The sequence below is a fragment of the Tachypleus tridentatus genome, chromosome 13, assembly GCF_004210375.1.
Source record: "Tachypleus tridentatus isolate NWPU-2018 chromosome 13, ASM421037v1, whole genome shotgun sequence".
In the NCBI taxonomy this organism is placed as follows: domain Eukaryota; kingdom Metazoa; phylum Arthropoda; class Merostomata; order Xiphosura; family Limulidae; genus Tachypleus; species Tachypleus tridentatus.
This window is the reverse complement of record NC_134837.1, coordinates 197,383,345-197,517,814: the sequence shown is the minus strand read 5'-3', so window position 1 is coordinate 197,517,814 and position 134,470 is coordinate 197,383,345. Positions and strand designations below refer to the sequence as shown.

At 33.2% G+C, this 134,470-nt stretch overlaps 3 protein-coding genes across 12 annotated transcripts; 1 reads left to right on the top strand and 2 right to left on the bottom strand.

The window, feature by feature from the left end:
- Window positions 1-46,797: 46,797 nt before the first annotated feature.
- ari-2 (E3 ubiquitin-protein ligase ari-2) lies at window positions 46,798-94,499 on the top strand. Of its 8 annotated transcripts, none has more exons than XM_076480413.1 (15): window positions 47,087-47,461; window positions 54,467-54,670; window positions 56,025-56,111; window positions 57,738-57,881; window positions 59,717-59,867; window positions 67,298-67,419; window positions 69,922-70,031; window positions 78,075-78,192; window positions 79,472-79,522; window positions 80,854-80,899; window positions 81,942-82,069; window positions 87,092-87,235; window positions 90,991-91,059; window positions 91,537-91,620; window positions 92,738-94,499. In XM_076480413.1, the coding sequence occupies exons 2-15, from the start codon at window positions 54,467-54,469 to the stop codon at window positions 92,807-92,809; spliced, it is 1,530 nt and encodes a 509-aa protein (XP_076336528.1). In that variant the 5' UTR covers window positions 47,087-47,461; the 3' UTR covers window positions 92,810-94,499. The 8 variants fall into 8 exon arrangements, with proteins under 8 accessions (XP_076336531.1, XP_076336534.1, XP_076336528.1 ...); XM_076480412.1 differs by having other exon boundaries at window positions 54,420-54,670; XM_076480414.1 differs by having other exon boundaries at window positions 47,088-47,461; window positions 54,420-54,670; window positions 67,298-67,413.
- On the bottom strand, window positions 94,497-103,098 carry LOC143239401 (pre-rRNA-processing protein TSR2 homolog). 3 transcript variants are annotated; one of them, XM_076480423.1, is made up of 5 exons: window positions 102,961-103,098; window positions 101,497-101,587; window positions 97,904-97,995; window positions 95,393-95,485; window positions 94,497-94,735 (listed from the first exon to the last, which is right to left on the bottom strand). In XM_076480423.1, the coding sequence occupies exons 1-5, from the start codon at window positions 103,042-103,044 to the stop codon at window positions 94,583-94,585; spliced, it is 513 nt and encodes a 170-aa protein (XP_076336538.1). In that variant the 5' UTR covers window positions 103,045-103,098; the 3' UTR covers window positions 94,497-94,582. The 3 variants fall into 3 exon arrangements, with proteins under 3 accessions (XP_076336538.1, XP_076336537.1, XP_076336536.1); XM_076480422.1 differs by having other exon boundaries at window positions 95,378-95,485; window positions 97,904-97,992; XM_076480421.1 differs by having other exon boundaries at window positions 95,378-95,485; window positions 102,961-103,097.
- A 6,288-nt stretch (window positions 103,099-109,386) lies between these two features.
- LOC143238714 (uncharacterized) lies at window positions 109,387-120,761 on the bottom strand. Its single transcript, XM_076479180.1, has 6 exons — window positions 119,982-120,761; window positions 116,629-116,767; window positions 116,242-116,384; window positions 115,519-115,636; window positions 112,807-112,932; window positions 109,387-110,155 (listed from the first exon to the last, which is right to left on the bottom strand). The coding sequence occupies exons 1-6, from the start codon at window positions 120,022-120,024 to the stop codon at window positions 109,909-109,911; spliced, it is 816 nt and encodes a 271-aa protein (XP_076335295.1). The 5' UTR covers window positions 120,025-120,761; the 3' UTR covers window positions 109,387-109,908.
- Between the last annotated feature and the right edge of the window lie 13,709 nt (window positions 120,762-134,470).

Below are 134,470 nucleotides of genomic sequence, written 5' to 3'. Positions count from 1 at the left end.
AGCTAGTCTGAAGTTTTAGAACTAACATCAGAAAACGAGTGCACTTTTGTATTTTTTCTTATCATATATCTTTATTCCTAGCTATATAAGGGTATTTTGATGGAATTAAAGGTATTCAATGAGCAAAGGAAAAATAAAAGTTAAATTATAATTGTTCCGAATAGCAGATAAATATCTCTGTTTGTTTTTAATAGGTTAGCTGTAGAGCATAATCCATATTTTTATCTACCTATAAGGACTGCATAATAAAAAAAATATCCATATTTAATACGACACCAATCAGCTAACAGTGACGTAATATTTAACTTTGGCGGGCTTTTCTTCCTGTGCTTCGTCGCTCGGATACAATTCTCAAGTGTAACCGAAAGACAAATTTATAGGAAGTCGTTGGAGATGAATATAAAGTATTGCATATTTTAAAGCTATCATTGTGTAACTATTTCAAGGAAGCTGATATTAATATTTTCTTAATAATACGATATAAATGAAAGGATAACAAACTGTGTATTTTCTTCAATAACTTCAACGTAGTATGTAAGTCTACATGTTAATTATTTTACATAGTTGTTCTTTGTTAGCCTTTGTCGTTTGGTGGCTCAATGTTAGGCTTAAGGACTTGTAATGATAAAACTTTTGGAGCTAAATCTTTGCGACGTTCAAACCAGCAATAGTCCATTGTGTACCTACTCACTTAAAAAAAAAAAAGGATTATTAACTCCCCATAACTTTGTATTTTATTGTTTTACTTTTACTTTATCCTGTACTTCATTACAATTTACAGCTTTTACAGTAAGTGGGATTAGTTTTAAAACAAGTACGAAACTAATTGTCCTGTATTAAATCGAAATCTTGTTGATAAGAATATTTTATAAACGCTCGCAACAATTATTATTTGCTTATAACCTCCACTAGCTGTCAGTATTTAATTTACTGTATTGTTCATTATGATAACATACAAATTACATAAGATTAGCCAGTCACTTGTCTTTATCATTGAGGAACATGTACGCATGCGACCGCCATTGCTATGTGTTGAAATAGAACTGGCAAACAATGTAAAATAGCCGAAAGTGACAAATGTCCCTTTGAGTCACGGCCCGAAAGAACGAATGGAACGCAGTGCTAAGCTATATATTAACTGTTACACATACCGTAACTAAGAATTGAAGGTGGGCTGTGTTACATTTCACAAGTAAGTAAAACCCTTTTTCCTATAATATATTAAGTTACAGTGAGCGATATTGTCATGGATATGGCGACATCTTTAGATTTAGGGTAGATTTTTACATCGAGTTTTAAAGTATACATGCGAGCCTTTTTTTTTTTGGGGGGACGACATTTACCTAGATAAGTCGGCATAACAGTTTAACAACTTTTGATTTTAAATGTTGACCATATTAAGTCCTCGTATAAGTTGAAATAAATATCAATGACATTCTAATGTAGCCTGCTGGACAGTCAGGCTATACAGAGATCTCTGCAAAACATACATTGTCAACAGATACAAGTTCTGTGTACGTTCACTTTTGATGGTATCACCGAGTGTCAAGTTAGAAGTTTATTAAAGGTGAATTTTCAACAAATTTAATAATTGCCTTAGAAGCTGTACTTTGGTTAGGTATAATTCTTGTGTGGTTGCCATATTTTTAAACACTTTAGTTTTTCAGTAAAAAATGAAACAAAATATGCAGGTCCTCGAACTCAAGTTCCTCTCGGTCGTTCGACTGTTTCCGTGACGTTTTACAACTATGACGTAATAGTTGCCTAACACGCTTTCAGTGCTGGTGTTTTATGTAAATCTATCGGTGCTTTTTTCGGATTACATACTTTGTGATACTATTGTTTGTCTTGATATTGCTGCTTTATGTTTGTTTTATGATAACATGGTTTACTGCGTTGCTTATGTTTGTAAAAACGGTTCGGCATCGGGCGAAAGCTTCTTGAAACTAATCCACGGTAGTGTATTGTACTCAGCTGGAAAAGTTAGGTTTGGTATTCTCTACTTGATCATGTTTGTAAGATTTGTGAAATTTCTCTGTGGCATACGTTTTATACATTGTCGTTTTCTGAAAGAAAAAAAAAAGACAATGAGGAAAAATTGGATTTATATTTTAATCTTTCAGTTTTCCATTTAAATATGCGAGTTAAAAACGACTATTATGAACTATATTAAAGTTTTCATGATGGGAAAACGCACTGGTTACAAACATTTAGATATATACCAGATAAAGTAAGACGTAAAGGTAGTTACAGCAAATATTGGACATACCTTTCGGTAGTCAGATTAGACAACTCCAGACTAATGAAAAATTACATGTTTTATTTGTTTTTAATTATTCAAATTATATACCCCTAAGTTTGATATATTTAAAACTTACAACTTTATTTGCACATCAAAGTTGATATCATTAGTAATTTCATAACTTTCATATTTTTCTGAAATAAGCATCAGTTAAATAGATCAGATGTAAACACTGTTTCTCTGCTTTAGTCTGCACATGTCCTATACTACACCGGTAATAGATCAAATATAAACACTGTTTCTCTGCTTTAGCCTGCACATGTCCTATACTACACCGGTAATAGATCAAATATAAACACTGTTTCTCTGCTTTAGCCTGCACATGTCCTATACTACACCGGTAATAGATCAAATATAAACACTGTTTCTCTGCTTTAGCCTGCACATGTCCTATACTACACCGGTAATAGATCAGATATAAACACTGTTTCTCTGCTTTAGTCTGCACATGTCCTATACTACATCGGTAATATATATATTATTTCTAAAATAAAATGTTTTGTAGAATTAAGTAACCTGACAATTTTATTATGTCGACATTCAAAGGTGAATGAGGAGTAATGTTTGGTCTTAATCGCTAGGTGATCTTGAGAGCCAATCTTTTGATAAGGAGAATGTTAGCATTGCATCCAAAATATTTTGTTCTGATTACAGAATAATAACATTAGTAAAATATCTTAAACTGGGTTTCACTAAGTTGATAAATTTATAATATCATAAGGTTTGTTTGTTTTGAATTTCGCGCAAAGCTACACGAGGGCTATCTACGCTAGCCATCCCTGATTTAGCAGTGTAAGAGTAGAAGGAAGGCAACTAATCATCACCACCCACCGCCAACTCTTGGACTATTTTTCCCAACGAATAGTGGGATTTACCGTCACATAACGCCCACATGGCTGAAAAAACGAGAATATTTGGTGTGAAGGGGATAGCAACCAGCAACCCTCAGATTACGAGTCGAGTGCCTTAACCACCTGGCTGTGTATCATAAGGAATTCTTTATTTTTTTCTTAACAGTATGAGGCTGGTTAAGTATATGAGTTAAGTTGCATTAAAACTTGGTTGTTGCAAAGTTTTAAGTTTTTCCTACAATTTTAGCCTTTAATTATAAGACCTTGAGGAGACCATTTGGATGGTAGGAGCTCAGGCTCAAAAATATCTAGTGGTAGGAGAAGGGAGGGGAAGAGAATATAACAATTGGATCAGTGAAGAGAGGAAATGTGAGTCTTTAAAAGAGTAAAATTGTTGAATTTATTGCTTTTAGATGCAGTAAGTATAAGTAACACATCATTGATGAAATAGGTTTAATGATTTGTGTTACTTCTTTTGGACTTCATGTTATGTGTAATATACATATATATTCATGCATGTGTTTCAAATTTTGCTACAAATTCGTAAATAAATCCAAATGAATTGTATTATATGGATATCATAAATTTTTAAAATTATTTCTAGTCACTTTATTTAATAACTGGATGTTTTGATGTGCAGATACATAAATAGCATTCTTCTCCATTCCCATTACCAGAAAGGACATTATGCGCCACCTGTTGTTTATTGGTCACAATACTTGAGATGTATATTTTTCTGCATTACAAAATAAACATCGAGTAAAAAGAAGATATTTTAATATTTCCCTCTTGGTTAGAGTTCAATGCGTTCATCATATGATTGGTCAGATGTGTGTATTTTGTGAAAATTTTTTGCAGTAATTATTAAGTTACAATCAGGTTTTGACAAGTTTGTTAAAATAAGAAAATTATCCAAATGTCTAGTTTAAATTTAAAACGGGTCCGGCATGGCCAAGTGGGTTAAGGCGTTCGACTCGTAATCTGAGGGTCGAGAGTTTTAATCCCCATCACACCAAACATGCTCGCTCTTTCAGCCGTGGGGGCGTTATAATATGTCGGTCAATCCCACTATTCGTTGGTAAAAGAGTAACCCAAGAGTTGGTGGTGGGTGGTGATGACTAGTTGTCTTTCCTCTAGTCTTACACTGCTGAATTAGGGACGGCTAGCACAGATAGCCCTCGAGTAGCCTTGTGCGAAATAAAAAATAATAATTTAAAACGGCCATAAGGTGTGAAGTGAGATCGCTTTGCAGTGTTAATTCGACTGACGGGTTTTCAAAGTTTTACACATTACTATATCGGCCGCTTGCGCATGCCGAGAAATCACGTGACTTCCAATCTAGTGTTATTTATATCTTTGAATATGACTTTCGTACATTCTAAACACCTAATGTGTTTTCGTCCATTGTTCACTGTCGAAATATACCAACAGGGGGCGGCTCTCTTTATTTTAACCCTTATTTATAATTGTAAAATAAAAGACCGTAACGGCAGTCTTAATTTTCATATGTAAAATATCAAACTTATTTTGTGCACTTTATGATACAATAATAAATCATATTTACAATTAACTTTATAATGCCTGACTATAACAAGTATCTTACGCACAGTTACAATATTTCTAACATGATAAATTTAAATTTATATATTTTAGTTCTACGAGTGTATAAACATTGCAACACTTCACATTTTGAGATGTTTAACGCAAATGATAAAAATAAAAACTATTTGTGGTATTGTTTTCTGTTCTGTCAAACTCTTAATATTTTATTCGAACTTCACGCACATTCAAAATACTTTTGAATATCCCCCTTTTTTTCATTTCGAACGTTTCATTTCGTAAATATCTCAAGCGACCTTAAATATTTTTGGAACTTTTTAAATACTGTGTAGATGTTGTTTTATCAGTCGAAGGAGGAGAAAATACGTTTATTTTAATGCAAAGCTAAAATCACTCAGTAGTTTGTCTATGCTTTGTCTACTACGAAGAATCGTTTGTTTGTTTTAGAATTCTGCGCAAAGCTACATGAGGGCTACCTGCGCCAGCCGTATTAGATTTAACAGTGAAAGACTAGAGGGAAGTTAAGGCAGCCAGTCATCACCATCCAACGCCACTCTTGTGCTATTATTTTACCAATGAATAGTGGGATTGACCTTACTTTTAACCCCCCACGGCTAAAATGGTAAGCGTCTGTGGTGTGACTGGGATTTGAACCCATGGCCCTCAAATTATGAGTCGAGTACCATAAACTCCTGTCATGCCGGACCATGGAGAATCGAACACCGGTTTTAACACATTGAGCCAGTAAACTTATTACTTGTCTTATAAGGAGCAAGGATAGAAATTGATGTGCTTAGAATAGTTTCTCGTTTTCATAGTCCTTATCACTATCACGTTCGGGTTGTGTGCTGATTACATCTATAGGTCACTCTTGGCTCTGTGTTTTTTCTTTTATTTTGGTAGAGAGAAAGCACCATCGAAACGACAGTACAGTTTGGAAAGACTGACAGAAGGGATTGATAACTGTTTTTATTTATGTGTGTTTGCTTATAGCAAAGTCTTATCGGGCTATCTGCTGAGTCCACCGAGTCACAACTTCACAGAACGATGCTGTATATGAAGGTTCAGGTCTTCCAAACAAGCAAATATTGAAAAGTGTCATAAGACCACAGAACTTTGTAGTCATTTTTTTAAATCATCTAAACGTGAATTGTTTCGAGTGATATTTAAAAATGATAAAATAGAGTGAAGGCTGGTAGTCAACACCACTCACCCCAAACTCTTGGGCTACACTAATCGAGTGTTGAGGTTCATTCTTACTTTATGACGCTGCCGTATCTGAAAGAAGTAATTCGTTCGGTAATGGTATTGGAATCTACAATTAATAAGATGAGAAGTCGAATGCCATAATTACTGGGCCAACCAACCCTACAAGATATATCATTTATTTAGTCAAATCTTTTATGGGTATAAAATAAACAGTTTCTCTACAAATTTGAGTTTGGTTTAAAGTCCAATTGGATGGCTCCCAACCAGAAATAAGATGTGTATTATTTTGTACTTTATTAAAGCAACTCTCTATTCCAATGTGTAAAATTATAACGTCTATATTCCTCAATGAATTATTAAATGGGTTAAGCATCAGTTAATCAAAATTGCATGACATAAAGCGTATTTCTTACACATCAGTAGTCAAACATTACTTTAAGCTTGTGTTAATAAAACATAAACACGGCCTCTTAAATCTTAATGAAACTATGTTACAAAATGATGTATCCTAAGTCAGTTCTGCTAAATTAGCAACGGTTAGCGCAGATAACCCTCGTGTAGCTTTGCGCGAAATTCAAAACAAACAAACAATACTCGGATTACGAGTCGAGTGCCTTAACCATCTGGCCATGCCGGGCTTACTAAATACTTAAAAAAAAAACATGTATTATGCCACAAACAGCATCCATATTTAAGTACCTTAACAGGATCAAATGCAAGTGAATATACTCGTAGGTTTTTGTTAAAGTAAACTTTTTTGTTTAGTATTATATAGTCAAGAGCCTGTTGATAATTATTTTATTACGTGATATGTGTATCACTTTTGGCATCAAGTTCAGAGTGATCAACGCATGCTTTAATCCTTTTATTTTTCTTGTAACGATTAATTCTCAATTATCTTTTTAATTGTAAAGTATAATACAATAAGCGTTGCTAAATGGCTTTGTGACATATGGAAGCATGACCACTTTCTCACCAAAAGTCTAACACAGCTGTTAGTGGTTTCTAAGTTTTCACCAGGAGTCTAACACAGTTGTTACTAGTTGGTAAGTTTTCATTAAGAATACAATACAGTCGTTAGTGGTTGCTAAAGTTGCTACCGCAAGACGAACGCGGTCGTTAATGGTTGCTAAGTTCTTACTAAGCGTCTAATACAGTCTTAATGACTGTTAAAGTTGTCACCACGAGACTAACACGGTCGTTAGTGGTTACTAAGTTTGTTACCACGAGACTAACACGGCCGTTAGTGGTTACCAAATTTGTTGCCACGAGACTAACACGGCCGTTAGTGGTTACCAAATTTGTTACCGCGAGACTAACACTGTAGTTAATGGCTGCTAAAGTTGTTACCACGAAACTAACACGGTCGTTAGTGGTTACTAAGTTTGTTACCACGAGACTAACACGGCCGTTAGTGGTTACCAAATTTGTTACCACGAGACTAACACGGTCGTTAATGGCTGCTAAAGTTGTTACTACGAAACTAACGACCCTTGTTAGTATCGTGGTAACAAACTTAGTAACCACTAACGACCGTGTTAGTTTCGTCATAACGACTTTAGCAGTCATTAACGACCGTAACAAATTTGGTAACCACTAACGGCCATGGTAGTCTCGTGGCAACAAATTTGGTAACCACTAACGGCCGTGTTAGTTTCGTGGTGACAACTTTAGCAGCCATTAACGACCGTGTTAGTCTCGTGGTAACAAATTTGGTAACCACTACCATGATTTTTTTAAAATGCTTCAAAATTATAAACTTTCTGAGGAATCTGTTTAGACATAGTTGGGTTTGATTTTCATTTACTTTCCAACTAAGATAATCTGCTAGGCTGGTAACGAAATACATGTTCCAAAATGAAGATATTACAAGTTTACCAACACCCTGTATGTAATCTTTATAGTCGTGTCATCGCATCATTAATTGATTGTGAAAAGAAAGTTAGTTTTAACAAATTCAACTGCATACAAAGTTAAGCTAACATGTAATATGCCCTCCTTCCAAAATAAAACCGCTTTATCATCATCACCATTATCATACTACAATGGAACTCTTGCTTGAATGATACTGGGAAAAACTTTTTGTATTACGCCACGTGCAACCCCAACTTCGCGAAATTTTCATTCTGTGCTTTTCTAGACTTGCAACAAGGGTCACGATATTCCCGTTTAGCTTTCGTTTCCCGTCACGGAGAACTTTATTTTTTTCCCATTTTCAGGGTGCAGATATGATGCCATGAATACGTAACACGCAGATCTAATGCGCAACGGGTAATCGGCTACAATCGTTCTTTGCCAACTTATTGTGTTGGTATAATGAGCTATTACGCTCAAATAACATACAGTGCAGCCTCGTGACTTATATTACACACTTGTTATCGAGAGCTTTAAACATTTTCATTGTATTTTGTATGTATGACAAAGAAGCTGGGGATATCTGACGTCATCCTTAATTTTAAAAGGAAGGTGTCCATTCAACAGCACCCGATTACCCACCAATCATCCTCATATCAAACTTAATGCCCAAAGTGTGGGAAATGATTGTCTAGAATTGCACAACTTTTACCAGCTCTAAATCTGGAAGCGTTAAAATTATTAACTTACAAACAAATTTAAACATTTTCAAACTATCATACTTTCCGAAGTGATTTTTTGACTGATCTCCCCATAATAACGCATAAAGATTGTGGCGGATTTACTGCAATATATTTATTTTAATACCGATGTCTGGTTAGGTTGAATTTATATTTATAACTGTACATAACTTATACTGTTAAATCTGTATTGTGAAATTTTTGCCTTTTCTCTAAAGTTGTAGAAGATTCTCAAATGTAAGAATCAATAATACATGTGTGTACGTAAACACTAGTATATGATCTATATTGTTGTGCCGGCAGAAATTTCTAGAAACTCTCCTCGCGCCTATAAACGTAACCAACGTGCCGAGAGACAGTATATATTATTGGTTTATTATAGTTGGTATACTACATACATTGGAAGCTGTACTGTGATTGACGCTTATTAATCGGGAACTTAAGATATTTGACCATGGATGTTCATAAGTTTCGAGCATCACAAACCATTGAACTTCAGCGGATTCGCGTCATACTTTAGTATATTCACGAATATTTTATGTGACTTCAGCGGTAGATAACTCGACGAAGAATGCAGAGCTAGCTAGCTCCCTGTTAAGTGAATTGGATATACATCAACTCAAAATTAATTCGCTCATCGTGAATCCTCGATAAGAAATCAAGGAAGTTCCAGATCAAATAGAAGATTCAATTTTGTTTGTAAGTTTGTAAATTGTCTTATTGTTTGTATATTAAAATATATCTGTATTGAAAAAAGAAAACTGTATGTATCAGTCGTGTTGGCAGGTGTCATAAATTGGATACACATCGACACTTATTTAACTTCTAAATTTAAATTATCATTTAATCCAATTTAAGGCTATTTGAAATTGTAATATTAGCAAGATGCATTATAATCTCTTAAAACATTTCCCATAATTCCTTAAATGAACAGTCCTTCTCTCAGTCCTGCACCTGTCTCTTTGAAGCATTTACTTCGTCATTAAACATATATTTTCAAACAGATAAGTAAGGCATCCAAATAAAAGTTGCCAACTCAACAAAAACTACTTTAACAGAAAGATCAACACAACATCTGGCCTTTTCATTATTGGTATTGAGTGTGCTTCAGGATAAGAGAATACTGTATCCATTTGACTGCCCAATGTGTCTAATCGAATGTCGCGTAGCATGCAAAGATGTTGCAGTTTTTTAAAATGCATTAACAGGAAAATGTCATTAGGAGCTTAAAAACGCTAATTTCAAAGTTAAGGGAATAGATACTTGTTATAAAAACGTCTCTTTGTATTGTGCTATTTGTTTGACTTTTGTTTAAATGTTTATATGACTAATAAGAAATCTTATTATGTGGTATTTATTGAGGTTCAATCATTGTTTCGTTTATTTTGGAGGGGTGTTTTTTCTCTAGTGAGGTAGAAGTGATGTATTCGGTTAACGTTTTTTTTTATAGCCAGTAAACCACTCGCTAAATGAGAAAAACTGCATAAAGGTACTTTTAGGTTAAGAGTGTTCGGTGATTTTAGCTGCGGCATATTGGCTCATATAATGGTTTTGAGTTTTTGTTTTCAAGTACAAACTTTTATTTCATACTCCAATCTCTTGACCAATTTGAGATATAATTACAGTCACAGCTATTGATAATTTACACTTTTTAAAATATTGATTCATGTGTTTATGTGTGTCATACTGGAAGGACAGTTTGTTAATATTAATATACAGTTCATTTCTTTTTTTTCAAATTGCAAAGCTACGTAATGATTTCTCTGTGCTGTGGCTATTTTGTGGATTTCTCAAATTTTTGGCGTTGTAAGCCATGTTCTCAGCAACTGATTTATTTAGTGTGAAACAAAACTCATAGTTTCTTACACGTAATACATGTAATTGGAAACGTATATTTACATACTATGAACCTGCAATATCTACATATCCTAGTATTTGTTACAAGATTACTTCGGATATATGCACCATTACTATAGTACCCTGTTTGTTTAGGCCTTTTGAATAAATTTCTTCCCGGTAGAGTTTAGCTTAATTAAGAATTAGTGGCCTCAACAAAACATGACTCACTCTATTCACTCTCTTCTTCAAGGTAGAATACCATCCACTCACTCTCTGCTAGGATTCCTACATTTATACGCAGTGGCAAGTTCTTTCCAAGAGAAACTCTGTCACAGGTTCGGAACAACTGTACTCATTGTCTCACCTGTTGACCAAAAACTCGTACTGATAGAGCTTATACAGTATCAGTACTTCATGCCTCATCATTGTAGTAGATTTGACCAGAACTGTAAATGTGTTTTCCTAGTTACTAACTGTGTAGAGGCCTTGTAGATACTGCCTCACTTTGTCTTGGACACTTTCAGTGTCTGGTCACCCTGACGTTTCTTGGTTGCATTGGCTTCTATACTGCCTGAAGTTAACCAAAAACCCAGACATTCATAAAGCTTTCTAAGTGCTTTAGATGGTCCTTGCTCTTCATTTTGAGTTCCTGGCTGCTAGATTATGGTCTCAGGAGACCTTTGTAACACTGTGTTTGTTTAATGACCAGCAGTATTTTAATGGTTGAGTCTGGACGTTTTTAATAATTTGAAGAGAGCCGACATTAATCCAAAGTCCGAGTGACACAATTCATTCTAGTTTCTTGTGACATATTAAGATACGTGCTGTGCGTCCTTTTTATCAAATATATGTTTCATAAGTAGATAAAATGTGTTAATGTGTCTTATCACAGGCAGTGTATTGAGTGGCATGAGATGATGGATGTAAGATTCTATACTTTTAGGATTGTTGTTGGACTTCAACAACTTGTGAATATTTTCTGTGAATTTTACGGGCTTGTGACTAGCTTTTGTGAACTATGCTAGCTTTGGAATACCATGCGTGCACCTTAACAGCTTGTGAATAGTTTGTGTGAAGTTTTCTGACGTTTGTCTTGTTGTGTGTATTGAGACAGGTAAAGTTTATATAGTTTGTGTCTATTAAGATGGGTACATTTGTACCCAGTTTATGTATTAAGACAGGTAAGCTTGTGCCTTGTTTGTGTGTATTAAGACAGGTAAACTTGTGCCTTGTTTGTGTGTTTTGAGTAAGGCAAACTTTGTATAGTTTGTGTTTATTAAAACAGTTAGACTTGGGCCTAGTTTATGCGTGTATTAAGAGAGGTAAACATGGGCCAAGTTTATGTGTGTATTAAAACAGGTAACTTATGTAAAATTTCATTTTTAGTTTCTTAAGAGTTTGCTGTTTTATTTAATACAATCAGCTACTTTGCTAAACGTTTTTGTGAACAAAACCTTCTAATGAATGTATAAAACGTGCATCACACGCACTTCTAAAGCTCTTTAGTGTGAAACACATGCGACACACAATTTAGTGGTCTTTAATGTAGAAGACATGCGACACACAATTTAGTGGTCTTTAATGTAGAAGACATGTGACACACAGTTTTGGAGCTTGTTGAATAAGATGTTTAATACATTAGTTCATTAGGGAAGACAAACATGTTGGTGGATAAAATGACTCGACATACGTTTGGGAACTATTTAACAATAGGGAAAACAAACATGGTGATGGATGAGGTGGCTCGATGTACGTTTGGGAATTATTTAACAATAGGGAAAACAAACATGGTGATGGATGAGGTGGCTCGATGTACGTTTGGGAATTATTTAACAATATGGAAGACAAACATGTTGGTAGATAAGGTGGCTCAACGTACTCTTGGGAGCTATTTAGCACTAGGGAAGACAAACATGCTGATGGATAAGGTGACTTGACATACGTTTAAGACTTTAGCAATAGGGAAGACACATGCTGATGGATAAGGTGGCTTGAGGTACGTTTGGAAACTATTTAGCCATAGGCAAGACAACGTGGAGGAAATAGTACTTCATTTGGTTCAATTATACAAATCTTATTGATTGAAATCCACTTTGACAGATATAAAACCTTGGAACTTAAACCGAGAGAGAAGTCACTTCCCCAGGATACCGCAAACCAAAGATTTTTTTATTATTCCTATAAAGGAATTTAAATAGATATGAAGGTAATCTATGTAAGAATCTTCCGAGAAGTTTGTGTGCCAAAGTAGGGTTCGTTGTTCTTAGGTCAAGATGTTCTACGGTCAATATTTCTTAACATATGCCTCTGGATAAAGAACAGATAGGAGTAGAGACTAACTTTTGTGTTTTGTCTCTTTAAAGTCCTATTAAATGGTTCTGAAGTCCAATATTGATTGAAGAATCCATAAATATATAGTGAAATTTGATGCCGACAGATCCCATCTACCATAATTTCAAAGAACGAGTTCTACAAGAATGTGAAAATGAGACACTACTGCAATGACAGGGCCAAGTGTGCACGACATCCAAATGCCAGAACCAGACTTGTATCCACAGCATCCATTAAAAACATTTGATACTGGTACCTTGGTGATCCTAATCACTGTTGGCAGGTTGATTAACTCGTCTATAGTAAGCCAGGACCAAGGTACAGTGCTGCAGAGAAAAAAAACACTACTCCGTTATCAGAATTCTGTTCCTCGTAATATGTGTTTCCAAGCATAGGAAAATGTTTGTTTTTCTTATAGCAAAGCCACATCGGGCTATCCGCTGTGTTCGCTGAGGAGAATAGCACCCCTGGTTTTAGTGTTGTATATCCATAGACTTACTGCTATCACAGCAGGGGACACATAGCAAAATCAGGGCGAATGTTTCAATTCCAGAGAAGGTATGCAACCTAAAGTTAATTTCATGGTTAGAAATCACTTTTTGTTCAATCAAATATTAAAAATACTTACCCTTTTCTTGGGTCAGAATTCTTGGCTAATCACGTGTGGAAACTATTCTGACACAGTTTATCACAAACTTTTTTTTAGTTATTGCTACTTAGTTTTGAATATTTTTTAAATTTTTTAACCGAAAAGTCGCCATTTTAAATCTTCTTTATACATCTATACACGTTTTCCTTTTTCAAATAAAGTATATCTAGGTAACTATGGGCTTAAAGACGAATTGGTAATGTTTTCCGACCAGAAACACATTTTCGATATTATACCTATTGTATATCAGGGATTGTATATCAGTTTTTAGGCTTTGCTTTAAATCTTTTTCTTTCTCATTTTCTGTTTGGTTAGATTATATTATTGGTAAGTGTAGTGATATATATTACAACTATCCGTATGAACGTTTACGTTGTTTTGAATTTCGCACAAAACTATACGAAGGCTATCTACGCTAGCCTTCTCTAATATAGCAGTGTAAGACTAGAGGGAAGGCAGCTAGTCATCACCTCACACCGCCAACTCTTGGGCTACTCTTTTACCAACGAATAGTGGGATTAAACGTAACATTATAACACCCCACGGCTGAAAGGGCAAGCGTGTTTGGTGTGACGGGGATTCGAACCCGCGACCCTCAGTTTACGAGTCGAGTGCCTCAATCTGGCCATGCCGGGCCTCCGCATGAATCCAAATATTCAGGTACACTAGAACATTTTATTTTACATTTCACAAACTTTACGATTTTCCTCTATATTAGTCACTCAATCATTCTTACGAACAAAGACAAGTAAATTCAAACAATGGTTTCTATATGATCCATCCATTAAAGCCGTGGGAATAAATCAAGCAGTTGTAAATTGTTGTTTATATTTCACTTTATTATACCAGTTTTGTTTTTGTTGTATAATAAGTCATTCTCTAGCTGTTTAAGGTACAGGTTTCCTTCTTGCTGTTTTTGAAACTTTTGTTTTCTGTTAAAAATGACATCAAATCAAAATGACAAAATCGCAATTACCCGGGAAGTCAGGCGTTTTCATTCTTGTGATCGTTAAGCCTATTTTGCTTGGAATGTTGTGTAGAAACAAAGCAAGGTTATGTCGTGCTCTTTCCAAGAGTGCATGATATCGAGTTCATTCTGTGTTAAGTGTCTGTATACATCTGTAACTTATATTCTTGTCTCCCGTTTTTAACCTCATCTCTGTATCATGCTATAGACCTTGACCTCTCACGAATAGCTCCAATATTTTTTAGCGTGGGACAAGTTCACGTTGTAGTTAAATATTCTTCTCACGCTCAGTGTTTGTACGCAAAGGAAATTTTCTTTTTAAAACTGTTTAAAAATAAACATTGTTAGTTCTTTACAAATGATTAACGAGCGTTGATTGCAGCTTTACAAAGTTTGATTTGAAACACATTTACATGTTAACTTTACCTACACGTCCTGTTCATATTTTTTAGAAGATTACACTTTGATTATAGTAAAATATGACCATGACAAATTTGATCTATACTACTAAGCGTGAAAGGATATGTGAATCAATATACATTAATCAAACTGCATTCAATCCATACTTGTAAATTGATGTTTCTTAATAAACTTGAATTCAATACACACTTGTAAGTTAATGTATCTTAAGTCAATACATTTTCTAAGTTAGTGCATCTTAATGAACTAGAATTTATTTTTGGTTGAGGTAAAACCTCATAGCTTCAAAGGCTTCTCTATGGGGTGTAACAGTATACAATGGAAGACATAAAATCTAATTATTTTGATTTTGATATATCATCAACAAAATATCAAGGTTTTAAACAAAATAAAAATAACATGCGCTCATAATAATACCAGATGAAACTAGTTATCTTTAATGTGTTAACTGTTGTTTGCACATTCATGGTGTCTTACACACTGATACCAATATTTGGGTACTTGGATCCAAATCCACTTAGAAGTCTAACACTTGTACAACGAAATGTTTTAATTTTAGAATTACTTGGTATAATGCAGACAACTGCACAGATAAACAGGTCTCTCTGTGTTAGTTATTTGTATATTAGCAGTTATAGACTAAAGAGAAGATAGCTAATAAACACCACTCACTACTAAATTTTGGACTACTCTTTTTACCAAGGAATAGCAGGGTTGAAAGAGCAAGCATATTCGGTGTATATTGTAGTATAGTATTACTATCATATTGGATTAAAACTGATACAACTTTTAGCAATAAGTTGATAAATAATGCACTATTGGACTGTGTAATATTACTATTATGTTGGACTAGATTTGAAGCAACATTGAGTTATAAACACTGTAGAGATCAGGTAATATTGGACTGTGTAGTGTAGTGTAGTGTTACTATTATATTAGACCAGCTTTAAAAATAACTGTAGAAATCTGGCAACGCAGCCTTAGGAAATAAGGATGAAAATAACACCAAGCAGCGGAGCATGCGCAGTGGTTTGCATTCCTTTATAGGAAAAAAAAAATTCACTTTCTGACTGCATTATAAGCATGACAATAAAATTCCATATTCGATTATAGTAGTCCATGAGTTGGCAATGGGTAGTATGGAATAGCTGCTTTTCCTTCCATTTATCGTTTCAAAGTTAGGAATAGCTAGTGTAGGTGGTTCTCTACAAACAATAACAACAGCCATATGATAAATACAGTAATATTTATAGCACGAGTGGGTCAGATGTATAACAGAAATTAAAATCACAAACACATGTAAACAAAACTTATAAGAACTTTAAACACACTGTTGAGTAGTAAACAAACCATAAAAACACTTGTTGTTGCTATTTATTACTAAGCACAAAGTTACACAAAGGTCTATCTATACTGTGCCCACCACGGGTATCGAAATTCGATTTCTAGAGTTGTAAGTCTACATGCTGAAAGAATAGAGATAATATTGCAAAAATTAATGCTGAAGACTACTCTGTCACTGTTGTACCCAAAATACTCGAGAAAGTCGATAGAATAAAAACAAACATTTAACAAAACCATAACTTTGTCAATCTGACTGACTATCGTTGTTAAAAAAAGCATATCTCCCTCCTGCCTTCACCTTATGCAAATTTAAATGCACATGTTTTGATTATGTTACTTTGACTGAAAGCATTTTTATTAGTCTTACTTATAACCTTGGTGTTAACAAGTAACAACAATAACCATTTTGCAAAACTATTAACGAACTAACAGTATACTAGCAACCATATTCTATGATTATGAGCACGCTCTGTGAGTTGCCAAGTGATGTGATCATCCTGTAGTTGTATTAGCTAAATAAAAAACGTGGACGAATATATTTTCTAGATCTAGGTTCTAACTATGATCTAACCAATAAAAGCAAAGTGTTCAATTCTATGCACCTGACTCGAGAATTTTGTGTTGAGCAAAGCAATTCTAACCTAGCAGTCGATGTCTAAGACGTAAGACTCCTATGTGAGAACGAATAGTATGCTTCCAGTTCCGAAGTCTGACACAGCTTTGCTAAAGCACTCTGGACTGAAAACAAGAACTATAAGTTGTGTAATTCACTTTTATCTGGTTTTCAAATTATGTTTGACCTATTAACAACTATCGTACTTGAAATTGTGTGATTTTTAAATATGCTTTTCAAAAAAACAAAACAGGAAAAAATGAGAAAATATTGTATTTATAACTAGCAAAGCCTATGTCCTAATGAAGAAATCACTACAGCAAAAATTTGTTTATGTGAAGTTAAGCAAAAAGCTACACAATGTGTTCTGCTCACCACGGGTATCGAAACCCAGTTTCTAGCGTTCTAAGTTCACATATTGCAAGAAAAACACTGACTTAACTGCATTTTGTTTAAAGTTTGTATGATCTGTAATTAATTTTTAATTAACTTGTTGATAAGATTGTAAAAGTCGAAGATAGCTCGGCATGGCCAGGTGGTTAAAGCGCTTGCTTCTCATCTGGGAGTCGCGCGTTCGAATCCTTGTTGCACCAACCATGCTCGCCCTTTCAGCCGTAGGTGCGTTATAATGTGACGTTTAATTCCGCTATTAGTTGGTAAAAGAGTAGCCCAAGAGTGGGCGGTGGGTGGTGATGACTAGCTGCCTTTCCTCTAGTCTTATACTACTAAATTAGGGATGGCTAGCGTCGATAGCCCTCGTGTAGTTTTGCGCGAAATTCAAAAATAAACAATAACAAAAGATAACCTTGTTTAATTTTGCATCTTTCAACTGTAGTGGTCATTGAATATCTTTTAATGATATTTTAAAAGGATGAAGGTTTGGAGTTTTGCAAACACAGGAATCTATGGTGGTTTATTTCTACCTTGAGATTATTTTTATACATAAAGATTAAGGGTAACTGCCTTCCCACAACTGGCTGCAGATAACGAAAAGCAATAGGAGTTGAGACGTTGTGGGTTAAAGCACTCAACTCTCAACCACAAACTGATTTTTCCTTGGATTCTTATTAGTTTAACATCTACGTTTGAAATTTTGTCCCACAGATTGAAAACCAACAAGGCGTTCGGGAGCTACGACCTTAGACATTTTCTGTTATGACTTAATGATGAAAAGGACTGGTAATGAAATTATACATATATATATATATATATATACACACACAAATATTCAAACTTGTAAACTGTGCATAAAATCTGAAACGTTTTTTTGGGGGAAACTGAATGTAATAACTTAATGGGTCAATATTCATGCAATATGCCATCTATAAGATCAACAGAATGGCGAATTTTTACCCCTGCTGAGATAATGGTTTCCATTAAGATTGTTATTTAAAAGAGAGAGAAAAAACAATCTATGTCATTGAATTAGCAACAATAATGTGTATGAAAAGTTTATAAATCACGTGTTATAGTCTGAATTTTGTACAATGTTTGGTTTGGTCTAGTTGCACTAGCACATGGGTCTGACTTATGAAAAACCACAGTAAAATTTTTCAACTGTGTTTATTCTATCATTAAACATTATAAGATAGAACTCTGAAGACATTTTTACTATTAGATTCCTTTTGACCTGCAGAGAAAGCCTTAGCAGTATTGCCTTAGGTTGTTTAGACAAGTTAAAACGCATACACTTGGCTTGTTAAATTAGTTTGAATAAAACATAATAGGGTATTTGTCAACTGTGAGTGAATTTATTAGATTACAATCGTTCATGAGCGGTTTGGCGCGCTTCAGAGTTTCTTTGTTTTTATTATGTATTCATAGAGTAAGTTTAGACAAAAGTCAATTAAAGATTCTAATAGATCGAAAAAATATTAAATACTTATGCAAGAAGGCACGTGACCACATTAAGTTTGACTTTAGTACGGTAAAAGTCTTATCCGTACATAGAGGTACGTAACACAAGGATATTGAGGAGCTAAGACATCTAAACATAAAGGTGAAGTGTATGAGTGAATGATATGAATTTAATAATCCAAGGAAAAACTGTCAAAAGACACGTACATTTATGTCTTACTACACTTTCTTTACAATAGGACTATAATTTTATTTTAGTCTCAATCCAATATGCTAAGAAGGGTTTACCCTAAAGTTAAAATATAATTGATTAAAAGGATAAATGTTTCATTCTCTATTGTTGTTTTATGTGATATAATCGTCGTAGTGCAGGGACAAACTAGGCAAACAAACGTAAAAAGAACTGGTCATAATGTAGTGACAAACTAAGCAAACAAACAAAGAGAACTGGTCATAATGTAGTGACAAAATAGGCTAACAAATGTAAAGAGAACTGGTCATAATGTAGAGACAAAATAGGCTAACAAACGTAAAGAGAACTGGTCATAATGTAGTGATAAGATAGGCTAACAAATGTAAAGAGAACTGGTCATAATGTAGAGACAAAATAGGCTAACAAACGTAAAGAGAACTGGTCATAATGTAGAGACAAAATAGGCTAACAAACGTAAAGAGAACTGGTCATAATGTAGTGACAAGATAGGCTAACAAATGTAAAGAGAACTGGTCATAATGTAGTGACAAAATAGGCTAACAAATGTAACGAGAACTGGTCATAATGTAGGGACAAAATAGGCTAACAAACGTAAAGAGAACTGGTCATAATGTAGTGACAAAATAGGCTAACAAACGTAAAGAGAACTGGTCATAATGTAGTGAGAAACTAAGCAAACAAACAAACAAAGAGAACTGGTCATAATGTAGTGACAAAATAGGCTTACAAATGTAAAGAGAACTGGTCATAATGTAGTGAGAAACTAAGCGAACAAACACAGAAAAATTATAGGAAAGTGATTTATTTTTTTATTATGTAAAATGATTAAATCACACCAAATTATTAAAGCACAATATTTAATTTATTAAAATGTTATCACTACTTTTTAAGGAGTGCTCGAATGACTACCAGGATTACTCTTTCAATTTTTCGCAGACAAAGAAAAATAATGGTGTTCGTGATGCTACTGACATACTTTAGATGGTAATATTAAAGTTTTGTTACTTCCATATGGTTGATATATCTAACAAGTCGTATGTATGCATAAAATCCAAAAGCTAAGAAAACACAACTTACGAAGTTAGATGTTAAGTTAACTAAAGACAATTTTCACTTCTATTTTCAATAAACACCAATGTCATGGTACAATAAGGTGAACTCTTGATTTGTTTGTTTTTGAACTTCGCACAAAGCTACTCGAGGGTTATCTGTGCTAGCCGTCCCTAATTTAGCAGTGTAAGACTAGAGGGAAGGCAGATAGTCATCACCACCCACCGCCAACTCTTGGGCTACTCTTTTACCAACGAAGAGTAGGATTGACCGTAACATTATAACGCCCCCACGGCTGAAAGGGCAAGCATGTTTGGCGCGACGGGGATGCGAACCCGCGACCCTCATATTACTAGTCGCACGCCTTAACACGCTTGGCCATGCCGGGCCATTGTGAACTCTTGAACTCCCTTTAGCTAAGATTGTTCTCTGAAAACAATAAAACTGTCTTGTTTCGGTCTTTAGTAAGTCCCGATCACACCAAACATGCTCGCCCTTTTAGCCGTGGGGGCGTGATAATGTGACGGTCAGTCCCACTATTTGTTGGTAAAAGAGTAGTCCAAAAGTTGGCGGTGATGACTAGCTGCCTTCCCTCTGGTCTTACACTGCTAAATTAGGGATGGCTAGCGCAGTTAGCCCTCGTGTAGCTTTGCGCGAAATTCAAAACAAACCAAAACCAAACTTTAGTAAGCTCCTCAACTTAGGATATCCTTACTTAATTGTACACTTACGCAAATTGGAGGAAGTGACTCATAGCTGTGTCTATATTTATGAGTTTGTGGAACAGACAGATGGGTAATTTGCTCAATTAGTGCAAAACAAAGCTCTTTTTTACGATTCAGAGAGAATCGTAACACAGAAGAATAAACTACTTCTAGGAAGGCCTCAGATGATTCATATCGAAACCAAAATAAAGTTTTCAACGAAAGGATTGTTTGTTTTGAATTTCGCACAAAGCTGCTCGAGGGCTATCTGCGCTTGCCGTCCCTAATTTAGCAGTATAAGACTAGAGGGAAGGCAACTAGTCATCACCACCTACTACCAACTCTTGGGTTACTCTTTTACCAACAAATAATAGTGGGATTCACAGTTACATTATAACGCCTCCAACGCTAAAAGTGCGAGCAATTTTGGTATGACGGGGATTCGAACCTGCGTCCTCGGACTAGGAGTCGAGTGCTATTCGTTAGCTCAAGTTTATCAGTTCAAAATTATGGAAGTCTATGATCATTCTTTGTGTTGTTTTACGCGAACATTCTGAAGCGACACATTATTATAAGATTTTATTTGTGGAAAATTACCATGGAAAGTGCTGCTTTCACGTCATTCGTATATTATTGGTTTCTATAGTTTTGAAGTAATTACATGGATGTTGTACAAACAGTTGTTTTTATCCGAACTGGAGCTATCAGCTTATTTGATGTTCACATTTAAATGAAATCAAATAATCAAGTTTATTGCCAGTGTTATTCTGCTGACTGATATGAATATTAATAAATATTTAGTATTATTAATTAATATTAGGTTTATCGATTCCGTCTTCTTGCAGTGCTATTGATAAATCCACCAGAGCTGCCAGTTCAGTAGTTTCGATATTTTTATTTGAAGAAACTGAACCTACATATAAAGAGAACTTTACCTTAAGAAAAAAACAAACCATCACCTCAATGAGTGTCAAGTTTTTAAATGGATCAGCAGAAGGAACGAAAACACTAATTACAAATGGAATATGCTGAAAGCCACCGTTACAACCGTTTTTCGTCATAATTATTACCTGTTTGAACATCTGTACAGTAATTATTCACTAGAGGGGATGACCCTAGCCCTCACCAACAATATTACCCACACCGTAGTGGGTTAATCACCGGTGTCTTGCTACTTGATGGGACGTGAGGAACGTACGATTAGTTCTGCCAGGTTAGGCTTCCATATTCGACATCCCTGGACTATTTCAACACACATTAAGGTAAATATTTCGGTGTAAAAGCGAATAGACCAACAACGGAGCTGTCTATGCTTCAGTAGATCAGGATGGACTACCCTGAGTGCGTTGCAGTCGTAAATGAACAGTTAATTATATTTTATTTGAAACAGCATGGCCCTTGACAACTAACTGGTTATACATAAATGACGAAAGTCCAGTATCCTGCCGTGAAAAATTTAGTTTTAGGTGCGTTACACATAACTGTCTAGTTCTTGTTTTAGTTTTCTTTTTTACATGATTTCCTCCTTTAAATCAAGCAAAAACTCGTCAACACATTATGATGTTATTCGGAGTGTTGGTGTCTGTAGCAGGTTGAAAATCCCGGGTTTGAATCCCAATCATGAATAGAAAACGAATTATTAGCATTTCATCAAGTTATTCTGCAGTAATACATGCTAATTAAGTTATTTGTTTCACATGGTAATTAGTGTAGACTAAATAGATCATTTAATGATTTATTTCAAATGGTAGTTAGTGTAAACTAAATAGATAATGTAATTATTTGATTCAAATGGCAACTAGTGTAAACTAAATAGATAATGTAATTATTTGATTCAAATGGTAACTAGTGTAAACTAAATAGATCATTTAACGATTTGTTTCAAATGGTAGTTAGTGTAAACTAAATAGATAATGTAATTATTTGATTAAAATGGTAACTAGTGTAAACTAAATAGATTATTTAACGATTTGTTTCAAATGGTAATTAGTGTAAACTAAATAGATAATGTAATTATTTGATTAAAATGGTAACTAGTGTAAACTAAATAGATCATTTAACGATTGTTTCAAATGGTAGTTAGTGTAACTAAATAGATCATTTAACGATTTGTTTAAAATGGTAGTTAGTGTAACTAAATAGATCATTTAACGATTTGTTTAAAATGGTAGTTAGTGTAAACTAAATAGATAATGTAATTATTTGATTCAAATGGTAACTAGTGTAAACTAAATAGATCATTTAACGATTTGTTTCAAATGGTAGTTAGTGTAACTAAATAGATCATGTAATTACTTGATTCAAATGGTAGTTAGTGTAAACTAAATAGATCATGTAAAGATTTATTTCAAATAGTAATTAGTGTAAGTTAAAGTGGTCTTTTTTATCTTTCCAAACGTTTTAAGTTATCATTTACATACAGGCTTTGAAATGAAGACAACATATATAATTGACATTAGGCAGTAGTCCTTAGTAATTTGGTATGAACACGTATAATTCCTTAACTATAACTATAAATATTCTTATATAAGATCAGTAGGTATATTTTCAAAATAATTTCTTATTCCTACAAATTTCACGATTTCAAAATCTGTTAAATGAACATTTAAATATAAGATAGGACCTGGTGTAGCACAATGGATAAAGCACCTGGATTGTCGCATTGCCGCATGAAGGCGCTCCGCCCTTTGGGTTTGATTTGTTTTGAATTTCGCGCAAAGCTACACGATGGCTATCTACACATAGCAGTGTAAGACTAGACCGAAGGCAGCTAGTCGTCACCAGCCACCGTCAACTCTTAAACTGTTTTGCCAATGAATAGTAGGATTGAACGTCACATTATAACGCTCTCTCGGCTGAAAGGGCGAGCATATTTGGTGTGACGGGGATTCGAACCCGCGACCCTCAGATTATGAGTCGAGTGCCTTAACCACCTGGCCATGCCAGACCTTTCCGCCCTTTAGGACAATGAGTTCATTATAAGGGTGACAGTCAAATCTTATTATTCGGTCAGACTAGAGAAGTTTAAGAATTGGCGGTGATGCTGTTGATTAGTTGCCTTCCCTCTAAACTATCATTTCAAAGTCAGGGACAGCTATACGCAGACAGCGTATGTATAGCTTAAAGCGAAAAATTCTGAAACAAACAAACAAATGGTATATAATGGCGAGGCCTGGCCATTTACGTTGGTAGTGAACATGAAACGTGTTATTTTAATACGATCGATCCTGTACACTTCAAAATAACTTAGTAATAACATTAAAATAATGTAAATAAATTTGGTGGTCTTGAGTTTTTTATTTTCATACTAGATCACTAGGAGGAAATTCGTAAAACGAGCATACAAAAAACAAAACCAATATTAAGATATAGTTCCCTTATATTATATTTGTAAAACAAAGACTCCGCCTATAAAAATGACAGGTTTCACTTCCATCTTTAGGCAAAACTGGAAAAGTGATGTAACCTTTGACCCTTGGACAATGATTTTTAGATCATTGTAAGACCAGGAAGCACATCCACCTAATTTTTTGTTTTGTTTCATAATTTCGTGCAAAACTATATTAAAGGTATCTATGTATGATCGTCCAACCTTAAAGCTGACAGCTAAGAAGGAAAGCATCTAGTTAACAGTACCCTCCGACAAGTCTTGGTCTACACTTGTGTGATTGAATTTTAGGATTGACCTGTCACTCTTATAACACACTCGAAACAACATAATATAGGTAGGTTGCGCTTCTGCGGCAAAGAATTCGCACTTTATCAAAAATCCCACTTCTAGTTTGAATAAGTTAACTGTTTTAAACATTCGCTCCATTATACAGTACTGTGTTGTCTGTCAGTCAGTCAGTAGACACTAAAATGACGTCAAATAAGGGACGCTTAACGTACAATTTGTATTTCATGACGTAGGTAAAATGTACACATGCCATGAATCACGTAACGTATTATGCACTTTGTAGACTACAACACATCACATACAAACTTAAAAATCAAGAAATAAAAAATATTTTTTGTACTTTTAATTTTAGTTTTATTTATTCTTGATACAGAACACTTTCGGGGACCCTGTAGAAGTACATATAATAATACAGATGCTAATCTCCGGCTTGGACACTTCATTATAATATTAATACGATATACGGTCTCCGTTGCGCTTAACAACAAAACGCTTTACTTTTCACACTGTTACTACAGCATTTCTCCCGATGCAGCGAAGCGAAGTTTCGTACATCTAACATACGTCACATTAAAACTGCACTCGCAGAAACCAGCGCTACCTGACTTCAACTTATACGATAACATTTATAGCATATTTCATTTTAAGAAGGCTTAGCTTCAATAACATAATACCCACGAAACAAAACAATCTCTGTGCTGATGAGGTTGACAGCATTAGGTTGAAAAGGCCCGTTACGGCCAAGTGGTTAGAGCGCTCGACTCGTGATCTGAGGGTCGCGGGTTCGAATTTTCGTCACACTAAACATATTCGCTCTTTCAGCTGTGGGGGCATTATAATGTGATGGTCAATCGCACTATTCGTTGGTAAAAGAATAGCCCAAGAGTTGGCGGTGAGTGGTGATGATTAGCTGCCTTCCCTCTAGTTTTACACTGCTAAATTAGGGACTGCTAGCGCCGATAGCCCTCATGTAGCTTTGCACGAAATTATAAAAAACAAACAATCTATTTACAGAAAAGATCTCTTATTTCTAGCACTATATCACTGTGCAAAATTATATACAGTTTAAACACGCTGATTTCTTTATTTTAAGACTGTGTAATCTAAGATTACGTTCTGACTAGGGGCGTAGTCATGGGTAAGTGGTATTTTAAAACGATAAATATATATATATATAAGGTCCACGTCGTTATTTTTGAAATTTTATTTTGAATAGCCATCTGAACTTAATCTTGAGACAACCGAGTTTATGATGTATCAGGTCATCCCATAAGTAATATCCGAAAATTTAATACAGAAAGTGCATCATCGTTTCTGCCTTTGTAGAAGCCTTAATGGCTAAAATATGTAGTAGCACGTATATAAAAAGTTCAGACAAAGAAAAGAAACTAGCCCAACTCCACTTTTTCAGATCATTAATCAAATAAACTATTATTAAGATGGATGTGTCTGAGGAGCGCATTAGGCATGTAATGCTTTAAGAGTTTGAAAAAGGCAATAGTGAAGTAGAAACTACACGAAATATTCAAGGTGTTTGTGGTGCGAAGTCTCTCAATGAAAGAAAATGTCGAGGGTGGTTTCAGAAGTTCAGATCAGGTGACTACAGCTTAAGTGATGAGTGGCGTTCAGGTCGTACTGTTGAGTTTAATGATGACTTGCTGCTGGCGCACTTGATGAAGATTGTACTGTAACAGTTCAAGAAGTAACACAGAAGCTTAATTCAATCCATTTAACAGTTCACCGTCATCTGCAACAGCTTGGAAATGTGTGAAAACTGGGAAAATGGGTTCACATAATTTGACAGAAACCAACTTTAGACAAAGAGTGGACATTCGCACTTCTCTGCACTCTCGCGAACGTAACTCATCTTTTTTGGACAGGTTATTGACTGGAGATGAAAAATGGATATATTATATAAATGTTAAGCGGCGCAGACAACGGCTCACAGCAAGTAAACTGGCTAAAGCACAGTCCAAAATGGACCTCCACCCTAGCGTTTGCTAAGCATTTGGTGGGATGTTGTTGGTGTGATCCACTTTGAGTTGCTACCACTCAGTATAACGATTACATCAGACTTTTATTGTAAATAGTTAGAGCGCTTGAACGTTGCACTGAAAGAAAAGAGTCGTGCTTTGATCAGTCATAAAGGTGTTGTGTTACACCAGTATATTGCACGGCCTCATACAGCAACGACCACATCTGCAAAGACTGAAGAGTTAGACTGGAAAAAACTTCCAAATTCTCCTTATTCTCCAGACCTTGTTCCATCTATTATTATCTATTCTAAAGTTTGCAGAACTATCTTGATGGAAAATAGCTTGGAACACATGAAGATGTTAAAACTACTCTCTCTACATTCTTTTCCTCTAAACCCCAAGAATTTTATAGAAGTGGAATTCAGAAGCTTGTGAATCGTTGGCAGGAAGTGATTAATAATAATGAAACATACATTATTAATTAAATAACATTAAAACCTTTGAAATCTTTTCTCTTTTCCTGAACCTAAAATCGGACATTATTCAGGGATGATCTGGTACATTATTGTGACTGTTCATTATTGTATTAGACATAAAGCAGGTACTTTACCTGTTTAAATATATTCGTTCAAAAGGATGAGGGAAAGAATAAATTAGTAAACCTTTCAATTAATTATGTTAATAAAAGGAAGAAACATAAAACGTATAACTTATTTAGGTTAAAGTAAGAAGTCAGAGATGTAGGAGGCAAATTAAAAGCGAAGGCTCAAGATTTGTTTGAATGGGAAGAGTGAGGGAAAGTGCGCCACAGGTGCATCAATTACGACAGGGTCTAGGTCTCACCTTAGGACCATAGAAGCTCTTGTGTTTTAGATTGTTTTATGCACTCTCTGCCGTTTGCCGAGTACTCTTCCTTATTTTAAAAAATGGGGTTGGCCTCTTCCAGCTTCCTACCCCAGTGCAAGTATAAACAGTTTCATGAAGAAGTAGTCACTGAAGCATAAAGCCATTAATGACATTAGGTCCATTAAACACTCTAAAGGTGTTGTTATACGATATGTTCAGGCATTTGTTGGTTTTTAAAGTTAATGTTAATTCATTAATTTGCCTAAAGAAATAATATTAACACTAAATAACACTGGGAGTGTTATTTATAAGTTGAATCCATTAAACAAATATGAGGTAAAACGGTCACAGGCCACAGACCAACAGCGCCGAATATTAAACATGCATTAAGAAAAGAATTGTTGCTAGAAATAAAGCGACTTATGTTTGGCTACTGAACTTTAAAGAAGGACCGATATAGAATAAGGAAGGAAGTGGCTAATGATCGTATAGCAGCCTGAGTTGTCTCAACTTTACATGGACAATAAAACATCTACATCACTGGATCTTACTAGCGTAGTGAAAAAAGATGGTGTTTAAAGAAAATAAGAAATTTCTGTTTTGGTTATTCGCCACTTTTCGATTTGATAGCGCATCTCCGATACTTGACACATCCCACACTAGAGCAGCACTAAATATTAATTGCATTTCACAAAGTTGAAACAATTAGATCCAGTGTGTGATACAATGTCCATAAAATAGAAATTTTTTTCCCTCCTTCTCCACATAATTAAATTCCTAGGGTACAAACATTCAGTGAGAAGTGCAGGTAAAGATATATCGTCAGCTATCCTTTTAGAGATCTTTATATATCATCATCAATACAATTTATTAATAAAAGCCTGCAAAAATACCAAACTCACCTCCCAGCAGCTCCAACCGTCAAGCATGATGTCGATATATTAGAGAAGAGAAGGAAAGGTTCACCATCACAATACAATGACACATATGATTCTCCACCAAAACACTGTAGACCAACTAAACTTTCAGTACACGAAACAAAACTTTCTCTTCAGACGAACCAGTATTCGCCATCACACCACCATCACCTTATTTTCAGAAGCGAGGCTACAAACACGAATAATTTTAAATCGATATTAACTATGATTTTTGGTCAGTCGAAACATTTACGTGGTTGTATGCATATACAACAATAACGAAAAGAAATACAGCTTATATTTAGCAGTATCCCTTCCAGTAATAGAGGAATCTGTGTTTTAAATTTGAAGGACCAATTTAAAGAGGATGCTACGTTTAAAAAACTGGGGCAGTTTATGGGTTATCTGTTGTGGAAAAGAAGTCTATGGAGTATTCCACAGTTGTCTACGTTTAAGAGACTAGAAGATTGATTAAAAATCTTAATAAATGTTAACCAAGGAGAATTTTATATCCAGAAAAGTGGCATTTGATGAATGTTCATAAAATATTGAACAAATGTCTACACAGTTGAAAGTACGTCCTTGTTATCATTTAGATGTCTACATAGTTGAAAGTTCATCCTTGTGACCATTTATATGTTACCATAGTCTTAGGTTCATCTTATAGATAATTCAGATGTCGACATAGTTGAAATTTCGTTTTAGCAATCATTTAATTTTAACACAATGGGAAGACCACGCTAGTCATCATTCAGATGTCAACACAGTGGGAAGACCACCCTAGTCATAATTCATTTCAGATATTAACACAGTGGGAAGACCAACCTAGTAATCATTCAAATGTTAACATGGTGGGAAGACCAACCTAGTTATCATTCAAATGTTAACACGGTGGGAAGACCAACTTAGTTATCATTCAAATGTTAATACTTGAAAGACCATCCCAACGACCATTTAGATATCAACACAGTCGAAATTCTCTCACGTTCGTACAGTAGCCGTTCTTTTTCAAGCCTTGTTTCAATCCCCCAACTCCCACCGTGTCAAAGCCAATTTGTTTAACCACTTAGTTTGCTACTCATTTATATCACATCTTTGAATAACAACAGAGAAAACAAAAACTGATTCCCCGCTTTGCTTTCGTAACTTAAGTTAATTTTTTTATTTGTTTATAATCTAAATCTCTGCGCACGAGATTTCATTCTTAGATTATATTTGTAATTTGATTCTTAGTAATTAGATTAAAGACTTGACAGTAGATTTTTTTATATCTTTCCAGATATATAGATCATATTGTATCTGTATAAAATATCTTAATTAGAGTCAATCAAGTATATAAAATAAAGAAACAAAATAAAAACAGATAAAACATTTCTCTAATTCTTCAATAGATTGTTTAGGCAGAGTATTCATGATAAAACTTTGTAGAATGAATGGCAACTGCCTGTTGTGAAGACACAAGTGTAGAGGACGACGTTTCGAAAGTCTTCCGTTTTCAGGTCCTCTAATTTTTTGAAAGCCATAAGGAACTAAATTAAGAATGTAGGGTTTTAAAATCTAATAGACCTAATACCAGTGTCTTATAATAAAGTATGATTGTAATCATTATTGATTGGCTAATAAAAAACTTACACGTCATAAAAATTGTTTTTTTACAAATGGCTTATATAAATAATATTCCAACCACACTTCTGTTAGTTACTCCGTATCCGACTTGAAGATCTCTGGATACTAATCATCACTCCTTTTATATTTTTTAACACATTTTACACCTTTTGTTGTAATTTTTAGCAAGGTATCTTGCAATGTTCTTTTTCTTTTCCATATGCTAATTATTTAACTAGTGTTTCATTTATTGTATCACTATAATGGTAGGTTGGTAACAAAGATAACTGTTATGTGCTTTGTTAAGATGAAGTGTATTCTTTTCTACAAGTTTTCTTTTTTATCACAAGTGTTCCATTGTTTTTGTTTTATTAATGTTTTTCGTGTAATTTGATTTAGATACCGCTAACTATTACTTCTTTTATATTTTCTAATACATTTTATCCTTTTTGTTGTAAGTTTTTAAGAAGGTGGTATCTTGCAATGTTTTCTAATTACTTAACTAGTGTTTTATTTCATGTATTTTGTTTATACCCTCTCTTTGAGGTGGGATGAATAAAGAGAAAAAAAAGTCTGGATCAAACAAGACGCGTCGTCGGTAATAAATACGACAAAGGGTGTGTTGTTAAAATACTAGTATTATACACATATGTAATTGTGAAATATTTCTAAGGTCTAGACTAACAAAGCAGTGTTTAAATATGTAATAGGCCTAATACCAATGTCTTACGACAAGAATAATTGTAAAAGACAAACGAATTTAGCAAACATTTCCTATTAAATATTCTCTTTAATTTTTTCACTAAACTTATAGATCTTGTAAATGTTTTCCTAACTGTTCGACTTAAGCAGTCATTTATCTTCTTTTTTTAAAAGCTATACAAATCTATCTTATCATCTATCAACAAATTACATCAGAGAAAACGACTATATCAGGCTAATGAATTCCATCATCTGCAAATGCTTCAGACCTGACGCAGTTACCTTAGCAGCCAAAAACATAAGACGACTTTTCTGTTATATGACTAGCACTATTCACTGTCGTAATAATTGCGAGTATATTTTACTTTTTCAAAATAAATAATTTACTTGTATTTTGACTTATTAACTTTACTCTGATTTTTACTTTTCTTAGATAATTAAAGCTACATAAACATATTTTTAAATAACTTTCCAAACGAATTATGGATCTTTCTTATCTTGAACGTTCACATTTCGGTCGTGGTTAAGGCACTTGACTCGTAATCCGAGGGTCGCGGGTTCGAATCCCGGTCGCACCAAACATGCTCGCTCCTTCAGCCATGGGAGCGTTATAATGTGACGGTTAATCCCACTATTCGTTGGTAAAATAGTAACCCAAGAGTTGGCGGGGGTGGTGATGACTAGCTGCCTTCCCTCTAGACTTACACTAGCGGAGATAGCCCTCATGTAGCTTTGCGTGAAATTCAAAAACAAACAAACAACCACATTTAAGTCAGCGATAAGTCTTCGGATTTACAGCGTTAAAATCAGGGGTTTCGTGTTTGTTTTGCTCTTTCTACCACGGGTATCGAACTCCGGATTCTAGCGTTGTAAGTCAGCAGGCATACTTCTGTGCCACTGGAGGGGAGGTGCGGCAATAAACAAACCACATGTACATTTAAAACGTTTTGTACTGGTATACAGCTACAGTTTGACTTACATCAAGTGTACAAATAGAAGTACTACATTGTGAATTCCCTTACCGTTCTGGCACTTCTTTTGGTTTTTCCGAATCACATGTATATATCATGTTATTACAAGATGGGTCATAATTACGTACCACTTCATTATAGCACATTATAAACCAATATAAAGGAACGCCTTTATACCTATATTAAAATAATAAAATAAATAAAATTATATATTCAAACATCTAACACTGCCCTCTACATTCCGACACTCAGTTACACAACCCCTTTCAAACATGTGGTCAGCTTCCGGTCAGTTACCTCTTTCTTTGTGAACCTGACGATGACCGAAAAAAGGTCGAAACGTTGTTCGCTCTTCTATGTAAGTATTTTCTCAACCCAAACGAGCCGTTTTTGCATATACATTTCTCAACAAGTGGGTTTCTCGACATCACTGATTATAGCACATTATGTGTATAATAGCACTACATTGTTTGTTTCCCATGGGCTACTCTCACTGCAACCTACAAAAGCAACATGACTCTCCATCTGCTCCCAGTAGCACAGAGGTATGCCTACAGAATAACAACGTTAGAATTCTGGTTTCGATACCCGTGGTGGGCAGAGTACAGATAGCCTATTGTTTTGCTGCGTGCTTAACTTCAAAACAAATAAACAAATGCTTCATCTGTTGACAGTTTATTCATTCAGGATAATAGAAAAGATATTAGCATCGTGTTATCGTATCATATACATAGGAACATAATTATGGCACACCCTATATAAGATGTCATCCCATACTTTCACATAGGATTTATTAGATGTTGAATAAGTGATTTTTGGCAAAGTATTTCTTGTATTTGATCCTCATGTTAACTCTCTCTCATCTATAGATTTTTTATATTTCTGATTTACCTTTCCAAGTGACTGTCGGATCTTTCACGAAAGGTGGTGACGTTGGCAGCTCATGTTCATTATATTCTAACTCTCACGTATTTCTTTACCAAGGAGTTAAATACATAACGTAATAAATCATGTTTTCAATAAATTGATTTTATTTTATACAGCATGAAAATGCTGAGAACAACTTAATAATAACAAAAGAGAAAATAATAACAAATAGAAATTAAACATTGAGTTGTAACTTCGTTTTCATAAATGTACAATCACGTCAAATAATCTCATAATGTTATCAGGTTGTGTGAACACAATTGATAATTAACATCCGGCGTAACCAACTGAAAAATAACGCGCATAGTGGAACAGTTGATCTATCTACCAATTTAATCTAAACTTAACAAAGAATCCCACGCAAAACTCGGTACATCTTATTTCGATGATTTCACAGAAACTGCGTCTGTGTGCGCGTCATGGTGATGGGGGAAGAGGTGTATGGGGATTATAAAATCGCCGTGAGGCAAGCCCATGAACTCCCGAACTGTTCATGACGATTAATGGTCGGGAAAATACACGTTTTTTTTTTCATGGACAAACAAATAGCCACAAACATCTTTACAGTACACTGACTAACAAAAAGAAAAGCCGTAATATCGGTGTTAACATAGATTAGGTTTTACTTTAGTTAAAAACACATTGCCAGCAAATATTGTATCATTTAAATATGTGAAGTAATTCTTTTGAATCAACAGTTAGAAACAGTGAAAAATGTGATAACACAAAACGTTTGTAATCATAGATGTTTCCATTTCCTTGAAATCATTCAACGCTAAGAATACCAAGACATCTCAGTATATAGGGTATAAAAATAATAATTTAACCCGAGAGTATGGGTTATTAACATACTGATTTAACTCGCAGAATACCAAGTGGTCACATAGTATGATATTAAAATAATCATTTAACCACCAGTATATCAAATGAGGCAGTAGAGGACACTAAAATAATCAGTTGAACCTTGACATATCAAAAGACTTTTAAATAAAAATTGATTTAACAAGCAGTCTATCAACACGTATTATATGAGAGTTACATAAAACGTAACGTAACTTGCAGCATGTAGAAATCTCAATATAAAGTATCTAAGTAAGTTGACTCACAGGATGCCAAGATATTATTGTATATAATTAATTCAAGTAACTTGACCCACAGGTTGCCACGATATCACAATATAGGGTATTCACGTAATTTATCCCACAGAATGTCAAGACGTCAGAGTATAGGACATTCAAGTAACTTGATCCACAGGATGCCAAGACGTTACAGTATAATTAATTTAACCAACAGGATGCCAAAACATCACAGTATAGGTCATTCAAGTAATTTAACCCACAGGATGTCAAACATTTCACTACAGATTCTTCCAATAAGGAGAGAAAGAGTATTGCTACTTGCTAGCTCCGACGAGAAGAATGGTTCTTAAGTGTAAATATTTTGAGTTTTTAAATTTATATATGAACGTACAATAGATTACAAGTGTCATAAATTTTCTGGTATTTTTGAAAGGTAAACCAAGAAGTTCCACGAATTTCTTGTAATTGCAACAGTACTTTTTGCATGTATGAGTCAGCGCTACGTTTATGGACTAACAGTTGTAAGATACAGGGTTCGATATCCCGCGGTGTACCGAGAGTAGATAACTCAATGTGTAGTTCTGCGCTAAAAACAAAACAAACAACAACAACATGTATGAAATGTTGTTTTAAAGTCCTATTTTTCAATTTTAAAAGTCATTGTTATGCAATATGACAGTGAATCTCATTTTTCCGTTAGTATAAGAGTACCACAAGAGTTGGCGGCGGACGATGTTGACTAGATGGCTTCCCTCTAGTCTATCGCTTCCAGCTTAGAGACTGACAGAGTGCAGCCAAGTAGCTTTGTGCGAATTTCAACAAAACAAAGAAACATATAACAACACGATAATCTGCATGTGAACAATGTAACAGAAAAATATGCGTAGAAATTATACGATATACATCGACGTCCATTGCTGTATCTCAGCCAGAATGGTGATGATGTACTTATAAGCTGTCTCCGTTTCTCAAGCACAACAAGAACTCGTGTATTATTGCGTGGCAAAATATGTGTAGGGATACACGTACAGAGGATGAGAAAAGTTACATCTAGAACCTCACAAAATAGTTACGTGGTCACTGGGTACGCTACAGTGAACCGGTGATAAACGGTGTTACCACACGCAATCTGGGATTGTATTAATTTACTCTTGTTTAACCAATTTAATCTCGACATTTAGGAAAGCCTGTGAATTTTACTTGAAAATGTTTTATGAATTCGTCAAATAATTTTGGATGCGTGAAACTGTTGAAAACTTTGTGCTGTTGTTGAATGGCCAGGTGGTTAAGGCACTCGACTCGTAATCCGAGGGTCGCGGGTTCGAATCCCTGTCACACCAAACTTGCTCGCCCTTTCAGCTGTGGGGGCATTGTAATGTGACGGTCCGGCCCACTATTTGTTGGTAATAGAGTAGCCCAAGATTTGGCAGTGGATGGTGATGACTAACTGCCTTCCCTCTAGTCTTACATTGCTAAATTAGGGACAGATAGCCCTCGTGTAGCTTTGCGTGAAATTCAAACCAAACCATGTTATCGAAGATATATATATATATATATATACCGGAATTTGTGTAATTGCTAAAGTTTTAGTTATGTTTATATTTCATTTTAGTCTACCCCGTCAGTTGCCTGGCTGAAATGGGTAAACAGTGAAAATAAATTTTAAGACTGTTTGGTGAACTACAAAATGACTAATTTCACAGTTGTATATACTTAAGGATAGGTTTATACACAGGTCTATCAAAACATCAAACCTTTCTCAGAAAGTGTAGCGTTTTCCCTCCCAAAACAAAAACGGTTTCCATCACAGCTTTCCTTATCAAGAAAAGAAATCGTTAAATTAGCATAGATGCGTAATAATCCCCAACCTAATTATCAAGAAAGCAGACAAAAGCTAAAGCATTGTTTTAATGAATAAAACAATATTTCTCAATGAAAAATGAATGATAAAGTTACAACAACAAATACTTAACAGTGGATGAAAACATCAGTAATCTATACGAAAAACAAGTGAACAAAGTTTTAAAAGCATTTGAAGAAGAAGGCTACTGTTCAGAAACTGGTTACACTGCACCAATATTAGAACTCAGAAGATGGTTACATTGGGGCAGTAGTAGAACTCAGAAACTGGTTACATTGCACTACGGGTAGAGCTCAGAAACTGGTCACATTGCACTACGGGTAGAGCTCAGAAACTGATTACACTGCGCTACCCGTAGGACTCTTAAACTAATTACAGTACGTCAATGGTAGAATTCATAAAACACTTTAGAGTACAGGTTTCATAATTTCAACCTGTTCTTCCTTTAACTATATATATAACCTTGGTAATTATCTGATCTGGATTATTTCAACGTAAAACAACTAGGATAACATCATTATCCCACATTGTGATCCAAACCACAGAGTAGCAAGTTGTGGCATATAAAATATATTCATCCAAATCCGAAGACACGAAGCCTTTAAACTTATGATTGAACTAGTTATCAAAGATTCAAAATTTGCTCGCCCTTTCAGCTGTGGGGGCGTTATAATGTGACGGTCAATCCCACTATTCGTTTGTAAAAGAATAGTCCAAGAGTTGGCGATGACTAGCTGCCTTCCCTCTAGTTGTACACTGCTAAATTATGGACGGCTAGCGCAGATAACCCTTATGTAGCTTTGCGCGAAATTCAGAAACTAAAACAAACATACCCTTACTTTACATACCAAACTTCAAAGCAAATCCATTAAGAAATACGAGAGATATGAAATCTCCAATTTAGATTAAATTTCCTTTTTTTCACACCGAAAGTACGGAAACTTTATTTAATAAAAAAACATACTTAACTTTCTATTTTGTTCAAAGCTGGTACACGGATAGGTTTTTACAACCTACAATTAGCTAATAACTTTGGTATAAATATAAAGCACGTGTGCAAAGTTATTCAACAACAAACGCTCAGTTTTGACAAAATATCACGTGAGCTATCTAACACTTTTACGACAAATTCACTTGAGAGTAAAAGTGGACCATTTTTAGTTTTTATCATTCGGTTTAAATACGATTGATTTAGAGCAGTAAAACTGTAAGGTTGAGATACGTAAATACTGGATAGGCGAGGCAAACCAAATTAGCAGTTTTTAACTCAAATTTCCATAATTCTCATTCTTTTCTTTACAAACACACATACACACAAACAATGATGTTTCATCTCTTCTGTTAGAGATGAAACTTGTACTTTACCCTATCAGCATAATAGCCCTAAAGTTTTAGAAGTTTGCTTTGTTATTCCTACATCGATACAAACTACCACTGCTGAATATTAATTTCAACTTTCTTAAGTGTGTGTCGAAACAACAGTTTAAGTTAGAAATATGGTTCACAATTTCACAAAGTACACAAGATAAAATAAATCACGGCGAAAACAGTTTCCTCGCAGGAGTTTGTTTGTTTTTCGTTATTAAGCGCGAAGCTTCACAATGGGCTATCTGAGCTATGCCCACCAATAGTGTCCAAACTCAATTGGTGGCGTTATAAGCCTTGTGACTTACCACTGAACCACTTGAGGGCCCTCACGAAAGGGAGAGAGAAAAAAGTGCAGGACGATAAACCAATGAATGAACAGATAACAAAGCACTTCTACATGCATCCATTCATTGCAGGCATTAGTCGAAACATTCGCATTCTAGGTAAATAGTCTTGGTGGAAGGTAGTCCAGATCCAGTCGAGTCCAAAATTTTTGTGGTTAATAAAAACCACTGGCATCCTGTATTTTTCTTTGTGGAAATAATTTATACACGTTTTGTCGAAGATTTTTTAGATCACGAAAGGACCAATTAAAAGTTTTATGAGAACTTTTCATGCATTTATCTGATATGAATAAACTTTAGTTGACTAACACAGAGGTCATTATAAAGTTGAAAGTATATATTACTTATCGCGTCGGAGAATCGTAAGCCATGACTGTGTTCAGTTAATTATGATTCATGCACAGAACACCACTGCTTCAGTAGACTTGCTGATATACACACCATCAAGAAAGTCAAAGAACTCCGTAGATGAATTTCATAAAGGACTAATACGCTTATTAAAACAGTTTTAAAAAAAGTAAAATAAGATGCTACCCTCACTAATGAAGCAGTGTGAGTAACATTTTAGTTAATATTGCGTGACTCGTCTCTTATCTGATCGTTGAACTCGCTCCTGTGTTCAATGCAACACTAGCTAACAAACATCACTTTTCTTGAGGTTGTAGCTACATTTGGCACATCTTGCCAGTGAAATATTTAATAGGTGGTACAATGCATGTGTCCAACTGAAGCATTCATCATTACTTGTCCCCCTAGTGGGACAGCGGTAAGTCTTCATATTTACAATGTTAAATATGTCGTGGGTTCTATCCCCGTCGGTGGAAACAGCGGATAGCACATACTCACCATTACTTTGTACAGTGTAGCAGTTTCAAATACAATTCAAACTGAATATGATTCGATGGCCTTCACTTATGATAAACATTGAATATATAGCTAGGATATAGAAAAACAATCGATGGTTTTGGCTTATTAGAGATCTGGAGATATAGTTAGGATAAAGAAAAACAATCGATGGTTTTGGCTTATTAGAGATCTGGAGATATAGTTAGGATAAAGAAAAACAATCAATGGTATTGGCTTATTAGAGATCTGGAGATATAGTTAGGATAAAGAAAAACAATCGATGGTCTTGGCTTATTAGAGATTTAAAAATATAAGTAGGATATAGAAGAAGGAATTGTGGTCTTGGCTTATTGGAGATTGGGAGATATAGACAAAAATCGATGGTCTTGGCTTATTAGAGATTTAAAAATATAAGTAGGATATATAAGAAGGAATTGTGGTCTTGGCTTATTAGAGATTCAAGGATATTTAGGATATATAAGAAGGAACTATGATCTTGGATTATTAATTATTAAGCGTATCATCAGTGTAATGACGATACATAACTTGTAAGAAAAATATCCTAATGCATGTATTAATGTTCTTTCAGTGCAAGTTACAAATGTCTTTTAACGAATGATTTAGGTGAGACAGCGAAACTAGAGTTTAATGTTATAATATTATGTAACGTTATAACAAACAAAAAATATATAACTAGGAATGACAGATTTTATATATTACATTGTATTAACTGTGGTTGCAAACAACTTATATCTATGTACATGTATATAAAATTCTACGTATTTCAGATACAAGTGAAACCAATCGTTCGAAGTGTTTACGCCACTGGAACGGAAACTTGTTGTGTGAGATTCAAACAGAAACGTGAAACCATTGTAGTACGTGTAGGTTGGCCTTGAAAATGTGGGTACGTATAGCTATAATAAAAGAACTAGAAGCCAGCGACACATCTTTATTAATATTTACTGTGTGAATGTTCTTATAGTGAAACCACATCGGGCTATCTGCTGTGTCCACCGAGGAGAATCGAGCCACTGATCTTAGCGTTGTAAATTCGAAGACTTACCGTTGTCCCAAGCAGGAGACTTAATATTTAGTACAACAAATTAACTGTTTATCCATTGCTGAATTATTCGAGATGCTCAAATTAAGCTCCACTAGATTGTTTTTGTTAGTACTAGAGTGAAGGCAGCTAGTCATCACCACCCACCGCCAACTCTTGGGCTACTCTTTTACCAATGAATAGTGGGATTGACCGTAACATTATAACGTCCCCATGGCTAAAAGGGGCGAGCATGTTTGGTGCGACCGGGATTCGAACCTGCGACCCTCGGAATATAAGTCGAACGCCTTAACACGCTTGGCCATGCCGGGCCAAATGGAGTTCTTTTTACTTTATACATGTTTAATATTCTCAGTATCTAGATGCTATTATCCATAACAAAGAGAAACATATATATATATACATAAGGCGATATACTTTATTCAGTAATTGCGAGTAAACTTTAAAACCAAATACAATTATATTATTTGTTTTGGGCAGGACGGGACCTGTCCTCAGTGACACAGTGGAATGTCTGCGAACTTTTAACGATAGAAACCAGGTCTCAATACCCGTGTTGGACAGAGCACAGATAGTCCATTCTGTAGTTTTGTGCTTAATTTCAAATAAACCAACAAAAATTATGATCCAGTAGTCAGAATTCCGGACAATGGATCTGTTGCTTCAAAATATTATTTCGCATTTTGTTGTCTTGTGTTACAAAGGTGATCTAACTATTCGAATAGTGTAGCCCAAGAGTCTACCAGTTCATAGTTAGGAACGGCTATCGCTGATAGCCTCTGTGTAGTTTGTTTTGTTCAGAAATTTTTTAAATAAACCAACAATTATTTGATTCCATCGCAGGAATACCGACTTTTTAGTACAGTCATTAGTGAAATGGAAATTACTGAATGCCATAAAAAGTTGCATATGAGAACAGAATAAAATTTTTAAACAGAAAGCTGAACAAATTTATTGACATCTATGGAACATATGAGTATAACAAGCAAATAAAAATGTGTACAGTTGATTTAGTGGAAATAGTTATTCATTTCACCCTTACACAACTAGTGCAGAATATATTTTGAATCAGGTATATACAGTTAAATGTACATACAGATATTCTTCATGTACTTTTAACTGTATGTAAAAACATACTAATTATTTTACGTATGGTAATAGGTAAAAGTTTGTTTCACTTTAACCATCTATTTGTATTCACTCCCTGGAGTTAGTGTGTGAGAGAGGAATGTCGTTCTCATATCAAGGTGTAATACAGATACAAAACAGGGTGTGGTGTGAGTTAAGATCTTTTCCCTCTTATTTAGAGTTGTTGGTGCTTTGAATTGTAGGATACTGCACTCAGATCGTTTGCCATAATTCTTCCTATCATTGTCCTGTGCGGTCTCAATTTGTTTGGAAAGCCTTTCTTCACTCTGACAAAGGGTCCGCAGTAGCACCCGCGGTACCAAGTTTCTGGTACTGGTACTCGAACATCTCTAATCATGTATCTTGAGCGGTTAGAAATTCAACTTTCCTTTCCAGTGTGTTTTGGTGGGATTTTTTTTTCACATCAAACCAAATTTTAATTAGCTGTAAGTCCACGTGGTATGACGACTATGGCAATGGATCAGGTGAAATCAAGGCTTTCTATAGATTATAAATTAACTGGGAGTCGGACTTAGAAAAGTCTGTTAACAAATTGTAAATTAGAACATGTCAGAGGTAGGCGTGAAAAATGGTTTCTGAATTTTCAATGATTGATCTTTAGCCGAATAAGATTGAAGAATATAAAAATATAGCTTCAGAATATCGATGATGAAATTATAGAGAAAATCTTATGTTACATTTCGTAATTTTCTAGGGGTGGACAAAACAAAAAACTCCAAAATGGGAGACAGCTCAAGGACAAATAACACTGCCCAACAATTTTTTTGAAATGTTTTGCTTCCTGAAAAGTTATTGCTGATTGTGACAGGTACCTGGTGGGTATGCACAAATATAGTTTTGGTTTTGCTTCATCACGTAGGAACTCTGAGAAATAGATAGTTAACTGTTTACCGACAATAACGTATTTAATTACATTTATGTTTTAAATACGCTATTAAGTTCAACATAATTAAAAGTGTTTTGCTCCTTATTTTCGTTTGTATTCAATGTCCGGTGCATCACGTTTCTGTGTCCAACAGTAGTCAGCAAGCATTGGCGGATTCCAGTTGCCCTGATATCGTTTTTCCATTGTAGCAATGTCCTGGTGAAACTGAAGATTTCGATGAAACGGTACGTGATGGGCAAATTTAGATGTTATTTTCGAGATTATCAGCCAAAAATCTATAAGGAACACCCAACAGTGTTCAAGAAGCAAAAACTTTGTTGTGCAGTGTAACCAAATCCTCACACTAAGAGAATTTGAGGTTATTTTTAAATATTTATTTATACAATTGAAACTAAAAGCTTGTATTATATTTAAGATTTGGTTTACTATATATGGTTTGATTTCAATTTTATTCTTATATCATGATAATTAAGTAGTTTAATTAAACTTTGAAAGTACACCCTTGTGCAAATTAATTGAAACAAGTGGTCATTTTACAATATTTTTAGCATGGCGGCCGGTGTAGGCTCGCTGGACCCGCTAAATTCCATTAATAGTCATTTTTTCACACAGACGACGTTATTAGCTGTGTTTTGCAGTACAGTCGATCTATTTTTGGGATATATGACGAAATTTTGAGGAATATTACATCATTCGAAATTGTGTTAGAAGGGCAGGAAGACCAGTCAAAAAACAACTTCTTACCAACTCAATGAAAAGAAAACAGTATCAATGGGGTCTGAAATACAAGAACTGGACGCAAGAACAATGGAGAAAGGTGTTATTCAGTGACGAGACTCATTTTTTCGTACAGGGTCAAAGAAGTCTGCATGTTCGCAGATCTCCAGGTGAGAAACTTCGAGAATCTCACGTCAATCAGTTCGTAAGACATCCCTTGAAGAAGATGTTTTGGGGCTTTTTCAGCTACTATGGCGTCGGAGGCTTACATATTGTAGAAGGTATAATGCGAGGACCACAGTACATCGAAGTTTTGCAGAGAAGAGTCGTTCCAGAATTGAAAAAGATATTTCCAGATGGATCTGGTATTTTTCAGCAAGATCTGACTCCGTGCCACACATCAAAAGTTGTGAAGACTTTTATGACTACAACGCTAATAAAGGTGCTGGAATGGGCTGGAAACTCTCCGGACTTAAATTCTATTGAAAATCTTTGGGCGATTTGTAAAGAAAGACTTCGGGGAAAAGACTGTACTACGAAAGATAAGCTAATTGAGGCCATAATTGAGATGTGGTACCGCGGTCCAAAAATTAGTAAAGATTGCAGTCAACTCGTGGACTCGATGCGAAAGCGGATTAATGATCTTCTGAAAAATAAAGGCGGTCATATCATGTATTAATTTGTAAGTAATTTTTGGATTATCAGAAATAAAACGCAAAAAATTAAAAAAGTCGTAATTTTCCGTCTTATTTCAATTAATTTGCACAAGGTGTAGCTCACTAAAACGTCGTGACATGCGTAGTTTGACCTGTCCAAATTAAATCCTTATTTATGTTTACTTGTTCTTTTTTATTTCAAATTTAAGAGTGGGTTTTGAATACGTCATATTAAATGAACTATATATTGAAATGGATTAAGCATTGATCTTTTCACTTGTGGTCACCTGAAGTTATAAAGTGGCCATGTTGTTGGACCCTTGTAGTGTAGAGCTTTCAGGTTGTTTCTTATATCTGTTATAAAAAATACCAATGTGTGCCATGGAATTGTAGCAACAAACAAAAAGCTTGCTCAGTGTCGTTTCCCCAGTAAGTTCGCGTTTTTGTGTGTGTATGTTTTCTTTTAAATAAATTGAAAATAAATCAAGATAAATGCACATTGAACGGTAGAAGGAAAAAGTGAAAGTTATATTCGCGACACAAACCTGAAGTTCAAATGTGACAGTTGCTCTGGAATTTTGCAACAAAGATTATTAAACTTACCCAAGTGTGAGGAAATGAGCCAACAGTTAAATTTATAGGAACATTTGACAGATTCTTTGTTTGTTCATCTCTAGAAATCCGTCGGTTAAAAATTACAATAGCTTATTGTGAATTTCCAAGTAGTAATTTTGGAAACCTTTACTAATAAAGATAGAACATTATATTTTTAAGTTAACAGGCATCACCATAGTGTATGAAACTGGACTTAAAATGCCATTTGTGTGGTTTATAACTGCAATGATATCTTTGCAGCAATTATACGAAATTTAATGTAATTATATTCCTTCACGTGAAGTATCTTTTAACAAATAAATAAGTTAAAATCAGTTGGAACTTGTGTTTTTGCTGCTGTAATTGGCTGTAATAATAACACTACTATTGCACAGTTCACAGCTGCATGTAAAAAAACTGCTCATGCGTCATGAAACAAAATTAGTAGGAAACTGCACTGTCTAGAATGAAACATTAATTATTTGTCACAGAAGGCCAGATGGCACTTCCTAGTGGCTCTACAGATGTGTTAGACATCTGGGTGATAAGCAAGTTTGACATTGAACTATGTGAGCCTGAGTGAGAAGATGCAACAAATTACACACCACTTTCTTCCTATAATGAAACAACCGTTGGATACATGTTAGTTTTGTAGTCAAAACGGAAGAAAGATGTATTGAACCAAATCTTTGGAGGCCTTGAAAGATGAAAATTCTCGAACTTGTCAATTGAACAGTCTGTAGGTGGTTTTGTAAAGGCATAAGCAAGTGTAATTAAAGTATGAAACCAAAACGTTACAATAGCAAAAGCTCATAGAGTGCTACTTCATAAACCTCCAAATGTATATAGCACATTTTATATAATATGGAAAAAATATTCGTATAAATATTACAGTACGACGTAATGACGTAACCTAACTTAGTAGTACATTTACTTTATTAACCTGACTATGTAAGAGGTGTTGAAAACAATGCTTATGCTGTATTGAAAAACAGTTAACTGCAACATTTCAATTGCTTTCTGCTATTTCAGTGGTAATATTTACATTATGTTGCTTGTTTGTTTGAGTTTGAATTTCGCGCAAAGCTACACGGAAACTATCTACGCTAGCTGTCCCTAATTTAGCAGTGTAAAACTAAAGGGAAGGCAGCTAGTCATCATCACCCACCACCAACTCTTGGGCTACCTTTTTACCAACAAATAGTGGGATTGACCGAAACTTTATAACGCCCTCATGGCTGAAAGGGCGAGCATGTTTGGTGTGAGTGTGATTCGAACCCGAGAGCCTGAGATTACGAGTCGAGCACTTTACCAACTCGGCCATGCTGGGCCCGTTATGGTGCTACCGTACTTTTTACTTTGACATAGACATATATAACTTTATGCCTAAAATTTGTTACTTCATTCTCAACAGTATAGCAGACCATAATAAAATAATTTTAGACCAGTTATAGTTTTCTATTTTAGGAATTGATATAGCCATGTTCTTTTCATAATTACTACAAAAACTGAAAAAAAAAAACATATAAATACGTTGAAATTTACATAGTGAAGAGACAAGAAGAAACGTAAAAAAACTGAAAATATTAATTGATTACAAAGCATTCAATAATCGCTTAGATAGCCTTTCCATTAACATGGAGCCAACAATGTGACTATCACTTGAGGTTGGCCCGGCAAAGCCAGGTGGTTAATGCACTCGACTCGTAATCCGAGGATCACGGGTTCGAATCCTCGTCACACCAAACATGCTTGCCCTTTCAGCTGTAGGGGCATTATAATGTACGGTCAATTCCACTATTCGTTGATTAAATAGTAGCCCAAGAGTTGCCGGTGAGTGATGATGACTAACTGCCTTTCCTCGAGTCTTGCACTGCTAAATTATGGACAGCTAGCGCAGATAGTCCTCTATGTAGCTTTGCGCGAAGCTCAAAAACAAACAAACCACTTGATGTCAGGTATTAATAAAGTGGCATTGGTCAATGTGTAATCCAGTTTAGTACAGAGATATAGAGTAGCAGTTCTCAAACTTTAGTAACCCGAAAACCACTTCTTTTTTTCGCGGACACCAAAACTTATCGATTTTTTTTTGTCTATTTTGAATTTCGTGAAAATCTACACAAAAAGGTATCTGCGCTACCTGTCCCTAATTTATTAATGTAAGACTAGAAGAAAAGAAGTTATTCATCGCCATTCACCGTCTACTCTTGAGCTACTCTTTTATCAACGAATGGTGGGATTGATCGTAATATTATAACGCACCACGGGCAAGCACGTTCAGTGTGAGAAGGACTCGAATCCACGACACTCAATTAACGATTCGGGTCAGACTTATTGATGGTTTTCTTCAAAACAAAACAAAAACATTCCTTATACATGAAAAGCTTTACTCTAAAATTGTTGTAATTCATATAAATATAATTTTACGAATTGTTTAATTCTATAAATCATATTTTAAAATATGATTTATGTTATTTGAGCATGACTCGCGGACCTCGTTTTGAGATACGCTAATCTAGAGAATCAGCGGTTATTCACTAAATTCTATTTTCTCACTCGACTCATAATCCGAGGGTCGCGGGTTCAAATTCCTTTCACACTAAACATGTTCGCCCTTTCAGCCATGGAACGTTATAATGTGAATGTCAATCCTATTATTCGTTGGTGAAAGAGTAGCCCAAGAGTGGGCGGTGGGTGGTGATGACTAGTTGCCTTTCCTCTGGTCTTCTACGAAATTCAAAACAAAACAAACCTGTTCTCTAAACTAGTGCCATCTAGTAGTATTTATATACTTAAAAATGATTCTCGTTTAACATTTGGTACAAAAACATCAATCAAAAATATCATAAAATGATATTCACGCGAAATATAAACAAAAAAACCAATAAAAAATACAAAATAACTGACTAAAATATGCTTATATAAATATTAATTTATTTATGATTAAGTAATAAGAAGAAAACTGATTAACAACAGACATCCTTTCCAGTATGTATCATCGCAAAGTATTTTAGAAACATAAATATCAAAATATGCAAAGAACGCCAGATACTCATGAAAAATATTACATTTGTTTTAAACTATTCATAACTTTTCAGTAAAATAATACACTTATAGTTATTTTGCCAATATTTCATGTATTCCATACATTTTGTAATAGAATAATTGAAACTGAAAGTTTACATCTCCAGAAAAGTACAACTATATTACATCTTGAATGCTTAGGGAACAAATTTGCTCTCTGAAATTCCTACACACGTATATTTATTGTGTTGTTTTTCAAAATTTATAGTGTACGAGGGCTGTTCAAAAAATACGCGGACTGTTTGAATTGCGCGGCTCCAGTTGGTTCCAGGGGAATCCGCTTGGTGTCGCTAGGTTTGCACAGATCAGCTGATTACGACGCCATTTCCCGATTGCAGATATATTCATTTGTGTATTAGCTATGCGGTTTAAAGTGAAGTGCGATTTTTTCGTTTGGCGGATTTCAGAATGAATGACCTGAAGGAGCAACGATTTGCTGTGAAATTTTGTGTTAAACTTGGACAATCTGCGACTGAAACTTTTGCTGTGCTTAACACGGCTTACGGTGATGTTGCTATGAAGCGTACGGCATGTTTCAAGTGGCATGAACGTTTTAAGGATGGTCGACAGTCCATTGAAGATGATGAGCGTCCTGGACGTCCTTCCACGTCAACTGACGACCCACACGTCGACAAAATCAACACCCTGGTGCGGGCAAATCGACGTCTGACTGTCAGGGAGCTTGCTGAAGAGTGTGGGATATCAGTTGGATTTTGTTACGAGATTTTGACCGAAAAATTGAAGATGCACCGCGTTGCTGCGAAATTTGTGCCTCAGAACTCGTGAGTTTGGGCCAAGCACTCGATCACTGTTCTTCCTCACCCCCCCTATTCACCTGATCTTGCTCCTTGCGATTTTTTCTTGTTCCCCAAACTCAAAAGACCCTTGAAAGGAAGAAGATTTGAGACGATTCCCGAGATTAAGGCAAATGCGACGAAGGAGCTGGAGGACATTACAAAAGAAGCGTACCAGGACTGTTTCAACAAGTGGAAACACCGTTGGGATACGTGTGTGCGTTGGGAAGGAGAGTACTCTTCTAAATAAAGTACATTTTGTTTTATGACATCAGTCCGCGTATTTTTTGAACAGACCTCGTATACTGGAGGGTGTGTTTTTTGTTTTTCTTTCTTGTAGCAAAGCCACATCAGGCTATCTGCTGTGTCCACCAAGGGGAATCGAAGCCCTTATTTTAGCGGTGTAAATCCGTAGACTTATTGCGGTCCTATACTGGAGGAATGTGTAGTATATATATATGTACTACAAAAGCATCGTCATAATTATTTTTGTTGCAGTTATTTTATACTGTTTTTGCAGTTTGATGGCGCCGTAGTAGTGGACTTTTTTAGATTTTTTTACTGTCTGTGTCATCGTTATAATTTAGTGTTCCGTATCCGTAGTAAATTAAAATTTGCTAATCAAAACAAAACTTTAATATCCACTTGGAATACGTGAAAGCCAAATATATTTGAGCAAACGTTATTGAAAGTAAATTTCAAGAAAGTTAGAAGTGAAGTAATACCTAAGCCTAACAACGAGTCTTTACTAATCATTCTACTAGTACTACTGCTAGTGCTACATCTGTGTTGGTCACTAGTATACTAATAGTAACCAAAGTTACAGTTTCTGAGTTAGTAATACCGTTCATTCTGGCAGCTACCACTGTTTAAATATAAAATTCTGGCCTAAGGTAACGTTATTAATAGTATTGTCTCTGGTTATATCTATTAGTTATTATTGTGAATACCCGTAACATAGTAACACTAGCTGAAAATGTGATATACTTTTAAAATTAAATAGCTTCGTTCACAAATTAAATTTTATTTTTCCGCGTTTTAATCTGGATTTCATGAACAGAAAAAACAAAGCAGATAATATGTAACTAATAAATTTCCCTTCATAGCCATGAAATAATAAATATTACTTGGGACCATGAATGTCAATGTATGTATTTTCTTTGTTATAATCAAGAATGCTGTGCGTTAGTGATCTTTTTTTTTTTTATATTTGTTGTTGTGAAAGATGTTGGTGGAATCCATTCTTGAAATTTAATATACCACAATTCCATGCTTTGTTAGTTCTTCATACCAATAAATATTAAGAAAATTGAGGATCTTGTTTTTTTTTACAGTAGTTGTTTACATTTTCCCTCAATAAGATTTGTATATGTTTGTATATTTTCTTTAGTAGAGGATATTTAGATCTTCACAAAATGTACCTGATAGAGAAAGGAGCTTGCAGTATTTCTTTTTATAATTTTGCTCCATAAATTATAACTGCTTATTAACATAATGAGATAACTAGATTAATTTCATCGTCACATTATTACTAGTGGGAAATCTAGGTACAGTATTAGAGATAATGTGTTGTAGATGTGTGCACTTATAACATAGTATTATTCTGTGAACTTTATAAGCATTTTGTAGTGGAACATTGTAAATGTTCTAATTAGATAAAAAAAATTATTTTTCTCTACAAAACATGATCAAAAGCCATACTTTCATTCTAGTGATTTAAGATATTTTTTGTTAGTTTGTAATACATATTAGTAAATTTTGTTGTTAAATGATAGTTTTTGTCAATAAAATCCTTTGTTTGGTTTTGATATATGATACCACTAGCAACCTAAAGTATTGTAGTTTTTCAATAATGTGACATGCTGTTAAAACGCTAGTAAAATTATTTAAGAAACACTATTCTTGTATGCCAATTACAGCAATTAGTTAATAATTACTTAAGTAGCCAGCTTCCAACATGTTTTAAGTACTTAGCGATGCAGTCGGATTCATTTTGTATATTGGCATTTTGTATTTATATCTAATTTCCATCACTTATTATTTAATCTGCTTATATTACATTGCAGATGATAATCTGTGAACACATATTACATTTTTAAGATATAAGTAGTCGTCTAAGATATTGCATTTTTCTATAATCACTTAGTGGTAAAGTAACACTGTCACCTCGGCCCTCTCTAGAGCAAAAAAACCACCAATGTATTTTAACCTATCCTCATAAGATAACCTCATCAAACTTTGAATCATACTATGATTTGTTTTGTTTTTTAAGTCCTTTCCAACAAATCAAACTTCTTTCATGAATAAGGTAACAAAAACTGAATGTCGAATTCATAGTAAATTGGTAACATTTTCAATCATACTTAACATTTTTATGTATACAGTCTAAAATCTTATTTGGATTATTACGAGCTAACATATATTGTAATAGGTATGCCTACAGTACTTTCTTCATCAACTTTGAGTTTCCCTCACAAAGCTGTAAAATAATGAATGTTGCAATAACTAATATTCATAACCGTATGTTTATTAAGGTTAAAGTACATCAGATAGTAGCTCAACTCACTATGTAGTCCATATCATCCATAACACCAGTTAACTTAGTATTATTTGCAGTGGCTAGGTGGTTAGGATGCTTGACTCGTAACCTGAGGATCATGGGTTTGAATCCCCATTGCACAAAACATGCTTGCACTTTTCACCTTGGGAGCATTATAGTTTGACAATCAATCCCACTATTCATTGGTAAAAGAGTAGCCCAAGAGTTGGTAGTAGGTGGTGATCACTAGCTGCCTTCCCTCTAGTCTTACAGTGCTAAATTAGGTATGGCTAGCACAGATAGCCCTCGTGTAGCTTTGCACAAAATTTAAAAACAAGCAAATCATTTGCAGACTAACCATTTCACTTTTGTGCTTTTTTTGATGTACAGGTACAATGCACATCTGTTGTTCATGCCCCTTTAAAAGTATTGTTCTCTATCAAGATAAGCTTTTATATGTGAAATATTTTCCAAGATTTTAAAAGTGGTAAGCTGTTTATGCCATTTTTTGGTTCAGATTACATCATTTGTGTCAGATAAAAATTAATTTGCTATTTACAACTTTTAACTCATTGGTTGTATTGAAGGATACAAAAAAGTTGAAATCATTCTACATGATTATTACCATTTAATCTTTTTTTTATACTACAAATTATAAAGTCATTTTTATTCTTTAGACAATTCTTGTTTACTAGAATTTAGCAGTTTATTCATGGTTAATACAGAAAATAACATTACGTAAGAAAAATAAAAATGAGAATTTCATGTACTAAAACAGTCAGATGCACCACCAGAACTGTACTAAATGTGAAATGTTTATACTAATCCTACACCAAACACCTATAAATTAACCTAAATTAACAGTAGCAGCATATACCACATCAGCAAGTATTCTGATAATTTATCTGAAAGGTCTTTAAATCTAGACATTTAAATCTGTCCCACAGTGTGACAAGTAGTGTAAAGTTTACCGTTTCATTTAACTGACTTTCTGCAAGCATGTTGCAATTTCTTGTTCCATAGTGCATACATATAATGATGTTTTTGTTATATTCCTAAGTTATTTTTAAATCTATAAAGAATCACAGGTGTCATGACTACCAATTCCCTGTAACAAACAGAAAACTAATCAATTAATCCAGCCATGTTTCTTCCAAATGCTCATCAAATCTTTTCTTAAACTCCAATAAATTCCTCCATTATATATGATAATTTGTTCCAAAAAGTAAATACTTTTGGCTGGAGTACTAAAACTACCTCATCTGCAGATTTAAGTGTACTTGTAGCCTTTCTTTGAACCCTTTAGAATAGCATGATCTTGTGACACATATAATGAAACCACAGTCATTTTAAACCTGCAACCAGTTTAATACTTCTACAACCCCAAATTCTTTCAGATTTACCATTTCAAAGAAGATACTGCTCTGAAGGCTTAAAAGTCAGACAACCCACATGCCAATAAATTTTTCATTATCCTTCTAATTAAGAGGATTTCAGTGTGAATTATATTAATATATGTTATGCATGTATAAGCTTACACTTACTATAATTAGATGTAAACTGCTATGTGCTTTTTCAACTAACCATTTGATATCTATAAAATCATAACATTCTTGTTAGTCTAAAAGATCTATGGTTTAGTATCATCAGGAAAGTTAACAAAATACCCAGATGTGTTCCTGTCAGGGAACTATTTCTGATGAAACTCTAAGACAAGATTTAAAATTTGAAAATTGTGACTGTTAAGTAAAAGATAATGTAGAACATATTTGGAAATATTTTAAAATTCTTTTTAATTCAAGATGGGTATGATGTTAAGGAAGAGGTAACATTGAATACCAACTTAATAAGATTACTAAATATGTAAAGAAAATTAGAAATAAATGTCATATGTTTAAGAAGCTCAGGCTGACAGATAGGAAAATCTACAGAACTGTGGGAAATCTAAGGATTTGATTAGAAAAGATATCAGAAAATCAGAAAGAGCTCATGAAATACAGATGGTCAATAATGTTAAAACTAATACAGCTGATTTTAAAAAAAAGTTAATAAAATAAGATCTAAGCTCTTAAAGATTTCTGTTGGAGTCTGTGATATTGCTGCACATCATACTATAATGGAACTCTTGCTTATGTTATACTAGAAAAACATTTTTATTATGAGATGTGCAACCCTGAACTTTGTAAAAATTTTATCATGTGTACCTGTAGATATGCAATAGGGGTAACAATTTTCCTGTTTTTCCTCCATTTTCCATCATAGAGAACTTTAGTTTTCTCCATTCTCATGGTGCAGATATGATGCCATGAATATATCATATATGGATTTAATGCACCAACACCATCCATATAAATATAGTGGTACTGACTATTATATGTCCATATGAATACTTCATAGGTTGTGGATGGATCTTCACCAAATTTGGCATGAAGGTTTGTTTGGTTCATGTTTGATACATGCAAGTTCATGGTTTCACATTTTGTGTTTTGCTGTTTTTATGAGAGGAAACAACTTTTTATATCCTAAGATAACCTTTCTTTAATCATAAATTTACGTAACTTCCGTCCAGGGTACGGGTACCCGAGCTAGGTTTTTAGCTGTTTTCTTTCTTGTTGATATAAAAGAGGGTGTTAACAGTATTTATGATCCTATGGGAAATATGAAAGTGACTTAAATCATCTCTTGGTGATAAGTGTAGAAATTCCAGGACCTGGAAAGTTATGTCCAAGATTTTAAAGGAGGTGTGAGTTTGGATATGTGAGCCTCTTTAATTTTTGGCAGGTCAGTATGCTCTGGGTAAGTACATGAGGATTGGAAAGTTACTGAGCTATTTCTGTTTTTAGAGGGAGTGATAAGAATTGTCCTGGAAATTAGTTATTTAGTCTTCTGCAGTTAATAAGTTGGAGAAGAATTGTTAAATGAAATATTCTTTAGTGAAATGCTAGAAACATACATCCACTAAAAGAAAACCTTGCTGTTTTAATCTGTTTATTTATTATAAGGATGTTGCTTGTTATAGGAATGAAGGAAGGAGTTAGTGAACTTAGATTTTCAAAAGAAATTTGTTAAAGTACCAAAAGGAAAGATAAAATCACATCTGTAATGGATGAGGAAAGTGTAATTAATTAGATTGGAGTATTAACTATGTGAGAAAAAGCTGTATTGAGACTGACTTGGATCAGTTGGTAGGTTAATAATAGTAAGTGTAAGTGCAAGGTAATGCATGTAGGTTATCATTAGAACTGTTACTTTGATGCATTTATTAGTTTCAGGTAAAATAACCAGTTAAGTTAAATTACGATTAAATCAGTTATTGTCAACAAATCAATACAAATGGTTCTGATTATTACTGTCTTGTATTATATTAACTGTCTGAGTAATTGATATATTGGCATTATGATTGGTTTTGTTTTTGGTAATTTAATGTTATTCAGCATTGTTAATTATAGTCATGGTGCATGAAAATAATTAGTTAATTGAAATTAGTGTTTAAAATTATTCTTATCTATTTATGTCTCATGAAAATAATTGATTAGTTGAATGTTACTGGTTAACAATCCCTGTGATTAATTGGTTAGCAAATTCTACTAAAGACTCAGTCCTAGTGAATCACATTTTTAATAAATGTGGAATACTCTCAATGAAAAAAAAACTTATCTTGGTAGATAAGTTAAGGAAGCCATTAGAGTAGTACTTTGTTGTTAATAGTAAAGGATTTTGGATCTAATGCCTGTGTATTTTTCACACTCACGACCGGTAAACTGCTGGGCCAAACCTGGCATATACTCTTATGTCCCTTCGGAAAGTGATGGGAGAGGGGATAAATGTTCAGAGCTTACTTGTTGTATCTTCCTTGTGTGTGTTGTCATATTAGCTTTCTTGTATGTGTGTAAACAAACAAATCATTGAGAATTACTAATTAATTGCTAATTTTCAGCTCTTCTTATGACCCCATTAACCTCTGTATCTTCCTTATGTGTGTTATAATATTAGCTGTCTTGTACATGTGTAAACAAACAAACAAATCCTTGAGAATTAATAATTTATTGCTACTTTTTAGCTCTCCTTATGACCCCATTAACCCTTTATTACCTCCACCCATATATTTATGCATGCTTGACATCATCATCTCCTGTACATTTATGCCAAGTACTGTAATGGAAGAAATCTTCCATGGCTATTCTAAATCTTTTTTTTACTATCATTTAAGTCTTCAGATTTTCTGACATCAGCTTCCAATATATTGTTATTAAGAGGAACCAAAGTAATAAGCCAAGGGGTTTTTCCTCATTTTTAGATTTATTAACTTTAGGTGGATACTTTCAATTATATTGAGTGCAACTTTTCCCTCCTTTGTATTTCTCTTCCTTCATCATGTGCATGAGAATGTGGATTAGAGTTATTAAAGAAAAGATATAGAAATACAAGTAAATGGAAACCATTCTTTTTTGAAGACACCAAGTTTAATCTATTTCTCAAGTCTCAGAGTTGTCTAGGAGTTTCCAAGTATAGAAATTATTCATTGATGTATCCTATTTGTTGCACTACATTAAGAAACTAATATTTATAAGCTTTACTCAATACTTGCTGCAGTCTTCAAATTAATGTAATGTTTTTTTATATATATCACTAGTGTTTTAATTTTTTGTTCTCCTACATTAAACTACTTTTTACAATTGCTATTTGTCTGTGGAATAATTTCTTTGACAAGCTTGAAAACCATTTAACACCTTAGAAACTTGTATACTACCATCTGTTGTTGTGTGATACATTTTGCTATTTGTTTAGAATCATATACTTGGTGTTTTCTTTTTGTGCTCTATTTATTTTTGAGTTGGTTTATCTGGGAGACTTAGATACATCTTGAGCACATTGTTAGTGAGTACATACTTTTCTTTTTAGTCTATTTTTATTTAGAGTCTTGATTAATTTGACACATTTCCTCTTTTTGTATTTTTATTTAAATATATGTTGCAAAGGTTTGACCTTTTTTATTGACCAGTATAGTACTTGTTTTTCATACTGTGTATCCTCAAAGTGCATAACTATATTTAAATTTTTTTCCTTTTGGAATTAAATACAACCTTGTAAAAATTCTACCTCCTTATGTCCATATGTTTCTGACAAGAGTGATCTCCCAAAAGCTGTCACGTTATGGTAGATAGACTCACAAATGTACGAGTGTGACAAGTTATTCACATGTAAATGCTAAGAAAGTTGATATGGGTGGAAGATGTTTTTTTCTCTCTCTCTCAATACTTGTTAAAAGATAGTATAATATTTAATGGATTTTGAAATTTTTTGTTTCAAAGGGCCATTCTATACAGTTAGATACATCATAGCTGCATTCCAATTCCAGATGTCTGATTCAGATGTTGAGATAGAAGAAGAAAGTGAGGATGACTGTTATGACGACTACTACAATGCCCTTGATGATAATGAAATTGATCAAACAGATCCTCGTCAGAATGATCCAGAGTACTTTGAATTCGAATGTTTAAGCATACAGGACGTGGAACGTTTGCTGAATGAATGTGTGGAAGCTTTATGTGCTAGCTTACAGGTAACAGTTTTGTTTTTAATACTAATGAAAGCAGGTTAACATTTTGTAGCACTTTAAATTGTGTTATTAAAAATAGTCATAGATACAGTAGTTCAAAGTTCAGTACTAAATGTGATCCAGTTATTACCCAAATGCATTACTTTGTACTTGCTATAATTACATAGTTGACAACTTCCCAGTTGACGTTAAGCACAGTGTAATATCACTTCATCTCAAATACAGCTTGTAACCTGTTTGAGGAAATACTGTATGAATAAATACAATGGAAACAAATTGTGTAGGACTTAGCAAAAAAAAACAACACACATAGTATGTGTAAATAAAACGACATGCATTAAGAGCATGTATCTTGTGTATTTAAATGTAGTTCTTCATTTAATTTGATGTCAGTGTTTATCAATATACAATTTGGAAGGCAGATTAAATATTATAGCAGCTATACTTGTAAAGATGTTAATATAACTTTTTAGAGTGGGGCAGTTAGTGGTACTACCTTATCATTTGATCAGTACATTATTTCTTAAACCATAGTATGTTTACCCCAAAAACAAAGTTGACAACAGGTGCTGCTAGACAGTTGCCCTTCCTTTAGTGAGCCGTTTAGCAAGAAAGTTAAATGAGAGTTAGCGGCAGGTACTATCATATATTACCTTATCTTTTGTCAGCAATTCAAAATTAGTGACTGTAGCATATAGTCTTAGCAAATTTTCCATGTCAAAAACCAGGTGAGAAAGTTTGGTGGCAATATTTTGATGACTTGTATCATTGGAATAATAGAAAATAGTGAAAATTAAAAACCCTAATTTTGATTAATTTTGTGACATTTGATATAATTGTAATTTTCATTAATTGACTGCTGGAATAATCAAAGAAGTCATAATTGGAAACCTTAATTTTGATTTGTTGATTATTTGTGTTACAGTTAGTGTAATCATAATTCCAATTGATTGAATGTTAGGATAATCAAAGAGTAGAGATTGGAAGTGCCAATATAGATTAATCAATTTAATTGTAATTTCATTTGATTAGTATACACTTAACTAAGTAGTTGCTGGTCATTGTTAACCAATTATTTTGCTCAGCTCTATCACTTTTTAACTTTTATTTGTAGATATTTTGCCATGGATGACATGTTTAACACCTATATGTGGTTCATGGTGAATTATTCACCAGTCAGGAATAGAATACTTCTTTTGATTAAGAATATTTGTATAGTGAAATTTTTAAACAGTTTAGGGCTACATATTATATTTAAAACAAATAGAAGTTTGTTATTCTCTGTGGAAATGGAGAAATTTGCATGATAAGACATTTTGGATAGTAGGAGGCTCAAAAAATATAACCTTATTTGTAGCAGTGCCATTATACACAAAGGGAAGATTGGGGTTACAGAAGAGATTCTCTGACTCAAAAAACAAAACACAACAACATTGCAGTGAAGGTGAGGATTCACTAGGTAACACATAATAATTTTTTAATAAGACAATAGAGACTCCCAAGCTGAATATACAGGATCTTCTATAAGAGCTGAATGATCAGTTAATTGCTAAATTGCATTCAACTAGTTATTCTAACATAAGAATGGAATAAAAAATAGTAATAAGTGGAAACACAAATTTTGACTAGTTGAAATATCATTCTGCTTAAAAGTTAAGATGGATTTTGTCAGAATATTTGGTTTTAGAATAGATATTGGTAAACAGCAAAACCCATTCTTAACACTTGTGATAAAAATCACTTGAACTGTATATATTTTTTTATTCAACTTCCTCTTTATTTGTTCTTTGAAGATTTCAGATGAACATTCTGTAAACTGTTATTTGTCTCTCATAAGTCACTGTCTGAGAGACTTTTTGTTCAGTACCAGAACTTATCAGCAAAGCTAAACAATGTGAAATGGGTGTCTAACTGAAACAAATTTTATAAATATACAGTATAAGAATTTCAAACTTGCAGTTAAGACTTCAATAGCAATAATGTGACCAAGGAATTAAAGTGTGGTTTTTACACATTATTTCTTTTGAGATTAAACATGACAGAACAAGTGATTCTGTAGTATTTGAAATGTTTCATTTTTTCATGTATTTGTGTGACATCTTTCAGCTTCTAAAAATATTGTATTAAAGCAAGTATGCAAGATTAAATATATATGTATGTTATACAGAAACTTACAGGTACATAATGGAAGTTTATTCTTTTTGTTATACTTTAACTGTGAATCTTAAACTTAATTTACCCAAATTAAGTTTGAAGATAAGCTAAAGACTTGTAGAAAATTTCACAGGTAGATTTTAATGATATGCTTAAAAGTTTTATTGTCAAAACAGTTTTTTTTAATTGCTGAAATCCTGTTTAACTCTTTCACTATCAGGCTTATTTTTAGATACACAATAAAAAACAAAAATATGTGGTTTAATACTTCATTAATTATTTGAAATAGGTCAACTTTAGAAAGTTTTAAATAAAATACCTTTTCTTTGTGGTGGTGTGTGTTGTGTTTTCTTATAGCAAAAGTACATCATGCTATCTGCTGAGTCCACCAAGAGGAATCAAACCTCTGCTTTGTGGTGGTGTGAAATTCCAAGTTCTTATAGTAGTCTATAAGGGATGTGTGTGTGTGTTTACAAATGCAGTTACTGTAGTGAAAGAGTGAAGAGCATAGAAGAGCTTAATTTACTTTTCTTAAACTCTGTGGATTTAAGAAACAAATCTTCAAAATATTTAAAAATAAAATACATTTTATGATTCTAGATGTAAATTTATTGCTGTTTTGAAAGTCTTGAAAAGAGTTTGAGAAATCTTGTTTTATAATTGTATTTCAATTTTACTTACACTTTTGTAAATGTTATGAAACTTTCAGCAAACACTGACTTTTAGGCTTGATTATACTTTATTTTTTAATACTGAAGATTTTTATGTGCATGTAATTGTCTCACAAATACTTCAATTACTCCAACTGAAGTGGCGCACACATTAGGATGAGCCTACTAGAAATAATGTTACATTTGAGTGTATATGAATCTGTGATTATACTGTTTAAAATTTATGTTTTTTCTTAAACTAAAAGGTGATGCCATCACTGGCCAAAGTACTTCTGCACACACACAACTGGACAGAACTAGACGTAATTCCTGCTTACCGACAAGATGCAAATAAACTGCTCTCTGATTCCAGAATAAAACCACTCCGACCTCCTGAGGTTGACATGCAGGTAAGTTTGATAATATACTTGTTAAAAACGTACATGGTAGTTTCTTGATTCACACGTGAAGGACTTGGGTGGGTTAGTTCTTCCTTGATTTCATCATAGTTAACTACTTCATTTACGTGTCAAAAACTTGTATGTGAGTTTTTTAATTTACACAATAAAGACCATATACACAAGTTCTTATGTTTTAAAAGTCATATAGTATAGGTTTTTAATTCATAGCTTAGCAGTATTTACAAATCATGAAGCATATAGATACAGATTACAGGTGTTATGTGTTAATACAAGGACATTGTATCTAAATCAGTAGCAAAAAGGTATTGATTAGACTCTACTATCAGATTTATTTTCATCTCGCATTTATATTATGCCATAACAAATGAAAATCTACATGGAATTTGTCAATAAATTGTATGTACATCTTGAATATCTTTATGCAACTGCAATATTTTGCCTTATTTTAATCAAACTTTTTCAACTTTATATTTGTTTCATGCAAGTAAATGGCACACACACACATATGTATATATTTTGATCAGGGATAACAAAATACTAAACCCCTGAAAAAAATGTCCATGCTTAACTATAAGATACTTCTTTTGTGTGGTGGGTGTGTGTAAGAAACCTAAATATAGACATACATATGTCTACAGGTTATAAAGTGGTAGCAATGAACCTTGTTTTGGTAGATTTGTCTATAGAATAGGAGCCATAAAGAAAGTTGCAGATAAATGTTAGACTTTGTAGTATAGCCAGATGATCAAATCAATATAATTTATTATCTATGAATACTGACTACATCAGTTGGGTTCCCCACTGGTACACCAGTAAGTTTATAGATTTATAACTTTAAAATTAGGGGTTTGATTCCCCTTGGTGGACTCAACAGATAGCCCAATGTGGCTTTGCTATAAGAACACACACACACATCAGTTGGTTTCAAAATAGTTGATTAATTAAAATTGTTTCTGATGGTTACTATTTACAGTTATTCCAGTTATTCATTTAAATGTTCTATTATCATTCTTGTTATACACAAAGCTACGACATGTACTTCCAAATTTATTGTAGTTGACAAGCTGAAACAATGTGGCTTCCAACCTACCAAATCATCAATTAGACATATCTCTTAATATTCTGATACCTACTTTTATTTTTTTACTTTCATGGTATTCTTGATAAGTAACAAACATAGGTTATTTTTTCATCTGTGAGTTATTTCCATAAACTAATCTATGAACATCTTTTGGCCATCATTTTGAGATATTGAAGCTATTATTTAGAACTTGATTAACTTTGAAACTAGACAAACTACATGTTGTTTAGTGGCTCTATACACCTTCTATTATGTATGAATTTTAAGTTTTTATACATGGGGATAAAACATCTACAAGAAGTTTTAGTTTACCTATAATACTATAACTGACATTTTTGCCAAATTGAAAAGGTTTCTTAGCTTCGTATGTCTTGCCAACCAAAAATATGTCTTTTCTTTGGATAACATTAAACTCCAGTACTTTCCAGCTGTATTGGAAAAATCGTAATCATGGATTGAGTGTAAAGAAGTGAATTTTTCGTTAAATTACCTACACTGAAACTCAACAGTAAGTCTCTGATTTGCAAAGCTGAAAGTTAGGTTTTAATAACTGTGGTAGGCACAGCACAAATAGCCAATTGTATAGCTTTATTATGAACAAAACTGTGTAGTTCATAAATCTCAACTTATATTTCCTGTACTGAGCCTTGAACATGCAAGTTTGTACTTGTGTCATTGATACAGTGTTTGAAGATTTGTTAATGATGAAATGTTCCAAATCAAACTTGATCATTTTAACTAGGTGATCAGAAGTAGCAACAGTATTCTCTGTCCTATTTGTCTGCAGACATTTCCTGGTGAATATTTTCGTAATTTGTCCTGTGCTCACTACTTCTGCAAGGAATGTTGGGCTATGCATTTTGAGATTCAGATAATGCAAGGTGTTACAACAGGTAAGCTATTTTGTATTATTAATAAATACGTGTTATATTATATTTAAGTCCTCCATAAGTACTGTGAGTTGAAGTTACACTGTATTTATTGTGTTTATTATTACATTTTTTTCATGCAAATATTGAAGTGACATGAAACAAACGTTTTGCTATTTATAAAATTTCTTGACAATAGAGGACAGTTTATGGTCATCTCTGTTTAAATTCAGATACTTTTAATGGCTATTCCATTTTGATATCTTACTTCCTCTCACAAAACATCTTTATTTTTATCACTCAGTATAACATGTAATATTTGCTCACCCCTAGTCCTGATACTCCCACCTACCTTCATGTGGTTCATTTGCATGGCTGCATTCAAATAAGCATGTGACAACTCTGCATCAACTGCCCCCCCGCTAGTACAGCGGTATGTCTCCGGATTTACTACGCTAAAATCAGGGGTTCGATTCCCCTCGGTGGGCTGAGCAGATAGCCCTTTGTGGCTTTGCTATACGAAAAACACACACACTGCATCAACTGTGTTAACTACAATGGTCCACATACTTCCTATTTTACTTCTTGCCCTAAATGGGTGAAAGAGAAGTACAACGTCTCAAGACAGTTCATAATATTACTTATCCAGAGACTCAGAAATTACTATTCCCAATTCCATCTGAGACTTATGCTGCTGTAATCCGTTCCACTACTACAGTAAGAGTCCAGACAAACCTTTCTCTGCCTCCTACAGAATCCTTAACAGCACATCTTAATCTAGTACCCTCCAAAATTAACAAAGTTAACGAATCAGTATCTACTTCTATCTCTGTCCCTACCACATCTTCCAGTCATTGCCCAACTTCACCTTGTTCAAGCCCAGGTGTTTCCATGGGGTCTTCCTCTCTTGACACCTCAAAAATTAAACAACCCATTTATTCATGTCCTCAATCACTGGAATGTGTGTCTACAAACTCCAACCTGCCTAATCGATTCAGAACAAGATCACTAGAAGGTGTCAGAACCACATCCAGTAAAGAAAAAAAGTGCAGTTGCAAGCAGAATGTCTCCGTGCAATATTCTCCTCCAAAATGAAGACAAATAGCCATGCTGATCCAATGGAACTGTCAAGGTTTCCAATCAAATGTGAATGATATCAAGGTTTTGATTGACTTTTATCATTCCAAATGTCTTTCTTTACAGGTAACATTTTTAAAACCTACTGATACAATCAAAACTCGACAATACTCCTTATATCGAAATGACAGGTAATGTGTAGGACAAAGACATGAGGGAGTAGCACTGCTGGTTGGTCAACATGTGGCAACCCAGTCCTTGTCATTGAATATACCCTTGGAGGCTGTAGCCATCCATATCTCCTTGGATCGTACCATCACTGTTTGCTCTCTGTACCTTACCCCTGGAAAAAATTATCATCTCTCAGATCTTTATGCCCTCATTGAGTAACTGCCAACTCCCTTTTAATTTTGGAGGATCTTAATGGGCATAATCCCCTCTGGGGTGGTTCTAATATTAATGTGAGGGATCGTGCTATAGAGCATATGCTCCTGAATCACAACCCATCTCTCTTTAGTACTGGCTCTTACACTTATTTTCATGCACCTAGTCAGTCATTTACTGCTATAGATCTTTCTATCTGCTCCCCTTCCCTTTTCACTTGCTTTTTTTGGGAGTTTGGCATCAATCCATGGGGTAGTGATAATTTTCCTATCATGTTAAGGGAGACTGGCCGTGGTCAGCGCCACCTGACCTGTGTGCCTCAGTGGAAGTTGGACCAGGCCAACTGGCCCTCATTCACTGCTCTCTCAGAACTTGATCCTGCCATCTTATGTAAATCATCGATAGATGATTGTGTAGCAGCAGTAACTAACTGTATTGTCCAAGCAGGTGCTCAGTGCATTAAATGCACATCTTTCCCACGGCATTCCCACCCTTGGTGGAATTCTGCTTGTTCTATAACACAAAAAGCCCAGAAATGTGCTTGGGATACATTTTGTATCACTTACAAACTGCATTGCATTTCAGCAAGCCCATGCACAGGCTCGGTGAATTAGATGTCAAAGCCAGAAGGATTCTTGGATTAAATTTACCTCCAGCATTTCTTCAACCACCAGTTCAAAAGTCGTATGGGACAAGATTCAGAAGGTGAGTGGACGGTATACTTCTGCCACCCTCTGTATCTTAATATTCAATGGTCATAAAGTTCCTAATGCACAGAGCATTGCCAATACTTTTGGTGAATGTTTCTCTCGTGTATCAAGCTCTTCAAATTCGCCCCTTCCTTCTTAGCTATTAATACACGAGAATATTCAGCATTTTTTAATGAACTGCTGATTTCAGGTCTGTGTGGGCTCAACATTTTCCTGGTTTTTTTTTCCCACAGGAACTTGGAGTCCCTCAGGGCTGTGTTTTGTGTGTCACACTTTTCATTATAAAGATTAATGACATCAGTGAACAGCTGCAACCTACAGTTTCAAATGGTATTTTTGTTGATGACTTTCACATCTCATGTCAGTCATCAAATATGAGGTTTATTGAGTGGCAGCTACAAACTGCAATTGATCATATACTTAAGTGGAGCACAACAAATGATTTTCAACTTTCTTGTCTAAAACTGTTTGTGTACATTTCTGCTGCCAACAGGGTATTCATCCACATCCAGAACTTTGTATTGATGATGCTGTACTTCCTGTCATCCCTGAGGCAAAGTTCTTAGGTCTTATATTTGACTGTAAAATAAACTTTATTTCCCATATCAATCAACTTTGTATCAAATGTATAAAATCACTGAACATCTTCCGTGTTCTCTCTTCCACCTCTTGGGAAGTGGATCGATATTCTGTGCTTAAAATTTATTATGCTTTTAATCGATTCAAACTTGTCTATGGTTTATAGTTGTGCCAGAATCTCAGCACTGAAAATGTTGGATCCTATCCACCATCAGGGGCTTTGGCTTTGCACTGGGACCTTTTGTACTTTTCCAGTCCAAAATTTGTATATGGAGTCCCTTCTGTATATTTGCCTTTTGCAACTGTCTCTTATGTATGCTTTCAAACCTCACTCTTTACCACAGCATCCTACCTGGGGTTGTATTTTCCATCCTCAGTGGGTCACACTTTTCTATAATAGAAAATCTGCCATTGTTCCTTTTAGCCTTCGTATTCAGGCACAATTAAAAAAATTGGACATATCTTTGAATAGCGTAGCAGTGTCAACAGTTTGGCCTCTTCCACCATGGCTAATTACTTCCCTCAACTGTGACCTATCTTTGATTCATCTGAGGAAGGCCATTACTCCCAATTGGAAATATCGCTCTTTATTTGCTGAACATCTTTCAAACAATCCATCCATTCACTTATATAAGGATGGTTCAGAATTAGGTGCGTGTAGGTTCTGCCTTAGTTTGTTACAGTTTGGTTGTAGTGCACAGAAACTGTAGAGGGAATTCAGTATAGATCATACAATTCGTATATTGCATAGTTTCAATATGATTCACTCAGCTGTCTATTGGTCCTGACATCACCACCGTACCTGTTTTATACATGGATTATGGTTCAGTTATCAAACCCCGACTGCATACCAGTTGGCAGTAGAACTGGAGTGAGCAACAAAATATTAAGCTTTATCAAATTAAGCCTTCTTTAGCTCTTTAGCCATCTTGTTTCTGTAAAGATGGAAGGGAGGAACTTGTTTTGGCTAGACTACATATTGTTCACAGTTTTTTAACTCACCACATCCTTTCATCTGGTACTGATGCATCAGTGTGTGGTCTGTGTGGCACTCAGGTCACAATCATACATATTTTATTATCATGCTGTCGTTACAAATAAGAACAATGCTGCCATTTTAAACATATTTTCAAGGTAGGTTTTCCCTTGACATTAGCCAATGTCATAGGTGATACTGGCTGCCTCGCTCATGTTTTACATTTTTAAGAGCCATTGGTTTTTTTTAACTTAATTTAAGGTTTTTATTGGACTATATACTGTTTTAGCATGATTTCTTTTACACATTTTAATTGTTATTTTAACCTTAACCCAGGACTGGAAAAGCCAATTTCAGGTGGTTGACAGCAAGTTTGAACTTAATGCTTCAGTCTTCCTGGCAGGTCTCAATTTTACATATTTTTACATTCATTTCCATATACCATTATAGTGTACTACATATTGTTTGATGCAGATAGCCTAATAGCTTTGTGCCAATAAACATGAAATGCCTACTCTGCATCAACAATAGAGTGACACACCCTCCTAGTGCAGCTAACTCCATCTACATGACAAAACCCAATCTTCTACAGTGATTGGACATCTTGCTCAATTTTTGTTTGATTTACTTTTTGATTAATCACTGTTACCATTGTAACTGTATCTTCTGTTTCATCTTCGTGAGAATTTTTTTTTTGCATTTGATTTGTTACTGTTTAATCAATTTCATCTATTTAAATAATGGTTTCACATTGATTTCTGTGGTTGTACATACCACTGTAGTACTAATAAGTATTAATATCAAATCACAGCTATTACCTATATGCTTACAAATCTGCTGGCAACCAGTCTGCTCCAACAGCTTCAGGTTTCTGATTCACTGTTATCTGCTGAGGTAGTCTGCAAGGAGATGGCCTCCTTTATATGGGCTGGAGGTCCTGAACATCAACTAATTTTCCCCTTCCCAGAGGAGTTGTAACAGGATTACAAGGATGTGGACAGCATTTTTACACCTCTTTTCTTTGGTGCAACTTTATTCTCAAACTGTTGAAGTGTCCTGACCTTTTTCTCCCTTCGTGGTTTTGGTATCACAGATTTACACCGAAACAAAGCCTTGGATATGATGGGGAACTTTCTCGTTGAAAGAGCTGCTTTAAGTAGTATTACACGATTTTTTTTTTTTAACCAGTTGTTTTCTGTTGTATTAGTTGAATTGAAACATGAAGCTCAAATTTGTGTGGGTCAAATAATAAACAGTTGACATTTACCTTCCCATCATGTCCAAGCTGTGATTCTCATTGGATTGAATGGAGAAACCCTGATTCTGGCTGCCTGTAGAAAGTACCACTTTGGATAGCCTATTATAGATAGGGTGTAGCTATTATCAGTCTTGACCTTTCCAGAAGTCACTTTTGATATCTTCCTGTCTCCTTCAGGTTTTCTTATTCCCTTGTCCTAGGAACATTTGACTATTGTGACATCAAGCCTTGTTTAACAGTGAATAGGAAACATTATGCTTGTGTATTTTTTTAACCCTTCCAACTGCAATCCAGTTATAATCTAGATGATATACAGGGATTATGTATAACAATATTCCAATCCATCAGGGGTTTTGTTTTGTTTCATAGTTTGATGCTGAAGTGTTTTTGTTCCAGATTTACTAATTTAGTGGCCAAGGTAATGCTTGTTTTAACTGGGGACACTTGTCAAGTATATGTGTATTTTCTTAGGGCTAATGTTACCTGTAGGTTTATGTTTATGCTATGAAATTCAGCAGTAATACAATATATATATAAAGTTTAAAGCAGTGATTTTATATAAAAGTGGTAGGTTTTTTAGCATGTTTGTATGTTTTTTCATTCCATTTAAATTGTCCATGGAATGCATAATTTCTGTCTTCCATACTTATGTTTTTAAATGTAATTCGATTATATAAGAATTTTTTTCCATCACATTTGTATATTATAAACATGCTTGTACAAATGGATAGGTTTTGTTACCACATTTATATGTTATAAATGTACTTATACAAAATGATGGAGATTTCAGATGTTGTTTCTTGAGCATTTACTTGTTCCTATCAACAAAATAAAAACCGTTGATTTTTGTTCCAAATACTGAATTTAACATTTATAAAGAAGTGAAATATGATATTTGAATGTAAGTCAACAAATGCAATAAAGTGGCTGTTGACCCATGACCTATCATGATAGTGTTAACCAAATTGCATGGGTGCACAGAGCCAAAACAGCTGTTGTATGCTTTTTTATTTCATTGCAAAAAATTACTGGTTGAAGTAGTTTAAAACTTTTGATTACAAAATAAAATATTTTTATGTATGGTATTTACATGAGGTTCACATTTGATAATTCTGAAACATTTCATTATGATACATTTGTTTTTCCAAAACAATTAAGACTTCCCTCATTGTAGATATTTTCAGTTTTTCCTACATTCTTATAAAACCCATCAGAAAAGTTTTTATTTTATAAAACTAAATTCTGTTTTGATTTGAAGTATACCTCACTATATTTAAGATCTTTGATATAAAATTAAAATAACATTTTGATTATTCCAGTATATTAAGTAAACCAACCTGTTTTGGAGTGTTAGAAGCCTACATTTAACAAGTGTAATAAATTTTAAATCCATTTTATTGTAAGTTGTATATATTTTTAGTGGCTTTTTTAAAATTCTAATTGAAACTTTCACTTAGACCAGCTAAATAGATCCTAATGTGTAAACATGGTTTAAATTAAGAACACTCTTATCAGTGATATGGTACTTAATACTGTGAAGTGCAAAGTATTCTAACCAAGTTTACCTTAATTTTTTGGACAAAAGACATATGTTTTATTATCACACTACAATCTCATACAATATCACAATTCAAATACAGTCAAGGTGACAAAGCAAGTTTTTTTCACAAGCTTTGAATAGATCAGGACTGTAACTGTGGTAGAAGTTGTTCACAAACATCTTCTTGTTTCAACAACATGTTATCATGCTAAGCTAATTCAGGCCCAGGATGGCCAGGTAGTTAGAGTGCTCGACTTGTAATCTGAGGGTCATGGGTTCGAAGCCATGCCCCACCAAACATGCTTGCCATTTCAGCCATGAGTGCATTACAATGTGACAGTTGATCCCCCCTGTTTATTGGTAAAAGAGTAGCCCAAGTATTGGCAAAGGTGGTGATGACACACTGTCTTCCCTGTAGTCTTTCACTGCTAAATTTGGGACAGCTAGTGCTGATAGCCCTTCTGTAGCTTTGTGCAAAATTCAAAACAAACCAAACTAAACTAATTCAGTGGTGGGGGTTTTTCCCTTGGGTCAGGGTCAACTCTAAATGGTACCATATAGTTATGATTATAACATCAAAACACTCCTGAGAATTGCCATGAAAATAACATGTTTTTTGTAGAATTTTTAAGTAGGTAATATGTGAGGATCAGTCATTTTAAACACTACATGATACATTTTATTAGTTGGAACATTGATCAGTCATAATACTTTGTCTCTTCCAATTATTGTTTAGATTTTAAAATACACTGACTTTTATTGAAACTACCTGGAAAGATAGTTTATGTATAGCTTTTGAGATACAAAATGCCAAGCACCTATCATAAAGGACACTTTTGGGAAGGTTATAACAGTTAAATGGGCTTAATTTTGTTCAGTATGAAGCTTTGAGATGAAGGTAGATAAACTTTTGTTTTACAATAACTGTAGGTATGGAATGCATGGCACAAGGTTGTAATATTCTAGTGCCAGAAGACTTTGCTTTGAACATGCTCAGTAAATCCTGCCTTCGAGAAAGATATCAACAGTTTGCCTTTTCTGATTATGTAAGGGTAAGTTAGAGTACATTTATATATTTTATGGATTATACTTTTAAAAACAAAACAAGTGAATTTGCACTCTAATTTACTTGTTGGAAGGTTATTTAAACAATACAAAAGACTCATTGTGAAAAAACTGTAAAGTTTTTGAAACTCATTAAATAGCAAAACATATAGATCAACATAAAGGTGTTTTTGTTAACAGGTTACTTCCAGAGCATGGTTACATTTATGTTATAGTTTCTGTTTAATGCTGGGTCACATATATTTTTATTGTGAGACATACAGTCTGAATAGAATTAGAAATTGGACAACATTCTGGCATTTTGTCAGTTACTGTATGCTTTAACAGTTTAATGTTTAGATTTTGTTAGTTGTTCTCAAGGGAACAGTGGTAAGTCCACAGATTTATAAAATTAAAATTGGGTTTGGAATCCTTTTGTGGACAGATAGCCCATTGTGGCTTTGCTATAAGAAATATGTAGAATACACACACTTTATTCATCATAAATAGTCATAATAGATGCTGCAACAGGATGTTGTATTTCATTGGGCTAAATGAAAACCCTTGACCTAAATTTAACAGCAAAAACTGATGTACAGATGATCTAAGAAAGATTGTGCAAGATTGAAAAATTGCAGTAAATAAGTACAGTGCATAACTCTTATGTGTATTATAAGCATTTTGTCATTTGACATTGGTTTGAAAGTTAATTGAGTTCAATACTAATAAACAAATTATCATGATGTTTATAAAAGTATTTGTGATTTGGCATCTCATTGAAAGCCAGCTGTTTAAACAGTTTTACACACTAGGGGGCCCTATTTTAATTATTTTTTTCTATACTACTTCTTTTTTCTTTTCAGTTTTTTAAATTTATATTTTGGGGGTATTGTTTGAATTGGGCACCTATTAAGGTGCCCCACATGGCTGCCCTGTTCCATGTTACACTACTGTTATTTGAACAGATGTATTTTTTTTTATTCTAGTACTTCATTATTGCATTTTATACTATAATATGAACTTCAGAATGTACCAAAAAAAGATCAGAAATCTATAGTAACAGTGGTAGTTATTTAAGCAACTGTGTTTTTTTACTCTTGTTCATCATTATTTTATTACATAGTCCAATATGGAATTTAGAAATGTACCATCACACGATTGGAGATGCATGTTCACAGTGACAGATATATAAACATCTTTCTCTTTTTATTCTATTTTTTCATTATTTTATTATAGTTAGTCTAAAAATAAATATACCCAAAATAAAATTGAGTAACTTTTGTTATTTGAAATAGCAACAAAAATTGAATATAAAGACAAGCAGTAGGGTTGTAAGTTTTGTCTTATTTTTTTGACAAGTAAACTGTTACTGGAAATTGTTATTTATGCATGCTCAATAGTTCTTCATTTCGCAACTTTGAGAAACTCCTGGCTTGTTACAAAGAGCTATCTTCCAACAGGATAGGGCAATTCCGATTTTAGTCAAACTGTTAAATCAAACTAATCCAAAGCATTGGATTGATAGGGGGAGGACCTATCAAATGGCCTGCTTGTTCACCTGATTTAACCTCTTTAGATTTTCATCTCTGGAGTTTTTTGAAAACAAAAAAGTATACCATAAGAAACCAAAAGACCTTGAATATTCATTGTGCTGTCTTATCAGTCCCTGCTGCTGTGTTGGAAAATGTTTTCTCAGAATATGAATGCAGAATTAGATTAATTATAGCAAATGATGGAAGACATGTAAATGTCCATTAATTTTTAAAATTGAAACTTACAAGCCTAATTTTATTTGTCTTTATGTTCAATTTTTATTGTTTTATAAACTAACAATGTTATTCAACTTAAATTTTGGTATTTTCATTTTTGGACACCCTGTATAGTCTAATGTGTAATTTTGAAATGTGCCACCATATGATGAGAAATGCACAGCAATGGTAGTGGTTATTTAAATAACTGGATTGTTTTTTTTATTCTCTTTTTTCACTCTTTTATTTCTTGCTCTGTGTTGTTTGTATTAATATGAATGTGAGCTTCAGTTGTGGATTTTGAATAGTTCCAAAGAAATATTATTTGGAGATAATTTTGTTTGTAACACTTACATATTACTTTTGAAAAGTACTCTTTATTTCTTTCCTTTAAAAAAGGAAACACTTTTTTTCTTTCAATTATTCCAGTTCTGATGTACCTTTAACATGTATGTGTTTTGCTGTGTCAAGCTTAAACAAATAATGTCCAATATTTGCAAGGAAAAAACACAAAGAGGGAAACATTGCATTACAAATATATCTTTAAGATTCACTATTTGAAAAATAAATTATTAGTTCTTTGCAAATTGAAAATGAGTATTGTAACATAGTAATTTTAGTGTATTATTGCAAGTTTATTAAAAGTTCATTTGTTTATAAGTTTCAGAAACATTTAATAATAACATATTGCTCATGCTGTACGATTATTGTGTGTGCTTGTGTTGTGTAGGTGTGTTTACAACAAAGCTCTCTTACCCATAGAGCCATCCAGAGCTACGTTATTGTCCAGGGCCTAATTGTACTTATGTAGCCCGTGCCAAGGAAGCTCAAAGTAAACGTGTCACCTGTAAACACTGTAAGACATCATTTTGGTAAGCTATGACAGTATTCATATATGAGCTTTAAGTATGACTTAATGAATATTCTTGCATTTATGTTGATATTGACTAACTTGTTACTTGAAACTAGTGGTTTGCCTTTTTAGAATTGGCTACACTTGCTTCAACTGACATGATAGAGGAAACTTCACACTAGTGTGCAGTTTAGTATGTTTTCAATAATAAAATATAGTCAGATATCAAAATCCAAATTAGATTTTAAATATATAAAACCTATGGTGAAGCTAGTAATAGCTATGAAATACATCTTCTGAGTTTAACATAAGATGTAGTTCTATTTTGTCACACTGATTTGTAAAAAGTGTTATTTTCCTCTTTTTTTCTTTTTTTTCACTATACAAAATGTTTAGATATTTTTGAACATGCATATTTTTATATTTCTGACAGTTTAATAAAATCTTACTGATGTTATTAATAAGTCCATTGAGTATCAATCAAATTATATCAAGCACTATGGTTCTTTTTTTTATATTAAATGCTAAAATAAGTGCCAACTTATTCAGACCGTATGTATTGGTAAAGATTTTAATATATTCAACATTTATGCCATGAAACCCTTAAACCACCATAGAAATGTTACTTGTACAAATTAAAAAAGGCCCAACATTTCCTAAACTTATTACCAGTCACTAACAGTGTACAATTTCTGCTGTAGGGAGGGTAAAATTTTGAAATAGCACCCATCCCCCATTTGGGGGGCAGAAGGTGTTTTAGACCTGATGTTTAAATTTCAGTCAATTTTTTAAAATATTTTTTTGAAGAACTGGAACTTTTTTTAATATATAAAGATAAAAAAGACAGTTTTCTCACTGTTTAATTATGTTTTATAGTAGATAATAAAATTTTGAGGCATGTTTAAATCACAGCCAACTAAAACTGGATTTATAGTCTTAAAGATGATGTAAGTTTTTGAACCCCTTCAGGTTGATGTTTGAAAGGGGAGAAACTGAATCTTATTTTTGTATTTTTGGCACTGCTTTAAAAAGTAATTCTTGTATTTTCATCATACTCTAAAAAGCCTATAAAGCACATGAGACAAATAACCTCAAAGTAGATATTTTTATTTGGTGTTCAACATATACTTTGTTCACAAATACACACATATACATATATTTAATATTAGTTTACCCTCAAATTACCGAAATGTTTACATACCATTCCTTATTAGTGAAATCCACATATTGAGAAATTTTACCATGTTACAATGCTGATGTAAAGAACTGGCAAACAAATTGTGTGAAATGTTTCATTTCATTTTCTGGGTAAACAAATATAGGGAACGCCAGTACTAATCAGTGGGCTTAATGCAACATCAATAATGCTTTTCTCTGTATTGTGTGTCTTGTATATTATTTGGGAACTTGTAACCAATGATGCAATTAATTTAGAGCATAAATAGGTTTAGAGAAATGTGAAGATGGGATCATATGAACCATGTCAGTAATGGGTTAATGATGTATTATGTATGCTTGCATGTTAAATACTATGTGTTACAGTTAATTTGATTTTATGTTTAATATACTGTGTTCATCTAATGTAAAATATTTTGTTGCTTTCCAATTCTAAAACTCAGCAGAATTCCATTTTTGAAATATGGGCATAGAAAATATACTTTCCATTTTCCTCAGCAGGAGAAAAACAGTTTTGATGTAATGTTATTTCTTTCAGTATGGGCGTGGTCTCTTGGACCAACCTTGTGACTATTTTGTGCTTGTTGTAGTTTTCATTCTATTACTTTTAAATTAGTAAGTATATGTTCAAGGAATTTGGTAGAATATCAGTAAATGCTACAAGGCTTTCATATGCAAAATATCAATCTTTTTTATTAATTCTTAAGGTTTGTTAAGCAATATTTTTGTAATGTCTTTTTTTATGTTTACATTATTGCCTTTCCAACATGCAAAGTAATTTTCATTTTAAGATTGAAAATGTTTTATGAATTAGAAAATTTTCAAATTTCACATACAAAATCCTTATCATGTCCAGATAGTTTATCAAATATTTCTTAAGAAAAACTTTGTTATTTTCATGAACAGATCTTTGTATGGGTTCAGTTGATTTGACAAATCTTTTAACCATTGTATAAAATTATGAAATCAATATAAATTATGCCTTTTTCATTTTATAGTAACTACAGATTGTAAAATGAAAACATAAATGTTCAGACTGAATACCTTAAATCTCATCATACACTTATATAGAACTATTATTTTTATTATATTTACCTTTCAGCTGTGTATAGCTAACAGTATAGAACTTAAAATGTTATTGTATTCAATAATATAAACCTGGCATTTAGTTTTTACAAAGTGACCTGTGTTGGTTGTGTTTTAGTCAACTAATATTTGGTAAAATAAAGTTATATTTCAATTATCATACACTATATATGTAAATAATTATTACCCTTTACAAATAAGTTCTTAAACTGATTTTTCTTAAAACATAAAATAGTAAATAAAGAAATAAAGCACACATCATACACATTGCTGCTTGTCTCAGCTTGCTAAGCCTTAAGATTCGCACGTGGAGGAAATGAAATACTTTTTTTTTAGGTTTTATATATACATTTAAATAACTAAAAATCATAAATTACTTTATTGTTACCATAGAACTCCATTATGATCTATCAAGTTTAATAACTAAGTTGTATTTGTATCTACAAAATGTACAAAATCACGAACAGATTAAAGATTCAACTTACCTGTTCAAAGGTTTGCCTCAAACGAAAGAGAGGACACCATTATACTTTAAAACAGCTGAAAAATCACTAAGGGGGCATTCTGAGTTTTCAATTGATTATTCACGTGTCATGTATAGAAATACATGTATATAAGGTACTGTTTGTAAAAATAGAAAGATGGGGGCCACTATATTTAGTGATAGCTTGCCAAATAGAAAAGATATGAGGTTTTTATTTGAAATCCTAACTTGTCAGTATTGATAATTTTAGTTCCTAATTCATACAAACTAAAGATGTATTTTGACATTACAAATATCAAATTTGAACCAGTGCTGCATTCAACATACCAAAATTAATTTTAGATGTGTTTGTTTAATATTTACTTTTAGATTAAAATATTAAATAATGTATAATGTATTGAATGTAAATTTGAATTATAGTTTGATACCAAACATAAAATACTAGTTCAATAAAATTTTAAATGCAAATTAAAAATGTCATGATGTGGCCTTTGACCCATGACCCATCTCAAAAAGAGTTAAATTTTGCTGCTATAATATAACTACAATGGATTATTTTCTGTAATTATTGTTAAATAGGTTTTTATTTACTCTTAACTTGAAATATTAATTTATGTTGTAGTTTATTACTTAATACAGTAAACTGGTGACAAAGGTGGCTCATTACAAATGTTTTGTTATTAGTACCTCACATTTTCTAAAAATGAAAATACTAAATCTGTTAAATATGTCATCAAATTTTATTGCAGGTGTTGGAACAGAAGACACTAGATTACACTTGAGTATGTGATAACAAAGATATTCCAAAATGTTTTTAAATTCTTCAGTAATAAATCACATTTAGCTATTTACTACATGGTACTACTGTATAGATGTTGAATTAATGAATATACTGAAAGTTGTCTAAGTTTTGGAATATTAATGTCTATGATACAGATCATTTCCAGAAATGATTTTGCAGTAGTTTCCACATGTATGTTTGATGAATTTTTATTTTCTCAGTGGTACTAACTGGTTTATAGAATAATTGTATAAAAAAGTTGTAAGAAGTGTATAGGAAAAGGCCTCACATAGGAAGATGTAACAATCACCTTGTCAGAGTAAAAGTTTATACTGGCTTTGATAGACAGTTAATATATGGGTGAAAGTTTGCATAGAGACAAATGGTTACCTATAGTTAAGAGAACAAGAGGTTTGTTCAAACTATAAAGGTAATATCAGCTTCTGTAACAAGTGCCTCATTTGTTAACATTCCAGAATATTCTAAGACAAACTTTAATGTCATTAAACCTCTAGCTAAAATCTAAACTAAAGCAAAGAGTAAACCCTATCACAGAATTAATGACTTTTCAAGGCTTCAGGATTACGTTCCTTCAAGTGCAAGTGAACATGGATTCTGTGATAAGTAGGTACAGAGTATGTACCTAAAATATTTGGGTGTGATTTGTTTCTTTTTAATCTATTAACATATATTTTAACACAATGTACTTGTATATTACGTATGTATGTATATGTATTATTACATTTGTCATTTATTATCCAATAAAATAATTGCATATAAAAATATTTATATATTTTGATGATGAATGTTTTGGTTAAACATTTAATTTGGTTTGGTTGTTTACTCTTGGAGTTTGGGAAGAAAAGATCACTAATTGGAGCATTTATTAAAATAACTATTCATATCACTTTAGATTGGTTCATTGTATGAAGTGGGTAAGCTTCTGCAGGGTGTGAATATTGTCTTTGTTTTTGAAACTGTATTATAGTGTAGCAGTATATTAAATATTTTCTGTATTTAATTTATATAATCTGGTACAAAAAAGTTTACAAATGTACATAGTACTGTTTCTAAAACTATTCATCAGTAGTGCATAATAGTTCAGTATTACTCCTGGTGAAAGATAACAGTTGGTTACTGCACTAATTTGTTTGTTTGTTTTCTCAACTTTTAATTAGTTGAATACACATTAGTGCATATTATCTTGTCTGAGTTATTACTTGAAAATATTATTTCTTGTATGTTTATCTGTAATCAAGCAGAACCACAGTTTGAATTTTAAAATGTAACCTGTAGTTTTTTATATTTTATTGAGCAGACCTTTTTGTTGCCTAGAGCTATTCCTTATTCACTGCTGCTCAGGACCGAAAAACTCTAAGTTTTACCTGAGGGCATCCCAGTGTTAATGCATATTTTATGAAATTGCCTTGTTTCACATTTATGCATTCTCTGAAATTCATTAGTTAGTATATATTAGTAGGTGATCAAATAATGGAGTTTAGAAGAAATAATAATTTTTATAATATGAAGGAAAATATCCTTAAACCTAAGTTCCTGTTTGGTGTAGATTGGTTTGATAGATAAATCGTCAGTAGTACAGACAAAGAAAGATCTTGCTGGTCATGAATGTTAAAACTAACTTCAAATCAGAAGTACTATTGGTAATCTAGCTATTTGCCTCCTGGTGGCTTAATAATAAATTTAAGGGCTCATAATGCTAAAAAATTAGGTTTTGTACCTGAGAGAAGCACTGTGCAGACAGTTCATTGTGTATCTCTGTGCTAAACAACGTACATACTTTGCCAATAAGATTAGATAAAACCACAAATATGGAGTGAGGTTTGCACATTTGATAGACTAACTAACTTGTAAATTATTGTAAATTAATTTTTTATATTATAATACCTAAATGCTAACCTGATTTACAGACTACTCTTTATAGTGTTATATTCAAAGAGCAGTTAAATTATTTCCCTATAATGTACATCAGTAAATTTGGCATCAGAACTTACTTAATAAATCAAGTTTTAATTTCTTAATTTCAAAAAGAAATCTTTAAACTGCTGTTTTCAATTTGTTTAGCACTTATAAATGGTGTCCTGAATTGAGTATCGATTATATATAATAGATATTACTATGGAATAGTCTTGTTGTATTGTCCCCAATCTTTGTTATTATAAACCAGGAATTCAAACCCATTTTCACATCTTTCTATCACAATATACCTCTCACAAAACTTGAACTGATTCTTTCTTGAATCTTTTATAACCAGTGGAAAGAGAATATCTTATTTTCTTAATTTCCTTGTAAGACTAACTCATTCTGGTATCAGAATTTAAATTATTTGGCCTGAAGTATCATCATTACTGTTATCCAAGAAAGTGAAATCTTTTAAAGCATGTACAATTTAGTTAGAAAGTCAGATACATTATGGTAATTATAGGACATTGCATTCTTTGTATGTGTTGTTTTTTCATGTTCTTAGTTAGATATTTGAAAAAAAAATCAACATCTACCTCTAACCTTGTTTTGTTGTTGTCATCAGCCCTAATGAACACACACAGTGTTAGGATAGAGAAAATATCAGATAAAACATTTTATTGAAAAAATATGATATTTTTAAGGTTATGAAAGTTTGAAAACTGTAATATGAAAAAGGATTTTGATTCTTAGCATGAAAATCACCTTGCCTTTAGACTAATAGAGTCTCACTGACTAAAGTCAAATTGAGAGGTAAATTGTTCATAGAAATACTTTATTAAAATTTTTAATTTTTTGTCTTTAGCCTACTTTAATATTTATTAAAATTTTACCATATTTTGGGAAGATAAACTAAGCAAGTTCATAATTTCTATAAATATTAATTCTTAAATAAGGGTTCAGTTCAATGTACTGACCCTGCTTACATGAGCTTAAAATAATAAAAAAATTACAAGTTATCAGAATTTGTGAATAAGATGGGTTCATAATACCTTCATTGCGCAGGTGACACTTGATTTTGTAGTACAATTTGTTTATAAACAGTTGGCTTTAGCATCATATATCAAAACTTAACAACAAAGATCCTGTATCATTAACTGACTTATTTTGATAAATTGATTTTTGCATATCACAGAAAGTAGCCAGTACATATCCTAGAAAGATAAAATTCAGCTCTGAGAATGTTGTATAATTTAATTTAAAGTTGTGTTTAACTGAGAAATTAGCATAAAATTTAATAAAAGCACTCTAAAAGTAAAATTTTTACTTTGTGAAACTGAAATAAATGCAATTACAGTGTGTTGAACAGCCTAGTTAGTCAAAGAATGGAAGGTTGATAAAAGTACATATAAATGTGTACATTTATCTTGTTCTTTAAATGCTATAGTGTTAAACTAACAAAAAATTATGAAAGACTGCTAAATGTGTTACTGGTCATTATTTGACCCTCTACAAGGGGAAAAGATTAAAAATACCAGATGAAATAAACATACGGTTAATGATTTCACATTTGATTATATGTTTTGTGATTTCATTGGTGATAAGAACTGAAAAATGAAAGTTTAATGTACTTAAAATGTGTTATAATTATTATGTGCAAGATACCTAACACGTTCTGTATATAAAGTAATTGTTATTACCATCTGTCACTTGTATTACAGAAATGGAAGTCTTATATAATGCTTCATAACAACTTACTTTTCTAGTGTCATAGCTAGAGGTAAGTGCATCTTAAACTGGCTCTTCCAGAATTTAGTGTGCATCATTTAACTTCTTGGGAGTGATTTTGAAATACGTACCATGTAAGGCCTTGTCACTTTTCCAGTCTTTTGTGATGTGATCAGAATCTCCCAATGTCAATCTTTTTAATCATTTGAGATCAAAGAATAGAATCACAAAACTCAACTTCACAGAATGCCAATCATGATAAAGTAAATATTTAGTCATTTTGTGTGCTACCTTTATACTTTGTTGTGTTATACTGTCTGCTTTTTGTACCACATTCCAGTGTATCGAGTGAAATGGCATTAGCAATTATTAGAAGGACTATAACAGAACTAGATTGATTTGGGACATGACATAGTGCAAGTTTTACTTGGTTTCCTCTGCCACTAAATACAAGCCCAGCAAACAAGTATTGAAAGATGCCAAGTGTGCAACATATGAATATAAAAGAAAACTGATCAGGATATGTGTATTTTTTTTTATTTTCCAATTCTTGCAATAAAAATGTATAACAATATTAGCAGGTGACTATGATTCTCTTAGCATATATAAAATGAAACATTATGTCAGTCTTGTAAGTGTAAATAAATGTTTAAAAATGCACCTTTTGTTTCTAAATTTTCTAGTAGAACATGCAGGTAACACTGCTTGCTGCTGTGGTGCTTTCACAAAAAGCCTCCTGGTTTGGTACCTCTCAATGTTTATAGATATATAGAGACACTAAAAATGTAAGGTGAAAAGATAGGAAAGTTTGTGTAAATCTTCAGTAAAATTAATTAATTTGAGTGTATATCTTGGCAAGAAACATTTTCTTCTTTTTTTAATTACAGCTTTAAATGTGGAACTGATTACCATGCCCCAACAGACTGTGAAACAATTAAGAGATGGCTTACGAAATGTGCAGATGATTCGGAAACAGCAAACTATATTTCTGCTCATACCAAAGATGTAAGAATGGAATTTATATATACATGTATATAATATTTTAACCTTGAGCTACAAGATTGGAGACTATATCATTTTTTAATTTTGCCAATTCTGGTACCACATGTTTCATAATATTGTAATTGTTTGTTTAAAATAGGTTTTTGTGTCAGCTTCTGTCTACCGTTTAATACATTTTAATATCCATGTCCTACCTTTAGTTGTGAGTTTAACTTAGATTTTTGTTGTGTTTTTTTACTCTATTTTCTTTCATAATTTACAAGCTTGAAAGTCTGTAACTGTAAGAAGCTCAACTATTTTTGTAATACAGTATAGTTCTGTATAAAATTCCCCAAAGTTTTTTTCTTTTTATATAGTTTATTACTAATAGCAGCATTGTATGATTTAATTGGATGTATTTAAAAATTCTTATAAAAAACTTAACTTGGTTAGCTATATAATGATACTGTATTGTAAATTAGGATTTCAATGGCAGATCTGTAGGTTTACTATACTAAAAATAGGGTTACCTTGTCCATTTTGAGCAGAGGATAGTTAACACATTGTGTAGCTTTCTGCTTAACATCATTCAAGGTAAACCAAACAAAATCCTCTAGATTGACAGAGTGCTGATTTGAAATCAGGGGTATAGAAACAGGGTGTGAATTATTTGCTTGAACATTCACACTGTTGCCAGAACATCTCTCTGTAGTACAAGAACAACTCAAGTTGCATCCCTTGTAATAACTGACAAATTTCTGTCAAAATGATATTTAATATACATAAAAATGTTTTAAGTACTGAAAGTTATTGAAGCACTAAAAACAAATATCTATGTTACAGATGCTATGTTTTAACATTCCACTTACGTTTTTCATTATGGGTTTCAAATTAAAAGTATTTATGATTGGTACTTTTAGTTTATATTTAATTTTCCAAACATTGATGCACAAGAAATCTTTCTTTGAACACTAGAACCCACATTTGGGCTTTGGAAGTTGGCAGACAATAAAACTGTCCAGTAAGCACGACTGAACATACACTGTTAGTGTTTTAAATTCCAAAGTTATGAAGGCAGTGTAAACAAACAAAGCTAATGACATCCAAGTTAGCATTAATACAAGCATATCAATATGTTAGTGAATAAGAAAACACTGTTGCCTTTATTGTAAGCTTTGAAAACATTTTTTTTTGTCTTTTAGTATTTTTGGATAAGTTAGCAGTGAAATATTCATTGTCATGATCGTGTAACAGTACAATGAAATTACTTTGTGATATTTATGACAAACATCTGTGTTTTCAGTGTCCCAAGTGCCACATATGTATTGAAAAAAATGGTGGCTGTAATCATATGGTAAGAGTGCATTTCTGGCTTTTTACAAATAACACATAATTAACACTGATCTTTACTTTCTGAAAGAAGTGCTCTGAGTGTGAGCTACAAGTAACTTTTGTTAATATCATTGTATTACTAATGTGTATCATAAGTTTTTTAAAACAGGAATTTAAGGTAAAATAATGGAAACAAAGGGAATGTGACATTTGTATAATTACACACATTCATTATTGAAACAGATGCCAGTATATGGGCACTGAAGTACTGCTAATAGTACATCTCAAAAATTTGTTTCCAAGTTCTCTTTGGATGTGGTATGTGCATGTTGTTCTGAACCACTTCAACTTGTGTACTAATAGTGTTGGCATATTCATGGTGAGGAGAAATAAAACCTGGCAGGAAATATCCTCACCATTTTAATCATGGTAGCATTATAAAGTAATGGTCAATCCCACTATTCTCTGGTAAAAAGAAGTTGATAGGGAATGCTGCTGGCTAGATGTCTTCCCTGTGATTGGCAGGTCAAAATTAGGGATGGCATACTTTGTATATTAGCGTGCAGTTGGTAAAGTTCATATTTGAAAATATTTTGCTGTTAATATTTAGTTTTTCACTACTATTATAGAAAGTGTGATACATGCTAATGTGCCACTCTTTCCAAAACTGTGTGTAACCTCTTATGTAAGGTTCACATTGACCTATAAGTGTTGAAACACTTAGTAAACCTTTAAAAGAAAATATTACATGATTTCTTATTTTGTGATTTGTCTCAAACTTCCATTCACTACATTCTGTGAGCTACATTTAGAAAAGGAATGCTTAGAGAAATTTACCCTTCTTATCTCAAAGCTTTAGTGTTTTTCAAACTTTGTTATTTTTGCACTTAAACTATAGTTTTGTAGACAACACTAATATTTTTAATACCAAATTGTCTTAGAGTTTTCTTAGTGCAGTTATAGCACTACATTGTTTTGATAGTTTCTTAGTGCAGTTAATATTTGATTAAAAACATTTAAGTATGCAGTGTAAATGTTAAGATTCTTTTAAAATGCTGTAAGTAACAGACATAGGCAATGGGAAATAATAAAATTTTAAAGTGTCTCTCTCATAAGCTGTGGGTTTTACTGGATTTCTTATGTACTGAGTTATGAAGAATTATTTTTGTATTTCTCCATTGTTTACTCTAGAAAATTTATGTATTATTATGATAATTAGCTTCCTAAGTAGAGTATATTAAAAGCATCTTTTATTGCATATATTTTCACTTGTAGCCTAGAATGTTTATTGACAAATTACGTAATTCAAGTTTGAGATCAGATTTTAATTGATAACAATTTATATTCTTTCAGCAATGTTATAATTGCAAATATGATTTCTGTTGGATGTGTCTAGGAGGTGAGCTGTTTTTGATTGAATACTTAGTAATAAATTGTTTCATGTTTGATATGTTGTTTTTTTCGTGAGAATTTTATGAACTCAAAATTTACAAATACACAATGTCAGGTTGTATGTATGGGGCTGTATTATTTACAGTAGGTGTCTATGACTTGTTTATTGGTGAAATTCATCACCAACAAATAGCACACAGTCCACTTGCTTTGAAATAACGTATTAAAATAACTCAAACATATATACAAATGTTTGTGACACTGTTGGTTATCACAATTATATCCAGAGCTTTAATTAACTATTTTTTTTCCACCAGAGTCCATATGGGCTGGTGTAATTACTTTAGAACAAAATTAATGAAATATGTTCTTCTCTGCCCTTTATTGCATTACCATCTGCAATAATTTCCCTTAGACATATTTACTATATGTTTTACATGGTTAAACTCACAATTACAAAGTCTAGATGTATTTAACTATCTCTTTATCTGTTTGAATATCTCAAGCTACATTTTTGTTGCATAGCATAACTAAGGCCCAGATTATTCCACATATTTTGAGATAGTATAATGCAACAATAGAAATAACAAGAAAAACTTAGAAGGTTCTAGTAACGTGACACAAAAATATAACAATCACCCATTTATAACTAGTGAATTACACAGTATATGCTTCATGACCAGTTATGTAAACAAATCTGTTATAAACCATTGTTTCAAAAATAATGTAAATTTAACATTCATGCTATACTTAAATTTAAACAGTTATGTATATCTAACATGTAAGGTAGTTATATGAGTCTTTCTTTTCTTATATTCTATTATTATTTTATAAAGCTTTGTGTACAGTCTTTGGTTTTATGGTTGAATGACATGACATAAATCAGTTAATTATCTGTGTGATTTACATAATATAATACTTGCAACTAAATATATAATACAGTATGGGAAATAGGTTTGTTCACTTTAAATTCAGACATGTTTAATTCTTTTTGCCCAAATTATGTATAGGCACTCTTTGATGAAGCATGTGTAATCCTTTTTTTTTAGACTGGAAGACACATGGTAGTGAATATTACGAGTGCAGTAGGTATAAAGAAAATCCCAACATTGCCAATGAATCAGCTCATGCTCAAGCCCGTGAAGCCCTCAAAAAATACCTGTTTTATTTTGAGAGGGTGAGTTTTGGATAAAGTTGTGTTCTTGTTAAAATTATGTTTGTTTGAAATGTTAATATGAGAACTAATAATAGGAGTAAATATAGGACTGGAAACATGTACTTAGGAAGTCATTCCTGTGTAAGCATTGCAGTAATGCTATCATGTAACACTGCCTTGCTGTATTCTTTTCATTAGTTCCAGTTGACTAATAGGTTTATTTTCAAAACAAAAAACAATGTAAGTAAATACATTTATAGTTTGTATTTGATTTTGTACTCAAACATTACAGGTAAATCCAGTTAAGTTGCTAAAATATTTATCTTCTATAAAATGAAAATACAGTAAAATAAGATATTTTATATGCAGTTTCAAAGGAAGGGGAAGAAAGCATCCTGTGGGCTGAGGGGTCTAACACAAACATATCACTTAGGCCTTGAATTCCTGTAGATGGGTGGTCCTGTTGGGCTAGGGTCAGTTGAGTACCAGTGTTGAGTATTCTCAAAGGGTGTTGTGGATATTATGTCTGATGCTGGTGTTTGAGTATAATGCTCACAAAACCCTGACATTGCTGCAGTGTCCTTGTTTTACACTGTAGTGCATGCTTCTTACCCTGAGACTCAAAGGTCATTACCCCCAACTCCATCTCGGACATATGTTGCTGTATTACATGCCACTGTTACAGTGGGAGTGCAGACAGATCTTTCTGTGCCTCGAACAGAGTCATTTTCAAACCATGTGAACAGTTTCTTGCCCTCTGTGGATAAGTGAGTTGTCAAATAAACATATACTCTTGTCTCTGTCACCACGATTCCTTCTAGTGACTGCTTGGGTACACCTTCTTTGGTCATGAGATGTAGAATGACTATTTATTCATGCTCTCAGTTGGTGGAATCTACATCTGCTGACAGAGATATGCCCATATGAATCCTGAGCAGAATACATGGACATCAATATACCTTTTTCTAATAAAGAAAAACGACATGGTTGTAAGCCTAAGAGTTCTCCACCCAAGTAAAAATGGCCACTTTGATACTGTGAAACTGTGAAGGTTTCTGTTCTAATTTAGATGACATTAAGGCCTTAATTGATTCCTATCATCCTTTGCATCTTTCTCTACAGAAAACATTTCTGATACCTGCTGATCCAGTCACTTTTTGTCAGTTTTCTTTATACTGGACTGACAAGTTGTGTGATGGAGAGGTGGCAATGCTGGTTGAACAGCACATTTCCCCCCCCTCTCCTCTATCTGCAGTTTGATACATCCTTGGAGGTTGTTGTCATCTGTTTTCTTGGGTCATACTATCACTGTTTGTTCTTTCTACCTGTTGCTTGGAAAGAACTATGATCAATTAGACCTTAATACTCTTGTTGAACAGCTGCCATCTCCCTTTATAATCCTGGGTGACTTTAATGGACAGAAGCCCCTTGGAGTAATGCTGATATTGATGGGAGGAGTCATTCTATAAAGTATTTGCTCTTGGATCACAACCTTTGTCTCTTCAGTAGTGGATCTTACACTCCTCTTCATGCATCTAGTCTGTCTTTTACTGCCATTGATCTCTCTATCTGTTCCCTTTTATTTTTCTCTTGCTTTTCTTGGATGGTTGACAGTGATCATTTCCCTGTCAGTTTGAAGGAGACTGATTGTGATCAGTGCCACCCGACCTGTGTGCCTCAGTGGAAGTTGGACTAGGCCAGCTGGCCCTCATTTGCTGCTTTCTCAAAACTTGGTCCTGCTGTAATCCTTCTGTCATTGATAGACAACTGTATGAGAGCAGTAATTGATCACATCATTCAGGCAGCTGCTCAATCTATTCCCAGGACCTTGACACGTTTTCTACATTATCCTCATCCATGGTGGAGTTCTGCCTACTAAGAAGCATGAAAGGCTTAGAAATGAGTCTGGGACTTTTTCCAACAGTATCCCTCTCTTTCTAATTGCATCCTTTATCAACAGGCCCATGCCTGTGTTTGGCAGGTCAGGTGTCAAAGCCAAAAGGAATCTTGAATTAATTTCACAACTTGCATCTCTTCTACCATCAGTTTCAAAATCATCTCGGACAAGATTCAGCACATCATTGGGAGGTATGGGTCCCATCCTCTTTCAGTCTTACTCTCCAATGCTGGTGTGCAGAACATTGCTAATACTTTCAGTGAGAGCTTTTCATGTGCATCCAGCACATTTGTTTCTTCCCTCTGCTTTCTTGGCCATCAAGTCTTGGGTGGAATAATTAGCTCTTTCTTTTCAAGCCAATCATCCCTTTACACTAGTGGAACTCAAACTTGCTCTTCATTGGTTTGGCAGTACATCAGTTGGATCTGATGATATTCACTATGAGATATTGTGCCATCTCTCTACTGCCTTTCTTGATAATCTTCTGGTTGTTTCTAACCAGATCTGGTAGGAGGAGGTTCTTCCTGATGCTTGGTGTCAAACTATTGTCCTCCCTTTCTCTAAGTCTGGAAAGGATCCCATGATTCCTTCTAACTATTGTTCATTTGCTTTGACTAGCTGTCTCTGTAAGGTCTTAGAGAGGATGGTTAAAATTTGTCTTGTTTAGTTCCTTGAATCAAGTAACCTCCTCTCACCTGCCCTGTTGACAATGCTGAAATGCCAACTATGGAAGCCTTCCTCAAGAGGAAACATCTTGTTTCCATGATCTTTGACCCTGAGAAGGCTTAAAATACTGTGTAGAGCTACAGTAGTTGCATGGCCATTTACCCATTTTTATTCAAAACTTTTTTACTTGACAAGAGGTTCCAAGTCTGCATATGTTCATCACTTTCCAAATTTTTCTTGAGTGTCACACTTTTCAGTATCAAGATTAATGCTATCACTACATAATTTCCTCCTACTGTTGTAAATGGGCTCTATGTCAATGACTTCCAACTCTCATATCAATTGTCAAACATGAGGATTATTGAGTGGCACTTTCAGACTGCCATCCATCTTGTGTTGAAGTGAATCACAACAAAAGATTTCACCTTTTCTTTCTCCAAAACCAGTTGCATGCACTTTTGCCACCGACAGGGTATACATCCTGATCCTGAGGTTCATCTTAATGATGATGTTTTTTTTGTGACCTCTGAGGCCTATCTTTGACCATAATGTGACTTTCATTTCCCACATCAAGCAGCTATGAGTTGAGTGCACAAGGACTCTGAACATCCTGCATTTCATCTCCTCTATTTCTTTGGAAGTCAATCAGTGTTCTATGCTCAAGATTTATCGTTTTCCCATTCATTCTGAACTTGACTATTGATCTCCAATTTATGGTTCTGCCAGGATCTCAGCATTGAAGATGCTGGACCAAATTCACCATCTCAGTCTTTGGCTTTGCATAGGGGCTTTTCAAACTTCTCTAGTTCAGAATTTGTACACTTGAGTCCCATGAACTTCACCTTCACCATTTGCAACTTTCTTTACAGTATGCCATTAAACTTTGGATCCTTATCATAGCATCTAACCTGGGGTTGTGTCTTCTTTGCTAAATAATAGACAGTCTGCCATTCTCCGTTTTGGCCTTCATATCCATTTCTGTCTCCATTGATAACTTAGTACCATCCCCCACCTCTGACCTTTGAGTCATCTGAGGAAGGTGGATAATCCCAATTGGAAGTACTGCCTTCTCTTTGCTGAACATGTCTCATACCATACCCATTTATGCAAATGGTGCAAAATCAGGTGACCCTGTGGGATCTGTCTTGGTTTTCTTTTGTGGCTCAGTGACTGATCACAAGAACCCCTCTACAGTTTCTGTGTTCCCTACCAAGTTGTATGCCATTTCTCTTGCCCTGGATCAGATATAAGCTATGAATACACAGATAGTACTCTTTACACCAACTCCCTTAGCTCTCTACTGGTCATGGAATCTTGTAGTGTTGGTTCTCACCCTGTTCTCATTGATATTCAACATCAGCTGGCCCACTTTTCTCTATCTTCTATTCATATCCAGTTTTTTGGATAACTGGTCACATCATTGCTCATGGGAATGAGCTTACTGACTCCATGCCTAGGTTTGTCTACTCTGGTGATGTCGCAGCCTTGCCTATCACATGTATGGACTACGGACAGTCCTGTATTGAGGGACCTCATCTTTACACCAGCTGACAGTCCACTTGGAATGAGCAACATCATAACAAGCTTTTCAGATCAAACCTTCTGTTATTCTTTGGCCATCTTGTTCCTGTAAGGATCAGAAGGAGGAAGTTATCTTAACTACGTTATGCATTCATCACAGTTTTTCAAATCATCATTTTTGTTCATGTGGGACTGATCCACCAAGGTGTGGCCTTTGTGACACATAAGTCACAGTATTCCACATTTTACTGCTGTGCTATTGTTAACTGTGAATGACAGCACCATTTTAGACATACCTTTTCTATGGGTTTACCCCTGAGGTTGTGCAGGGGTGACACTGTCCAAATTTCTTGTTTTTTTTATCTTTTTATGAGCCATTGGCCTCTTTAATTCTGTTTGAATCTCTCATTTAAATTTTGAACATTGTTTCATTTTAATTCGAATTTATTTTTACACTTTATGATAAATTGAATTTTACATTTTTACTGGTTGTTTGTCACAGACAGCCCAGTTGCTTTGTGTCAATAAATGCCAACCAATCTTTATTCTCAAGCTGAAACATATGTGTCAGAGATGATAAGCTTTATCCTCAGTCTTAAATGTATCAGGATAATAATTTTTATTTTTAAGCTGAACTAAACAATTACTTTATCCTGAAGTGGGTAACTTGAATTTTAACCTTAGTCTGAAGCAAAAACTAGTAGAACACGCACATATTGCACCATTATGTTCAACAATGACTTTCTACCACCCATGAAAGAATGGACTTTCGTGTGTTCCCACTGATCAGTATTGTATTGTTCAGTTTTTTAACATATCAATAAAGTGCAAGTTAGTAATGTTTATTTTGTGGTTCAGAATTCTCATTTATTCATTCACCACACAAAAGTGCTTTTTATACCAAAATGTTTCATTTAGTAAACAGTTTCAGGCAAGTGCACGTACTTATTTTTTCTCAGTGGGAAAACCATGCTAAGAGTCTGAGGTTGGAAGAACAAACTCTACAAAAGATCAAAGACAGAACCCATCAAAAAGTTATGGCTAATGAGGGAACCTGGATAGACTGGCAGTACTTACTTGATGCTGCTGCACTTCTGGCAAAGGCAGGCTAATTGAAATACATTTTTCTAACATAGCTGCATATTTAGTATGAGTAACAAGTTAATAGCTTAATCCTGTGCCAATTTGACTGACCTAATAAACACCTAACTGTAAAAACAATAACTGAATACACTATTAAAGTTGGTATGATTTTAGAACATTATGATGATACTGACACACAAGAAAATCAGATTTCTTCTAAAGATGGATCTATGAATTTATGACCTAGTCAGTCTGAGTGGAAGGTGATTTTCGTGTTAAAAATAAAAGTGTCTTTCCAACTTACATTTGTGATGACAAGAAACCCACTTGAAGTAAAAATGTATCTCAAGACAGCTGGTATGGGTATTAAAAATTTATTAAAATACAGTCGAGAACAATGTTTTGACCTTAGTTCATCATAGGGTTAACAAAGAAGGTTGAAACATTGTTTTCTACTGTATTTTATTAAACCTTTTTATGCCTATACCAGCCATCTTGAGATATATTTTTCCAACTTACAGTTTTTATATTTCATTTAACTAACCTCCAGAATGCTTTTCAACTTACAGTTTTATATTTCATTTATCTAACCTCTAGAATACTTCTTTCAAACTTGTAGTTGCCATATTTCTTTCATCTGACTTCCAGAATTTTTATTTCCAACCTGCATTTGTGATAATGAGAAACCCACTTGAAATAAAAATGTATCTCAAGAAAACTGGTATGGGTATTAAAACTTTTATTACAATACAATGGAGAACAATGTTTCAACCTTCTTAGATCATCTTTGAGTTAACAAAGAATACTTCTTTCTAGGTTACAAATTTCATATTTCATTTATTAACCTTTAGAATACTTCTTTCCAGGTTACAGTATTCCTATTTCATTTATCTAACCTCTAGAATACTTCTTTCCAGGTTACAGTTTTCATATTTCATTTATCTGATCTCTAGAATACTTCTTTCCAGGTTATAGTATTCATATTTCATTTATCTGATCTCTAGAATACTTCTTTCAAACTTGTAGTTGCCATATTTCTTTCATCTGACTTCCAGAATTTTTATTTCCAACCTGCATTTGTGATAATGAGAAACCCACTTGAAATAAAAATGTATCTCAAGAAAACTGGTATGGGTATTAAAACTTTTATTACAATACAATGGAGAACAATGTTTCAACCTTCTTAGGTCATCTTTGAGTTAACAAAGAATACTTCTTTCTAGGTTACAAATTTCATATTTCATTTATTAACCTTTAGAATACTTCTTTCCAGGTTACAGTATTCCTATTTCATTTATCTAACCTCTAGAATACTTCTTTCCAGGTTACAGTATTCATATTTCATTTATCTGATCTCTAGAATACTTCTTTCCAGATTACAGTTTTCATATTTCATTTATCTGACCTCTAGAATACTTCTTTCCAGGTTACAGTATTCATATTTCATTTATCTAACCTCTAGAATACTTCTTTCCAGGTTACAGTATTCATATTTCATTTATCTGATCTCTAGAATACTTCTTTCCAGATTACAGTTTTCATATTTCATTTATCTGATCTCTAGAATACTTCTTTCCAGGTTACAGTATTCATATTTCATTTATCTGATCTCTAGAATACTTCTTTCCAGGTTACAGTATTCATATTTCATTTATCTAACCTCTAGAATACTTCTTTCCAGGTTACAGTATTCATATTTCATTTATCTGATCTCTAGAATACTTCTTTCCAGATTACAGTTTTCATATTTCATTTATCTAACCTCTAGAATACTTCTTTCCAGGTTACAGTATTCATATTTCATTTATCTGATCTCTAGAATACTTCTTTCCAGGTTACAGTATTCAAATTTCATTTATCTGGTCTCTAGAATATTTCTTTCCAGGTTACAGTATTCATATTTCATTTATCTAACCTCTAGAATACTTCTTTCCAGGTTACAGTATTCATATTTCATTTATCTGATCTCTAGAATACTTCTTTCCAGATTACAGTTTTCATATTTCATTTATCTAACCTCTAGAATACTTCTTTCCAGGTTACAGTATTCATATTTCATTTATCTAACCTCTAGAATACTTCTTTCCAGATTACAGTTTTCATATTTCATTTATCTGAGCTGTAGAACCTATTAACTGAATAGCACAGTTTTTTCACTAAAACTTTATTATTTGTCATTTATGTTTTCTATACTCAAACATTAATTGTAACAAAATGGTTATTGTAAAGTGAACTCCAACATTTAAATTATGACATAAAATTAAAAAGACCTGTTTAGAATGACTATAGATTGTAACAGGTAGTTATTCTAACAGCTTCAAGCATCTGCTTTATTTAATTTTATTGTTCTATAAGTTATGTTTAGCTTATGATAAACAGTTAAGTTACATCACATGGCAGCAGCCCATGTGTATTCTTTGAAGAAAGACTGTGAGAAATCTTATTTCATTTTTTCCCCCATTTATCTTTTTTCATACTTAATAATTTCGTAGTTTTTACATTATAGTTACTGTTGTTAAAAATATATATTAAATAAAAAATATACACATAAAAAAATGATACATTTAGGCTCTCTGCACTCGTGTGCATGATTTAGTGATATAATGACATCTAAAGACAGAGTAGTGATGAAATTTACTGAGAGGAAAAGATGAAGATGAATATACCCAGCAAGCTTCAACTGTATGACTGCTTCCATGAACTAGACCACTTTAGAGGAAATGATAAAGGTCAAGTTGTGTACTGCATGTCATAATAAGTAGCTTCTGTCATTTATTGCTGGTGAAAAACATAATTTAGGAATAACAGATATGAATTTTGAGTACTGTTTACTATGTCTTTACAACACTAGATATGTTTTATTACCAGTAAAATGTTTTCACTGTACTCCATAGACATAAACCTGACTACTGTGCTTTACTCTTTAATAATTCTCTTAATATAGTCTTGAATATGACATGTGGTTTTGAAAATTGCATGTTTAATCCATTTCACTCTAAAATAGCAAAGCCACTCGTAACTAGTAGTGCTTTTCATTGCTTGTCCAGTAGATTATATTGTGCTTGCGATGACTGTCACTTTATATTTCTAATTTTGACTGCTTGTTGACTGTTTTATTACCAATATACATAATGTTTTGGATTGATCAAAAATTGTAATGTTAACATTTCTTTTCTTGTATTTTTAAGGTGTAAATATTTATAGTTTTCTCTGTAACTTCTGAAATATTCTGTAAAATGACACTCCTAGAACAAACTGGTAACTAGCCAATGCAGTTGAACATGTATTTATTTTAATAAAAAATTTCTCAAACTAATTAGTCACAAAAGTATTTTTCTTTCTACATTAAAGTGGTAGAAACTGGTCCAAATGGAATTCCTTCTGCTGATTGGAATTGCAAAGAAACTTTAACAAAACAAATCTTATTAGCTATTATGGAACATAACTGAAGTCTCTCCTACTATGGACTGATCACAGCCAGTTCTGTTTATAAGCATGAATTATACTGTTTGAAATATGAATGGCAATACAAAGAAAAACCTAAAATTTAATATACATGGTGAAAAGTTGTCCCTGTGAATGGTTTAAAAATTTATAACTGTAAATAAACATATAAATCGTGCATAAGTGATAGTCTGAAGCCATGTTGCTTAAAAGGTTATAGGTTATGTTTTTTTAAATGATGTTCTATCCTCTGGTAATACTGAAATTTTATAAGCTAACAATTGTTACAAAGGTAGTTATTTTACATGTCTGAATATATATTTTTTCATAGTGTCGGTACACACTTCAGTACACCTATCCGTATGCTTATTACCTAGAGGCAGGCCCTCGAAAAGAACTGGTAAGTAGTTAGAAATATTGTTTCTACATCTAATAAATCATATTTCTTCCATAAGTAATAATGTGTATCCTTTATAAGAAATCAGTGAACCTTTCTTCTAGAATCAGATTTCGTCATTTTGATATGCTACCAGTAAAACAATGGTTCATGTCAGTTATTTTAGGCATATCGATGTATTGTAACAGTGATGGTCAAATCCTACTATCTGACACACCAGGTACTGGGCTACATTTCATCTAGTTCATCCATTCAAAATGTGCAGATATAGTCCTTCTGAATGTTTGTATAAAATACTTAAAGAAACAAGTAGCAAAAAATAATGCCTGGATTATTATTAAATTCTTCATTTTAAGAAAGAAAGGTATATTTAAGACTGTAATAATTTACTATGAAGAAGTTAGTTCACCAAATGTTGAAAAAAATTTTTTTAAATATATCATAGCCATTTTTTTCAAATATTGTTCTTTATTCATGCAGTTTGAATATCAACAAGCCCAGTTAGAAGCAGAAATAGAGAATCTTTCGTGGAAGATAGAAAGAGCAGAAACAACTGATAGGGGGGTATGTACATCATGATGTGAAAAAGCTCTGTTACTACTGTCTGAAAACAAATGCTCCCATTAATGGTTTTAGTAATATGAATGTTATTTATACCTCATGTCTTTTACAACACAATAAAGTAGATGGAGTTCCATTCCCAGTAACATACAGAATGTAATCGGTAGATAACCTGCTATTCATATTGTAAGAGAAAAGTTGGTGATTCTTTAATAGAACCAAAGCTGAAATTGTTTGTAAAAGGGGATAGGACTATTTCATAATAACACATATGTATATAACATGGCTATTACATATTCTGACATCAGCATAATCATATGAATCATACTAACTTATTTCAGTAGCCTAGGTTTTCACCTCGCTAAATACTGTTGTTAGTAATTCACTCGTTATATAGATGAACTGAGTCCTATCTTTATGACTGTTATATAGATGCATCGAGTCATACCTAACCACCATCATTTTAACCTATTCAGCACAACCTTACCTAAGATAAAGTTACACTTAAGCCTAAACAGCACTAATAAGTCTCCTTTTGTGACTTCATTTATGCAGCAAATGATTCCATAAATGTAAATACAAGTCACATGTTGTTGTTTTTCTGACTACATAGCTTTTTAAGACAAGAGAAGCCAGGCTGCACTATGGTCATCTTTAAGGTGTTTATAAATGCTAAATAGGTAAATAGTTTAGTAGGGCTGATAATAATAAAAAAACAACCAAAAAATGTGACTTGTATTTACATTTTTTCACCATTTGGTTGATTACTATGAATTGATGTAATCATTTTCTGAATAAATAAAGTTACAAAGAGAGATTTATTTGTGCTGATTAGGCTTAAGAAAAGGAAAGAAAACTTAACAAGAAATTTTTTGATCTATGAAAAGCAGAAGGTTTATGAGAAAGTTTTAGAAGATGTAAGATAATTTTTAATTGTACATAAATAGATGTGAAATCTTCTACAAAATGATGATGAAATTATGTAAAATAAAATGAAGGCACAAGTCAAAGCATTGGACCAGTTGAGACTAAATTAAAAGTATACAGATGTTGGTAGAGAGCTGTTTGTTCTGTTGTATTATATTTATTGTACATTTAAAGTAGCTCGTCTTCTTTGCAGGATTTAGAAAATCAAATGGATATAGCTGAAAAGAGAAGAGCAACATTATTGAAGGACTTCTTATCTGTCTGATTGGTTCTTCCACTTCACTTTTAGTTGGATTTTTTCTAGCAAGTATTTTTGTAGTAGATTTTTTCTCACGTCTCACATTTTGGTGAGACTGCTCATAATTCATTCAATGCTTGTACAGGATGAGACAAAACTTTTGCACAATTGGATAACTGTTTAGTAAAAGAAAAAGAAAAAAGTCTAAATACTGCTAAGTTACTGGTGTCTTTACTCTGCTATCAGTTGAAAGGATATTTAAAAAAAAATGTTTATAGGAAAAGTAACTTCAGATATTATAAGAAGTAATTTATATGTAATGAAAAAATCTAGTGAAGAGTAAACTTTTAAAGGGTTGATATGGCTGTCAAAAAAATAAACTACAGTGTATTTTTGTTTCTAAATTATGATTCAAGCTGCAAATGTATCCCATCTGTATGTGAAATAATCATATAAGAAACTTCAGATTAAATGAAGCTATGTAAGTATCATAACAACTAGTAGCCTGCATTGTTTTGATATGTTATAGAATTCATGTATTAAAACTGTGTATATGCAAGTAATTAAGTAACTGTTAGCTGAAGTTCTAACAGTACCCCTAAATCCTTTAATTATTTGTATGTAAACTCTTAGCTGAACAGTGGACATTGGGTAAACATTTTGACAATTGATAGCTTTTCTTTCTGAATACGATTTGATATACCTTACCAAAAAAAAAATACATTAGAGTGAAAGATTGATAGTTATTTCAAATATCATAAAGAAACTTCTGAATGCAACAGACAAATTCACGTTTTAAGAAGATGGAAATCTTATAAAAAACAGACATATTTCGAATCTATGTTCTCCTAAATTAAAGGAAAAGTTAACACCAGGCTATGAACAATATTTAAAAGAAGTTTAAGCAAATGGGCTGAAAATTTTTAAGTACCCCTGGCAGATCTCTTAATAACTTGTATTCATGACAGTTAGTAGGTTAAATTCCTGTCTTACAACATGGAAAATTAATCCTACTTTTCTTGGTACAGTGCAGGTAGTGTAGAAATTTGGTATGTTGTAACAAAACAAAATTGGTCTGAAATGTATTAATTCATGTTCTGTAATTTTGAGAAAGTATTTGTTATTTATAGTAACAAATTTTCATTACTAGTTGAACATGTAAATTACACCACTTTTGTTTGCTTATGCTGATCTATAAGTTTGTCTTAAAAACAATTATAGAGGCAAACAAAATAAGTTAGAAATGTTGGTGAAACAAGTTTCAATATTATATAATTGTCAGTACTGTTTTTTTACTTTTTAATAAAAAAATTCTCTTTAAGAAAGGCCTCAAGAAAAATTGTATTGGTTTTCTAATCTTTGAAAGATTCTGTGTTAAATTCATGCCATAAATACAACTTGCTGTGTGGCCATTGGACACTGGATAAGTTGTTCCATGATAGTCTATACTGCTAGACCAACAATGAATGTAATAGCCAATGAAGTTCTTGTCTCATCTTGTAACCTTTTGTGTACATTTGTTGTATATTTTCTGGAGGAGAAGACAACAATCTCTGGATAATGTTCTTACAGTATCTTTCACGAACTTTAAAGGAAAAAATAACATTTGTAAAGTTGTACGAAACACCTTTAGTTCATGATTCCGATCATCCATGTACAATATTCTTTCTCCAATCTGCCAATAGACTCGATAGGAATAAAACTGCTCTTAAAATAATGTGTACAACTTTATTGTTGTTTATAATATTTACACACACAGTAGTAGTTAATTGTAATTTTCTTAAGTTTTATAATACAACCTTATCTGTTCTTGCTTCTCCTTACTACAGTCCATCCTTCTTCTAACGGGGCCTCGGAGTTAGGAATTGACTGTACTGGTGCATCACTTGTTGTGTGTTCCAAACTGAGGTTTTGCATTTGTTCTGTGACACACTGAGAATTATTGACTCCAATCTAAGGTCAAAGTTTAAAAAAAACTTTTAATGTTAGAAAATTGTAATATTTATCTGAACAAACCCACAGTTGTCACATGTGGACCATTAACAATTATTCACAAAAATACTCTTAAAAAAACCATCTTTTGTTTGACAGAATGCATACAGAGTTATCCAGTATACTGTATGTAACAAAACATTTGAAAGAATTCAAGTAACTTTTCAGTTTTGCAACAGCCTTTCATATACATGGAGTTGTAAGCATCTGAACAATGAAACTTTCACACAAAATAAGCCATAGTTTTACAGGCACTGTGTTACTAAATAATTTTATTATAATAAAACTGGTAAGTCCACCTAATAATATATTTATTCTTTATTATTTCTTATTTAAAAGAAAAAGCTTTGTTTAATGTTCCAAGGTTTGTCATACGTTATTAGAATAGTATTACGTATGAAATTTTACTTTTGTTTCAAACTATTTAGATGTCATTTATATCCTTTTGACTACCTTGACAGACTAGGTGTTAAAATAATTGGCATTTACTAACAAACCTTTTTAGACTAGTAAGTTATTTATAACTGTTTTAGAAATCATTCTTATTGTAATACACGTTTTATGTAGTTTTGGAATTTAATACCACGTTACTTTAGATACTACCTTAGAATCACTGACCCACAGAGTACGTGATTTTGGAAGATTCTCCAAGACAAGAGATTCATGACCTTCTTGACACCATCGATGAAACTGGCACAGCTTTCTCGATATCTACACATAAAGACAGTCGACAAGAACGCTTGATGTAATGACACTGTGTAAAAATAACAAGTACATTATCTACACAAACCAACTAAATGAGAGAAACATTAATACTTTAACATACCTCTTCTACACTGCCATCATCTGCTAACATAAATAACAAGTACATTATCTACACAAATCAACTAAATGAGAGAAACATTAATACTTTAACGTACCTCTTCTACACTGCCATCATCTGCTAACATAAATAAGTACATTATCTACACAAATCAACTAAATGAGAGAAACATTAATACTTTAACGTACCTCTTCTACACTGCCATCATCTGCTAACATAAATAACAAGTACATTATCTACACAAATCAACTAAATGAGAGAAACATTAATACTTTATACTTTAACGCCTCTTCTACACTGCCATCATCTGCTAACATAAATAACAAATACACAAACCAACTAAATGAGAGAAACATTAATTATCTGCTAACATAAATAACAAGTACATTATCTACACAAATCAACTAAATGAGAGAAACATTAATGCCTCTTCTACACTGCCATCATCTGCTAACATAAATAACAAGTACATTATCTACACAAACCAACTAAATGAGAGAAACATTAATGCCTCCTCTTCTACACTGCCATCATCTGCTAACATAAATAACAAGTACATTATCTACACAAATCAACTAAATGGGAGAAACATTAATACTTTAACGTGCCTCTTCTACACTGCCATCATCTGCTAACATAAATAACAAGTACATTATCTACACAAATCAACTAAATGAGAGAAACATTAATACCTCTTCTACACTGCCATCATCTGCTAACATAAATAAGTACATTATCTACACAAATCAACTAAATGAGAGAAATATTAATACTTTAACGTGCCTCTTCTACACTGCCATCATCTGCTAACATAAATAACAAGTACATTATCTACACAAATCAACTAAATGAGAGAAACATTAATACTTTAACGCACCTCTTCTACACTGCCATCATCTGCTAACATAAATAACAAGTACATTATCTACACAAATCAACTAAATGAGAGAAACATTAATACTTTAACGTACCTCTTCTACACTGCCATCATCTGCTAACATAAATAACAAGTACATTATCTACACAAATCAACTAAATGAGAGAAACATTAATACTTTAACGTGCCTCTTCTACACTGCCATCATCTGCTAACATAAATAACAAGTACATTATCTACACAAATCAACTAAATGAGAGAAACATTAATACTTTAACGTGCCTCTTCTACACTGCCATCATCTGCTAACATAAATAACAAGTACATTATCTACACAAATCAACTAAATGAGAGAAACATTAATACTTTAACATACCTCTTCTACACTGCCATCATCTGCTAACATAAATAACAAGTACATTATCTACACAAATCAACTAAATGAGAGAAACATTAATACTTTAACGTACCTCTTCTACACTGCCATCATCTGCTAACATAAATAACAAGTACATTATCTACACAAATCAACTAAATGAGAGAAACATTAATACTTTAACGTACCTCTTCTACACTGCCATCATCTGCTAACATAAATAACAAGTACATTATCTACACAAATCAACTAAATGAGAGAAACATTAATACTTTAACGTGCCTCTTCTACACTGCCATCATCTGCTAACATAAATAACAAGTACATTATCTACACAAATCAACTAAATGAGAGAAACATTAATACTTTAACGTACCTCTTCTACACTGCCATCATCTGCTAACATAAATAACAAGTACATTATCTACACAAATCAACTAAATGAGAGAAACATTAATACTTTAACGTACCTCTTCTACACTGCCATCATCTGCTAACATAAATAACAAGTACATTATCTACACAAATCAACTAAATGAGAGAAACATTAATACTTTAACGTACCTCTTCTACACTGCCATCATCTGCTAACATAAATAACAAGTACATTATCTACACAAATCAACTAAATGAGAGAAACATTAATACTTTAACGTACCTCTTCTACACTGCCATCATCTGCTAACATAAATAACAAGTACATTATCTACACAAATCAACTAAATGAGAGAAACATTAATACTTTAACGTACATTATCTACACAAATCAACCTCTTCTACACTGCCATCATCTGCTAACATAAATAACAAGTACATTATCTACACAAATCAACTAAATGAGAGAAACATTAATACTTTAACGTGCCTCTTCTACACTGCCATCATCTGCTAACATAAATAACAAGTACATTATCTACACAAATCAACTAAATGAGAGAAACATTAATACTTTAACGTACCTCTTCTACACTGCCATCATCTGCTAACATAAATAACAAGTACATTATCTACACAAATCAACTAAATGAGAGAAACATTAATACTTTAACATACCTCTTCTACACTGCCATCATCTGCTATTGTGTCAAACTCATTATTTAAAATTTCACCGATGAATTCCTCCACTTCATCTGGTTGCAAGTCTACTGTAAATATATATTTCAGAATGTAGTTAGATATCTTTACAGTAATACATGTAATTCAGAATTTTCACTTAAGCCATAAATGAAAAAGTAACATACAGATGTGTTACATAGCCAGTCAACTGTTTACCAGTTCACAGTTGACATTGTTTAATAACATATGCAATACTTGTACAAATTTACTACTTATTACATTTTTAGATTTCTTTGTGATATACAAGGTGTCAATAAATTATTCACCCCATTGTAAGCCACTATAAAATCCTCTATTATATGAACTATCATAAAACGATTTATGCCAACTAATAACACAAGAAATCTTCGTTTTAATTAAGTAAACTACTTCAGTTCAGTCAGTAATTCAGTAAACTTCCATGTGAGCCTCATTGGTAGCACACATAGAACATCAAGAAGCACGTCTTGCATGGATGTTCTGCGAGATAAAAAAACAAAGTTGTTGTGTTACTAATTGCTGCAAACCATTTTGAGATAGCTTCTATAATGAGATAACTGATTTATGGACAACCTGTAGTTTGAGAAACAAACATACTTACAGTTTTGTAGATTTGTTTTTATTTAAAAAAAAACCACACAGTTTTACTGGAATACAACAGAAATAACTTATAACTGCCTTTATTTAATTGTTCATCAGGTTTCACTTAATGTAAGTAAATTTTTAAACCAATTTTATATGCATTTACACACCTTTGTGATTTTTCAATGCACATTAGAGAAGTTATTTAGGCCAATAAGTCCTAATGTATGTAGTGCTAACAGTGATGGCCTGCTCAGGAGAGAAAAACTTAATACGTCTAACACCTTGTTTTGTTTGTAACAAACATTCCTACAATGTAATAGTTCATATAAAGTATTAAAAGTAAAACCAGGACTGTAAGTGTGGTGTAAGATTTCCTACTAGCAGTAATATCAATATTTTTATCATATTGTCCCAGTATTTGTCTCTGGATTATATACTTGAACCATGACATATTTAGCTGTTAATGTTGATAACAGTTATAAACTGAGACATATCCTACCATTTAATATCTGTCTACAACAAACAGTTTTAAAGTTCAATCAGATACCCTGTATCTTTCATCCCTATTAACACAGACCTGTAACTTCATAACAGGTGTTTACATTTTAGGATGGGATTTTCCACAATTTAGTTATGTAGCTTTCAAAAATATTACCTTTTTTTTATTGTGTGAGAATGTTTTACAAATTGAGAAGAAATAAAATACACTTACTTCCATCAAATTATTATTTAATTTAAAACATTAAACATTTTTATTATGACACCTGGATTCTAGAATAATGGATAAGACTCACTTCATGACTGGTCTGAAGAAATCTATAGCCAGCAGTTGACAACATTTTAAGCACAACAGAATGTGACCCAATTTCAATGAAAATAATTCACTTATGTAGAACTATTCAACTTTTTGTGTAAAATCTGAACAATAGAGAAAAAATTGATTTTTTTTTTATATTCAGGACACAGGAATTACTGTAGAGTATGGAAATATTTCAAGACTATTGTAGGCTCGAGTAATCAGCTGATGCAGTTCTATTAGTTTATCACTTCTCAAAGCTGAAATAGAAACAAATACATCACACGAAGACTGAAAAACTAATTGGCTAAAATTAATACACTTATGTGGAAGTTACAATTGAACTGGCACTTTTTTTGTTAAAAATATTTTAATTTCATCCTAGGGGTCACTGAATGCCATATTATACCAGAAAAATATTCAGAAAATTCACAACACTAATTTTCGTGTTCAGACAATACACTGAAAGTAACCAAAGATTAAAATTGTATGTATAAAAAACATTGTGAAATAAATGTAAACTTTAAAATACTAAATACAAGTATATGGTAAAATGAATACCATTTTCTGTACGTTTTTAATCAATAGTGTAGTTTTTTGCCAAAGAAATAGGTTTTCACAGTTTCTTATATTCAATACTTTGTAAAAAGCAAATTGTAGTTTGTGTCCTACTTTTCATACATTAATCCTCTACAGTGAAATAATTAAAAATGTTTAATTGGTAGAATAGCAATGTAAATTTTAGACTCATAATTTTGAAACATGGTACAAAAATAGTTTAAATAAAAATTTGTTACATCAAAGTTTATTTACATGCATACATCTTGTAAAGTTCAGATGCAAATAAATTAGTGTACATTGATTTAATAGGAACCTATATAACATTTTCCAATGTTCTCATACTTTATAGATTACATTTAATGCAGTGAACTCAACTATATCTTATTAATTACCAGCATAGACTCCCCTTTTGTTCAAAATCTCAGCATTGAAATAGTAATTTACAAAAAAATCCAAGGAATGACAACATTTAAGTTGAATAAATTTGTCTAATAGAAACTAATGTAATCCTTAAATAATTTCCCAATGTGGAATTATTTATGCCATAAATAAATACATGTATATAACTTCTGCACTCTAAAGAAGTACAAGCAGTAAGACTATAATAATGTAATAATAAACTACTGCTTTAAAGAAAATGAAAAAATTCAAAAATATATAAAAACATGATACACATTTGACAAGCCAAAGGTAGCCCAAGATATTTAATATTGAAATGGACAATCTGAGAATACATTAATTTGTAATAATTTTTGTTCATTCTATTTCTTGTCCTTACGAATAACTTTCATATATACGCACTACAGAAATTGCAGTCAGGAAAAAAGAGAAACTTAAACTTTATAAATTAAATGTCATAAATAAATTCTACATTTAGCAACTGGCACATAAAACTAAGTTTTAATTAACTCTGGGTAACTAACTTCATTAAAATCAGGTGAATTAATTAATCAAAATTATGATTAAAACAATTAATGTCCCCATAACAATCAACTAATTTAAACTTTGCCCTTATATTTCTAATATTTTTAACTGATTCAAGCTCATTTGATTAATGTCACAATAAAAATAATACACCAAATAATTATTTTTTTAATATTTTTATTTTCAATTATTGCAACTGCCCAAGTCTTGTTAGAGAAATTAGTTAAATGTAATCAATTTCAAAATTACATTAATTGCTTATGGCTATTTATAATGCTTGCACTAGGTTGAGATCTTACCAAAGATATTTAATTTACTGTAGTCTAATCCAGTGGTTCCTAACATTGTTCTGTATATACTAGAGTTAGGCCTTTAAGCCAGCAGTATACACCCTTGATAGTATTTGTGTAAAAAAAAACAACAACTTAAAGAATGGTTTACATTAATAAAAGGGTTAATCAAAAACAAGTAATTGAAGAGTGAGATAACAGTAAATGAGAGATGATTGCTGGCTAATAGATGTAGTAATTCACAAAGACTGCCCTTTAATTTTCAGGTGAGGGGTTTGTTTTCCCTTTAATGTTTTCAAAAGTTATCACAAGCCCCAAATGTACATACAATACAAGTTTGGGACCACATTGCATCCTTATAACTACTAGTAACAGACAAAATGGGCAATAATTACCATTATCATGGAAATACTGAACGGCAACATCAGCAAGCCATCTTTCTTTTTCTCTGGCATAAGGTCCTCCCATCCCATGTTGAATAGCAAGCTAAAAGTTTGGGAGAATAAAAAAAACAACCACCTTTTTATAGGTATTTCAATTGCTAGTTTTCAAAATTTGTCATCCAAATACAGTTCTAAAAATGTATGCACTCAATTATAATAATACAAAACTTTATCTTTTGTTCAAACTAATAAGCAATACTTTCCCAAAGCACTTTTTTAAAAGTTAATGAGAGCAAAAACTAGATGCTTAAAACAAAAATTTAAGAACATAAGAGGGTGCATCATCCCTAAAACTGTTGGAACTAACATTGAAATTTAGGAATTTTGGTCACTTATTATTTTAACTGTCATTACGTATGTAACATTACCTTATAAAAGAATAGCTCAAGAGTTGGCAGTGGGTGGTGAAGACTAGCTGCCTTCCTTTTAGTCTTACACTGCTAAATTAGGGGTGGCTAGCATAGATAGCCCTTGAGTAGCTTTGTGCAAAATCAAATAAAAACAAACAACAACTTCTAGACCTCATCAGGTTTCTAAATTGTTGATGCATCATACTGATTGTTGGTTGATGAATTTGTTAAATACATACAAGTCACACACAAGGAAAGTAAGAGGACAAAAAATGCCATCAATATTGCAATTAATTTGTTAATTACTGCTACAGTTGGCTATATTATATTAAACAGAAAAAAACAAACTTTTTTTTTGGTAAATGTTTTTAGTGTTGCAACAGGCAAAAACAGACTATATACTCAATATATAGTTCCCAATGGTACTGAATTGATGATTTATGGGTTAATTTCATCTTTAGTGTAAAGTAATCCAAACAAAGAAAAATCACTTTAAAAATGTAACAAATGATACCAGATGCCCATACATATTCAAATGAGAGGTCAAAACTAGATTGACATGTTTATCTATAAAGCAATAATCTATTTCTGTTAAATATTAACATGTCACCACAAAGTTGAGTTTCTTGGTTCCTGGTAAAATATTTAAGAAAGAAAGCACGATAATATTAATGATAAGTTCAAGGTGACAAACAATTAAATCTTATCAAGTTCTCTTCAACCATCTCATTTCTAAAGCACCAAATAGATTTATTACCAAAACTGGATGCTGTTTTAATTTCTATCCACTAAAATTAATATTATTAATCGTCTTCATATTACAAGTAAATTTCCAAAGAAAACAAGTAACTTCCCTAATATGCAAGTTTAAAGGTTTTTTTTTATAATACTAGTATTAATATTGTTTCTACCTTAAGACTAAGTAATAAGGATAGGTCTCTCGTACATGCAGAACTAATCGCTAACTAAATTTAAATATTTTGACATTCATAAAGAACCAATCTAAACCGAAAAAAAAAAACACATAAAACTGTCCTGTAATATCAAAAAATTCTGAAATACGTACTTGAAGAGCCGTCCAATTAGTAAAAACGGTTCTAACAGCAGCGTGAAACACGTTCTCACTTGCCATCTTGGCGTGGAACGACATCTCATGAGGGATTGATAAAATATTTTAAAAATAAGTTTTATTTCAAACTCTTATTAATGAATCCAAAATATAACACTTGTTTGATTAGTTTTTGTCTCCTGTAACATACATACTTATTTTGAATTTCGCGCAAAGCTACTCGAGGGCTATCTGCGCTAACCATCCCTAATTTAGCAGTGTAAGACTAGAGGGAAGACAGCTAGTCATCATCACCCACCACCAACTCTTGGGTTACTCTTTTACTAACGAATAGTGGGATTGACTGTTACATTATAACGTCCCCACGGCTGAAAGGGCGAACATGTTTGGTGCGACGTGGATTCGAACCCGCGACCCTCAGATTACGAGTCGAACGCCTTAACGCGCTTGGCCATGCCGGGTGAAATATAACACTAATGCAGCGGTTCCGAAATTGCGGTCCCCGGCCCTGGGGATCCGCAGTAATACATCAAATGTGAAATTGCTGTTTATTGAAAGAGTAAGGAATAAAACAAAATGTTAAAACATTATCGAACTAATATAGTAATATATATAAATCCATAATTAATAATTATAATTAACATAAATTGAATAATGTAAATTTGTCGTGCGCTTGGCACCATTGCCTGCTGATTGCAAAACAAGACAGTTAATTTCCAGTTGGATTGACACATATAAAATCGAAGTATAGAAATAAGATAAATGTAGAACTGGATTTTTGTTTGAAATTGACAGACATTGATTCACAAATTCACAACACTGTTTAAACAAAGCAGTATCATCCTTCATATCAAAGAAGTCGTAAGATTTAAAAACAAAATTCATATTTAGATCTCTTTTCCATTGTTATTTTTTTTAAAGCTAGAATCAAGTTGTAAATGTAGTAAAATACGCATAGGATGCATTACTTACACATGATAAAACTATATTTAACAGGGATTGGTCCGTTAATATAGTAAAGAAGTTGAGGGGGGTCTGTTGGATGGCAAAGTTTAGGGATCTCTGCATTAATGCAAATAACTGAGGCATTTTTTAACTTTTTAAAACATCGTAACTCTAAACATTTGAAAAAGGCGTGTTTTGTGTTACATATGTGCTACTCTTTTCGAAGGTATTGCATTAATATTGGGCACAGCGTGCCAAATGTAGAATATAGATATTCTTTATCTGGTTCAATTGCCTTAATAAGCCAAAATGAAACTTTTTACTCTGTCCCTTTCTTTGGTATGAACAGAGGTTCTAGCTTAACATTTTTTGGGGTGGGTAATAGTGTTCAACTCCTTCCACTGGAACCATAACACTTATTGAGTTTTCTGCCTTTATGGTTTTTTGACAAAGCCAATGTAGACGTCTGCTTTACAGAATTACCTCGCCCAATAAACCTCCTTTGCAACTGTTTAGCTTTTACATATATGAGTTCCACGACTCTTTTACGTAAACACGTGGATGACTCTTGTGATGTTTTTATAACAACACTGTTTATGTTTATTATTACGATTACTATTAGTTACATTGAAGTCTTAAATATTTTATTGTCTTTTTTTTTTTTCTGCCAGATTTCAGTGGTAGTTTGCCTTCATTTAATTTTTCCATGGTGGAAGCTTTGACATCTTTTATTCCTCATTATATTTTTATTTACTCTTTACTTGCAATCCGGGTGCTTACATAGAATTAAATTGAAAAAAGATGTCGCGTTCTTTGTGACAACCTTGTTTGAAATACACAACAATTTCACTCTTTGTGGATTATTAGTCACTGTGGTATCTACGGGGTTAAACTTGTAGATAATGCATCATTTTCTTTCGATTCTCCTTCTGTGATGTTTCCCTATGTAGATCGTAATGCCAGAACTTATCTCGGGGACTTCTTACCTTGGGGTCTGAGCTCTAGTAAAATACATTCACAGAATGTCATATGTAATACTACATACTAGCAGAGACCAGTGTTTGGAGGTCCGTAATGGAAGCCAATTAATCTGCATGACAAACAATTTGAAAAAGGTCGTAATATCAACTGCAATATGACCATTCACCATTACATTTGCCCTTGAACCCAATATGAATCTCAGAAGAGCCCCAAGTTATCAAATGGTCGAGGAAACATGATTCAGTTGAACCATATAGTTTAGCTATATTATGGTAAGATCGCCAAAGTTATTATTGGTACCACCAGGCGTGATTCTTTTTTTCTTTTAGCCAGGGATGTGGGAAGACATTACCATGTTTTCCAGACAGTAGTTTGTCGTTTGACTATACACTGTAGTGAACCTAAGTATGCAAACTATGAATGGCATAAATATAAAATGCAATAAAATAATTCCTCCTATTATTTTAAGAAAATAAGTTCCACCAGATTAGAGTAACTGGCGATCGTTGACACTGAAATTAGCTGTCATTTAATCAATCGGTACCCAACAAAAACAATGTATATTAAATTATGGGCAATAACTATCCTGTCCATACTAGTAGCGTAGCAAATGCATCATGTTCATAGAATAGAAATGCCACATGAAAAGCGTGCAGAGACCAGTTTTGAATGGTGAAATTAGCATTGGTTTTGAAACAATTTAATAAGTGATGTTAAGTAATTCAGGGCTTGCTTTTTGTGTAATACACAACAATCTAGTAGAAATCTTGCCATTAAAGTGGCTATAACCACATGTATGCATGTTGCCTCCAGAATAGTAAAATACACATTGGCATTAATGGATGTTGATCTACTTAAGAGATATTCAAACTAAAAGGCTGAAAGGAACGTCAGACTTTAAACAACGGAATGAGCAGTGATGAAGTAAGTTTTCATTTTAAGGTGATTCTCAAACTCAGTATTTTCTTAATCGTAGAGGGAAACGGTATCAAGACTATGCAACATGTACATTAAAGTATGCTGGGAAACCAATACAAATATAGGCTGCATCTTGGTCAATGATGCTTAAAGACTACACAACATTTACTGAACCTTTTACTGTTGAAATGTACAAACAGTTTTTATCCATCAAACCATTCTCTTAGGAACAAGACTTATTAAACAGCAATTCATGTTTCAGCAACAATGATGCTAAGCATGCTCCAAATACGGTGAAATGATACATGGTTGTAAAAGAGACTGATAGAACCCACAAAACCATGACTTCCTGCAAAATGTCAGATGTGAATATTGGCTTTATGGGCTTGTGTGGAAAAGGAGATGGTCAAATATCTGATTTGTAGAAAGAAGTGTAGAGAATAAAATATTACTGTATTACAGAACTAGTCCACTTTCATTTTATGTTTTATATTTTATAGCATTAATGATATATTGGCTGTTTAATTGCAAGTACTCATTATTTATTATTCTTGTTGTGTATCATTTTAGTGTGCATTACCAACAAAGTTTATAAGAGTGAACCAGGTTCTGTCTTGCGATAAAATAATCGATGTTATATCGCCATTAGTATGGTAACTACTTTGAACAACAACAAAAAAAAACAACCGGCCATGGACTGTCCGAAGGATGTCTTGATTGAGTCTCGTAAAATGCTTGCAGAATATCGTCGGAAGTATAAGATTTAACCGATTGTACTCTGTTTGAAATTTTGGTATTCAGTGAATATGGGTTATTCAACAATTGATTAGAAATATGTTTTCTGTGTTAAGTATAATCTATTTTCCTTTTTGATTCTTGCCTAAGTACAAAACTACACAACGGGCTATATCTACTCTACCTGCGCCACGATTATAGTAATATTCTTTTATGCGACATAAACCTTCAGAGTTGCTGCTGAGTCATAGTGGCTCTATTTATTATGTCCAAAATAATTTTATTTAGTTCGTTAGTTTTATCCCCTGTAACATACGTACTTGTTTTGAATTTCGCTCAAAGCTACATGAGAGCTATTTGCGCTAGCTGTCCCTAATTTAGAGTGTAAGACTAGAAGGAAGGCAGCTAGTCATCACCATTCACCGTCACCTCTTGGGCTACTCTTTTACCAATAAACAGTGGGATTGATTGAACATTATAACGCCCCCACAGCTGAAAGGGCAAGCGTGTTAGGTGTGAGGAGGATTCGGAGAGAGTTTCCCTGATGGTTAAGGTGGTTAAGGCACTTGACTCGTAATCCGATAGTTGCGGGTTCGAATCCCCATCACATCAAGCATACTCGCCCTTTCAGCCGTGGGGGCGTAATAACGTGACAGTTAATACCACTATTCGTTGGTAAAAGAGTAACCCAAGAGTTGGCGATGGGTGGTGATGATTAACTGCCTTCCCTTTAGTCTTACACTGCTGAATTAGGGACGGCTAGCACAGATAGCCGTCATGTAGCTTGCACGAAATTCAAAACAAACCCATCAGGGAAACTCTCTCCGAATCTCCGTCGCACCAAACACGTTCACCCTTTCAGCCGTGGATGCATTATAATGTGACGGTCAATCCTACTATTCGTTGGTAAAAGAGTAGCCCAAGAGGTGGCGGTGAATGTTGATGATTAGCTGATTTCCCTCTAGTTTTATACTGCTAAATTTGGGACGGCTAACGCAGATAAGCCTCGTGTAGCTATGCGTGAAATTCAAAAAAACCAAAACAAACAAACTCTCCAGAGGATCAGCTGAGAGTTTCGAACTTGTGTTAAAATCTAGGTCTTAAGTTTCCTGGTGTATAGATTACAGATGGCCTAGTGTGCTAGAACAGATAAATTGTTTTATATTTGATCTTTCACTTTATTAAAATGTGTACGCTATCTGTAATAGATGTAACGTGGTCATATGATCTGAAGAATCGCGTCCCATTGCCAAAAAAATAATAAAAACGTCGTGCTCCATATGTTGGTGTCATGGGTGTGTAGCAGTATATGTGTTGTTGATTAGCTGAAGCCTTTTAGTCTGTCTGTTTAAAATTATGAATGGGTATCGCAGCTAGTCCTTATGTAACTTTGTAAAAATATTCGAAACAAAAATCTTGATTCCAGTCATATTTTTGTGAAGTAATACAAATCTAGTCATGTTTCGGTAACGCACAACAAACTGGATTTCACTAATTTTCTGACGGTGAACGTGCGAGTTAGCGTTATTTTTCAAAAGTTAATGCTAAATTATTTGAAACATCCAGAAAAATGTGAAATAATTTTATTAAACAAAGACTTAATTGAACAGAAAAATATTTATATTTTAACTTCCTAGTGTGTTAAAATAAGGCACATCTAGTAGAATAGCGGCTGAAATTTCATTTCCTACAACATTAAGAGAGATTTGATTAAATAAACTATGTTCTAGATATAATTTTAAACTGCACAAAGGCAATATTCTTACAAAGATGCTCTCATGAAATATAACAAATACGGTTTAATTACGATATTCATAGAGAAACATGTTTAAAACTGATAGTATTATTGTTTTCTTTTGCTACCAACACTGGCATTCTGGTAGCTGAGAGATAATACTGTAGGCTCACAAAGCTAGAATTAAAAGTTCGGTCCTATTGAGGTTAAATCTCACAAGGCCTATTTTTGAATTTTTTTCTGAAACAAACGAGTAATCTACCACCATTTATATAAAATACGATAGGCTGCATGCTCAATTCGTGTCATGATGTATAACAGGACTGTTTCAGTAAACACTAGTTTAATTTCTCCACAGGATGAGACTTTTTTAAATTTCGTTTATAAATCCACTTTAGTTCTTCGAAACGTTTGGGGTTTGTAATACAAAACTTTTATCTTTTATTTTTTTATGTATGTTTTGAGATAACTAATTACAGTACAGAAATAACTTGCATAATAATTCACAAAGCCCTCTTACGACAAGACGTAATTTTATGATTACTCGAAAATTGGAGTTGGATTCTTTGAATTCCCTCAACCAAAATGAATCAAAGCAGAAATTTTGCGCGAGACAAACTTTTTAGGTGCAGTGTTGCATATTTTAATTGTCTTTGCGCATGTGTTCGTTAATATGTACATTGTACATTGTTAGCTTAGAAATTTTTGTCATTTTTATTTTTCGTCATAGCATGTGTTTTTATCATCTCAATAAATAGTGAAACAAATATATAATAGTTTGAAATAATAATTATTTCTAGGGTTTTTTTTCTTTCAGAAATCTAGCTATTAGTCTTCTTGACCAAGTAAAAATAGTTTAATTGGAACAAATTCGTGAAGAAAAGACTTGTTTATTAAATATGGAAGATAAATATAAATGATTAATCCTGTACCTGATTTTAAAGAAAAACAAAACAAGAAAGAAAATATTGTTTATGAAAAAACCTGATAATACACCAGTGTACCAGATGACCCCTAGAAGTAGGAAGAAAGAGAAATATTCTAGTTTACCATTAAAAAATGAGTTCAAATCTTATCGTAAAGTACAGTTGTACCAAAAAACGACAAAAGAAAGGAGAGTAGGCTTTATTATGAAAACAAACTGTAACGAAAGTGACGTCATGTACAATCCAAATAATACAACAGCATTTTGAGAATAATGGTAATTATATAAAAAACAACAGAACCAAACAGATAACGTGCATATTTAACGATAACATTTAGTTTCGCCTTTTATGCGAATACAAATACAAATTAACAGCGGCCAAACTTTATCTATTTCTCTTCTTAATTGTTTCAATTCAACTGAGTTGAATGTTTTTGCATTGATATTGTAACTACTACTATTGTAAAGCATATGCAATCCATTTCCATGACCATTAAGTTGCTCTTACGACGTAACTACCGCGCTTTTGAAGGTGCACGTGAATCCTACACATAGTACAAAAAAACTTTAAAAAATCATAGCTTTGTTACAGTTTTTTCTCTGTATTTCGAAGTTAATTTTCACACATAAATGGGACATATAAAGTGTATTCAGTTTAGTAACAATATCAACATACAGAAGAACCCTAAAGCAGTACGTTCTTCTTTCATTGAACCAACATCAGCAGCACTAAGGCAACCCAGGTACTGAAATAGCAAACTATATCCGAACAAATGCACCCTTTGTTAGACGTTCTGCTCTGTTGCGTTGGTGGTAGAGTGTAAATAATTGTGCGCTGCGTCCATCTTGTAACTGACGGTTCGGTTGTCCGCACACGAGGATTCTCGGTTGGAAACGAAGCAATGATTGGAAGTTTTGTGGCAGGCGGCGCTGTTGGGCACCTGTAGGATAGACTTAAAAATGGAAATTTATTAGTAGTTATTATTATTTCAAGCAGAGACCTGGAAAACATTTGCGGTCAAATTAGTAGTTTTATCCCAACAGTTTTTTTATTTTTTTATAATAATACGAAATAATTATAATCACAAACACCAGTATGTGTAAGTCCACTTGTCTTAAAGTAAAACAATAATTAATCCTTTGTTAAGTTCGGCCTATATTTATATAACTGTAACTTGGGCACGTTTTGTGTTTTAGTTTAATTAGGGTGAAGCTCTACTGTACCTTTCGATATAAATGTTAAAAAAATATAAGTAGAGTGACAATTATACCTAGTATATTTTATTTAAACATGTAGTTCATTCTCTATATAATATTTTTCATTATGGTTAGTAATTCCTTTGACAATTTACTTTTATAACAATAAAAACTGAGCGTCAATTACGAAACAGTGACGTCACTCTTGATTTACAGAATAATTTATAGCAGAGATTACCAAATAAAACAATTTATTACGTACTTTAGTCTTTATTACAAGCACAAAAGCTATGAATTACGAATACAAAATTAACTTTAAGCAAGAATAGCTCACAACATAAATTAGGATAAAGCAAATTACTCTTCCCATTTCAGAATTGGTACAATAATTTTAAGTGCAAAGTTGTACGAAAAATTTTATATCAGTAACGCATGACTATAAAACCACAAACTGCATGATCTAACTATTATTTGATTCGAGTAATATTAGGGTTGTGGGGAAAAATCCAAAATAAAAAAGTTAATTGTTTGTTTTTTAATTTCGCGCAAAGCTGTTCTAGGGCTATCTGCGCTAGCTGTCCCTAATTTCGCAGTGTGAGACCAGGGCAGCTAGTCATCACCACCCACCACTAATTCTTGGGCTACTCTTTTACCAACGAATAGGGGAATTGGTCGTTTAAGTTATAACGATCCCACGGCTGAAAGGGCGAACATGTTTGGCGTGACAAGGATTCGAACCCGCAACCCTCAGATAACGAGTCGAGCGCCTAAACCAACTAGCCATGCCGGGCCGAAAAAAAAAAGTTAATGCGACAGTCTTGAACGTAGATATAAAAAACAACAACAACTGTAGAAACAGAATCAAAGTTTTAAATGTTAGCTTCTTTTTCTGCCACTCGATGTCTGTTTGTTTTTGTTTGTCCGTTTTTTTTTTAATTTCGCGCAAAGTTACACTCTCGTCTGGCAAAAGAAAAGCATCACCCATTTAGTTGCAGCAGTCGCCACACAACCAGCGATGGTCGTCATAATGATGTGATGCTCCATTTACCATGAGCTGACACAATAGTGACTAGTAACTTAATGTAGGGGGAGATGTAGCATGTCTTCAGAGGTCAATGGAAAGTTTATGGACTTCAAACACTAAAAATCAGGGGGTTGGTTCCCCGTGTAGGTTATAATACGTTTTGTGAATATACTAGTTCGTATTATTGTTAATTCTCAATTTCATCACGAGACATATTTCTACGTGTTTATAATGTGTTCTATATACATCGGAACGAAAAACTTAACACTGGAAATTGTATTACTGGACTATTGACAACCATACAATGTAAGTATCCAGCGATTTATTTGCACACCATCTGTAACTAATAAATAAACGTAAGTAACGTTATAGAAGGTTACAAGATCACAGTAATATCTTGTAAGACAACGTCCACCAAAATATGGGTGGATGTTTAAAATTAATTTCACCAACCTCACAGTCCAACTGTGAACGACATCGATCGGGGCCCGGCATGGCTAGATGGGTTAAGGGTTCGAATCCCCGTCGCACTAAACATGTTCGCCCTTTCAGCCGTTGGGACGTTATAATGTGACAATCAATCCCACTATTTGTTAGTAAAAGAGTAGCCCAAGAGTTGGCGGTGGGTGATGATGACTAGTTAGCTGTCTTCCCTCTAGTCTTACACTGCTAAATTAGGGACAGGTAGCTTAGATAGCCCTCGTGCAGTTTTGCGCAAAATTCAAAACAAACCAAACCTTTTTTTTTTTTTTTCAGTTATCAGAAAACCTAAAATTACTTTTTGCTCTTTCTATACATCTTCAGGGCATTCTGAAGCTATTTCTAACTACCATTAACGCCCCTTGCCCGTATGTATCACCCGATTGGAGATATTTCTTTCGGTTCCAGTTACGTCGTATGACTTCCCCTTACATCCAGAAAAGTACCTCCTTCATAATAGAGGGAGAGTTTTAAAACGTAAAACAATGAGTCCTGATATCTTGGATGGAGCAGAGGCCTTCAATGGGATTCTGGTGCTCCTGTGCCAAGCCAGTGGACATACCTTTCTAGCCCAGGAATCTGACTATCTTGCTTTGTAAGTTCGTAACAGAAAAAAACTCTGAAATATAAGTAAGTTTATATAGTGTGCTATTTAGTATTAGGCATATAGATAAGTTCTTTGGTAAAGAAAGATGGCAAAACAGCTGCTTCTGGTGGGACCGCGGTAAATCATACAACGCTAAAATTTCTCACGGTAGTCAAAGCAGACAGCCCAATGTGATTTGCTCTAAAACAACTAAAGAAACAAGGGTTTAGAAGTTTGACTGGTTTCTATGTTGACAAATGTAAATCTAGTTGTGAGATAAAGCGATCATCGGGTTTTAAGTTGATTCATGTACTTACCCATAGTGTGTTTTGCCACACATGGACCCCAGGAACGTCATGGAGTGATCCAGAAAGGCTTTCGTTCTATTACCACATTGTTTCATCAAAGGTTCAGTTACACAGTTCTTGAACTGGCTGTATGCACTGAAACATAAAAAAGAAAGACAAAGCTCAGAACTCTTTAAGGTCAAATGACTCATGTAATCTGTTTGTTTGAATTTCGTGCAAAGCTACGCTAGAGCTATCTGCGCTAGCCGTCCTTACTTTAGTAGTGTAAGACTAGAGGGAAGGCAGCTGGTCATCACCACCCACCGCCAACTCTTGGGCTACTCTCTTACCAACGAATAGTGGGAGTGACCGTCACATTATAACGCCCCCACGACTGAAAGGGCGAGCATGTTTGGTGCGACGGGGATTCGAACCCGCGACCCTCAGATTACGAGTCGAACGCCTTAACACGCTTAGCCATGCCGGGCCCTCATGTAGTCAAAAATTATCGTCATACAAAATCGAACCCAGATAAAACGATCCGGCTAAACGAAGCTCTTCAATAAGTATTTTAGAAACATCTGTGTTTTGAATTTATTATCACTCGTCGATTAAACATCATTAGAATAACCCTAATATTTTTACTATAAAGCGTGTGTGTGCGTGTTTTTCTTATAGCAAAGCCACATCGGGCTATCTGCTCAGCCCACCGAGGGGAATCGAACCCCTGATTTTAGCGTTGTAAATCCGGAGACATATCGCTGTACTAGCGGGGGACTACTATAAAACACGTTAGAGATACTGTTTTTACAGTTGTTCCATGTTTATATTTGCCATAATAGTAATTTAGATATATACTCAAGAAACACATATAAAAAAAAAGATACATACATGAGAAAAAAATGAATAATATTTTTATTACAATAGTTGATTTCTGGGCAGCTATTGTGTTCTGCAATGATTTCTTAGTGGTTACTGGGTTAGGAAATAAGGATAATATCTTGACCACAAAATACAAGGAAAGAAGCAAGAATAATAAAATATCACACTTTTAATTCAGGCTATAGTCTTAACGCAGTATCCCAGACTCCTTACATTACCTAGTTGAGTAGTTATTTCGAATGAATGTATTCAATAGCGATAAACTTCTAGCTCACAATAACTTCTACACTGTCTATCACCCTTTTAAATAGAATTAACTTACCCCAAGGGGTATACGTAGATACAGGTCAAGCTGGTTCAATATTCTATGGAATAGCCGTCGTAGTATATTGCATTATGTCAGCGTTTTCTTATCCAATAGTGCTAAAGTTTTGTACTATATTTTTATACTTTTTAATATTTACTGTTGCGTAAGTTAATAGTGAAATAAACTGAAGTTAATCTTGTGTTCTAATGTTCTTCGTACAGCTTTTAATCGTCTGTTTTAGCTCTGCAGTGACATTAAAAAAAATCATAAACTTTAACATCTTTTTTATTTCTCGAATTTGCCTCAAATCGATCTATTTCTAGTTTGTAAACAGATAAATTTACATGTTTTAGTTCGGGAATAAAAAAAGATAAATAACGAAAATTCCGAGATTAATTTTTATCTTCATATGAAGTTTTATGAGGCTCGTCATGGCAAGGTGGTTAAGGCACTCGATTCATAATCTGAAGGTCACGAGTTCGAATGCCCGTCACACCAAACATGTTCGCTCTTTCAGCCGTGGGAGCGTTGGAATGTGAAAGCCAGTCCTACTATTCGTTGCTAAAAGAGTAGCCCAAGAATTGGCGGTGGATGGTGATGGCTAGCTGCCTTCCCTTTAGTCTTATACTGATAAATTAGTGAGAACTAACGCAGATAGCCCTCCAGTAGCTTTGTGCGAAATTCAAAACAAACCAAACCAAGCTTTATGTTCGCATACATTATAATTCTTCAATTTGACGTGTAAAAAATATTCCATTTTTTTGTTACTAGTCGCGGTATAACGGCTAAAAGAAGGCTCTTAAGAGGTTTTCTTAAGTACAAACTTTAAGCTCTTAGTTCCGTCCTCTCTTCACCGATTTTATATCGAATTACAATTACATGTTGAACTCAGGAGATCAAACCTTTTAGACTGGTCATTTGATCACACCCAAGGTCTGGTAGATTAATTTACTTTAGTTCTGCTTAAAATAATTTCAATTTGAAAATAGGCTGGTAGAGAACCTAATAAGTAATTAAGCAATACAATCGAATCGGGTATACGTGTGCCCCATGCTTTGCGTTGCTGACCCACAAAAATATAACTAATAAAAAAGAAAAAAAGTATTGTAGATTAATTTACTTGAATTCTGCCTAAAAGAATTTCTAGTGCCGTAGCTGTTGAGGATTCCTTCTTTTTAGTTTTTTAGTATAGTGCATAAATCATAAGGAAAGAAATAGTAAAATTCCTGCATGCCATGTTTTATTAATTAAACACCGAAAAAATATTTATAAATATGTGACATATTGATGACTATCATTATTTCAATTATTCTTGTTTTTTACTCTGAAAGTCAAGATAATGGTAATCGTCAATTTGTCTCATAAAGCTGGGAGATTCTTTCGAAAATACAATTTGTTCGTGTTCAAGAAACTTGTATGCTTTAGAAATGTTTAGGAAGGAAAAAATAAAAATATTCCTGAAAGTATTATTACATCAAATTAAATATAAATATTAAAATTATCGTAAGAAGTTGCAAAACAGTTACTTCAGTTTTGCACCTTGAAACACTTACCAACATATGTGATTATTTTCTGCTTGTTGATTAGACACCTGATCCACCATACGACGATAATACGAATCACAGCTACCAATAGATACACGCTTGAAGCATACAGCATTGGCTAAGTATTCTGTGTAGTCAGAGAAGATATACAGAAAGTCAAACAATGACGAAATTCATATGTGGTTGGTTTTAGCAAGATGTTGGTTTCAACACAAAACGAATAACAATAAATAAGGAAACTATGAGTCAATAGAGTGATGTAGAAAGACTTAGAGTATTTATTTCTTGTTGCTTGTTTAAATGTTTCAAAGTTATCTCCACTAGCTCCCTCTAATTTTGAACTTGTAGACCAGAGTTAATCTACAGTTTTTTTTATTGAAATATGCCTTTTACTCTTCTAGCACATCCACGAAAATAAAATACTGAAAGTGTTTCTGTGGCAGTGGATGCGAACTGTCAGGTAACACAGTTTGAACACTTTAACTAATAAAGCACGCCTAGATTGTGTTCTTTTTTTGAGTAGTTAACAGACAAGGAATAATAAAAATATTGTTTTTGCAACTGAAGTAGTTTTCCTGAAATTTAAATTTCTTTCAAAACTTCAGGTAAGTTTCGAGTTTTTACAAGTGGCACACTTCTTTTGAGTAACTTATTTTGAATTGTTTTTGTACGATCTATGTTTCATATTTAATATGTGTATAATTAATAATACTCACTATTATTGAAACTTACCCGTCTGGTACTTATCAGAACTACAAATGGCGTGCACGGTATCCATGGAATCGCCAACAGCATTGTTAAACTTGGAACGTTGGTCATCTGATGAACAGTCAGTCATAAAATGGCGGACACAATCTACGAACCCACTCCACATTCTTTAGTTGTAGCGAAATAAGACATAATATTATACTAAGATTTCGTCAAATTTTCGTTACACTAAAGATGATTTGAAATTAAATTTAGATATCTTTCTTAATATCATGTTTTCTTATATTTATCATAAATAGGACTGACATAGTTTTGAAATAATTCTGTTTAAACATTCAATTCCATATCAGCAACTTATATCATTACGTCCAACTTTCACGATTATAGAAAATTAGAAAAATAAACACTAACTTGCACATGTTGTTGATGTCTCTGTGGCTGGTGGGAAACATGTAACGGTCGTCATTGAGAAATGGTCTGACCACTTGTGTACAGTTATACAACATGTACTGACAGTGTCTTTTTTGTTGAACTTCAGTCGCAACCAGACCTGAAAAAAAAATCCAATAACATGTACTGATAATGTGCTAGTTTGTTAAACTTCAGTGATGGATCTTCTTCCCCAAATAAGACAACCAAATAACATGTACTGACAACAACCATGCTGTTAAACGTCAGTGACAGTCAGTTCTGAAAAATCAACTAAAATGTAGTGACAGTGTCCACTTTGTTGTGTGTCAGTCACAGCCAGCTGTTAAAAACATCAAGTAACATGTAGTGACAGTGTCCACTTTGTTGTGTGTCAGTCACAGCCAGCTCTTTAAAAACATCAAGTAACATGTAGTGACAGTGTCCACTTTGTTTTGCGTCTGTCACAGTCAAACTCTAAAAAATCAAATCGAATTGATGGTTGGAGACACATTTTTTGTATATTCCCTTCTCAACTTTCTGATAATTATTCTAGAAGCGTAATGACAGATCACGTTTGTTTCATCTTTGCTGAACAAATATTATTTAATAATTTTCTTGTTTGAAAACAAGCATAAAACAAACATTTATCAAGATGAAATTATACAAACTGTTTGTGAGTATCGAGAAAATTATGAAGTACATTTAATTAATTCACAAAAACAATACTGTGGTTATAGAAGAACCGCAAAAGCCAATATATGTAATTACAATCTCTTGTTTGCTATATACTGTAACCTGAAAAATATTTTAAAAAGTAGTTTTGAATTTGATATATAAAGCACACACTAAACCGTTGTAATTTTTAATAAGTAGTTGTAAACTAATGCACCAACGGTCTCTACCGAGTATTTTGATTTCTATATTAGTTGCTGTTAAAGAGATATATCTACATAATCAGATGAAATGTGTTTACAGTTATTTACATCAGAATGGTTAAAAATATCCAAAAAAAGTTTTAAATCACTGATTACAGTAAATATTTCAAAATTAATAATGAAAATATTACTTTTGTGTGTTCTCAGTTATGACGTATATATTCGTTCAAAGTTCCAGAACGTTCCCCCAGTAATGGTTCAGCAAAACCCAAATTCACTTTTCTTTCTGTTTAAGGCTATTCACATATTACATTAATAAGTGAATATGTGAAAGCTGTCGGTAGTATAAGGGGATTGGCGATAATATTTACGATATCTTACTTCTATTATATTTAATTTGGTATTATGACATTTCTATTAGTATATGGATTTAGGAATAACTTAAATCTAATCTGACGGATCCTTGCAAAATATGTTTGAACTTACGTCCGAAAATATCGTTAGCAGTAAGGAAGTCTGTCTGATAAAACAATACCTTTTAATTTTTATAAATTTGAACGTAAAAACAATATATTTAATACTGTGTTGATATTTGTTTAAATCTATGCATAGACAGTTTGCTTTGAACAGAACTTAATTTTTAGTTATAGAAAGGTCACTAGAAAAATACAAAACAAATTTAAATCAATGTGTAAAAATTATAAGTTCAAGTTAAAGAGAACTGGATTTCAATCATGTGTTTAGTGTTCACAGGTCAACACATCATTCTGAACAAACTCCAAATTTCCAGATTAAGCTGTTAATTTCTTACAAATAAAGTAGGTGGACGTTTTGGTTACTAAAATACTGCAGCAGAAGGTTTGTTTTTTTAACTGTGACGTAACTGATTATAAAATAAAATGTTACAGACAATTCTTTCGTCTCCTTTAACGGTTTTTTTTTTTAAAGACGGTTTCCAGATGACTTGTACCCAATCATTTAATTTAGTCACATTCATAGTCAGTTTCCAGATAATTTATACCCAATGTGTTAATTTAGTCACATTCAAAATCAGTTTCCAAATGATTTATACCCAATGAGTTTATTTAGTCATTCAAAATCAGTTTCCAGATGATTTATACCCAATGTGTTAATTTAATCACATTCAAAATCAGTTTTTTTTGTTACGATTGGGACTCATAATGATAATAGTTTTAATACAAATAATGATAATAGTTTAGTTTTAATATGTTTTTCTTTATAGCTTTCACTTTCACCTTCATAATTTTTAATGTAATATTTTGTTTCCCTTGTAACATCAAATATTTTACTGTATATTAGAACAAGTAAGATTCAAAGTAGCATTAACGACTTTTCTTGGCCTATACTTAGAAATTCAGAAACTTTTATGTCGAAGCAAATGTAAATGTGTTAAACCTCAAAATGCTAACTTGCTTTTATAACATTCAACTACAGAGGGAGAGACATATTGTTTCTTACAACATTCAATAATGAAGTAATTTATTTTATGTTTAAAACGGTGTTAAACCGTCTAGTGGACTCCACCTATAATATTTATGGTATTCCTCCAGTAAGATAGCAGTAAGTTTACGGGCTTACAAAACGCTACAATCCGGGGATCGATTCTCCGCGGTGAATACAGCAAGTAGCCACATATGGCTTTAATCTTTAAAAAAAAATTGGCCCGACATGTCCGGGCGATTAGGGCGCTCGACTCATAATCTGATGGTCGAGGGTTCGAATCCCCGTCACGTCAAACATGCTTGACTTTTCAATCATAGGGCGTCAGGTGGTTACGGTCAATCCCACTATTCGTTGGTAAAATAGTAGCCCAGGAGTTCAAGGTGAGTAGTGATGATTAGCAGCCCTCCCTCTAGTTTTACATGTTAAATTAGGGACGGCTAGCATAAATAATCCTCGTGTAGCTTTGTGCGAAATTCAAAACAAACAAAAACAAACTGTAAAAAGAAAGAAACCAAGCAAATGACGTGTCCACGATTAATTTGGTGCATAAACAGTTTCGGAACATTTGTTTAAGAAATCGGCAGATATGAGTCCTTGTCTGTGGACGTAAGATTATTTATGTAATGTTTCTCTGTTGTGTGTATTATTAAGTTACTCCGTATTGATAAAGTGCCCGACTTGTAATCTGCGGATCGTGGATTCGAATTTCTGTCATTGAGTACACTCAACCATTTAGCCGTGGCTTTATAATGTGACCACCAGTCTCAGTTAAAGATAGTCTAAAAGTTGGCGGTCTCTCTAGTCTATTGCTGCTAACTTACTATTTGGAATAGTTCTGTTGTACATGATTGTTATATTTTCAGCTTCTAAGAAAAGTAAAACAAGTTTGTATAAACCTGGTCACCAATAAAGTTGAATACAATCTCACAAGCCAAAGACAAGCATTTCTTTAAAATGCAATTTGATGCGTTAACGCTACCACTTAAGAAGAAGCATATTAAAACACAAACTCACCAAAGAAAACCGACAATATGAAAATAACACTCTTCACTTCCATTTCCTTCGTGCTAGTATCTACACACACAAAACACAGCAATTCCCGCTTTCCCCACAAATGTATTTTGTATTAGTCCTCTGGTGTCGGTACGAATTTTAATTGGTTCAAAAACGCATGGCGTGTAGAAACGGCAGGTTTGGGATCCTTGTTCTATTTTCTGTTGCTGATCAAGCACTGGAAATAATGATTTATACGGTTTTTTGTTGTTGTTTTTGTAGATTAAGTCACACGCTGTAAGTGTTAATAGTTAATTGTATTATGTGAAACCTGTCCTAGATATTAATTGTAACGTGGAGTCAGCGACGAAGAAATCCAGATGAAGATAATCACTTGGTTGTATGGTTGTTATCTTCCATGCAAAACTATCCAGTTAACAGTTATTAACTAACTTTCACTTGGCAGTAGTTGTACGTTCAGCGAGAATAAACAAGTTAAACTTTAGGACTAAACTTACACACTTCATAGTTATTGATCAAATATCTCCATGAAATACATCGAAAAGTAAGGAAAACAACACTTGTCCTAAGAGATATAGGTTTTTAAATACAATGTTCTACTGTACTTGTAGATATCAAACTAAGAAATGAGTAAATGTTTAGCTAGAAAACCCGTTAAAATAAAGCAACACGAAACTTTCTGCTACATTGTCGAGTTCATAAAACCGGATTTTCTAAATACTGGTTGGAATATTTTTGACAGGTGGGGTTCGTTGTTCTCTGTGACTAATAGTTCTGATGGCGGGAAGTCTATACAATGTTAAAGTTAGCACAACAGGTACAGAAGATGTAGTTTCATGTAGAGCTTGGTCATATACTGAAATGTGGCGCCGAATCCCTCCATCCGTGATTCCATCACTTCCGGTACGATATTCGCAGTGCGACAGTTCTTTTTTATTAGTTTCCGGGATTTTCTATGCCGTGTCAATGTTAGTAAATCTAGAGACGGCTGACTCATTGACTGATTGTTATTGTAAAGGAACTAATATGTAAAAATAAACTGTAATAATATGCAGAATAATGACATCCTGGGTTGAATGTTGCAATGTACTAGCAAAATAATCAGGTATATACAACACGTGTACACGGCGAGTATATTATCATGTCCTTCTGGAAATGATTCAGTCTTTCTCTCTATCTTAGTAACTAGTAGCTGGGTATATATATATATATACATACCCAAGCACATCTATAGGGGGGTAATGACATTTCACACGGGATGTTTCAGTAGTTAAAGGTAAAATATTTTGGTGGTTACTCGATAAAATAATTATTCTGATATATATGTTGTCAACTCTAATGATTTGCTGTATAGAGGCAAAAGTTGTTGAAATCTGTAAAATGAGCCTAATACAGGGCTAATATACCAAAAATCACAATATATATTCGTGTATCAAAAAATTGTTTTAACACATTCAACATTTAAAAACAAATGTGCCTAATATCAGTGAAAACTATAACCTGAAAACGAAGCTCTAACGTAAAATAATATTGAAATAAACAGTTGTTGTTTTGAATTAAGCATAAAGCCACACAATGGGCTATCTGTACTCTGCCCACCACGGGCATCGAAACCCGGTTTTTAGCGTTGTAAGTCCGCAGACATACTGCTGAGACACTGGTGGGCTTGAAACACACAGATGCAAAAATGAGAAAGAATACTGAATACATTGTCCTGAACGTAGACAGAACACTGGAAACAAGCTGTGTAACTAGTAACTTGGTAAAATGATCTACTTAATGTGCAAACAGTACGTTTAAAACAATCTTAGTAACTAGTATGTGGGTAAGACGGTCCATATGAAATGTAAACAGTACGTTTGAAACAGTCTTACTAACTAGTAGCTGGGTAAGACGGCTTACTTCAAGTGTAAAAAGCACGTTTGAAACAATCTCAGTAACTAGTAGCTGGGTGATACGGCTCACTTCAACTGTAAACAGTACGTTTGAAACACTTTGGGATGTAGCTATCTTTGACGAGCAACTTCACATATAAACAGTATATTTAAAACAATCTGAGTAACTAGTAGCTAGATAAGTCAGTCCTATTAACGTATAGACAGTTTATTGGAAGCATTCTGAGTAACTAGAAGCTAGATAAAATGGTTTGATAACGGATATACAGTACATTAGAAATATTTTGTGTAACTAGTAGCTGGGGAAGACGGTATTCTTAACGTGTACACAGTATATTTAAAACAATGTGATTAATTAATTGTTAAGTAAAACAGTCCTATTAAACATGTAGACAACGCATCAGACACATTTTGTGTGACTGTAGCTAGATTTGGTATGTTTTGAATTTCGCGCAAAGCTACAGGAGGGCTATCTGCGCTAGCCGTTCTTAATTTAGCAGTGTAAGACTTGAGGGAAGACAGCTAGTCATCACCATCCGCCGCCAACTCTTGGGTTTCTCTTTTACCAACGAATAGTGGGATTGATCGTAACATTATAACGCACTCACAGCTGAAGGGGCGAGCATGTTTCGTGTGATGGGGATTCCAACCCGCTACCCTCAGATTACGAGTCATGTGCCTTAACCACGTGGCCATGCCGGACCGACTATAGCTAGGTAACACGGTCTACGGTATACAGTACTACCGGAACGTTCTGAGGAATTAGTAGCTAGGTAAAACGATTAAAACCTCAGTATTTTAGTTAAAATTGTGCTTGTCATATATTTTAACGTACTTCCACAGGAAAGTTGCACTATATTTGGATATTTCGAAAAATAATTTGTTTGCATCAAAACTTCCTAGACATGCTTTGACGATTCTCTGAAATGTCGCCCCCCGCTAGTACAGCGGCGTGTCTTCGGATTTGCAACGCTAAAATCAGGCGTTCGATTCCCTTCGGTGGGCTCAGCAGATAGCCCGATGTGGCTTTACTGTAAGAAAACACACACCTACACTCTGAAATTTTCTGCTTTCTTTTCTAGAAAATGTGATAAAGAATGTTAAGACTTTCTAAAAATAGCAATACATAATAAACATTTCCCTCTAACAAAGCCACAGTAGGATGTATTTGTGTCCACTGACGGGAATCAAACCTCTGATTTGAATGTTGTAAATCCAAAGATTTACCTCCCGCTAGGGGAACAAATTCCGATTTTCAGAAGTTTAGAGTTTAGAATTTATTTCAATATTGTTATTTAATTAATTCAAGTCTAGGAACTAGTATGGCCAAATTTAGACAAAAGAGTTTCCCTTAACTTTTCAAGTTAAAATTTGATGTTTATATAAATATTTTATTTTATATTTTCTCATAAGACACAAACGTTTTCAATTATTTCGTGAAAAAACATTTTTGTTGTGAAAATACCCAAGACTTAAGCCTTAGTAATCTAGTCAAGCTATGATATTTATATATTTTACCATTTTCCCGCAGGAAATATGCAATTTATTTGAACATATCAAAAAATGTTTCCCCACAGAACTCTCAAAGGCCCGGCATGACCAGGTGGGTTAAAACGTTCGCCTCGTAATCTGAGAGTTGCGGGTTCGAATCCCTGTTGCACCAAACATCCTTGCCCTTGGTACAAGAGGAGCCCAAGAGCTGGCGGTGAGTGGCGATGACTAGCTGCCTTCCCTGTAGCCTTACAATGTTAAATTGGGGATGCTTAGCGCAGATAGGCCTCATGTAACTTTGCGCGAAATTAAAAACAAAAAAACAGAACTCTTTAAGATTTGGCGTGTCTTTCAGATTTACTATTTTGCTTTCCTTTACAAGAGCAAATGGAGTTAAGACTTCAAAAATAGCGATATTTAATAGAAACTCTGAATTCTTGAAATTAGAGTGCATTTTTCTGACTTTTGCCATTACTTTACTTTGTATTAAAACTGAAAGAACGGAATGCTAGGTTTAGACGTAAGGTTTTCACTGAATTTTTAAGTTGAAATATGTTGTTATTATCACAACTTATAGACCATTAAGATACCGAGTGCATGTTTCTAGACGAATAACTTGAAAAATAAACGTTCTACAAAAGTTTTTTTTAAAACGCCAATTGCATAGCCTTTGTAAGTTTGAGAAAAAAAACACAACTGTTTCTGAAACACGCAAAAAATTATGCTTTATAAAGCAAAATCGAACGTGTGATCTCCGAGTTTTGTGTATTTCTTAAACAAACCAAGAATTTAATTAGGAACTTAATGAAAACGTATATTATATTATATCGTTATATTCTTTTAAGGCTATTTTTTTTTCTGATCTGGAATTAAAACACATTTAAAAGGTGAACTAAGTTTAGAAAGATAGGGTAATTACCTGCTAGTCTTAGGAATTTTGACCAAAAATTCATATTTTGTAAGCCCTTCTATTGTTTGTTTTTCTTCAGACATGAAGTCAAATCGTAATATTCATGACAAATCAAGAAGTAAACCTCGGTAATCTTAATGAAACTAGTTCAATTTAAAATAATACATCAAGTGCATCCTTCTAGTAGAGTAACATTAATAAAAAAGATTTTTCACGAAATATTTGAAAAATACCAGTTTTTATAAAATAATACTTTTCTTTGGTACACGCAAAAAAGTGATTATTATTAGCAAAACTAAGTATGACAACTCCAATTGTATGTATTTCTAAAACTAACACAAAAATGAAAAGTATTTGGCTTTCAAAGCTAGAAACAGTTGTCGCTGATCTCGAATACAAACAAACTTAAAAAGTTTTAAATTTTTTATCTCAGTGTTCTATATAAAAATAAACACAACCATATATTTCACATTTGATTTTGTTTTAAAATACGCAAGTTTTTGCTTTTTTGAAAAAAAATCCTTTCTTAATCAAAATTAATAAAACTACATAACCTTTGAACTCTAATAAAATTTAGAGAATTTTTTTGAGATATCCAACGATGATAGAAACATATCCTTGTTGTATGGTTTTCAAAATAGAATTCTTTATATAGATACTCCTACAATTTAAAATTTAATTTATCATTAGGTCTGGCATCAATTTCATTTTACATCTGATAAAAGGTTAAAGAATCGAAGTGCTTCGAGAGAAAAAAGGGAATTTTAAAACCATAATTTCGATACATAGACGATCTTACGGCTTTTATTCCACATTTAAATGTATTTCTATTCTGGATAATTAATTAAAATTTTAGTCTCTCTATTTTTTCGAAATAAACATAATCACACATCTTACATCCAATTTTGTTTTAAAATACGCACTTTTTCTGTAAAAAAAAATGTATTTTTCATTAAAACTACCGAGCCTATAACTCTAGTGTTTTCGTAAAATTTTACGAAAAATTATTTTTGTTGATGTTCTACCGTAAGGATGCTCTTCATGTACACTTTTAAAACTTTTTTTGTAAATTCTCAAGATTTCATCCTAGTTTTTCACTAACATTTTGTTGAGTATCAATTTAACCTTAAGCCTGAGAAAAATAAACGACAGAAAGGCTTTAAAGAAAGAGATGTTATAAATACAAATTTAGACGGTCATTGTGGCTTCAATTCATATGTGTTTCATATTAAACGAAATATTTATGCTGGATTAAAGACATTTGTTATTTTGATAGCAAATAAAGGTATAAATATTAGGAATTTCAATAAAAAAAAAGATCAATGTTCAGAAGAGGTGCTTCTTACTACTGTTATCAGAAAAAAAATCTCGACAATTTTAGGAAATTTCAAAAAGTATGTGTGTTTTCTTATAGCAAAGCTACGTCGGGCTATCTGCTGAGCCCACCGAGGGGAATTGAACCCCCGATTTTGCGTTGTAAATCCAAAGACATATTGCTGTACTAGCAGGTGGCATTCAAAAAGTAAAAAATTAATTTTGGTGAAAAAATTAAACTTTATGAAAGAAGGTCAAAAGTGCATAATTGCCAAATATCGGATATTGTTTATTTTCTACAAAAGTTCAAGATTATCGCATTACAATTTTAACGAGAAACATTATGTTATTTCAAAATTTAAGATAGATGAACTTTCTACAGTTCTGAGTAAAAAAAATATCTAAAATATGGACTAAATTTGTAAAGAAGCCGTAATGTTCTTCTAGATTTATTTATTTTGATTCAATAAATCTTATTTTTAAAGGCCTCCTTTTAATTACTTTCTCTTGAGAAATAAAGTAAAATCGAAGGAAGCCTGAATGTTAATAGCGAATTATAGTATAAATACCATGAGTTTTGACCAAAGGAGATCTTTTTTGGAAAAACTACAACAAGTGCATCTATCCACTGTAATATCAAGAAAAATAAATTTCTGGACAGTTTTCGGTGAGAAATTAAACTTTGTGAAATAGAGGCATAAACATGCAATTTATTTCGAAATCAATTGTAAGTTAACGGAGTGCTTATTTCCTACAAAAGCTCAAAATTAAGGCATCACAACTCTAACAAAAAACAATGTATTATTTTAAAAGTTTAAGAAAAGAACTTTCTTTGATTCTGAGTAAAACGTGTTAAAAATGAATGAAGTTTAGAAAGAAGTCGTAATTGTCCAGTAGAATCAATTATTTTAATTCAGTAATCTTACTTTTAAAGGCTTGGTTTTTTAAACTTTATTTGAAAAATAAATTAAAATAGAAGGTAGCTATTATAACTTTCAAGCAAAATAATTGTTTTTGATTAATGGTATAATGTCTTAATTTTGAGTTTTCTAAGGAAATAAAGTATATTCAACATTTTTATCATAATTTTTCAACACTTTTTCTATATTTAAAAAAATAGACATTTTCACTAAAGCTGCGAAGATTATATAGCATTTGATTTCTCCAAAAACCTTGAGAAATTTGATTTTTCTCATATTTCAATTTCGTGAACGATTACTGAAAAGAATATCCTTTCATTAAAATTCCCCATATCTACTCCATAACGTATTATCAAATCTACTCCATAACGTATTATCATATCTACTCCATAACGTATTATCAAATCTACTCCATAACGTATTATCATATCTACTCCATAACGTATTATCAAATCTACTCCATAACGTATTATCAAATCTACTCCATAACGTATTATCATATCTACTCCATAACGTATTATCAAATCTACTCCATAACGTATTATCATATCTACTCCATAACGTATTATCAAATCTACTCCATAACGTATTATCATATCTACTCCATAACGTATTATCAAATCTATATAACGTATTATCATATCTACCATAACGTATTATCAAATCTACTCCATAACGTATTATCAAATCTACTCATAACGTATTATATCTACTCCATAACGTATTATCAAATCTACTCCATAACGTATTATCAAATCTACTCCATAACGTATTATCATATCTACCCCATAACGTATTAAATAACGTATTATCATATCTCCATAACGTCCATAACGTATTATCAAATCTACTCCATAACGTATTATCAAATCTACTCCATAACGTATTATCATATCTACTCCATAACGTATTATCAAATCTACTCCATAACGTATTATCAAATCTACTCCATAACGTATTATCAAAATTTCTGCCAACTCCAATTTTCTATTTTGTTCAAGATATATTATACGACAAAAGCAGCTTAAAACTAACATAATTAATATCGAAGTGAAAATGACATGTCATTAATTGTATATTGAGCCATCGATTAATCTCGGAACAGTTGTCTTCTAAGGGATAATAGGAATAATACCATTAACATTTCATTGTCGAAAAAGAGCATCAACTTATGAGTAAAAGTTAAGATAATATTAATTGTTATATCCAATACATCTTTAAATTACTACTTATTATCATATTTTATCTCTCCTGGTACTTCAATAACAATCATTAAATTTGGACAAAAGTTTGTCACGAAACATTCCCATATAGTGTTGTTGTGTACGTTATATGTATGGTTTATTTGAAGATGTTTTAATCATACACTATCCTATTATGTATATTGAACATTTAGTAATATTCATAGAAGATCATACTAATTACTGCATATGTATTATTTAGCGAGATAAGCTGTTTATCTTTCTAGTTAATTAACACAGATATTTAATAAAACTATGTATACTGTAAAATACTAGTTAGGCTTTAAATATATTATAAAAGAGTATTAAAGGAGACTGTATGTTTTGATGAGGAACGACTTCTGCCAACCTTCCAAACCATATTTGATTTTGGTTCAATATGTACGTCAGGCTTTCTTCGTATCATGTTCCTGGAAAATAGCATATAAGAAGTGTCTAACAAAGTAGTTATATTTAAATACGTGATAGTCACATTTACTTGTCGAAATCACCAGCTAATGATTCATAACAAATATCTCCTATAAACATTGGTATAATCACACCCTCTCGAATACTCGAACTTCTTTTCATAACAAATATCTCCTATAAACATCGGTATATTCACCACCCTCTCGAATACTCGAACTTCTTTTCATAACAAATATCTCCTATAAACATCGGTATATTCACCGCCCTCTCGAATACTCGAACTTCTTTACATAACAAATATCTCCTATAAACATCGGTATATTCACCACCCTCTCGAATACTCGAACTTCTTTTCATAACAAATATCTCCTATAAACATCGGTATATTCACCGCCCTCTCGAATACTCGAACTTCTTTACATAACAAATATCTCCTATAAACATCGGTATATTCACCGCCCTCTCGAATACTCGAACTTCTTTACATAACAAATATCTCCTATAAACATCGGTATAATCACCACCCTCTCGAATACTCGAACTTCTTTTCATAACAAATATCTCCTATAAACATCGGTATATTCACCGCCCTCTCGAATACTCGAACTTCTTTTCATAACAAATATCTCCTATAAACATCGGTATATTCACCGCCCTCTCGAATACTCGAACTTCTTTTCATAACAAATATCTCCTATAAACATCGGTATATTCACCGCCCTCTCGAATACTCGAACTTCTTTACATAACAAATATCTCCTATAAACATCGGTATATTCACCGCCCTCTCGAATACTCGAACTTCTTTACATAACAAATATCTCCTATAAACATCGGTATAATCACCGCCCTCTCGAATACTCGAACTTCTTTACATAACAAATATCTCCTATAAACATCGGTATAATCACCACCCTCTCGAATACTCGAACTTCTTTTCATAACAAATATCTCCTATAAACATCGGTATAATCACCACCCTCTCGAATACTCGAACTTCTTTTCATAACAAATATCTCCTATAAACATCGGTATATTCACCGCCCTCTCGAATACTCGAACTTCTTTACATAACAAATATCTCCTATAAACATCGGTATATTCATCGCCCTCTCGAATACTCGAACTTCTTTACATAACAAATATCTCCTATAAACATCGGTATATTCACCGCCCTCTCGAATACTCGAACTTCTTTTACATAACAAATATCTCCTATAAACATCGGTATATTCACCGCCCTCTCGAATACTCGAACTCTTTACATAACAAATATCTCCTATAAACATCGGTATATTCACCGCCCTCTCGAATACTCGAACTTCTTTACATAACAAATATCTCCTATAAACATCGGTATATTCACCACCCTCTCGAATACTCGAACTTCTTTTCATAACAAATATCTCCTATAAACATCGGTATAATCACCACCCTCTCGAATACTCGAACTTTACATAACAAATATCTCCTATAAACATCGGTATATTCACCGCCCTCTCGAATACTCGAACTTCTTTACATAACAAATATCTCCTATAAACATCGGTATATTCACCGCCCTCTCGAATACTCGAACTTCTTTACATAACAAATATCTCCTATAAACATCGGTATATTCACCACCCTCTCGAATACTCGAACTTCTTTTCATAACAAATATCTCCTATAAACATCGGTATAATCACCACCCTCTCGAATACTCGAACTTCTTTACATAACAAATATCTCCTATAAACATCGGTATATTCACCGCCCTCTCGAATACTCGAACTTCTTTACATAACAAATATCTCCTATAAACATCGGTATATTCACCGCCCTCTCCAATACTCGAACTTCTTTACATAACAAATATCTCCTATAAACATCGGTATATTCACCGCCCTCTCGAATACTCGAACTTCTTTACATAACAAATATCTCCTATAAACATCGGTATATTCACCGCCCTCTCGAATACTCGAACTTCTTTACATAACAAATATCTCCTATAAACATCGGTATAATCACCACCCTCTCGAATACTCGAACTTCTTTTCATAACAAATATCTCCTATAAACATCGGTATATTCACCACCCTCTCGAATACTCGAACTTCTTTTCATAACAAATATCTCCTATAAACATCGGTATATTCACCACCCTCTCGAATACTCGAACTTCTTTTCATAACAAATATCTCCTATAAACATCGGTATAATCACCGCCCTCTCGAATACTCGAACTTCTTTACATAACAAATATCTCCTATAAACATCGGTATATTCACCGCCCTCTCGAATACTCGAACTTCTTTTACATAACAAATATCTCCTATAAACATCGGTATAATCACCGCCCTCTCGAATACTCGAACTTCTTTACATAACAAATATCTCCTATAAACATCGGTATAATCACCGCCCTCTCGAATACTCGAACTTCTTTACATAACAAATATCTCCTATAAACATCGGTATAATCACCGCCCTCTCGAATACTCGAACTTCTTTACATAACAAATATCTCCTATAAACATCGGTATAATCACCGCCCTCTCGAATACTCGAACTTCTTTTACATAACAAATATCTCCTATAAACATCGGTATAATCACCACCCTCTCGAATACTCGAACTTCTTTTCGTTTTGTTTTTGGACGAACAAATCTAAAGTAGATAGAACTGTATGCATAAAATCACCAGTTGTAATCAAATTGGTTTTGAGAATTTCGTGGTAATAATTATACTAAATCAACATATATGTTTATATGTCAAATTCTTGGTTGTGAAGAAATATGAATTAGTTTGCAACCAAATAATTTGATGACCTTCAATTATGTTTTTGAGTAAATAAATTGAATATACCACATTATTAAGAAAATTAAATATGATTCAGTGTTCCTCTCTTATTTTAATGTCAGATTTAACTGTGTAAGAAAAACGTGTTAAGCATCTGATTTTTGACTGTTATAAACACGATTTGTGTTGTTTGTTTTGCTAAATTACAAAAAGGTAACAACTGAGAATACATTACCAAAAATTGTGAATTTATCATCATGTTGAGTTTACTTTGGGAATCTGGGCTATTTGGCAATTTCAATGAACCGCATAGAGAGGATGTTGAATTTATATGCAGAGTTTGCACGTTGGAAGCTGTCCCAGCTAAAGTTGAGGAAATAGATAAAAATAAATATAAACTGTGGGAAATGACAGCTGGACCTCAAGAGAAGCTTAAACTTTTACCTACAATTAAGGAATCAGCTCAGCTTAACAACGACATTGAGGAAGTTAGAAAGGGTAGTATTAGGTTTAAGATAGTGAAATTAATTGTAAAGACTCTATTGACCATCAAACTTAACCCTCTGGCTTATGTAGAGGAGGAACTAATGGAGGGAAGAAAACCAAAAGAAATAGAAAAGGATATGAATTATGAACTTAAAGATGTTATAGTTATAGGTGATTCCTTGACATAGCATGTGCATAGAATAGTTTGTGGGGTAAATAGGGAGAAAAAAAAAAGAGTTAGCTTATGTTACCCTGGGGCACAGAGAACTGACAATGGTGCAGTATATGTTTTATACGTGAGGTTAACAACATAAGAAATACAAGGAATGGATAAAATCATTAAAATATCAGTTCTATCGATCGTACAAACTGCAGGTAGAAGTTAAAGTTTTATTTCAGCACTGAGACATTATACTATCGATAAGTATTTTACTTATTTTCTTCTGAGGAATAGGATGATGAAATTTTCATCCTATCCATTGTCGAACAGGACAGCATGTTGGAAGTAGGTATAACTACTTGCGAAAAAAATCCCCTAATTCACTATTTATTTCGAAATTATACCACTAACAGCGTACTTTTATTTATACTAAATAAATTTTAATTTAAAAACTTTCTAATGACTAAGAGAAAGTCTTATACTATGTTGGAATGAATATTGTACGAGTGGTATATTGAAACATTTTATATTCTTCACTGACACAATATCTATATAGGAAACCTATGAATAAGTGTATGCGACCAAACGAATTAATTCCAGTGTATATTTTATATAGATAAGATATTCAATAACTTAAACAATAACCATGTAGAACACTTTATCCTCCAGTTTACTTCTCTGCACCGAGATGTGCTTGTTTCGGAATTTGTGAACTCTCGTTACTGATCTCCTAGAATACGTGAGTTTTGTAAATCTATTTATATATAATAAAGTATACACATGATGTTTGTTTGTTTGTTTTGAATTTCGCGCAAAGATACTCGAGGGCTATCTGCGCTAGCCGTCCCTAATTTAGTGGTGTAAGACTAGAGGGAAGGCAGCTAGTCATCACTGCCAACTCTTGGGCTACTATTTTACCAACGAATAGTGGGATTGATCGTAACATTATAACGCCCTCACGGCTGAAAGGGCGAGCGTGTTTGGTGCGACGGGGATGCAAATCTGCGACCCTCAGATTACGAGTCTCACGCTTGGCCATGCCGGGTACAACACATGATGTGATATTTCTCTTACTCAGATGTATTTGAATGAGATTTTGTTCGAATTTTCTGTAATTCTTATAAAGTATCTTCTCTGTATCATTTTAATTTGAATTGTTTTCAAAATGCTATATCTTTATTAAAAGTGATACTGTTTACAGCTTACGTTATTCGAGAATTTTAGAATTTTTAACAGTAGGTGAAAATAATCGTTAAATTTAATCTGTAACGACAGTTCGATCTTTATAAGTAAAGATGATGTAAATTGTATATGACTAAGCTTACTGTTGAGAATAACTTTAATATAAAAATTTAATTTCTAGCGTTCGTACAAACGAAAGGTCGAAATGAAACGCGCATTTCAAATACTTGGAACTTAAACCGTTGCTAAATCTTAGACTAGTTTTCTACTATGAAATAAAAAATAAAAAAAATTAACAGGACAAAGAGAAGGCCTAATTAACTGTTTGAGTGTAGCGTAATTGTGTGAATGAACGTTTTTCACGCCAATAATAATCCGTTATTTTTTTCGAGTATTTTAGGATATACGTATAAGGCTGTACTAATTATTTTTTGTGTATTATTTAGGGAGATAATTTGTCCAAGTTTCTAAGAAAAAACGTGTCGACCAGTCTTTCACCACTTTACCATTCTTTCACAGCTTTACCAGTCTTTCACCACTTTACCAGTCTTTCACCACTTTACCATTCTTTCACCACTTTACCAGTCTTTCACCACTTTACCAGTCTTTCACCACTTTACCAGTCTTTCACCACTTTACCATTCTTTCACAGCTTTACCAGTCTTTCACCACTTTACCAGTCTTTCACCACTTTACCATTCTTTCACCACTTTACCATTCTTTCACCACTTTACCAGTCTTTCACCACTTTACCAGTCTTTCACCACTTTACCAGTCTTTCACCACTTTACCATTCTTTCACCACTTTACCAGTCTTTCACCACTTTACCATTCTTTCACAGCTTTACCAGTCTTTCACCACTTTACCATTCTTTCACAGCTTTACCAGTCTTTCACCACTTTACCATTCTTTCACAGCTTTACCAGTCTTTCACCACTTTACCATTCTTTCACAGCTTTTCTCGTCTTTCAGTAATTTTGGGCTCTCTCTATTAATGTCAGAGAATATGTAATTATTAGATGCGTATTTGCCTATAATAAAACATAGATATTGTGTGGTATCCCTTTTTTAGAAGCTCTTATGTAATAATTATTTTTCATTAAGTGTCTGTAATTTTTTTAAACTTTCTTATCTGCACCATTTGATTCTGAGTTGGTTATAAGAAGGTTTGGTGTGACAAAGAGAGCAGTAGTTTAAAGGCCAATTTATTGACAAATTGAAGACTTTTAAATATTTGAGATAAAGAATCATCTTAGAGGATATGTATGATTTATATACATATTTATGTATATCAAAACACACGCACACTGTCATATCCATTCCCTTTAAATGTTCTTCTAGAATCAGTTTTTGTTTAAAAATCTGTAATTGTCTTAATTTTTTTATTCTGTGCCATGTGATTTAGAGTTGGTTATACAATAGCTAAGCGTGACAAAAAGAAATGCTGTATAGAAATCATTTTGTCCAATAATTGAAGGATTTTTAATTTTGGAATTAAAAAAATAGAAAATAATAATTTTGTACAGACAGTGTATCGGTGAAGATGTCTGAAATTGTGTGACCGTCACACTTATTGTTCAAAATAGTTCTGATATCAAAATACAATTTTTATCGTTCGTAAAAACAATAGGTTGAAGTACAAATCTCATGAAAATACGTGGATATTTATCCATCGCTAAATATCGGACTAGTTGTCT

Coding starts and splice junctions, on each gene's coding strand:
- ari-2 (XM_076480413.1), top strand. CDS start 54,467: ATGTCTGATTCAGATGTTGAGATAGAAGAAGAAAGTGAGGATGACTGT. Junction 56,112..57,737: donor ACAACAACATTGCAGTGAAG/GTGAGGATTCAC, acceptor TTAAACTAAAAG/GTGATGCCATCACTGGCCAA. Junction 70,032..78,074: donor CACTGTAAGACATCATTTTG/GTAAGCTATGAC, acceptor TTTTAATTACAG/CTTTAAATGTGGAACTGATT.
- LOC143239401 (XM_076480421.1), bottom strand. CDS start 103,044: ATGTCGTTCCACGCCAAGATGGCAAGTGAGAACGTGTTTCACGCTGCT. Junction 101,588..102,960: donor CTAATTGGACGGCTCTTCAA/GTACGTATTTCA, acceptor CCAAACTTTTAG/CTTGCTATTCAACATGGGAT. Junction 97,996..101,496: donor TCAGTATTTCCATGATAATG/GTAATTATTGCC, acceptor ATATATTTACAG/TAGACTTGCAACCAGATGAA.
- LOC143238714 (XM_076479180.1), bottom strand. CDS start 120,024: ATGGAAGTGAAGAGTGTTATTTTCATATTGTCGGTTTTCTTTG. Junction 115,637..116,241: donor TTCTGATAAGTACCAGACGG/GTAAGTTTCAAT, acceptor CTGACTACACAG/AATACTTAGCCAATGCTGTA. Junction 110,156..112,806: donor TGTGGCAAAACACACTATGG/GTAAGTACATGA, acceptor TCCATTTTTAAG/TCTATCCTACAGGTGCCCAA.